This window comes from Urocampus carinirostris, chromosome 2 (genome assembly GCF_059441175.1).
Source record: "Urocampus carinirostris isolate Australia breed hairy pipefish chromosome 2, RoL_Ucar_1.0, whole genome shotgun sequence".
Classification (NCBI taxonomy): Eukaryota; Metazoa; Chordata; class Actinopteri; order Syngnathiformes; family Syngnathidae; genus Urocampus; species Urocampus carinirostris.
The window spans coordinates 60,135,558-60,279,736 of NC_142350.1; the positions used below are offsets into that span (position 1 = coordinate 60,135,558).

The window sequence follows — 144,179 nt, forward strand, 5'->3', positions numbered from 1 at the left end:
GGGAATTATTACTCAAAAATACAATGACAGCATTGTGATACATTAAAAATCCTGCAAGTCTATATGAATATCCCACTTTATTTAGACATATAAAAAACAAGACACTGCAATATGATAAAATGTTTAAAGAGGATAGAAAATCCAGACTTCGAAAAAGAACATGGCGTGTTAAACACATTTCCAAAAATGATCCTGATCATCATCTCCGGTATAAGGCATCACATGGTCTGTGACTTTGTCAAAAGAATGCATAGTAATTACGCAGCACAAGGGGTTAAATTGCATTAAAATAATACATTTTAAAGGGAGTAGCTCCGGTTCATTTTCAGTCTTCTTGTGTACCGATAATTACTAGTATAATCATTCACTCTTAGGGAAACCACCCTGAACATTCAGGAAGTTGGGCTTCCTTCAATTCACTCTCACACGAATGGAAAGGTTTGACCCTACTTACGTGAATAACATTCCTGCCGGTTTTGCACTGTAGCTGCCGTACCGTAATGGGTTCTGCCAAATTGAATAAAAGGTGTGCTACGATGATTTCAACAGGAACTGGCCTTGAGGTTGCAATCGTTCAGGATGGATGCGATTGACGGCGCTTCGTAAACGCTGTCGTCATCGTCTGAGCTGAGCACAGACGAATCCAAAGCGGGACGCATGGTAGTTTTGCTTTTTCGTCTGCAAGACAAAATTATTCATTTCAGTTCAATTTCAACCGTTTCCAATGCAGCCTCCTGCATACCTTCCTGAATTTCTACGAGGGTATTATTTTTGCCCTGGCCACTGGTGCTTTTGTAGATCTAGAGCAGGGGTCGGCAACCTATGACACTATGAGAGGTTAACCAGTGGCACGCGAGCGCATGGCAAAATAATAATGATTATATTTAAAAATGCGCATTTTTACCGGGAATTTAGACATTTTCAGTTGCGCGCCGTGTTATTTAGAGGCTTTACGTTATCGTCCCTCCTCTGCTTCGTGTGTCAGTGCGTGTTTGCGCGGCGCCTCACAGAGGAGAGATCCATGTTTTAACCGAGCCAACAAAACACACGCACGCGATAAATGAACGAATCATGATGGCTCCTCGAGCGAAAAAAATCTCGTTCCTTCCAGCCAGCATGGACAGACAAATGAGGCTTTGTGCAAAAAATGACCGTGTTGTTTAGTGCATTATGCCTCGAGAGCGTTGTACCTCGCACAGCAAGTGTTAAACGTCATTACGAGACGAAACATGAACTTGAATTCAAGGATGAGTCTGTCAAGGCGGAGACATTAAAACGCGCAGTGTCCAGTTACGGCAAACAAACACAGACCCTGAAGACCTTTGTCACTGCTAAAAACGCCACCACTGAAGCAAGCTATCACATTGCTCACTGCATAGCAAAGCACAGAAAATCATTTACAGATGGTGAATATTTTAAAGAAACGTGTGTGCGTGTATGAAAATGTTGTGCAAGTCAGTGATCTTAGTGTGGCACACTGATTTACAAGTAAATTTGAAAGTGGCACTAAAAAAACCGAAAAGGTTGCTGAGCCCTGATCTAGTGTGTTTTGTTGAAATTATGGCTTTTAGAGAAACTTGAAATTGAATAAGATTTGCGTATATGTGATGTGTGATGATCAAGTTGTTTACAACTCAGACCGCAACGTTATTGGTGCACAGCCAGACACAGGCAGAAAAGGGACGGGGCGACTGTATAGCTAATCACAATGCATGATCTAAAAAGTAGCGAAACTGCAATAAGTAGACCACGATACAGCAAGGGATTACTGTAATGGTAGCAAAAATTGGTCTACTCTCTATCACTTAAAATGAGGATATTGTGATTGTGCGGGCTTCTTAATTTTAGTTGGTGACAGGACATTGAGTTTTATTTTGAGAGTGTTTTTGTTAAACTCCTATGTAAATGTTAATGCCATTTTATATAATATTGACTTCTGTGCTAGGTTAGGATTGAAAGCTGCGGACACAGTCCAAAAACAAGTGTCTTAATCGCGGCACAATGTGTTACCTTTTTGTGCTAGACATTTTCATCGGTTATTTTTTAAAATGTGACAAATGGAATTCATTTTAATGGCTGCAGCTTCAAATCCAGTGCAGCTTGCCTAAACACAAAGAGTTTCTTCCTTTAATTTTCACAGCTTGGAATGATGTGCGCACTGTAAATCCAGAATTCACAGTAGGATGATTAATCTGGAGATAGTTCCACTTTAAATAACAGGATTTGGATTTATGTTTTTATTTGATAGGGTATGCAAATATTTTTAAAAATGATCAATGTTAATGCACCCCTAAGATCCTCCAAAAACAAGTACTGTAATGAAGTAATAAATTCCCTGTTTGGAGCTTGCTTTTGGGTGTGTAATCCTAGAATTGACGCTCTCTGCTGGGCATAACGAGAAACTACATATAAAATGTGACCCATCAATGGCCCTTGGGGCTCTCTTGAGTAATGTAACAATTTTGGAACGTGCTAAAAGGTCTCAAGCACGATTTGAAATAAATCAAACATACTGAAAACGTTTTTCAGGTGTGTTTAGGGTGTGTCTGGGAGATGGCGTCATTCGCATGTGGTTTTATTTCTCTTGATGTAAAGAGCGAGAGTATTGTTCTGGTTCACACACCCTGATTGTAGCATTTTTTGGGAGGTTAGTTAAAGTATTCAAAAATGTTGGGCCTACTTAAGTTCTGTTTCCAAAGCGGTGACACGCGATTGTAAGGCTTCTTTCAGCTCCATCTGTTCTTCCATGTCTCTCTGAGCCTTTCTTCTCAGCGTGTCAATCCTCTCCATTTCAGTCTCGCCCTCGTCCACTTGTCTCTTCAAAGCCTTGACTTTTAAAGAAAGCTGCGAAGCCACAGGACACATGAGCATATAGCGGTCTGTGACAAAAATTTTGTAAAATCATGAAAATGCACGGACCTGATCCCTCTGTTCATTGTGCGCTTCTCTTTCCTCATCCAGTAACAAATTCAACTCTTTAAGCTTCCTCTCCAGACGGCGCTGGGATGCCAAAAGCGAGTTCTTTTCCCTTTAGAAGAAGAGAAACTAGTTATGAGGTAGTATAGACCATTTTCCTCTGCACACGAAACAAGAACAAACTGAGCATGTCCAATGTGTATGAAAACAAGCCTGTATAGTTATTTCAAGGAATGAAAATAAATGATTGAACTTTTGTTTTTTCACGAAAATCTTTGGGTCAATATTTATCTGGGAAATAATGGCAAAAACTGATGCTATAAAATGCAAAAAGGCATAAGATGAAGACAAGAAATAATGTATGGCATCCAATTCAGGGGTTACCCTTCCTACTGCCCGAAGATAGATGGGCCCCAGCACCCCAATTGAGGAAAAGCGGTGCTGATAATGAATGGATGGGATTATTGTAAATTTCTTATACATTTGTTACAAAATTAAACTCTGAACAATAAAGGGATCCTACCTAGTCACCTCAATACACTTGGGGGCCTATGTTTTTATTTTTAATACACGGCATAAAATAAATTACTACTACATAAAATGTTACTCTTCTTCTTATTTTAAAAAATAGCTATAAAACATACACTAAAACAAGCAACATTTCTGATATAGCGAATGGTAATTTATGTTTTATTTTAAGACCATTTTCTTTAGAAATATTCCACACAATATTTAAACTTAGCAAAATTATCTAGAACGCATATTTCAAAGTCAAGGCCCGTGGGCCAAATGGCTTTCATTAGCCTCTGAGATGATGATTTATTATTGTATCAAACACCAGCAATTGTTCGATTCGTTCACTGTAGGTTACTTCTCCTTAAACTTTATTTCATTTAAATTTAGTGAATTATAAAAACTTGCCATTTTTTTCCCCTTTAAAGTGATTTCACCCCACTTTTGTCTATACGTGTCTGAGACACTGATTTGCTTCTCAACAGTCTGACAGCCCATCGAGAACATTAAGGAGTTAATAAAGTTTAACTGACCTAACTGACTGTTTTGTCGACGTACTGTCACGCCTTATAACCTCGTGGTCTTTATGTATAGAAAATAGAAGACAAAAGACTATTTTTTGGGGTGCGCCTTATAACCCGGTGCGCCTTATAGTGCAGAAAATACGGTAGTAAAAAAATAAATAAACTTTAGCATACATCCACATTTTTTCCTGATTGATTTATTTTCTTCTTTTTACCTGTCTTCTGTGTGGAGACGTTCCTCAAGCTCCTGGATTTTGCTCTCCAGCTGAGAGGCCCCTGCTGAGGAACGAGACTGGCCCTCCATGTCGGCGACACGCCCCCTTAACTCCTTGAGCTGTAGTGACACAACCAAACGAGTCAAATGACACACAAATCAACAAATATACGATAAATGTTCATGCAAATTACATGTCTCTCCATGGCGTTTTTGTCCAACTCAAGGTCCTGTTTGGACGAGCGCTCCTGCATGAGTTCAGAACGCAGCTGCTCAATCTGGTCTCTGCTTCTGGACACACGCTCAGTCATCATCTCTGTGCTGCTCCTCTCCTCTTCAAGGTCCAACTCAAAGCGCTTCAACTTGTCCTGAATAGGAGGAGGATACATCTCTACTACGGTTGTTCTTTGTTGTGTGTTGCTACATTATTCCTCTACTCATTTAATTGCAGGTCATGTATTACAATGTCCTCTTAACTCCTGAGGAAGACTCCTACATCACTCACGTTGAAACATATAATGATCCGTGGGAAAGTTTAAATTTACATAAAAGTACAACTGAATACATTTATGGTCAAGCTTATATACACATATTTGGTTGTGTCCCCAGTAGCGAATGTCCGGCAGCGCTTAGGGAACAGGGCGTGGCTTACACAGGAAGAAAAATGTAACACAAAATCAAGTTTTGGTAGTTTTATTTGTAAAATAAAGCAAAACACCATGCCTGGAGAAATAAAAACGTCTTGGACTATACCAAAGTATTGAGAAGGAAATCATTGAGTGGTTTAAAGCACAGAGACAAAATTGACATTGAGCAAATGTGTTTGTTTGCAAGCTCTTAAGATTGTGCTAGCCAAGAAGTATGACGGCGTCACTGGTTCCAAAGGTCAGTGTACACATTTTATTCCAATAATTGTATTGTATGGCCATTTTAAAGCACTTTAAGGGGGTCGACTTCAATGCGAGTATATACAGTAATTTTTAACAAGATGGTTACTTTCGGGGTAATAAGCAAGTTTTCGGTGTCAGTAATCTGAGGGATAACTGAGTTACTTTTTAAATGAAGAAAGTAGAAACTAACTAATTGCTATTTTTAACACTGTTCATAAAGTAGTTGGGGTCAAATATGTTCTACTGAAATCGTAAGCTTGAGGGCCACATATGGCTTTATCCCACTAGTGCTGTTTATATTCACTTTGTTATTCCACTTGCATGCTTCGTTCCCCTCACATCCCAAAAACAGAAACAAACAGATGCACATATTTTACCTCCAAGATACGAATCTCCCTGGTCTTCTCGTTGAGGCTGTTCTTGTCTGCCTCGCTCGCTGCCTCGAGGTGGCGCAGTCTGTTGGTGAGCATCTCTTTATCCAGCTGGTGGTTGTCCCTCTCCTCGCATGCCAGGAGGAGCTCCTTCTTTTGTCGTGACAGCTGCACAGAATCTCGGTCACGTTAGGCACGGTCATGCCAAACTCACTGCTCATCACGCTTTAACTCTTTGTGTTGGCAGCCCACCTCCTCCTCCATGTGCCACAGATTTGCACGACTTCTGTCTAGTTCGGTTTGAGCGTCGCTACCGTGACGCTGCACTTCCTCCATTTCCTTGCGTGCCCGTTCCCGCTGCTCCTCTAGTTGAACCTTGAGACTCTGAGCCTCACCTCTTGAGGAAATGGTGAGGGACTCAAACTGACAGCGAGACAAGAGAGTAAAAGAGAGGGCAAATCATGAAAAATAGGATTTTTTGGGGCGTTTTATGTTTACTTGTGTTTTTTGTCCAAAGACTAACAGTACTCTAATATACCCCATACTGCCAAATATAACAAGAGCAATTATGTGATAAATTTTAATATGTCCTAATATATTTGAATATAGAACAAGAAACACGACACCTCTATTTTATTACAATTGCAAAAGGGAAAACTTTACTGGACATGAGCCCACGTCTTTTATAACACATTTTTGTGGCTTAGACCCAAGAAGGATGTGGCAGGCACTGAAAAAGATCACAATCTTCAAGGGCCACAAACTGGTGACTGTTGAGGCTAATGCTTCACTGGCAGAGGACTTAAATCATTTCTTTGCTCGCTTTGATGTTGGCAAGTTGCGAGCAGCCACACCAAAGCCACTAGGAACCAGCAATAGCACACTGGTACTTCAGTGAGCAAACCCCAGGAAGGCATCTGGCCCGTATAGAGTACCAGGGAGGTCTTTGTAAACATCTTTAAGCAGTCCCTAACACAGGCCACCATTCCACCCTGCCTAAAGTCCTCCACCATCACCCCTATCCCAAAAAAGCCATCAGTGGTCGGCTTAAATGACTACATGCCTGTTGCACTTAAACTTGTGGTCAAGAAGTCCTTTCAAAGGTTGTTCCAACACATCCAAGGTTCCCAACCGCTCACACTGAATCCTTGTCAGTTTGTCTACAGTACAAACTACTCCACTGATGAAGCAATAAACACCGCTCTTCATTCTGCGCTGGGGCATTTAAAAAAATGCAGGAACTGTCAGAATGCTCTTCCTGGATTTCAGCTCTGCGTTCAACACCATCGTCCCAGAGATTCTGGTGGAGAAACTCTTCCAACAGGGGCTCACCTCCTTCATATGCAGCTGGATTATGGATTTGACTGCAGGCTGTGAAACTTGACCGCCACGTCTCTTCCACCCTGACGCTAAGCACTGGATTCCCCAAGGATGTGTGCTGAGCCCTCTTCTGTTAACCTTGTATACCTCGGACTGTTCACAAACCCACCCCACAAACAAGAGTGTGAAGTTTGCTGACGACACCACCTCGGTGGGACTCGTCTCAGATGGGGATGAAAAGCCATATAGGAAGGAGCTGGAGGTGATGACGTGGTGTTCCAGAAATAAACTAATACTCAACACCACGAAATCCAAGGAAATTACACTTGATTTCAGGAGGACACGCACAATCCTAGGAGATTTAATAAAAGGGCTCCATGTTTGGATATTTAGAACAGATTGGAATTTTCTTATCATGGAATTTCCTTACAGCCTTTCCTGTTCTCCTTACAGGTCAAAATTTATTGTTGTCTTTTCTCCTTATTGTAAGTGTCTACTAAAATATAGACTTTTCAGTGGGTATATAATAAATAATTGTGCTTTACAATTTTTTAAATTGAGAGCAGATAAAGGTTTATGAAGGATTATGGAGGGCTGGGGATTGATGTTAAACCATTGCTGTTTTATGAAAATAAGATTGAAATATTTATATATTCATCCCACCCCACAACCAATTTCTTCTTACCTCCTTGTTGATTTTCTCCAGCGCTCTCTCCTGCTGTCCTTTGAGCGCATCCATCTGGCTGATAGTTTGTTTGAGGGTTTCTTTATCTTTCTCAGCATCTTCCACACGCCTGCCGAGTTCACGGTTCTCTTGTGTGAGGCGGGAGACTGTTCGTTTTGCCTCATCCAGTTCTGTTCGCAAGCCTCTGACTTCATTGTGGAGAGCGAGCTCGGTCTCAGAGCTCTGTGCATTGCTTGTAAGCAGTTGTGCCTGAAGACACAGCGGTCTGAATACGTGCAATCTTTAACACATATTTTAGTCTTCGAAATAGGCTCGTACCTCTAACCGAGATAGTTTGTCTTTGAGACGTGTTTGGGATTCAGTTTGTTCCTTTTGGGCATCTTCTGATGACTGAAGGTCAGCCTGGGATCGACTCAGACAGGCTTTGCTGGCTTCCAGTTCTTTCTCAGCTAAAGACAGTTTTTCTTTGACCTGGCTGGCCTCTGTTTGTGCTTCGCTGAGCTTCTGTTCCAGTTCTGAAACAGTAACTGGGTCTGGGAGCTTTCGGACGGAATAACAAGCGAACAATATAAAAATGCACAAGATTTGTACATGTGTAAATGAATGCAATCCAACAAACCTTTTTGTTTTTCTCCTGGGCTTTGGCAAGGTCCTCCTTGGACTTTTGCAATTGATTCTTCAGCCGGTCAATCTCGTATTTTAGTTCTGCCTCTTGCTCTTGGTGAGACTTTTTTACAGAGATGGTCTCCATCACCTTTTTGTCGAATTCTATCTTCTGTTTCTCCAACTCTGACTTGACCTTCTTTAGATCAGCGTTGCGTCGCTCAAGCTCCTGCAAAATATTATCAACATAATGCTTGTATTACTCTTGATATTGCTGTGAAACTCAGCATGTGTAAGCATGCTCTTGCACCTGGTTTAGAGTTTGTGTCAGGTTGGGGTCAGGTATCTTCTGTTTGATAGTGTTCATTTTGTCTTGAAATTCCTTGAGCTCCTCCTCACACTCTTCTTTCTCTAGTCGAATTTGCAAGAGTCTGAAAAGTGAAACTGTAAACTCAATCCAAAGTTATTATTTTATATTAGAATATTTGAGATAATAGTCTTGAATGATAATTTGTTTGGGTTTTTTTTATACTTAAAATACAAAAAAACAGTTAATGACCAGAGATCATGAAAAACAGAAGCAAGAATAGGATTTGCTTCAGTATGAAAGGAGCCAAAATAAGTTAAGACAGTCATGAAATTTGGATTTTATACAATGGCTACCAATTTCTGTATCTACAAAAAAACAAGCACAACTAGATAGATAGATACTTTATTCATCCCCACAGGGAATCTTGCATTGTATATCAAGGGTGCTAAGAGTCTTTTTAACAAAGCGAACAACAAATACAGAGTGAGTATGAGATAAGAGAAAAGATGAATACAAAAATTAAAACCTGGGTACGAGCGTATGATAAAAACAATTTTTTTTTTAAAACAAATTCACAATTTATCCAAACTTACGCTTGTTTGGTAGAACGAAGTTCATCCCTGGTATTGTGAAACTGCTCCATCCAGTGGGTACTCTCGTCCCTACAGTCTTCCAATTGCTGCTGGAGAGTGCGAACTGAGGAGTTGACTCGCAAACGCTCAGCTTCAATCCCAGCGTGAGACTGACAGGAAAGATTGAAGAACATTGTTTTATGTGACAAGCAAAAAAGGTATAACTTACTGATGACAGGTTCTCGATTGCATTTTTCTTTTTAAAAGAACAAATCAAATATTTGAGCTGCATATGCCATACTTGGAGGACTGAGACTTGGGCTTTCCTTGAGATCCAGGGTGCCCTCCATCTAATCCTAAGAGGGTCCAAAGAGTGTACCTGAGACACCTGCTCCATGCTGCTCCTCAGTTTCTCCATGTCGACTCTGTACTGCTCTCGGAGTGTTTCGATTTCCTTGTCGTGCGTTGCCACCTCGTCCTTCAGTGCTCCCTTCAGCGCAGTCAGCTCCCTCTCTCGCAACCGCACTGTGTCCTCCAGCTTCTGCTTCAAATGACAGACCTCCATCATCTCTGCCTCCAGAGTCGCCACTTCCTGCATACATCCCAACATGAGGACAAATCTCAAGACCTTGCATTAGGGTGACTTCTCGGTTTGATGTGTTATACCGTCTTGTTGCCATTTTCTCTTCTTAGTTCATCTTGGAGCTCTGCCAGCTGGTCCTCCATGGCTCTGGCACGGGCCTCTGCATTCTCTCTTTCTATTCGCAACTGAGTCAGTCTGCGAGAGAAGATATTTTGTATGTGATAATTACTATGGGAAAACAATACTGTAGCTGTATCAAGATAACATAGTATTTAAAAGTATTGCACTTTTACATTCATCTCATACAGTTCCATTTTTTGTAAAACTTATCCATAATCAGGTTCAGTGACATACTATGCATGGTGTTATCAAAAATTATAATGCAGCTCTTCTCGGGGACCAATTGAGGCTATATGTGATCATGTCCATCAATCATACAATCCTTTACCTTCTCTGACTATGTACTGTATGTATGTGTGAATAATTAGGTTCTCACTCAGACTGCGTTTCACTGAGCTCTTTCTTCTTCCGGCCCAACGTTTCCTCCAGTTGCACATTAGCATCCAAGCAGGACTCCAGCTCATCTTTCAAAGCTTTATCGGATCGGTTAAGGGAGCCCTGCACGCAAGCACAGATGAGAAATTAATGAGGACGCTAGACCAAATTGGCTTCCAAGCGTAAACAATATGTCTGTAACAAATGTTAAAGCTGCTAGAAATTAGATTCGATGTGTAAAAGGGATTAAGTCATTATGGGCTATAAGAGATTAAGAAATGCCCAATGTCTTTGAGACAATATTCAATGAGTGATTTCTGAGCTAAACTCTGTGTGTGCTTGCATGTGTGTACATCTGACCAGTGCTGTGGTTTTAATGGATTAATCCAAGGATTAATTTGAAGCTCACTCCACAGTACATCAAGCCCTCTTGATTGTTAAAAAGGCATAAACCCCTTCAAGCAGAGTTCCATGCAAAACATCATTCCTCTCAGAGTGGCTCTTGGGATTTCATGGGGGCCTGCATGAGTGTCTTCAAGTGGGTGTGCTTCACCTACCCTGCGTTCCTCCTGCAGGGCACTCTGCAGCTCCGTTACTTTCCTCTCGAGCTCCCTTTTTTCTCTAATTAGGTCCAAGGACCCGTCTTTGTGCTGATAAAAATAAATATGCAAGGACTTCAGAACTATGTGCAGAGTTTACAAAAGCATCAATGTGTGAAAGAAGACCTTAAGGTTCTGAATCCTCTGACAGATAATTTTGACTTTGTGCTTAATAGCAACATCACTCTCATTGGTCCTGGGGAAAAAAAGAGAAAAGAAAAAAATGGAGCATGAGAAGAAATACATCTTATCCATCACATGTATTACTAGGGTTGCAGGGGTTCTGGAGCCCATTCCAGACGTCTTCCGGCAATGGGCAGGGGACGCACCCTGAACAGGTTGCCAGCCTGTCACAGGGCACACAGATACACACAAGCATTCACACGTTCACTCGCTATGGACAATTTGGACGAACGAAAGCCCATGGGGACAACATGCAAACCTCACAAAGGGAGGCTGGAAGGTGAACTGTGGGGCAGACGTGCTTACCACTCAGAGGCTGGTAAAAAATATTTTATGTTCTAGATTTTTCCTGGCAAAAATAAAATACCTAGATAACAAAACACAGCCCCAGACGTAATTGTATTTCGCTGGGTTGCAAATTTACATAAGAATGAATGATCGTAGAAGAACTTAAAAAGAAAATGTAAAAAAAGATTGGAGAACAATGGAAAAAGAGAAAGAAGGCAGAGAGAAAAGCTTCAGGTAGATAGAAAGAAGGAATGATGGGAAGTAATTGTTGGAAGATGGAAGTTGTCAAAAGACGAATGAATGAAAGCAGGAAATTACACTTATTTTTAACAGGTGAGAAGGATAACATTGTTTACCCTTCTCTGAGGATGCTATAAACAGTCTGCATGATCTGCTCCTCTTCTCTGCTCATCTCTGCACTTTGGTCTAGCAAAAGGTCAGGTGTCACCTTAAGACAAGAGAAGACAACTATTTGAAATAAGATGTTTGGCACTGAATCAAAACGTATCCTTAGTCACTCTTACTCGAGGCTCTGTCTCCACGGCAGCATATTTGTCCATGGATTGCTGTTGATGAGCAGAGCGTGCGGAAACATTAGAAGTATTATGGCTGCGTCCCGGGCTGTTGTGACTTGAGGGTGAAACATAGTGGCTGGCGCCAGTACGAGCGTGCACAGCTCGAGAATCGTGGGAAGGCAATGAGCCTTGCTGCTGACCTCTGCTCTTGCCGTCGTCAAACCTGTTTACCACCTGGTTGATAGAGGGTGCCAGTCGAGGAGTGCTTGAGAAGTTCTGTGTCTCGCTCAGCGAACTTGCTGAGCCATTCAGTTTCGCCTCGTATGAACCGTCCCACAAATTGTGAGCCGGCTCCCGTTCTCCTCTCACTCCCAACCCGCTATCCAGATTGCCATAGCTGCCAGATTTTCCGTCCCCTGGAGGTCTAGACAGCTGAAAATCCTGATCGCCGGCCCCTCCTTCCCCGTCTCTATCCAAGAGTGATCCGTGGGATTGGGCCCGACGCAGCCCCCCTCCATCATCTGCCTCCTGCACCGCTAGCTCGCCCTTGTCTCTCTTGCGAGGAAGGCTACTGTAGCCAGGATTGAACTGAGTCCTGAGCTGAACCCCATACGAGTCCCCCTTCTTGCCGTCCTTCAAGACAACGTACGGCTGTCCGGCTATGCCCTGAACCCGGACCGCCACGCCATACTTGGAGGACTGAGACTTGGGCTTTCCTTGAGATCCAGGGTGCCCTCCATCTAATCCTCGGGGATCATGGAGGTCTTTGATGAAGCGGATCTGGACGCCGTGGTCCACTGGAGTCCTCCGCCCAGAGGATGAGGTGTTCATGGTGTCCACACTGGATAGATCACAAATTGGAATTTGAACAACTTCGAAACCAGATTATTGAAGTGGATTAAAAATATTTTACACAAAACAATAGAATATCACAGAGGAATATCAATGTCCACAATGCAGCTATAGTTGCAAATTACCGAATTACACATTTTTTTTCTGGGTAAAAATATGCTGATGACATCCCTATTAGACCAGAGTCTTGCTAAATCTTGTTAAAGCTCAGTTTGCAAGTATCAGGGGAATAACTTTTTAAGGTCTCAGGAAAAGAGCATGAAAATAGGAAAACAACACAGGTGAGGGACTTTGTGAGACATCATCAGTTACTCGAACATTACTACAGATGTACAAATCTTCATTTTTTGTTTTTTAACTTTTTCATTTTATTTTAGCTTTTTAACTTTGTTTATGTCACGGTCTTTTTAGAGATGGGATGCTTCTTCTGAGGTGTCCTTGATAAGTTAAAAGTAGAACATTTTCTCCAATGAGCATGTGTTAACAATGCTCAACTGAGTTCAAAGAGTCCTTATATTTTGATTCCACTGCGCCTACAGTATATGCGTTTGGCTTACATTTAGCAAAGCTTTTTGGGCCGTGGAACACATTAGGTAAGAGGTTGTTTTTTTTTTTTTTTTTTTTTTTTACAAATCAATAAATGTGTACAACTGTATAAAATATTATACTAAATGAATGGCCTTCACAAAGATTATTATTTGACCAGTTTGACCTGTATAAGCATAATAATAATCGCCTCCATTATGCAGGCGATCACACATTTAACTTAAATAGATTGACCGTAACCTTTGGCAATTTACTACTAGACACTAGATAAATCCCTTAATCCTATAAATGTCAAACTTTGCCAGTCAAACAGCAGCCAAAAGATACAAAGTTCACACACAATAACACTCGCATTTGTGGACTTTGTACTTGGCGGGCCACATTAGTGATTAACCTAAGCGCACACACCCTGGTATCACTTTCGCCTGAGCAGAGCATACAAGCTGCATTCTATACCAATCCCTCACTTTGGTTCTCCTTCACAAAAGAGAAAATGACGTTTTTTTATACTCTGTTGCTCATTTGTCCACCTCTCAATTTCCTTAAAATATTTTGGATGAATGTTATGAATGTGTCACTCAGCAGATTTACAAAGTCGTCCTCACTTTCGCACACCTTGTACGCGGACTGAGCATCAAAACTCAAGTTAAATAAGTTTTTTGCGGACTTTCATGCTCACCTTCTCCAGCTCTTGCTTTCAAACTAAAAGACTCAAACTGAAATGTATCAAAATTTAGAAGAGATGTCCACTTCTGTGTTTAATGATACTCAACTCACTGACTCAAGTCACAACAGGAAGTAACAATCACATCTTTGTTAGGCACACACAGACCCGGCTGCTACAAAATGCTTACACAGAAACACCTTTGGGAATGTGAATGAGGGCATAACAATGACGGTGCTTTCCCATGTCGGGATGAGACTTTTCACCCAGAAAGTTTTTTTTAGTCCGCACATTTAAAATAAAAGTATTTGACATCATTTCGATCAACAAATGTAAAAATAAGTGGGAGGTATTACACAGTACTTCTTTCACAAAGCCATGTACTCTAGATTGCAGCGTATCTGCAACCATCATGGCAATGGAAAGAGCAACAGCAAATAAGGGGTATGCTAATTAAATATAAACACACACAAATGAAATGACAGTCACTTAAAAGTATATTTTAAAGACCTCAATAAGAAACTACAGTGTCAACTACAGTCGTGCGTGATGTCCAATCATAACAGCTATTGACATTGCATAATTTTACAAAAACTTTGACAGGAAGGAAAAGTTTGTGAAATTGTACAAAACACTTTTGAGAATATCTAAGTGGTGTTGAGTGATTTTGTCTCATCACCTTTAGTGCACAGTTAGTCAATTTCTTTTTCGCCCCGTGGGAGCTGCAGAGGAAGCGGCGTCGCTTCACATTTGTGCAGCCGAGCACGAATTCTGCAGAACGGGCCGTCTTTGCAGCAAGGTCGAACAAACGTTATTGAACGCTGACCGACGGAGTAAACATGCTTCAGAAGACAGACTGTGAGCTGCTCGTCTGAGGCAATTATGCTCTCAGAAGTTTAGGGGGTTCAAAGTTAAAACACAGAGATGACAGATATAAATGCGCATTGTCCAATTTATGACATTGAGGTGAAACTGCTCACAGAGGGACAAGGGCAAGCGGCGGGGGGGACTCATCTTATTGTCCGGCGGATGTGGGGCAGAAAACAAGGGCAATAATTCTGAGAATGTCAAAACAAGAGATCCCCCTCCTCCCTGTTCCATTCTCGTTCATTCACCTTTTCTTCTGTTGGCTATCTCGCGACAACAACAGGGGTCTTTGTTTACAGATCTGTCATTTTGAGAATAAGCTAGGGCTGCAAATAACGATTATTTTCATAATCAAAAAATCTCTTGATTTTTTTATTTTCTATTAATCAGTGAATCGGATTTCTTAAAGACATTTTTAATCTCCTTATTCAAATGTTCAAGTTTTGTGCAGATAGAAATATAATGCACAAAACAACAGATTATTTTGTAGTATAAAAGAACAAAAACAATCCAAATGTTTGTCAATCAACAAAAATACATACAAATGTGTGCTATACACCCGCAAATATGTAAGATATTTTTTTCTTACCACCTATAATATAATATATTTGGACATATCATACAAAACAAAAAAGAAAGAGCAATAAAAATCATTTTATGTGTAGCATTTTTTTAATTTAAATGTTCTGCATTTATATAGCGCTTTTCAAGTCAATGAAGACCTCCCAAAGCGCTTTACAATATGCTTCACACTTACCCATTCACACACACTAACATACCGATAGAAGCGTCAGCCATGCAAGGCAATTACCTGGTTATCTGAGGCATTAGGGATTCAGTGTCTTGCCCAAGGACACTTTGACATACAACATAGAGGAGTCGGGAATCAAACCTGCGACCTCTTAAAAATATAAACCCACTTTTTAAAATTTTGTCAACAATTTGTTAAAAATTCCCAATATGAAAAGGATATATAATATGCTTAAGAAAATTAGAGTTAAACATGTCATTATTATTTTTTCTTTTATTTATTTTATCTACTTATTTTCTGGGGGTTTTTCTCTGTACTTTTACAGCACTTTTTGTTCCCTTGAGAATTGTTAACTTTGTTTCATGTTGAAACAGTAAAACATTACAAAGTTGAAACTTTCATGGCACTTGTGTTTGTGATGTAATCTTTAATAAAAAAAAAAAAAGATTAAAACATGTAACATTTCTTTTTTGTAATAAAAACAGTCTTGGCACCTGCTGCCAGAGTAAAGAGGAACTTTAACTCTCGGCGTCACAACAGAATGGTGTGCACTCTTATTTGCTGGATTTAACGTACTTAGTGGCTCATAAATCATGTGATTCGACAAATTGATTATCTAATTAGTTGCTAACGCTTTTAATAATCTGTTTTAGTCGTTTTATCAAAGAGTTGCTGCAGTCCTAGAATAGCCAACGTATTTTCATGGCCTCTATACAATTTGACAGTGTTAAGAGACGGTAAACTCGGATCGAAGGGGATGGCTGGACTGACAGACATCTAAAAAATATAAAACAAACTTTCGGTCCTAATCCCTATATAGTCATTGAGCTGGTCTGATGCAAGTTAAATGTTGAAACTATTGCCCATTTAAAATGTCTACCAAGTGCCAAATAAAATGAAAAAACTTCTCCCGCTGATGCCAGAACCGGTCGCTCTTGACGCGCTCCCAGATTAGACTTGATCACATTCTTCTTGGTTTAAGATGCGGAAACACGTGATTGTGTAATTTAAAAAGGTGTGGGTTTAAAACAAAACCACACTGTCGTTTATTCAAGTGACGCCTCCGAAACGTCATGCTAATGAGTCACTTGTTGCTTGCTGGTAGCAAGAGAAAAGGTGAGAAGCATATCAGCTATTCAACGGAAAATTAGATTGAAACATCGGCAAATCGGTTGACTACTGAACTGTTTAGAAATGCACTGGTAGATAAATATCAATCGCTCACTAACTTCCTGAAACTAACTCGCTTCTAATTTACCGTCCACAACAAACAGCCATTTATTCCTGTACAAAAGCCAATTACAGTGATTGGCACAGACAGAGACCTTCACTGTAACCAGTAAGTACACAAACACAATTGAAGAAGTGCACGGAGTTCTCTTTTGTTACATTCCACAACACTCACGAGTGTGTGTGTGTGTGTGTGTGTGTTAATGACATAGATTTATAAAACTGCTTGGGCACTTCAACACCTACTGATAACCAATGAGGACTTTACCTTCACTGCCAGAAAAAATACCGATACTCTTCCCACTCTTCATTGGTCAGATATGAAACATTTATTAGTGCAGTGATTATACAGAATGAAAAACGGTTTTCCCACAAAATGGACAATTAAGCATTTAGGACGTTGGGTTTTGGGCTCACATTCTGTCTGTCCAGGCATAATTTGGTCAAAATATAAATGTCTAAAATTGGGTTGTGTTTAGCCCATCTAACATGTATCAGATTGAGTTTTAAAAATATTTATTGTATGTACCCTGTCCAAAGTTGTTAAGTAATAAAGACGTCTTTGGGACATCATTTTAGCACTTTTTCAACCTGTTCCTGCTGTATCCAAGGTGTTTATCAACCTCAAAAACGAATAACAGATAAGCTGTGAGATTTCCTTTCTCCAAAATATAAATGATCTATATATCTATTTATCTATCTACCCTGGTCATATCCCTCGAGAGGGGTGACCGACAGCAAGACAAACACATACAAAAATAAATAAAATGAAAAAAGGGAAAAAGTAGCAAAAAACACACACAAAGATTTTTGGACCATGCCCAACCCAAATGCCCAAACACCTCGGCACCCAAGTTGGTCATGCTTTCGTCCCTCCAGATGAAACAGGACACAAGAAAGCGGCCATATCACTCGGGTCAGGGTGACACAACACACTCTTCTGTTCAACAGCAGGGCCCGACAGCTTTCACTGGTTTACCCCTCCCGCGTCATACGGGTGAAATATAAATGATAACGTACTTTTGAAACAGTTTGGACATAATTAAAAACAAAACTATACAGATGAAATAAATATTACTCGTGAGTTCAAGTGACAGACGGGAGACAACTCGCGAAAGTGGGTTTGAATAACCTGTTTTGGATAAAATCCAAGTGGTTTGTTTAAGACAATATTTAGTCCAGTGATAGACATGTAAAAAGTAAAAGTTGCTAACTAAATGAAGACGTCTTTTGGACAGAGCCTTGGGTTCTTTTAAACTAGTTTTTGCTGCGTGGGTTGTGTAGAGTGTTTTTTTAACCTAAACCAAAATTAACGTTTCTAGCTTTCTCTTTTCCCAAATGTTGTTATTGTGTTATTTTAAACCGTTTTACGCAATAAAAAACAAAAGAAAAATAATACATCACAAATCAAACAAATCTCAAAAAGGTAGGGACGCAACTAGCCAAAGGGGGTTAGAAAACATTTTGATTTTTTTGGTAAAGTCTGTATGAACTGTTATAGACATTATTTAGTCCATAACTGGACGTCTAAAATTGGGTTGTGTTTAGCCAAACCAATGTGGACAAAGTTGTGTAAACAAAAAGAGTTGTCTTTGTGTTTACTTTGTCTAAAGTGGTCCAAATTAAGCCCCAATGAAGTCTTTGATTAAATAAGGACATCTTTTGGACGGAATCTTGGCATCTTTTTGACGTCACTTTAAGTAGTTTTTGTTGGGTGGGTTGTGTCTAAAGTGTTATTAAAACTCAAAAAAGGTGAGTTGATTTTCTCTGAGTCTATAATGTTGTTCTTGTTGTGTTATTTTAAACAGGTACAGACAATTATTAGACCAAAATAATATAAATAAATAATACAGATAAGAGAGAGTGGCAACAACTAGTTTGAAAACCTAGTGTTTTGTTTTGTTTTTATGTTGCTAAAATCCGTACAATCTGTTTTAGGCGTGATCTAGTAGATACCTTGTAAAATTGGTTTGTGTTTGGCCCATTCGATGTGGACCAAATTGAATCTAAAATAATTGTTGTTCTGTTTACATTGTTTTAGGTGGACCAAATTAAACCAACCCCAAAAGTCGTGAATAAGATGAAGACATATTTTTGACGTCAATTCAACCAGTTTTGCAGGGTGAGTTGTGTCAAAAGTTTTTTTTTTAAACCTCTGAAAAAGTGAATTGCTAGTTCACTTGGCTTTTAAGGTTGATTGTGTGTTATTTTAAACAGTTTTTACGTAAGAGCAAAAAAAAAAAATAATGGCAAAAATAATGTAAATCAAATAAATATTTCATGAGTTTAAGTGAGAGCAGGGACACAACTAGCCAAAGGGGTTAGAAAACCTTTAAGGATTTTTTTTCGTTAGAATCGGTGCAATCTGTTTTAGACAAAATTTAATTCATAACAGGACGTCTAAAATTGGATTGTGTTTGGCCCATTCAAAGTGGACCAAATTCAATCCAAAATAATCGTTCTGTTTACATTATCTATGGTGGTCCAAATTAATCCAACCCCAAAAGTCATGAATTAGATGAAGACATCTTTTTGACGTCTTTTCAACCAGTTTTTGCTGGGTGAGTTGTGTCTAAAGTTTTTTTTTAAACCTCATAAAAAGTGATTTGTTAATTTTCTCTTTGCCTTTAATGGTGTGTTAGTTTAAACAGTTTAGACTCAATAATAATTGCAAAAGAATGTAAAATCAAATAAATACTACATATGGGTTTTCTCCCTATGTTCCGGTCCGGAGCCTTAGCTCTGAAAATGCTGCTCTATTAGTGATCCCAAGAGCCAAGAAGAGATCCACAGGTTCCCGAGCTTTCTCCATTCGGACCCCGGTGCTGTGGAATGCTCTTCCCCCTGAGATTCGATCTGCAACCTCAGTGGAAATGTTTAACTCTAAGCTTAAAACACACTTCTATTCTATGGTATATGAATCACCTATATTTTAGGTTGACAATATCTGTGTATTATTTGCCCTCATGTAGGTTTTAGATCAGGGGATGGTGTCATAATAGTCTGTGGTTTGTGATAATCTGTGGTCTGTGCAGCCCTTTGAGACTCATTGTGATTGTGTTAGCCCATTCAACGTGGACCAAGTTGATTCTAAAATACCAGGCGTTGTTCTGTTTACATTGTCTAAGGTGGTCCAGATTAAGCCCCCCACCCCAAATGAAATGATCTGATCTACATTTTTATATAGCGCTTTTCAAGTCAAGACTTCCCAAAGCGCTTTACAGTGTGCTTCACATTTCCCAATAGCGGCCGTGAAGCCATGTAAGGCGCTAACCTGCTTATTAGCGGCATTAGGGGTTCAGTGTCTTACCCAAGGACAGTTCGACATGTAACACGGAGGAGCCGGGATTCGAACTGCGATCTCTTGATCCCAAGACGAGCGCTCTACCTCCTGAGCCCCAAATTTCGTGAATTCGATGAAGACATCATTTGGACGGAACTTTGACGTATTTTTTTAAGTATTTTCAGCCATTTTTTTCCGGATGGATCGTGTTTAACCTTAGATAAACCACGGGGCTTCATTTTCCAAAGTGAAAAAAGGGTTCTTGGGTTCTCCAGGGTTTAAGTGTTTAAAACCTCAGAAAATGAGTTTTTTAATACTTTTAAGCGTTTTTGTAGTGATATATTTGAGCAGTTATGACTTAATTGAAAAAATAAATTAAAAAAATCACAAATTCAAAACATTTTAAACGGGAGTTTATGCGACAGATGGACACAAGTTTCCAAAGCGGAGTTGAAACCTCTTCTAAATCGCGTTAGCTGACACACATAGCGATAAAAAGTGACCTAAAAATACGATAAAAGTTATAAACAGTTTAATAGTAGAAACGCTCGAGAAAACAAAAGTAAAAATAGTGACCCGCCGTTCTTGACAGCTCTTCTGCTCTACTACTTGGCAATGAACGTCACCTAATTAAAAAAAAACAAGAAAAAGTTACCTCGTATTCTTGCCGCGTTCCCTGCTCATCCTCACCCCAGTTGTTGTTCTCCAGGTTGAAAATAAATTGAATTATCAAGCGTTTTCGTCCAAAAAGACGAACGAAAGAGACACAAATTGACGTTGAAAGAAGTTCATTGTCCAGCGTCGGGAGCAACCTGTTACCTTCGCTCGGGATGGAAAGATTCCGCCCAGCTTCTCCGGAAGAAGCCTTCTGATTGGGGAATAGGTTCAAGTGAGAGGCGGAGCCTTGTGTGTAAACCAGGCATTCAATTGGACACATTTCGAAGTCAATCATTTGAACTGATTTATTCTATTATAGTCATGTACTCTGATTTAGACGTTGATAGGGACAATTGATAATTAATTTTCTGAACAGACAATAAAATAAAATGCCAGAAAATAACAGTTTTCATATTTTCACATAACTGTACTAAAAAGGCCGATTAATCACTGTACATTTCCCTTTTATACCAGAGGATGGCGCAATTATTTACTTTGTCTACAGGGACGCTCCATTTCAAGCGCAAGTCATTTTTAGTTTTTGTTACACTTTTCTTTAAATAAAACATAAACTAGTGGGATGTCCAATAAGTACTATTTTATTTTGCAAAATAATACGAAACGCCAAAACATTTTCAACTGAGAAATGATTCTAATGTCATAGCATTGTTTTTCGAAATGCACCTATGACTTCTACATGCACAACCTTGCAAATATTGCCCATATATTTGTTTTCCTCCTTTTTCTTATAACGTTGTTATTAATGACAAAAATACTGTTCTATTCTATTGTATTCTATTCTATTCGATTCTATTCTCTCATCTCATTAGCTGCACCGCTTATCCTCAGTAGGGTCGCGGGGGTGCTGAAGCCCACCCCAGCAATCATCGGGCAGAGAGCAGGGGATACCCTGAACTGGAGAGACAGACAACTCGCTCGCTCATTCACATCTAGGGACAATTTGGACCGGCCAATCTACCTGAAATGCATGTCTTTGGAATGTGGGAGGAAACCGGAGAGCCCGGAGGAAACCCACGCGAGCACGGGGAGAACATACAAACTCCGCACAGGAAGTCCGGTGGCTGGATTTGAACCCACACAGGAAGTTCTATAGACCTTAGAACTGTGCCGCACACGCGCTAACCACTGCGCCGCCGTGCTGCCCCTATTCTATTCTATTTTATTCTATTCTATTATATTCTATTCTATCCTCATCTCATTAGCCGTACCGCTTATCCTCATTAGGGTCGCAGGGGGGCTGGAGCCCATCCCAGCCATCTCTGGGCAGTGGGCAGAGGACACCCTGAACTGGTTGCCAGCCAATCGCAGGGCACACGGGAACAGACAACTCACTCGCTCATTCACACCTAGGGACAATTTGGACCAATTCACCTGAAATGCATGTTTTTGGAATGTGGGAGGAAACCGGAGAGCCCGGAGGAAACCCACGCAGAACATACAAACTCCGCACAGTAAGGCCGGTAGCTGGATTTGAACCCACGCAGGAGGTTCCCACGACCTCAGAAATGTGCCACACACGCGCTAACCACTGCGCCGCCGTGCTGCCCCTATTCTGTCCTATTCTATTCTATTCTATTCTATTCTATTCTATTCTATTCTATTCTATTCTATTCTATTCTATTCTATAATGGCTACAAAGTATTGAAAATGTTGCAAGAGTTTTAAATACAACACATCATTTTATAAATGTGTTTTTGTTTGAAATCCCTGGACTGTGTCAAGAAAGCATTACACTTGATACATTGATTTTTGGGAACTTTCATTTTTATTATTTCATTATTAGGGCAATGTAAAATTCACCTAGGTTTATGCATAAAAATAAATATTTGCAAATACATTACCAAGGTTAAACACTTGCATTTCGAAAAACAGTGCAATGACATTAGCAGCATTTCTCTGTTAAAAATGTTTTGGAGTTTTGTATTATTTTGCAAAATAAAATAGTACTTCTTGGACATCCCACTAAGAAATATTATAATACATGCCAGGCATTGTGCAGAATAATAACCAAATAAAATTCATTAATGCTTTTATTTTGTAGATATTTCCGGTAGGGCTACCCAGTTGAGTGCTAAAACTGAGTATTGTTACTCTTTATAACAATATCGATCAAAACTACTAATCGTAGCTATGAGTCAGATACTTTTCTTATTTTGGTTGGATTTGATTAGACGGGCTAACTACTCCAATGTGACGTCATTTTCAAGGGAAAAAAAACTTTAAACTTGAATTAGCCGCGCCCATTTGAGATTGTCCAGTCCCCTTAAAACCGTGTCCTTTCAAAAAGTCTGCCCACAACTTTCCTCATCACTTAACTGACTTTCTGTGCGCTTGATAATCTAAACGTACCTTTTCACGTACCGGTAATGGGCTCTTCACTTGGCTGCATAAAAATCTTCCAGTTTTTTCGAGTATTCGCTCTAGAGAGACTTCTCTTCAAATTAAGAGGATAGTCGTCACTTGGGCAGGTTGGGGCCCAAAGAACCGCTCGGCGACTCCCACGACGTACCAAGAGGATAACCAAACTGAAGAGCTACGAGAGCAGGTCAATACTGCGGACTCAGGTCATATTTGGGATTTTTAAAAAAGGAAAGAGTCAGTTCCTGCATTTCTTGGCTGTGCGTAAAACGCATGCGTAAAGTTGCTGAGACGCAACTCAAATAGGTCAATCGGGGAGAATTTGTTTGGCAATCATGGCAAAATGGTTCAGGGATTTCCCAATAAACCTGAAAAACGGCAGCGAACGAGTCCGTTCGGCCTCGGAATCGGGCCCGCAACCGCGCCACAAAGCGTCCTTCTCCCGCGACAGCCTGAAAGGTCCCATGCGTAAAGACAACGGAGTGGCTGCCTTGCTCGCGGGCAAGAATCGAAAGAATTCAGCCACGGAGCTGGGCCGTCACCACAACGGCGGTTCTGTGGGTGGTACCGTGTGGGAAACATTGGCAACAGGGAAAAACCGCAAGGGCTCGTCTAGGATGGAGGTCCCCGAGGAGAAAACGCAAGTGAGGACCACCAGCCTGGCCCAGGCTTACATCAGCAGGATGATCAAGGTTGACAAACAGGACAAAACCCCCAAACTCAACGTGAAGAGTCAGCAGGCTAAAACTGACTTGGAGACTGGACCTTCTGCCATTAAAACGACAGTAAGAAATTTCATTTACAGTGTCTTTATGTTTGATGGAACAGAACAGAACAAAGTAGTCCTTATTGTCACCGATATCAACGTATAGTGAACTAGATTAGGCATGGCAATTCAGGGTAAACACGTAATGAAGACTTTAAAAAGAAAAATGTGAAAAGACTGTCAGAATAAATAGGCCAAAAATATTTATAACGTAGTGCTTAGAGGCTGGCCCAAGTTATAATAATAGTTCAAAGAAAAAATATAGTGCATCGTAACAATAGTCCAATGAAAAGCAGTGTAATAACATTAGCAGCAATAAAACTTCCCAAATAAGTCACAAGAAAGAAATAAGAAAAGAATAGTTAAATTGTTGAGGATTAGAATTAAAATTGTGTTTATTGTCATTGATAACAACATAATGAATATTGTTTTCTACAATATTAGACAGGGCACTCCGGGATAAACACTTTAAGATGAAAAAGAATGTCAGCAAAAATAGGCAAAATATTTACAAGGTGTACTTGGAGACTGGTCTAAGTTATAAGTGCATCAGAACAATAATGCGGTGAAAAGTAGTGCACTTACATTTTGCAACATCATATTTCCAAAATAGGTTAATAAATAAGATATAAATACTTACTTATAAGATATATGTGTGACTTTGTTTAAGGTGGTGATATCCCTGGGAAGAATCTCTATCTGAGCTTGTTAGTGCTTGTTTTAATGGAACCTCTAGCGCCTACCAGAGGGTAAAATGTGAAAGAGGACATGGTGGGAAGAGTCCGTTATAATGTTGATGTCTCTGCTGCGGTATCAGAAACCAGCGATGTCCTCGAGACTGGGCAGAGAGCAGTCGATGATCTTCTGGGACGTGTTTATTACACTGCGTATGTTTTTGCTGTCTGCTGCGATGCTCCAAGCATACCAGACTGTGACGCCATATAATGCTCTCTACTATGGCTTTGTATTGGAAACCAGCAGCTTCTGTTCCAGGTTATTCATCCTGAGAACGTTTAGTTCCACTCCAAAAGGTTGATTTTGGAAAAATCAATGATAACCATAGAAAAGGAAACCAAAAAGTTGTTTAGAAATAGTAAATTGTCTTCCTTTTTAGTTCGATTACAGTTACTGCCTTGAAGATACCAGTGAGCCAATTTTCGATTTCTGTAACATACAAGCCATTGTTTATCCAAATTTGGTAGGCAGTGTATTAAACTCACTTTGTAACTCCCAAGTAGCAGTTTGGTGAAAAGTGCACCTACAATACTGTTTGAAAATGCAAATGTTAACTTGAAGTTGTATATTTAAATAACTGATCTAGGCTGACACCAACAAACAAAGCAATGCGACGATTTGTAGTCTAGTAGACACTCAAAATAAGGAAAGAAGCTATCAATGGATTTTGAACTTGCAAGGAGAACAGGAGAGGTACAAAAAACCCAATATGCAAAATTTCAAACTGTTCCAGAAGGTCCTCCCCTGAGGCCTTTCTTTTTATGAAATCTTGTAGGTAACAAAAAGTAGACCATCCCCAAAGACTGTACATATCAAAGAACAGCAACATGATTGTCCATAAGTCCACAATGATGTATACAGTGCATAATAGTCAAAATATCAAAAAACCCTGACTCCTGATGCAATCTTGTTATTTAGGTGCCCAATATTAAACACAGAACCACAATCTTTAGTGAAAGCAAAAAGAACAGAATCAAACTTAAAATTATTTACGTATCAACAGATTAGGTGTTGCAGTACAGTGAGACCTCGCTACTTCGCGCTTCGACGTTTGCGGATTCGGAGCTTCGCGGGCCTAAAAAATAATTATTTATTTATTTAAGCATTTTTGAAGGGGCGTCGCTACTTCGTGGTTCCATGTTCGCGGGTTCAGAGCTTTGCAGGTCTAAAAAATAATAATAATAAAATAAAATGATTAAAAAAAAAAAAAAAAAAAAAAGCATTTTTGAAGGGGCGTTGCTACTTCGTGGTTCCATTTTCGCGGGTTCAGAGCTTTGCAGGTCTAAAAAATAATAATAATAGAATAAAATAATTAAAAAAACAAAACAAAAAAAAAAAAAATTAAGCATTTGAAGGGGCGTCGCTACTTTGCAGATTTTCACTTATCGCGGGTGGTTTTGGTCCCCATTAACCGCGATAACCCAGGTCCCACTGTATTTTAACTTTCATTAAACGTGTATTTGAAGATGACCATAATTTCCTCCATAAAACCCCTAATGAATTTTATTTCAAATAAAATTAATTACAAGTAATGCAAAAAGTCATTTTTTTCATCAAGAATAATTTTGGTCTGATATGTCATTTATATTAAAATGAGCCGTGCAAATATTTTCTATGAGAAAGTTTGAAACATGAACTAGTTATTGTGTTTTACATTGTAGCTTCCACTCTCTCCTCATTCCCATAGTAAGCTCTGTATCCAATTTCCATCCTCAGCAAAAGCAAACAATGTCGGGAACCCTTCTTTGTGTGCCTTTAAAAAACATATTGACCTCTTTGCGCCATTGTTTCCGCTTGTCCTTCGTGTCTCCCATCAGACAATTGTGAGTTTCCCCCGGTTCCGATGCAGGCGAACAAGTCAGAGCTTATCTTAACTGCATCTTATGTGCCCCCAGCTGATTGTCCTGGAGGACTACGCTGATCCTTTTGACGCAGAGAAGACTAAAGAACAGAGGGAGGCAGAGCGAGCTGGTGTCAATGATGGCTACATGGAGCCTTATGATGCCCAGGTGATAATTACAGGTAAGGTCCGATGGTCATGTCTAATACTATCATTATTTTTCTTTCTTTTTCTTTGTAGAACCATCGGGGCTTAAGGTGTAAAACACATACTAGTACAGGGATGTCAAACTCAATTGGGGCCAAAATTCAAAACACACTTAAGGTCGCGGGCCAACCAGGATAAACATTTATTGAACACACATAAACTGAATGTTTTTGGGACATAAATATGGATAAAAACAGACAAGAATATTAAATTCAAACCTTAAATCACTTATACAGTGTTTATTATTTTGCTGTAAATAAAAATATCTTGTTAAATTATACAACTTAGAACTTAACTTAAACAACTTAACATTAAACTAACATTCAAATTCCTTTGCTCCTATGTCAATGTATACATTTAAAAAAACTTAAATATCCCAAAAGATTTTGCTCTCCTTAATATATCTCCAGTCAAAAGTAGAAAAATGAAAATGCTACACAAATTATTTTGTAAAAACGTCACAACATTCTGAGAACAGGGAGCCTGATGTGCTTACCTTTGGCGCAGACGGAGTAGGGCGAGAGATGGGGGGGAGTGCTTGCACTTTTTGCATAGCTCCACCCATCCCTCCCACTCACCCAATCAAATAACTTTAAGTTCTCTTCCGGTGTTTTGGCGTATTTACAATTTTTTTCCGTGGATTCATCAAAAAGTATCTGAACACTGAACACAGATTATATAGTGAGCTTTTATATAAAGGATACTTTAGCGTTGTACAGCCAAAACGAGTTTTTTTTTGTGTGACACCTTGACTGTAAATTGTAGTAAAAACGTGCCCTATATATTCTGAAAAGTACTGCATTGTAATTCCGCTTTGGTTTGGCTTTGCGTGCATCTGAACAGGATCAATGGCTCATGTTTTGAACGAGATGGAGAAAATTTGTATGCAATTGAATTTGTCTCTGAGCCATAGGTACTCATAGAAAGAGCCATATCTGGCTCGCGGGCCACAGGTTCCCGACCCCTGGTATATAGTATGGTATACGTCATATATGAAGGAATAGGTACAGTGACTAAAACGTCAGAATATGATGTCCAGGGATGAGACGGCATTGTTCACATTGACAGGCCATCAATAACAATAATGTAAAATGGTCTTGCGGGCCGGATATGATTACACGGCGGGCTGGACGTGGCCCGCGGGCCGGGAGTTTGACACATATGTACTAGTACAACACTAAAGTTTGGCCCATAATGGAAGAAGGCCTCAGCCAAGGGTCAAACCTTTAATTATTGCAACACTGAGAAAAAAAAAATACTAGCCAGTAGCAAACTGAGTTACCGCACAAAATGTTTAATTCCCCCAGATGGTAAAACTCACCTCAGTTGAACTCAACTAATTTGCTATGATCTAACTACAATTTTAGGGTTGCACTGTACGTCGGCTATATGGCTGACTAGTGAATTAATGCACAAGTAAAGCTATATTGACAGACCCATTCATCCATTATCTGCACTGCTTATCCTCAGTAGGGTCACGGGGGTGCTGGAGCCCATTCAAGCCATCTTCGGGCAGTGGGCAGGGGACACCCTGAACTGGTTGTCGACCAGTTGCAGGGCACACAGAGACAGACAACTCACTTGCTTATACACACCTAGGGACAATTTGGACCAACCAATTTACCTGACATGCATGTTTTGGGGAATGTGGGAGGAAACCAGAGTGCCTGGAGGAAAACCACACAAGCACGGGGAGAACATGCAAACTCCACAGCGTGAGACTGTGGTAGCTGGACTAGAATCCTGAACCTCCGCACCGTGGGGCTGCGCGCTAACCACTCAGCCGCCATGACAAAATTGACGGATACATCTCATCTCATCTCATTAGCTGCACCGCTTATCTTTAGTAGGGTCGCGGGGGTGCTGGAGCCCATCCCAGCAATCATCGGGCAGCAGGCAGGGGACACCCTGAACTGGTTGCCAGCCAATCGCAGGGCACTCAGGGACAGACAACTCGCTCGCTCATTCACACCTAGGGACAATTTGGACTGGCCAATCCACCTGAAATGCATTTCTTTGGAATGAGGGAGGAAACCGGAGTGCCTGGAGGAAACCCACGCAAGAACGGGGAGAACATAAAAACTCTGCACAGTAAGTCCGGTAGCTGGATTTGAACCCACACAGGAGGTTCCCAAGACCTTAGAACTGTGTTGCACATGCGCTAACCACTGCGCCGCCTGACGGATACATGTTAAAATTATTTTTGTCATCCAGCTAGTCCAGTCTGTTTGGCTGTCGACTTAAAAAGAAGCCTCTTCTGAAGGTTATCCACAAGAAAGCCGGTGAAAGGTTTCTGAGGATATGTCAACAAAGGCCATGGCTTACTGAAAAAAATATCCTAAGGTCTAATGGAACAAAGAGTAATTTATTTGTCCCAGATGGTGTGAAGCATGTGTGGAGGCAACCAGGCTAAGACTACAAACATGCTTGTGTGGTGCCCTCCGCCAAGCCTGGTGGTGGGAATGTCATGGTTAGGGGCTGCATGAGTGAAACTGCAGTTGTGGGGTTGCATTTCATTGAGGAAAACATGAACTCAAGCATTTACTGTTAAATACTGGAGCAGAGAATGATCCCCTCCCTCCGGAAACTGGGGCTGTGTTCCAGAAAGACAATGACCCCAAACATACCTCGAAGATGACAACGTATTTTTCTGAAGGGGTTACGGGTTAAGTAGATGGACTGGCCATGAATGTGTCCAGGTTCAAACCCAGTAGTACATCTTTGGGGGACTCTCAAGCGGAAGGTGGAGAAGCACAAGATTTTGAATATCCCACATCTCCTCCATGTTATCATGGAGAAGTGGAAGAGCATTCCGGTGGCAACCTGTGAGGCTTGTCTCCATGCCCAGGTGGATGAAGGCGGTTCTGCAAAATCAATGCGGCCACACAAAATATTGACACTTCAGGAACTTTCAATTTAGAGTGTACTCACTTTTGTTACCAGGGGTTTAGCTACTAATGGCTATATTTTGAGTTTTTCTGGGGGGGGGAAATAGATTAACACAGATATATCAACTTTACACAAACTACCTTTCATCGTGTCAAGGCAATGTTTCGTCAGTGTTGTTCAATCAAACACTATGTGGAAAATAAGTGGTGTACTCACTTTTGAGACCTACATATTAATACCGTATTTTCCGCACTATAAGGCCAGTTATAGGGCGCACCCCAAAAAATAGTTTTTGGTCCTATATTTGACATACATAAGACGCACCGGATTATAAGGCGCTACAATGGGAACGTCGACAAAACAGTCAGATAGTTCAGTCAAATTTTTTACCCCCTTAACATTCCCAAAGCTTGCAAAGACGCAAATACGTGTCGAGAACACGTGCGGATGCGGTGTCCGTACGACGTCACTCAAATGCATCGTTCCATCATTCGGAGGGTTAAATTCTTGGGATTCAAGAAATGCCAACCATTCCTTAGTTTGTATTTTCTTTTTCGCTCGCAACTTTACTGTGCATATGACAATAAACACTTGGAATTGAGTTTAATTTAAAAATAGACACTCCATTCCATCCATCATCTGCACCGCTTATCACAGAAACATCGAGTTCAGTCTGAAACAAGATACAGGGAAAATATATAGCCAGAGTAGCTCACCGAAGTGGTTTTGTTCAATAATAATGTGCATCCATGGTCCTCTTATATCCGTGAGTTTAGTAAATCCAGGAGAATAAAATATTTACAAATACAGAAAAGTAAAAAATGCTTTCTGCATGCCGTCAACCACGTGCTATACACATTCATCTTTTTCGGCCAATTGCAGACTTTGTTTTGCCGCTTCAGCCTATGCCGGCCTGTAAATGATAAAAAGGATCCGCCCCTTGACCTCCGAATAACTTTAGCAAATAGTGATCGATTCAACTGATGATTGACACATCTTTTTCAGCCAATTGCAGGCTTTGTTTTGCAGCTTAAGCCTATGCCAGCCTGTAAATGATAAAAAGGATCTGCCCCTTGACCTCCGAATAACTTTAGCCAATAGTGATCGATTCAAATGATGATTGACACATTGGTTAGCCAATGAAACGCCGGTAAATAAATCCCAGCATACACCGCGGACTTGGCGTTCGGGGGAAAATCTAGTCGGCGGCTGCAAGTTAGTTGGAAGACTTTGCGACTTAATATTGATCCATAAATAAGGCGCACTGTATTATAAGGCGCATGGTCAGCTTTTGAAAAAAATAAAGGCTTTTAGGTGCGCCTTATAGTGCGGAAAATACGGTAGTTCAATAATTGATATTGTATGGTGGGGTAATTTGAATACACTTCACTTTTCATAATCTCACATTTTTAACAATACTATTTTTGAAGGCGAGAAAGCACGTCCTGCTAATGAAAAAAAAAAAAAACTTTTGATGCTTAGTATACATGTGGGCTTGAAATGGTCATGATCAAGTGCTACTAATGCAAAGAAGGAAGCTGCTGTTCCTGTTCGCATTTGCAACTAGCAGTGTTAGCATTTGTGGCAAGTGATACTAGCAAAAGAGCTGTGATGGTCACTCATATTGATGAAAGTCCATCAAAGCCTTAAGCGCTATTGATTGCAACCATCGAAATAGCTTTGTTTGAATCTGTAAAACCTGACATTCTTCATTAACAATGGTTGTGAATTCATTGATGTTTTTTTAACTTAAGTACATTCAATTGTGGATTTAGTCACACACTCGCTGGCAACTAAATTCCTGCCTACTGTTCAAAGTCAACTAGGATGGGCTCCAACAACCCAGTGACCTCCTCGTAGGATAAGCGTCTGGACAAGAAATCTATGAGTGAAAGTTAACATTACCTTATAAACTACTACATCCTAATTGTTAGTATGTGAAAGAATACATTTGAAAAACAAAACCGGCCAATCTATGATTGTGGTTATTTAATGTAGAAACACACAAATACAGAAAAACTTCAAACCAATACAGAAAAAAGTCAATGAAAACACATTTTTATATTTTCGGTTAACATAAAGTTGATCAGGATAAATCAGGGCGGAATGTTTTAATTGTTTAAAAGCACTTATACTGTAATTGTCAAGACCAGAACAGAGGACCCACTCGCGTAACGTTTCTCACAAGTTTTATTAGAAGAAAGCGAGGGGGTTGCGCCCAAGATCCGGGGATTGCTGGATGCGGGAAGAAGGTCTCTCTGAACGCGGAAATGGAACTTCCGTGGCGAGCGATGGCGGTGTCGGGAACGGAAAAAATGGGTCAGTAGCCGGGATAAAAGAGCAAAAATGTGGTCGGGATCGGAAATAAGTCGAAAGCCCCGAGAGGAGAGTAGACGTGGTCGAGATCAAAAACGGATCATTGTTCGGGACAGGAGAACAGACGTGGTCGGGATCAAAATGGGTCGTAATTCGGAACGGGAGAGCGGACGTGTTCGAGATCAAAACAGATCGTAGCGGCAGACAAACAGGAGCAAAAAAACGGGACAGGCGAAAAAGGGCTTGCTGTGTGAGATTCGCAGACGGGCCGACAAAAGGGGACTGACAGGACAGAGTTTAAATACTGACAGGGAGCCAATCTGTCAACAAGCTGCAGCTGGCGCCACACGGGCGGGGCCAATTGGGCACCATGGCAACCGTGACAGTAATATGCAAACAAAAGTAACATTATTTATTTATCATTCTTAATTTACTTTTTTTTTTAAAGCACAGAGGGCTCCAGCAAGGTGAAGTAGTATTACAAAATCAAATACACAATCTTTTTAAATGTGCCAACAATAAGAGTATGGTATAGCGATCACTTTTAACAGATTGACAAGTATTAATTAGCCTTTGTACACACTTGGATACAATCCACATGGCATCACCACTGAAGGGTTTTTTTGTTAAGAAACTTGGTGCCCAAAACGGGAGCCCCGATTTATACGGATGCCGACTTCCATCCCCTTTGGCGGTTGCTATGGCAACGGTGTCGCGAAGGGACAATGGGCGCAGCTTCCTCTTCCAACTTCCTGTCTCCTGCCTCTGTTTCCTTTCCACGTTCTCTTGATATAGGAAGCTGCCCCCACCGCGCTCATACACACACTTGACGTGTTAACAGAATGTAACAGTCCCACCACAAAATCAACCCCCCTACTCTCATTTCCCAGCAGCCAGGAAGTAGGCCGCTCGGCCGTCCAATCCGAGGCAGCGCTGACCTTTTCTTCCTTTCCCCCTCCATTGTTTTCTCTCACAATAGTGCAGACACACAGGCTACCTGTCGGCCTGCACAGAAACACCATTCGCATTCCGACTTGTGACACGGCGCAGGATGCCGTAGATCTTTTTATCTCTGTCACCAGCACAAAGAACCCCCCTGGACTGTGTTTGTTTACGCAGAATCACTTCACTTTGGACATGTTTGTTTGCATGGACATGCCATAAATCTCTTGGCTGGTACATTTGCACGTCCCTTTAAGAGACGAGGAGGAGTTGAGCGTTAGCTCTCTGCTTGGGATAATAACCACATTTTTAATGAATTAATACATGATTGTTCACTCTCACTGAAGTAAGATCTTGAGTTCAATAAGTTTTCAACTCATCTATACTTATAAAGTACTTAACAACAACAAAGGTTCCAAGCAAATAGATGAATATAAGTAAGTTAGTAACTAAATATTACTAAAGACAAGTAATGGAAAATAAAGTTATGTTTTCCCTTTTGAATTGTTATTGATTTGAGCAGGTTGAATGTAGAGTGAAAAGTGAAGATATTGATTAACCTGTAATATTTTTTAGTATATATCATGATTACTGACGCGAGGCACCTGTGCATGCTCCTTTGGCGCCAACAGCCTCGAACACTGATTGGCTCCCTGTCACTATTCAAACCCCCGTCTTTCTGTCACCTATTGTCAGTCCGTCTGCGAACCTCTGCTCACGCTAGGCAAGCTTTTCGACCCTGACTCACTCCTCTTCTGGCCCCCGTCTGTTTCCCGGCTTCGACCCATTTTCTGATCTCGACCACGGTTTTGCTCTCCTGTCCCGGCTACTGATCTGTTTTTTTTCCGTTTTCGACACCGCAATCGCTCGCCACGGAAATACTACTTCCGCGTCCGAGCAACAATCCTTTCCCTTCTACAAAAAAAAAACTTCAAGAAACGCACGCAAGTGAGTCCTGTCTCCGTTCTGGTCCTGGCGGTATAACGATATGGGTGCGTAGACTTTTTCTAAGTACGACAACTACTTACCTTATAACTGATAGAAAGTACGTTTTTGATTTATTATGATTGTTTAACATCCGTATATAAATACTTAATCATAACTGGTTTTAAATTTTGTTCCAATTTTTTGCATTTATAATATTTAGTGGATTTTTTTCCCAATGGAAGTACCGTAACACATTTTTTATTTTGTTTTTGAATTTCTCCAATAATTTTTTTTAATCATTTTGCAACAATCATTACATCACAAAATGAAAAAAATTACCTGAAAAGAAAAATGGAATGACAGGTTGAAGTGAAATGCTTATAAGAGATTGGTCCCCAAATTAAGTTTTAATACCTCTTCTATCAATCTTTCTTTATCTTTCTTTTATTGTTCCATGGGAATTTTATGATGACAAAGGAAGGTCTTTTAATTATTGAATAGCACACCCATATTGTCATATATTAAACATAATCCATTATTGCTTTCAATAAAGTTGGTCTCAAATTTAAGTTTGGGTTATCCAGAACATTTTGGGTTTTCCATGAAAAATTCACCCTTTTTTATCAATTGACTTGACAAAAATCTGTGGTCTTTTGCCTGTATGAATCTCTTCCTTTTCTTGCCCTGTCTCAAATAGGGCTTTCTCTTTGCCACTCAACATCCAGAGATCCGCCCACACTTACCACTCAACCAATAAAATTGCTCCGGGTGCTTGGCTGGCGTTTTTGGGTGCTTATAGTTTGTTCTGTGCGTTTCCATCACCTTAACATAGATAGTTTAGTGAGCTTGATATAAAGGATTTGTTAGAGATGTCCAGCCAAGATGGGCTCTGTTGTTGTAACAACGTGAGTGTAACCTTTAGTTCCATACCTGTCAAGCTCCAGGGCTCCATGCCCCTACAAACTGTCATATTTTCCCTTACATAATACAAAATAATCTTACACCATGTTTTTTTTTTTAAACGTGTTTATTTATGTAGTTTAACATGTTATATTGTACACGTGTTTCGTTATATCATCTTATCTCATCTCATTAGCTGCACCGCTTATCCTCAGTAGGGTCGCGGGGGTGCTGGAGCCCATCCCAGCAATCATCGCACAGTGGGCAGGGGACACCCTGAACTGGTTGCCAGCCAATCGCAGGGCACACAGGGACAGACAACTCGCTCGTCGTTATATCATATATATTGTTAATTAACATGTTGTTGTGAGATACTGAGTTGCTCGACATGAATGAGGTTTATTATAAAAAAAGTTAAAAAAATTAAGTAGCTTGGACGTTCACTGTTGAAGGAAAAAAAATACATGCAAATATAATTAAGTAGAATAATACATTTTCTTTTTCAAATTATGAATTCATTTTCTGCATTAAATTATTGTTGGTAATATACTGATTAAAGGGATAACCACCAGCCAGTCTTTTTTCATTTTCTCCTTTTATACTTACTTGTTTTCTTAACTTCTTTATACAACATAATAATTCGTAATATAAAGCATCAAAGCAAGTGAGCCGTTTGAGAGCCGGTGCTCTTTAACGAGTTGAGTCGAAAAAGCCGGTTCTCTAAAAAGAGACGGACTTCTTTTCACTAAACAACTACCACATGAAATCCGATGTTTTTTAAGACTTTGTTCACGTGTGATCGGAATGATGCATGATGGGAAATCCCCAGGCGACAGACGCATGCGCACAGTAGCATCAAACCGCTCGCTTCATTTGCAACGAAAGAAACGATACCGAGATAGAGGCTACCGCGGCGAACTCGTTTGACTTGATTGATTTGCTGCTTCGTGATAGTCGGTGTATACCGGGTGGTACCCATAATTCACAAATTTGCGTTTTTCCGTACAGATTTTTTTGTACGTCGTACACGTCTTAAAATGCATATTGGACGTAATTTGTACGGCAAAAACGTACAGGTTGACAGGTATGTAGTTCTAACTTCCCCCTATATTTTAGAACTTATGGCTTATTGTGTTGCTCTGGCTAGGCATACACCAAATTTGGGAAGTCACAGAGAAGATTTGCGTCTCATTTTATCTCCGGGCCAGATGTACCCATGAAAAGAGCCTTATGTGACCACAATAACTGGACCATGTTTCCACAGAGGTCCGTCGACGGGGCTCCAAAGACCTCCTGAAAGTGTGTGTGCTGCTGGACCGAGGCCAGGCGCCAGGCCAGGGCGAAGAGAGCCGGCCCCCGCCGCCAAACATTTACGACACGCCGTACGAAGGCGGACTGGATGGCGACAGCGAGGGCGTTTGGATCCCTGTCACACGCCCCGAGTCTGACATCCGGCCGGCCGCCGAGTACGAGCTCCCCTGGGAGTGGAGGAAGGAGGATATTGTCCGAGCTCTGTCAGGTGGGCGTTTTGGGTGGGCAATGCTGAAAGGAAGGGGGTGTCATGGTCTTTATTTACACAGTCATGTCACCGCTACGTCCTATCACGACTATCTGTTTGCTTTACATAGGAAGCCAAACAATACCGCCAAACTACTCTCTGTGCATGTGTTGACTTTGCTGATGGAGTTTTATTGATATTGTATCTGCGGCTTCCTGCAGCTCAGTTTGAGGCGGTGGATTGTTCTCCTGCGAAAGAGACGCCGGCACGCCAGCAGCAGCAACAGCAGACTTTGAGACAGAAGAACTGGACCCACAAAACACTGGTGTCCACGGCTTCGTCTTCTTCTTCCTCCTCGCCTTCTTTTCCCTCTTCGCCCATCCTCAAACTGTCCCCGATAACAAACTCGACCCCGTCATTCCCCACCCTGAGACTCTCGCCATCTTCCGGCACCATCAAACCTCCCTCTCCTACCTCGCCCAACGCCCCACTGGATGGGGAGGTGGCCAAGGTAGACCCAAGCCTGCCACTGGAAAAGCAGAGGTGAGGAGTAAGACTGATATTTATCTTTTTACATAAATATTACACAATAGAGTGGTTAGCGCGTGTGCGGCACAGTTCTGAGGTCATGAGATCGAACCTCCTGTGTGGAGTTTGCATGTTCTCCCCGTGCTTGCGTGGGTTTCCTCCGGGCACTCCGGTTTCCTCCCACATTTCAAAGACATGCATTTCAGGTGGATTGGCCGGTCCAAATTGTCCCTAGGTGTGAATAAGCGAACGAGTTGTCTGTCCCTGTGTGCCCTGCAAATGGATGGCAACCAGTTCAGGGTTTCCCCTGCCCACTGCCCGAAGATAGCTGGGATGGGCTCCAGCGCCCCCGCGACCCTACTGAGAATAAGCGGTGCAGCTAATGAGATGAGATGAGATGAGATAACAATAGAATAAATAGAGTTGAATGCGTCTAGATAATACAACTAATATTATTTGGAATAATATTAGTTCCCGAAATATAACATTTCAACTTATTTGAAGTAAAATTGTTAAGTTCTTTCTTAAATTTGTATGACCGATAACTAAGGATTTTGAATTTACTTACATAATTAAAGTGGCAAGAGAAAATTAATTTGCATATATCCTGTTTTTTTTTTTTTTTTTACATTTTATTTTATTTCCTTTTGAATTCAAGGCCTTGTATTGTGTGCCCTTATTTGACAAAAAAACAAATACATAATGTGAGTGAATTCAACACATTATTTGTGAATTTTTTCTTAAGCGTAGCTAAAAAAAAAAGAGTTATTGATGGCTAAAAAAAATTGTTGAATTTACTGACTTTGATTTTGTCAAGTGATTGCATGGAATATCTATACAGACGCTGCCCTACTTACGAACGAGATACGTTCCGGACGATCGTTCGTAAGTTGCTTTAGTGATATATTTTGTATGTTTAAGGTTTGTGTCAGTAATCTGTATTGTTTCGTACCGAAAAATGAACACTTCACAAAATAATATGCCCTATAAAGATAAATAATGTTTAACCTACTTTTGGAAGATGAGCTTCAAGAGTTAGGCGACTTCCTCCTCCAGGGTAAAAAGCGGCCGAAAAAAAAGCGATCCAACCATTTCTCCACCGCATCAAGATTCCTTATTGTACTTTAATTTCAAAAGAAACGACTAGCCTTCTTTTACACCAACTATATTGAATGAATACGCGAGATATTAAACAATAAAAATGTCAAAGTTCTTAGCGCGTTGGAGATACAGTATAGAATGTTTACACACAAACTTGGAAGAGGAAGCGGATTTCTTCTTTGGCGTGGATGCTGGGTGAGCTCTCACAGCGCCACATGCCGGTAGTGGCGGAAAGAAGTACTACAGTGCTGTTCTGTACTCGGAAAAAGGTGCACACTATACAAAATCTAACTTACAGAAATACCGGGATATTTTTCGACATCCCGAAAAAAATGTTCATATATATACCAGTATACCGTTTTTCGTAAGTCGAATGGTCATAAGTGGGGAGCGTTTGTATATTTATCCTGATCATAACACATTTGGAGTAAGACACACATACACGTCTAGATAGAGACGATAAAATAAAATCTTTTACATAACATATTTCCACAGAGATTATTCTAGTACGTAAAACCACTTGAAAATAATTTTATATTTCTCCAAATTTGGAAATCAGGTTGTGCTATCTAGTTTCATCCTGAGTAATTTAGACATGTCTGAATGCATATTTGGATTAAACATAAATAAAAAAATGTGTGCATCATAATTGATCGGCTTCTCGTATGTGCACATCTGCCATTTATGTTTAATATGCTTAGATAAACAAAGAGGACAGTCATAACTACTGCATGTCCAACCTTAAAGAGGATAAAGAATATGCCCGCGTTGATATAAAAGTATTTCTACTTTTGTTGCTTAATTTTGTTAGCCTATACATGGAGTTTTTAAGTTTTAAGTTTATTTGTATAGCCCTTATTCACACTAAGTCTCAAAGCTGTACAGACAGACTACAGACTATTATGACACCCTCCCCTGATTTTAAACCTACATGAGGGCAAGGAAAAACTCAAATACCTCAGCATGAGGAGAATGAACAGAAAGTCTCATCTCATCTCATTAGCCGTACCGCTTATCCTCAGTAGGGTCGCGGGGGGCTGGAGCCCATCCCAGCAATCATCGGGCAGTGGGCAGGGGACACCCTGAACTGGTTGCCAGCCAATCGCAGGGCACACAGGGACAGACAACTCATTCGCTCATTCACACCTAGGGACAATTTGGACCGGCCAATTCACCTGAAATGTATGTCTTTGGAATGTGGGAGGAAACCGGAGTGCCCGGACGAAACCCACGCAAGCACGGGGAGAACATACAAACTCCGCACAGAAAGTCTGGAGCTGGATTTGAACCCACGACAGGTTCCCATGACATGAACTGTGCCGCACAAGCTCTAACCACTGTGCCGCCGTGCTGCCCTTGAACAGAAAGTAATTTAATTATTTAATTTTGTTAAGGTAAGGGATTTAAATGCGTAGTATTCATATGTTGTGTTTGTTTTTTAGTTTGAGAAGAAACGAGATGAAAGCTTTAAACCGTTTCCCCCATTAATAAATCTCCTGTAGCAAACAAATTGCCTTAAGGCATTTTTAAATTCATGTACCGTATTTTCCGCACTATAAGGCTCACCGGGTTATAGGGCGCACCCCGAAAAAATAGTTTTTGGTCCTATTTTTGACATACATACGACGCACCGGATAACAAGGCGCTACAATGGGAACGTCGACAAAACAGTCAGATAGTTCAGTTAAACTTATTACCCCCTTAACATTCCCAAAGCTTGCAAAGACGCAAATACGTGTCAAGAACACGTGCGGATGCGGTGTCCGTACAATGTCACTCAAATGCATCGTTCCATCATTTGGAAGGTTAAAGTCTTGGGATTCAAGAAATGCCAACCATTTCTTAGTTTCTATTTTCTTTTTCGCTCGCAACTTTACTGTATATATGACAATAAACACATGGAATTGAGTTTAATTTAAAAATAGACACTCCATTCCATCCATTATCTGCACCGCTTATCACAGAAACATCGAGTTCAGTCTGAAACAAGATACAGGGATAATATATATAGCCAGAGTAGCTCACCGAAGTCGTTGTATTCATAATAATGTGCAGCCGTGGTCCTCTTATATCCGTGAGTTTAGTAAATCCGGGAGAATAAAATATTTACAAATACAAAATAATAAAAAAATGCTTTCTGTATGCCGTCAAACCACGTGCTATACGCATTCATCTTTTTCGGCCAATTGCAGGCTTTGTTTTGCCGTTTAAGCCAATGCCAGCCCGTAAATGATAAAAAGGATCCGCCTCTTGACCTCCGAATAACTTTAGCCAATAGTGATCGATTCAACTGATGATTGACACGTCTTTTTTGGCCAATTGCAGGCTTTGTTTTGCCGTTCAAGCCAATGCCAGCCTGTAAGTGATAAAATGGATCCTCCCCTTGACCTCGAATAACTTTAGCCAATAGTGATCCATTCAAATGATGATTGACACATTGGTTAGCCAATGAAACTCCGGTAAATAAATCCCAGCATACACCGCGGACTACTTGGCGTTCGGGGGGAAATCTAGTCGGCGGCTGCAAGGTATTAATATTGATCCATAGATAAGGCGCACTGTATTATAAGGCGCATGGTCAGCTTTTGAAAAAAATAAAGGCTTTTAAGTGCGCCTTATAGTGCGGAAAATACGGTAACACTCTGATACTGATTTTAACTCACTTGTTCAGCCCTAGCTCAAAACTCCTGCTTGTGGGGAAATGAGACAACCCTATACTCATCTCTCCAATTTTTTTTTCCAGCAAGAAATTATCTTAAAGCACCATTTTAACAAAAGTAATTACTAACAACAAAGATGAGCCAATTTGTTAGGTGTAAACCTCTTCCCTGTTTTCACCGGATATTACATAATCATGCACTAAGTAGCACGTGTTGACTTGATTTAGGCTGCACCTGAAGTGTAAAATGCTTCTCTCCATCTCATTAAGCTTTCCCCTTTTATTACAATGGAGCCGGTGGGGTTCACACTCACAGCGTGTTAGCATTTGGTCCCCTTTTTGTAGCAGCTGGAAGTCATTTTGCACCCCGCTAAGCGCCATATTGCTTTTCAAGCATGCGGTTGCTCATTAACACGTTCAATTTGCCCATCCGTTCCTGATGCTTGAATGCCCCGAATGGAGTTTTCTCACCTTTACCGTAAGCATCTTTTTGACATTTGACTTTGTCTCTGTATGTTGCGGCGCCGCATCCTGGCCCAAGCTGGTACCACGGCTGCGTGAGCCGGCAGCAGGCTGAGGCTCAGCTGCAGCGCTGCAGGGAAGCAAGCTTCCTGGTGAGAGACAGCGAATCAGGGACAAGCAAGTACTCCATCGCGCTCAAGTGAGTGACTGTCGTTTGTTCATATTTCTTGCTATACCATACAATGCTGACCCTATAGCAGCCATGTCCAAAGTCCGGCCCGGGGGCCAGTTATGGCCCGTGACCGCATTTTTTTGGCCCGCAGCTTCTGTCATAAAATTATTATTATGTGGCCCGCCTGTAATGGCGACAGCAGTAGATAACGAATTGTGTGTATATATATATATATATATATATATATATATATACACAGTGGAGCCTCGGTTCTCGACCATAATCCGTTCCAGAACCCTGTTCGAGAACCGATTTGTTCGATCACCGAAATCGATTTTCCCATTAAAAATAATGTAAATCGTTTTAATCCGTTCCAACACCCTGAATGTTTACCATGAATGTTTAACGTAAACATGAAGCTAACCTAGGCTAATCGTACGTTCGCGTTAGCGTAATCTTCCGTACGAAAGATTACGCTAACATGAACGTGTAAAAATAAAAAGATCAGGTCGTTTACAAGTCATTTAGCACCACAAGTGGCTAGCGCTTCATTGGAAAGGGGGCTCCGTTCCAACAACCTGAATTTTGGGCTCAGTTCCAACACCCTGAATGTTTACTTTGAATCATAAAGCTAACCCAGGCTAATCGTACGTTCGCGTTATCGTAATCTTACGTACGGAAGATTACGCTAACCGTCTGTCTTGTCCTGTCTGATATCTGACTCCAGTTTCCAGTATCTGGTATTGATTCCGTCTGTCTCGTCCTTTCTGATATCTTGCTACAGTCTCCGTTATCCTGTATCGATTCCGCCTGTCTCATCCTTTCCGATATATTGTGCAAGTGTCCGGTATCGATCCCGTCTGTCTCGTCCTGTCTGATATCTGACCCCAGTCTCCAGTATCCTGTATCGATCCCGTCTGTCTTGTCCTGTCTGATATCTGAAACCAGTCTCCAGTATCTGGTATCCATTCTGTATGTCCCGTCCTGTCTGGTATCCCGTTTGTCCGATATCTGCTCGTGTATCTGGTATCGATCCTGTATGTCCCGCTTTTCCAGTTTCGATCCTGTTTGTCCGGTATCTGCTTGTGTATCCGGTATTGATCCTTCTGTCCCGTCCAGCCCGGTATCGACCCCGTCTGTCCGGTATCTACTCGTGTATTTGGTATCGTTCTCGTCGGCCTCTGGCTTCCTGTTTTGCCACACCGGACTTCTGTCTTATTTCTTCCGCCCAGTGATCGCCGAATCACGGGCGTTTGTGTTCAAGCGCATGACTGCCCCCGTAAAATAAGGCTTGTGTGAAATCGTTACGCATCTGGGTCCTCTTCCTGTTCTGGTTCTGACAACATCAGGCTCTCTCCAAAATGTATTTATGAAGGCTTTGGGTAATCAGGGACAGGTGTGTGGTAATTGGACCCACCTGTCCCAATTCCAACCCAATTAGGCACCCTCTGGTGGAAAGGGGCCCACCGGATCCCAACAGCATTAGTAGAAGACATTGTCAATATCTCATCCACGTCCATGAAATTTGGGTCACGGCCTCCAAAAGAAATCCGGAAAATGAGCTCCAAATGGAAGACTCGACTCAGGAAGTGTCATTTGTCATCCTTTGTTTAATATCGATCAATTTGATGGATTGGACTGAGCTATAAATTGAGGTAGCCTACTTTGGTTCCCAAGGACTTATTTTTTAGGACACTATAGATCAGGGGTAGGCAACCTATGGCTCGGGAGCCATATATGGCTCTTTTCATGAGTACGTATGGCTCCGAAATAAAATGTAACTATTTGCACATCTGTCTGTGGCGTTCCAAAGTCAAGTGATTTCCTCTCGATTTTGGTACATATAAAGCCGAAGGAACCTAATGCAGAAGTTTGATGAGAAACCATTTAAACTGATAAATAAAACGCTGGCAAACGACTTTGATTGGGTGAGCAGTACAGGTGGGCGGATCCCTGCACACAGCACAAGGCACTTCTTTCTCTCTCTCTCGCTCAGTGCAGTCTACACCGAAAGTGAATATGACGTTATGCTTATCGTTTGCAGTAATTTGTGACATTTTTACAAAAGAACTTTGCATGCACATTGTTTTGAAACCGTAATTAAGGACAAATTTCATGGAAAAAAATGGCCTCAACACTCTTAACTGAAGGTGGAAGACATATTGTAAATGGCATATTTACATTGATTTGGGACACAGGATTTGGCATTATTATCATTTCATACATTTGATTAAATCATCAAATGACACACAGTGAAATAAAATGTGCTCAAGAATTAGCTTTTGTCTAGAGAGCGTGTTTGGCAGTTTTTTTCAATTTTGTCTGAAAATATTTGATGTGGCTCTCTCAATTTCTTTTTAAAACATGTTTTGCTTTTATAGCTCTTTGGGTCAAAAAGGTTCCTGACATTCAAACAACGATAATAACAAGTTATATAGGCAATAATACTATATTAGAGATCGCAGGTTCGATTCCCGGCTCCTCTGTGTTACATGTCGAAGTGTCCTTGGGTAAGACACTGAACCCCTAATACCCCCAATAAGCAGGTTAGCGCCTTACATGGCTGCACGGCCGCTATTGGGAAATGTGAAGCACACTGTAAAGGCCTTTGGGAAGTCTTGACTTGAAAAGCGCTATATAAATGCAGATCATTTCATTAAATACAAGCTTGTTTACCTCGTTTGCGGGCAAAATATGTAGTTACCGACTCGTTCTCACAATAAATTTATCCATAAGCACAGAACTGACCTATCCTGAAACTCGAAACAATGATGTGTGTGTGTGCATGAGAGCTGGTGCACATTTGTTATCCGTTGCTCATTCATTTGAGTGTCCGCACCATTAACCCCCTTTACACATCTACTGAACCTTCGCTACGGCACGCCATCAGTTAGTCAGGGATAGATAACAGCGAGTGATTTAAATTCCCTTACCCCGCAACGCGTTATGTTGCACCGCTGCGTCCGTGCCGTTTATCTATAAGAGGCCATTTGAGAAGTACATCTTTCTCTCACATATGACATCATACTCGCACACATGCACAACTATACTCGCGCACACAGTCATACCCATGCCCAAATACTACAGACGCTGCCCTACTTACAAACGAGGTTCCGGACGATCGTTCGTAAGTGGAATTTGTTCGTAAGTTGCTTCAGTGCTATGTTTTGCATGTTTAAGGTTTACATAAATATTTTTAAGGCTTGTCTAAGTAAACTGTATTGTTTTGTACTAAAAAATAGCATGCTCTATAATGATAAATAAAGTTGAGTTCAACTTACTTCTGGAAGATGGGCTTCAAGAGTTAGGCGACTTCCTCGTCTGTAGTAAAACGTGGCGGAAAAAAGCGTTCCGACCATTTTTTTAACCGTATCAAGCTTTCTTTTTCCACTTTCATTTTAAATAAAAATGGTTCCCCTCTTATTTACACTTTAAATCAACCATATCGAATATTAAACGATAAAAATGCAAAAGTTCTTTGAGCGCTAGAGATACAGTATAGAATGTTTACACACGAACTAGGAAAAGGAAGCGAATTTGTTCTTCTGGCCGGATGCTGGGTGAGCTCTCACAGGGCCGCACTCAGGTAGTGGCGGAAAAAAGCACTACAGTAATGCCCTGTACTCGGAAAATTGTGCACACAATAAAAAAATCTAACTTACAGCAATATCCGGATATTTTTCGACATCCTGAAAAAAATGTTCGTATCTAACGTTTTACGTAAGTCAAATGGTCGATAGTAGGGGAGCGTCTTTACTATACTCTCTCATACACAAGACTATACTGTCTCACACATACTACGATACTCTCATGCATGCAATTTTATGCTTTCACACAAATACTACTTTACACTATACTATACTACTATACTCTCACACACATAGTGCTGTGTCACCATCACCCCCCCATTAACAGATTAACAGGATGGCCTCGGGGTGCTGTGTTGTAGTTTAGCAACAGCGGAGTGGATGACGTCACACACTAGGCCAAAAGTTCGACGTCCCTGCAGCAGATGGAAATCTTTGTGCCCAGGGTTACACCACCTCGTGTTCACATAAATAGCGAGTCCACTTCCTCTCTGGTTCCCGCAGGCGTTTTTGTCTCTGTCTGCCCTAACAGCGCTGAAGCCGGGTAGCCGGGTAGCTCCTCGTTAGCGTCCGGGATGCTAGACGTGAGCCACGTTTCCGTAAAACACAGCAAACTGCACTCCCTGTACGCTCTGATGTTTTTCACCAGCACAGTCAGTTTACCGATCTTATTTGGTAGAGAGTTCACATATACCATGATTACAGACGGTACCAAAGGCTTATAACGCCGCTAGCTGCTTAGCCTTCACCTTAGCGCCGGCTCTGCAGCCACGATAGAGCCCCCTCATCACGCCGACACGAGAATTCTTCAGGCCAAGGAGTTGATTCCTAGAAAAAACGTGTTTTTGTGCGTTAAAACCCATAACGATAGGATAGAAAGTAATCCAAAGTGTAGTTGTCAAACGGGACGAAAAACACCGAAGATAGAAGCAGACAATAAAACAATAAATCACAAATAGGGCGAAATAACACGGAGCTGCTGGAAAGGCTGCCGCTCGCGGCGGCACCTATGGTATGATATATAGATGTGTATGTGTGAGAGTGTGACATTATACACCAGAGCAATTATGATTTACCATAATTTCCGCACTATAAGGCGCACCAGGTTATAGGGCGCACCTCCAAAAAATAGTTTTTGATCCTATATTTTCCATACATAAGGCGCACCGGATTATAAGACGCTACAATGGGAACATCGACAAAACAGTCAGTTAGTTCAGTCAAACTTATTACCCCCCGAAAGCTTGCAAAGAAGCAAATACGTGTCTCACACATGTACGGAAAGTAGTGTCTGTACGGTGTCACTCAAATGCATCGTTCCAAATATCATTCGGAAGGTTAAAGTCTTGGGATTCAAGAAATGCCAAACATTTCTTAGTTTTCATTTTATTATTTGCTGGCAACTGTGTGGACAGCAAAGTAAGAACTTTATTGTGCAGGGAAACGGGGTTCTTTACTGTGCATATGACAATAAACACTTTGAATTGAATTTAGTTTAAAAATAGACTCATCACAGAAACATCAAGATCGTTCTAAAACAAGATACCGGGAAAATATAAAGCCGCATAGCTCACCTAAGTTCTCTTGCAGCCATCACGTTCAATAATGATACGTAACCATGGTCTTCTTACAACCGTGAGTGTAGTAAATCCAGCAGAGTAAAATATTTTCAAATACAGAATAGTAAAAAATGTTTTCTCTATGCCGTAGTGCAACCCAACGTGTGATTCACATTCATCTTTTTCGGCCAATTGCACGCTTTGTTTCGCCCCTTTCGCCTATGCGAGCCTGTAAATGATAAAAAGGATCCGCCCCCTCCGAATAACTTTAGCCAATAGTGACTGATTCAAATGATGATTAACACGTTCGTTAGGAAATGAAACGCGGACAACTTCGTCCACGGGGGAAAATCTAGTCGGCGGTTGCTTTCCGTAGTTGCGAGACCTTGCGACTCAATATTGATCCATAAATAAGACGCACTGTATTATAAGGCGCATGGTCAGCTTTTGAAAAAAAAAAAAAAGGCTTTTAGGTGCGCCTTATAGTGCGGAAAATTCGGTACTTCTCGAACAGTCTCACATATATTCCTCTGCGAACTGACGTTGTGACGTCTTGTTGTTTTCAGGACCAGTCAAAGCTGCGTGCACATCATCGTGGCCCAGACCAAGAGCAGCAAGGGCCTGGGCTACACTCTGGATCAGAGTAGCTGCGTCTTTGCTAGCATCCCCGAGCTAGTGCATCACTACTGCGCGCACAGACTTCCCTTCACCGGGGCCGAGCATATGACCCTGCAGCACGCCGTGCAAAAATCGTATTTGTAATGTTCGGTTTATTTGGGTTGACAGAATTTGTTTTATAAAAAAAGAGCCAGCCAATTAGTTGGGCGAGGTTTTGGTTTCTTGTTACGCGCGAGTCTAAAGTAAAGCACAGTCCAAACATGAGAGAAAGCTATTGTGTTATGGAATGCAGCTGACTGTCAAAAGAAGAAGCGGCTCCCCTCATTCCCTAAAAGGGACGTTGTGTATTTTTTAGTGCCTCCTTGTGGTGAAAAAGCAAACCGACATAGCAGTGAAAACTGAGAACTCTTGTATGCTCCCCTCGAAATATGGTGACAAACACATAATACAGAACATGACATTCCTTTCCAGGTGTGTATGTCCAATCTTGTCTGACTATTTTCATTTTTGTTATGCACTATTGACTTTATAGATGCGTAATTTAATCATGTCTGCAAATTCTTCTTTAAAGGGACAATGTGTATTATTTAGACCCTATTACACTCATTTTATTACAGTTGCCATGGCGCCCAATTGGACCCGCCCGTGGAGTGGCGCCAGCTGCAGCCCGTTGACGGATTGGCTCCCTGTCAGTATTTGAACTCTGTCCTGTCAGTCCCCTTTTGTCGGTCTGTCTGCGAGTCTCTGTTTTTGCACGGCAAGCCCTTTTTTGCCTGTCCCGTTTTTGACTCCTGTTTGTCTCCCGCTACGATCTGTTTTGATCTAGACCACGTTTGTTCTCCTGTCCCAAATAACGATCCGTTTTTGATCTCGACCACTTCTACTCTCCTCTCCTGCCTTTGACTCGTTGCTGATCGCGACCACGTTGTTTGCTTTCCTGACCCGGCTATTGACCTGTTTTATCTGATCCCGACACCGCCATCGCTCACCACGGAAGTGCCACTTCCGCGTTCGGAGCGACCTGCTCCCAGTGACCAGCGATCATTGGATCGTGAGCGCAATCCTTTCTCTTCCTTCAATAAAACTTGTGGTAACGTTTACGCGAGTGGGTCCTTTTTCCGTTTTGGTCCTGACACATTGAAAAAAACTGCATTTATTTGAATTATAACATACTTGCCAACTTCAGCTAAATGCCCCCCTTATTGAGGATCGTAATTCCCTTATGAACGCTAATAAACATTACAAACACAACGCAGCACCTATCTACTCACAGCAAGACAAACTATGTAGAATATTGGGACAACGTAAGCAATCTAGAATCCAGATTTGACCTGAAATGGGCAAAAAGTCAGGTCATGTATATTTGTATAGCCCTTAATCACGTCGAGTCTCAAAGGGCTGCACAGACTGCAGATGACTACTACGCCCAAAAAGAAAAAAAATACTATAGAAATAGTGCCAAAATACTACTACAGTAATACTTAAATTGTCACGTTTGCCATAGCGCCCAATTGGCCCCGCCCGTGTGGCGCCAGCTGCGGCTCATCAACAGATTGGCTTTCCGTCTTTTTAAGCTCAGTACGCGCTCTCTTACTTTGTCAATCCGTCAAACGAACATCTGCCCCGCAAGACGTGGGTTTTGAATCGGTCCTGTTCCTGTTGGTATTTCCTGTCCAGTATTGTTCCCGTTTATTTTGTCCCATTTAATTTCGGTTTCCAGTTTTGTTTCGGTCTGTTTTTGTCCTGTTTATTATTTACTCGAGTTTTCATTCCCGTCTAGTTTGTCCTGTTTATTTTCGATATCCTGATTCACTATCTATCCTGTCTGTCCCGTCCTGTCCGGTATCGACCCCATCCGTCCGATATCAACTCGGGCAATTGGAATTGATCTTGTCGGGCCCTGCCTTCCTGTCTTTCCATGCCAGACCGCTGTCTAACGTGCATGACTCCCCATTTCCCGTAAAATAAAAGGCTTGTGTGAGAACGTCACGCGTTTGGGTCCTGATCCTATTCTGGTTCCGGACAATAATACAAACATACTACTAAAGAAATATTACAAAATAATTAAACGAATTCTACAAAAATACAATGATGAAAATACTAAAAAGAAAAATACTACAGAAATACTACAAAAATCCCCCTACAGTAATACTGCAATACTAAAATACCACTACAGAAATACAACAAAAACACTAATATGGAAATACTACAAAATACACTACAGAAATACTGCGAAAATACTAATATGGAAACGCAAAAAAATAGTTCTAAAAGAAACCGTACGATAATTGTTGTACTGTGTACATAATTTAAATGATCCAAAAAATACGGGGAAAACACATTAGCTAACCGGTATGTAATAAACAAAAATACAGGAACTATCATCTTAATGTACATTTTTAAGTCCAAAAATCTGTATTTATTTTACCTACCATGAGCCTTACCGAGAAGGAGCTGATATGATTGTCCCCCATCTTGCTGCTACGGGTACCCCCGAAAAATTTGTGGAAGACAAGGCGAAAAAAAATGAGAAGAAAAATGGCGCAGATTGATCACCAAATTCCCGTTGTTTGTATTTTTCCGTCTGCTTTTTGTTTGCATTACACAATACAGCAACATCTAGTGGTCAAATATTACACAGTGTCCCTTTAAGCAGCAGGATTTCCTTCTGTGGATGATAAAGTTGGCAGCTCTTGTGACTGAAGCCCAATTTGCACCTAGAATTCTACTGTATGTCCATGTGAGCACCACTTCTTGTTGTTTCTGTTATTATTTCGATTCATTTCTTTTCTCATCGTTCTCATAAGCACAAGATCAAAATTTTCAGGCAGAACTCCAATTCTTTAGAAGGTTGAGCCTTCTAATACGATTTCTTTTTTGTGATTAACCTGTTGTCGTACATGTTTACCTTTCCCATCTTGTTTTATCACAATTTTGGGGGCAACCCAAACAGTTGTGTTAACTTTTACAAATTATCTATCTGAAATAAAGATGAACAGATTGAAAAGTCATGTTTATTTTGTATAACACGAATCACAAGGAATCTCAAAGGGCTGCACAGATTATTGCAAACCACAAACTATTATGACACCATCCCCTGATCTAAAACCTACATGAGGGAAAGGAAAAACTCAAAAACCTCAACATAAGGGAAAATGAAGAAACCTTGAGAAGGGACTGCAAATGAGGTCATCCCCCATCCAGGATGACCAGGCTGCAACAGATGTTGCAATAAATGTTCTACATTCGCATTTAAATAGCACTTTTCAAGTCACTGAAGACCTCCCAAAGCACTTTACAATTTGCTTCACACTTACCCATTCACACACACTTATATAGCAAAGCCTTTAGCCATGCAAGGCAACTACCTTCTTATCAGGGGTATTAGGGATTCAGTGTCCTGCCCAACAGTATTAGGATCAGGACCCAAACGCGTGACGAACCTGCGACATCTTGATCCCAAGACGATTACTTTAACTCCTGAGCTACTGCCGACAAATAATACACAAGATATTGTCAACACGAAACAGGTCATTCATAGGTCAGTCCCCCTTGTTATTCTCTCTCTCTCTCTCTCTCTCTCTCTCTCTCTCTCTCTCTCTCTCTCTCTCTCTCTCTCTCTCTCTCTCTCTCTCTCTCTCTCTCTCTCTCTCTCTCTCTCTCTCTCTCTCTCTCTCTCTCTCTCTGTCTCTTTCTCTTTTTTTTTCTTACTCTCTCACTCTCTCTTTTTCTTTCTCTCTCTCTCCTCTCCCCCTCTCTCTTATTTTCTCTTAAACCTAATAGCCCGGCTAAAATGAGTTTGACAACCTTTAAGTTAAAAACGTCTGTCAATTTATTTATTGTTTGTAATCTACCGTTTTTTTCTTTTCTTTTAAATTTAAACAGCAGCAGAAAAGTCTTGAGTCTACACTAGTATTTTTGTCTATGGCCGCTTTATCTTGAGGCAAGAGTAAGTTTTTGTACGAGAATAAACCGCTCCAACGATCGATTTAAGAGTTCCGTTTTAAACAAGTGAATGTCTTTTTTTAAATATGTATATATACAGTATATATATATATATATATATATATATATATATATATATATATATATATATATATATATATATATATATATATATATATGATAGCAGTGTCTGAAACAATGTCTGCCCATCTTTTACGTCGGGCGCACAACTTACAAAACGTCTCTGCCCGGGTGGCCGACAACTTTTTCAAGAAAAAAAAAAATCTTCCATTTTTATTTATTTATTTATTTATTATTTTAATTTTTTTAGACAGGATGGAACGGTAGCTTGTTACAAAGGTTTGCTTTATTCCAATTTCAAAATGTTCGTTCGGTCTGGAAATTTCGGTTCGTTTGGCAATTTGCATACTCGACAGCCAATCAGAAGCCTGCATCGAATAACTTTGTGCTTCCAGACTTTTCCGAGTGCTATAAGGTCGTGCATTTGCATATCATTCTACAAAGTAGAATCACAGAGAACACAAGAAAAATGGATAAGTGGTTGGGAATCAAGGCAAAACCTCAGCCCCAGAAAAAAGATTCAAAAGAAGCAAACAAAATTGATGGCGCTGCAAAACGTAAATGTACATTAAAAGCATCTTGGAAAGAGAAGTACACGTGGCTTGTAGCAGATGACGCAACGCAAACATTGCATGAATGAAGATGAGTAAGAGCAGGTACATATTGATGGCTGATGGGAAAACAGTGATGTCATATACATGCAATGAATGTTATAAGTAGATTTATGATAAACTTAATTTTAAAGTGTTGTTCTGTTATGTACTCTGATTATCAATCCTTAATACTTTGCAACAATGTTTTATTTTTGCGATTACTCGTCTTATCGTGTTTCAAGTTGTGAAAAATGGGGCAGGCAACTTTTTTGAGTTGTCTGCCCTGGTGTCCGGTAACTTTTTGGTCATGGGTTTCAGACACTGATATTAGAGACGGATTGTGTTTTGCAGTAAAATCTTCCATTTGTTCATGTTAAAAGGTTGGTATGTATGTATTTCCCACATTACAATTGGCTATTTTGCAACTTGAAGCTTTAACACGGAGGTGCTGACACGATCAAGTGCAATTCCAGAGAATTAGGCTAGCTTTGTACGATCGATACAAGTGATTGGAGTAAGCCCATCCGTCTATCCGCGGATGACAGTCAGCCCATTGATCCGTCCTGAAAATGAGGCTCATTTGCCAGCTGATCTGTTTGACACAAGGGAAAGCTTCGGTCGTGATTAGATGCAGGCTGGCGTGAAGGATGGAGACAAGGAGACGCAGCTGAGAATGTTGAGTCAGCCGTTTTGCCCAAAAAAACGCTGAGTCCGGACTATGATATGAATACCAGGCTTTTCGGTGATGACAAATTTCCACCTACGGCTTTTCATTAGTTTCCATTTTTAAAGCGCTCAGAGGGCCGTATTAAATGAGTATTGTTATGTAGTATGAGCATTTATGGATTAAATGTTTTGGTGGGTTGTGAGGGGGTGTTTTTCATCACGGTTCATGCTCTCATAGGCTACCACCGTCGTAAACGATGCATGCATAAAGTGACTGAGCCCTCCAACATTAAGACTGCTATATATTCCTGTTGTAAACGCGTATCGATTCAATAAAGTTGCATTTGTCACCTCTGCTTCAATAATTACGTTAAGCTAAGGATAGACTGAAAAAAAAAACATAAAAATAACAGAATACTGGCCTTGGTCTTGAGAAGACCTCCTTCTTCCAGGCCTTGGGCATTACCACCAAGATGTCCAGGGGGAACCTGTCAAGGAACGGACTGAGAGGCAGGAAGGGTGAACTCATTTTTGCGTAGACGATCAGTCACTTCTATTTAGAAAATAAAAGTTGTCCAACACGCAGGGACCAAAGACAAAACAAAAACTGGCTTACAGGCAATCACTCAGAACAAACGGGCACGAACAGGTCTTCAAGAAAGAAAGGCCGTAACTCAGAACAAACGGGCATGAACAGGTTTTTCCTTGAGTCAAACAAAACAATGGAATGGCAACGGGCAGTCCCAAAACGAGCCCTTAAGAATCCCACACGCAATTAGGTCAATCTGTGTCAGCCGGTGTCAAGGGGCGGGACCAGCTGGGTGTCATGGCGGCCATGCAGGACATGACAGAACCATTGAAATTTTTACTGATGTCGGCCTGATCAAAACTGGTGACAAGGTCGGTGCCTGCGAGGCCACGCTGCTCTACATGCTGAACATCTCCCCCTTCTCCTATGGACTTGGCATCCAACAAGTGTATGACAACGGCAGCGTCTACAGTCCTGACGTGCTCGACATTCACTGCCGCTTCCCTGCATGCCAGGTTCCTGGAGGGTGTGAGGGTGCTTCTCTGCTGGCTTTGATCTCTGACTTTGTAACCCATCTGAAGAAGGATCTACATGAAGCTGCTCAGATTGTACAAAGGAATACTCTCAGAGAACAGACTCGCCATGCCAAGCTGTACAACCGTAGGGCCAAAGGATCACCCCTCGTCGTGGGAGACCGGGTGTTGATCGCCAACAGAGGTGTCCCAGGGAAACGCAAGCTTGCAGATTAGTGGGAGTCGACCCCGTATGAAGTCACAATCAGTCAAGCCTGATCTCAATGTCTACAGACTCTGTAAGGGGAATTAACATTTTAGCACAACAGAAACAAAACGAAAATAAATCCAAACAGCTTGACAACATCAATCACACAACTGTGCATGTTGAGAGATTTGTCAGCTGTAGTTTTAATGTTTAAAAAAAACTTTTTTTGTAGAGCACTAAAAGATGTGTCTTACGGTCTTCCTGTCACATGTCAAAAGCCAAAACAAACCCTACCCCATACCAGCAGGTGGCACTGTTGGACTCATCATTGCAGGACACTTACCAAAAACTATACGATCTCTTGTTAAAAGTATCTTGTTAAAATGGATGTAAAAATGTATTGTGATATTCTAAAGTGTATTTTATGTAAATTGAAAAGAAAGCTCTTTGATATACTTTGGGCAGACTACAGAGCCAGCTGCCAACGAGACCTGGTTATGTATAAGTTTTCTTGTTTTCTGTTTCTGTTTCTGTTATTAGACTTTTTGGTCAAGTCTTTGATTTCAGGTATCTGTCACAATTTATAATATACAAGAGGACATCTTTCACACAACTGAAATGATACAATCGCTCTCCCCCGAGAACGAGACGCTGTCTCGAGAGGTGAACCCCTTTCTCTCCAAAGCGTGGTCGGGTCGTAAACGAGTTGTAAGCCAGGACGGGAGAGTAGACGTAGTCAAGATCAAAAATGGGTCGTAAGCCAGGACGGGTGAGCAGACGTGGTCGGGATCAAAACCGGTCGTATCCGGAGACAAACGGGAGCAAAAACGGGACAGGCAGGAGTCAGGATCGAAAAATGCTTGCCTTGTATAAACAGAGGATCGCAGATGGACTGACAACAGGGTACTGACGGGACTGGGTTCAAATAGTGACAGGGAGCCAATCAGAACTCGCAGCGGTTGGCGCAAATGAGTGGGCACAGGTGCTTCACGTCAGAAATCCCCTACTTACAACCATTCGACTTACGCAAAACGGTAGATACGAAAAAAAATTTTCGGGATGTCGAAAAATATCCAGACTTTGCTGTCAGTTAGATTTGGTATTTTCCGAGTACAGGACATTACTGTAGTGCTTCTTTCCTCCGCTACCGATGTGTGGCGCTGTGAGAGGTCACCCAGTATTTATCCCGAAGAAGAAATCCGGCTTCCTCTTCCTAGTTTGTATGTAAACATAATACTGTATACTGTATCTCCAGCGCGCTAATAACTTTGACATTTTTATTGTTTAATATCTCGTGCATCCATTCAATATGGTTGGTGTGAAGTGTAAAGAAGAGGCGAGCCGTTTCTTTTGAAATAAAAGTGGAATAAGAAAGCTTGATGCGGTTGAGAAAATGGTAGGATCGCTTTTTTTTCAGCAACGGAGGAGGAAGTCGCCTGACTTTCCCAAAAGTAAGTTAAACTTAACTTTATTTATTTCTCAGTCAAGTCAAGTCATGTTTATTTGTATATTTGCTAGTCTCCCGATTTGACCACGGGAGAGTAGACGTTTAATATCTCGTGCATCCATTCAATATGGTTGGTGTGAAGTGTAAAGAACACGGGTTCCCCTGACGTTGCGTCCTAAATGCGGTATTTTGAAGTCAATGTCGGACGAAGTTGAATAAAGTTAGTAGAGTTTGTCGAGAACCGGCTTCTTCGGCTCGGCTCACTAAAAGGAACCGGATCTTTCGGGTCCTAAACGGCTCTTCAGGTTGTTTTTGCTTCTTTCATCCCTTTATGACCAAATAGTATGTAAATTATGCACAAAATGACTAAAAGGAAGGGGGGAATAGAACGAAAAAGAAAAAAATACCAAAATGAAAAAGTAGTGAAAAGCAAGAAACAAAAGGAAGAGAAAAAAAGAAGGAACAATTTAGAAAAAAAGCCAGAAATAAAGAAAAGAAAGAAATGTAGGAAAAAAGTAAATAGAGAACAAAAAGAAAAAAAGTAACAGCTCGTAAAAAATAAAAAAAAGCTCGGAAAAAAAAAGAAAAGTTTGTGTTGCGTTCAAATAATTTCCAATTATACCAAGTCAATCTTGTTGCCAACATTGTACTTCCACTCAAAAATTTGATTAAATACAGTTGTGTATTGTGCAACCGACTAATTTTTTTGCATTGCCGGAAAATATAACTTGATGTCAAGTTTTGGACATGTTTGATAATGACTTAGTTGCCACACTTGGGATTGCTGTTGCTCACTGTTGTTTCAAGCGTTGCTCACCGACTTTGTGTGAACGCTCAGACCCGTGGATAATTAGAGGGAACATTGACCCTGTTCTTATTTTACTCACATGGACATGGTGACGTGCTTTTTAAATAATCCGCTTTGTTTACAAGAAACCGGAAGTGAAGAACATCTTTTCTGTGGTGCTGTGGACAATGGCGCCGCCCTACAGTTTGGGGCGTGAAATCGTGGAATAATAATAATAATAATAATTTCCTTGTATTGTCATTCTGTGTAACACTGTACACAGAACGAAATGTCGATTGCACCTGACCCGTTGTAGCGAGCCGATGCAGCCGCAGCCAACAGAGGGCGCCGCCGACCACTTTTTAAGTCTTAGGAATGACTCGGCCGGGGCGCGAACCACCGACCTCCCAGTCTCAAAGCGGGCGCCTTACCATCTAGGCTACTGAGCTGGTAAGATGCTGTGTTAGGATTTAACGAAACACAGTTGTCCATTTGCCAATGGACAACTCAGAAGTGCGTGTGAGAGATAATCACCACGAACATGCTCTCATATATTACAATCATGGCGTTTCAAGCCATCTCTGTGTTCATGTCAGCACACATTTAAACACAGGTTTGCATGACTGTCTCAGCAATGTGTGCAGAAAAGAGGGAGAGGGATTACCAGGTTGCCATGGCGATTAGTGAGAGTGAGGTAGGGCCATCTCTTCGGAGAGGGAGGGCAGAGACAAACAGCGATATATAAAAGCAGCTATGAATAACCTGGACTGGAACGGCGACGCGCATGGCAACGGCACAGTGACGTGCGATGTCGGTGCGAGGACCAGTCGGTTTTCTCACTCGACCATCGGGAATCCCGCGCCTCTAATCTGAGGTCGACTACGGTAATCCCTTGTCGTATTGTGGTTTACTTACCGCGGTGTCAGGACCAGAAAAAGGACCCAATTGCGTTACATTTCTCACAAGTTTTATTGGAGGAAAGAGAAAGGGCTGCGTCCACGATCCGGTGTTCGCCGGGCGCGGGAAGCAAGTCGCTCTCGTACTCGGATTGTGCTCTGAACGCGGAAGTGGATCTTCCATAGAGCGATGGCGGTGTCAGGGACGGAAAAAACGGGTCGGTAGCCGGGACAGTGATAAAGTTAAAACTTATATAAACTCTGTGTTGGCAGGATTAAACAAATAAAAACAAGCATTAAGGTAAATAAATTTATTAGCTCCGTCCGGTGACCCATCGGGGCCATCACCTCTCGCCCAGGGCTGCGGCCACACTGCGCGCCCCCGTGTGTCTAGTTAACTTTAGTCACACAGGAAACAGATAAATACACCGGAAATGCAACTTCAAAATAAAAGAGTACAAAACTGATAAACGTACAAGAGATGCAATTAGACTGATTATTGAACCATTACTTCATGTGTGTGTGTGTGTGTGTGTGTGTGAAAGATTGTTTTTATATTTAGAATATAAAAACAAGTTATATTCACACAGTGAATTCTGAGAAATGTAACAACCAAAACGACCAACCTATAAACAGGGAGAGCAAGGCGTGGTCGGGGTAATGAGCGAGTCGTAAGCCAGAACGGGAGAGTAGACGTAGTCGGGGGACAAAAAGAGGTCACAAACCGGGGCGGAAGAACAGATGTGGTCAGGAGCAAAACAGGTCGTAGCTGGAGACAGACGGGAGCAAAAACGGGACAGGTGGGAGTCAGGGTCGAAAAAGGCTTGCCTAGTATTCACTGAGATTCGCAGACGGACTGACAACAGGGGATTGACAGGACTGAGTCCAAATAGTGACAGGGAGCCTATCAGAACCCACGGCTGGTAGCGCCAAATGAGCGGGCACAGCTGAGTCACATCAGTAATCATGACACAGGGTTTTGCTACTACGGATTTTCATAGTGCATTTCGTTCTGCATTCTGATTGGTCGCCCCGCTCCTTTTCTGCTTGTGTCTGCCTGATGTTGAGGTCTGAGTTGAGGTCTGAGTTCAACATACGTAACACACTCTGTAATGACAAAAGCACCGGCAGAGAAAAACAGGCAGAGAAAGATGCTTTCTATCGTCAACAAACTTGGACATGTTGACCTGCTAAACTTGTTATAGAGCCACATGCGGCCCTTTGACACTCCCAAGTGGCTCCCTTGCACTTTTCCCAAAATGTTTGATAGTGGAAAAATACATGGTTTCTGTAAAAGGGCAAACGGGACATATTCTTAACGTTTTCCAAGAAATATACGTAGCTGCAGTTTGTGTTTCTTTTCTTATATGGCTGATACAAGGATTTTATTTTCTTGTGTCTCCAGATATCTTCTGTTATGTTTTTTTCGTTTTTGGTTCAATATGCCTCTTTCGACATGGACATGGTGGGTTGTTTTCCACAATGCCCACTTGATGGCCACAAAGTATCATGTGAAGTAAAGTGGACCATGTCACTATTTGCACTTTGGTTTGGTCTATCATTTTCTGGCTCTCAATTCCACCCTAAACCTGGTGGCACTTGTCTTGATTATCTTCCAATGAAACCTTTCCCTTGTCACTATTTAAACACTGTGTTTCCTTGGCTTGGTGCTATTTCACGACCTATATTATCACCTCCTTAGCCCTCATATCCCAGCCTTATCGTTCTCATTGGACCAGACCCTTGCCTGCCCTTCCAGGCCAAGCCCTTGGCCTGTTGCCTTTGCTGAGTGAGTTTACCAGACCAACAACTCCTTGCCAGTACCTCATATTCCTATTGATGCCTCACCACTTGACTTCCTGTATACCGAACCCTGTCTGAATAAAGACATCCATTCCTGCACTAATCTGTGTTTCTGAGCTGTGTTCTGCACCACATCGACTGCGTCTTGACACAGTTGTGCAACGAAGTGACAAGTTTATTATTTAAAATTTGTAAAAAAACATTCATAAAATACACTGCTTACATTGTTAAACAAATACTTTAGCCTATAAATTGGGTTTGTTCTTTGGCTTGACTGGTTAATAAAGTATAAGAAAAAAATAAAATAAAAACACGTTTCTACTTCACTGATTTTGACTATCACATGACCTTTTGGAACGTAACCCCCGCAAAAAACGAGGGATTACTGTACAAGTAAAGATATGTCGGATGCTCACCACGCTCGTCTGTCACGTTGGCACGCTATGACCTAGGTCCGCCGTCCTACCGCGGCAACCCCCTCTCCCGCTGGCGGGTTTCGGTGTTATGCAACGACAGACACTGCGGCGCATCACCTATTTTCCCATCTGTGTAACGGGTTGCGGTCAGCCCGCCTAATTAAAAGCCACAAAGTAGGTCACAGGAAACAAGAAGCCCCCCGCGGGAGTAGGCCGTAACATTTACGCCAGCCAGCCTCAATCCAGTCTGTGTGCATGTTGTGTTCATGTATTTGTTGCTAGTCATTTGCATGTCTTTTTGCATGAAGTTCAATGGACGACAGAGTGGAGATTTGGACCTATAACATTTCTTTGGCTGGCTATTAAGCAGAGGCTATAATATATCATCTCCTCTTTTGTCACCATCCATCCATTTTCTGTGCTGCTTATCCTCACTAGCATCGCGGGGGTGCTGGAGCCCATCCCAGCTATCTCCAGGCGGTTGGCAGAGGTCACTCATTCCCACCTAGGGACAATTTGGACCAGCCAATTAACCTGCCACGAATGTTTTTGGACTGTGGGAGGAAATCGGAATACCCGGAGGAATCCCACGCAGGCACTGGGAGAACATGCCAACTCTGCACAAGGAGGTTGCTGTAGATGGTATCGAACCCTGGAACTCTGTACCCTGAGGCTGCATGCTATTTTTCTCCTGTGATTGCTTGGAAAAAATATCAGGGTTTCTGTGCTTTTGACTTTGACTTTGTTGAGTATAAAAAAAGGTTAAACATTTTTTATTTGACCTTTTTCTTTGTAGATTTATAAAAGTTTTAATTCATGTTTCCTGTGTTTTTCAGGGTTAACGTTCAAGTGTTAACATTTCTTTATTTTCCTCTGTTATGATGTTTTATTAAGGGATCGGGGAAGACAGGGCGAGAGGAAAAAGACAGCGATCTGTTAACTTCTGGGCAGGGGGAGTAGGAAACCCCCGCGAACGAAGCATGGTCGGAAATCAGAACAAGTCGGTCAGCAGGGACGGGAGACGGAGCCTGGACGGAGATCGGATTAAGTCAGGTAGCCGGGACAAGCGGGAAGCCAGGGATCGAAACAGGGAACAGAATCGGGCAGGATACGGGTAGCCAGGGCAGGAGAACGGAGCTTGGATCGGGGATCGATACAGGAAACAGAATGAGGATACTGGTATCCAGGACAGGAGAACGGAGCTTGGATCTGGAATCAAGACAGGAAACAGGTCGGGATTGAAACGGGAGCCAGAGTCAAAAGTGCTTGCCTTGCATGCGCAAGGGTTCGGAGATGGACTGGCCAGGAGTGAACGAGAATGACGTGTTTAGATAGGAGGAGGACTAATTAGGGAATGAGTGGCAGCTGGGGCTGAACGAGTGAGCGCAGGTGAGGGCAATTTGGTAAATCATGACCTTCCTTTTTAAGTCATTCATAATAATTAATGGTAAAATAAAGACTAAATAACCAAAACAACCCAACGAGCCATTAAGAGCCAAAAGAGGCGGCTATTTTTAGTGAGCCAAGCAGAAAAAGCCGGTTCCCTAAGAAGAGTCAGTGGACCAGTCGAGTTGAATTGAATTTATTAAACACACTATATTGTTTATTGATTATTTTTGTTTTATTATATCGTTTGCTGTTTAGTTTTCTTGCATTGAAGGATAAATATGTTGCTTGTGAGGTACAATATACATTACAAGGTTCGATCACTAAACAATCTGTTCTTCTCCATTCGACTTGACTCGAATACTGCTCAGAAAATGTCAAATTCTTTGACATACAACTTTTTTTTAAAGTGACAGAAATAGTTACTTTCCCTGGTCACTTGGTACTTTACTAAAGATAAACTCAGTTACTTACTCAATTAGAAGTAGCGAGTAACTAATTTCTTGTTTAAAGTAACGTTCCCAACACTGGTTATCCTACAGGACGACTCAAAGTAAGCACTTAAACCTTTCAGACTCTAGGTCATTTTGGTTGCATTTCAAAACGTCATTTCATTTATTCATTTAGCTTTTGATTAATTACAATTTTTAATACAGAAGATTAAATGAAAAAAAACGTGTTTTTCCCTCCACTTTCCTCTCATATAATACCGTGGTATGGCCCTCATTAGCTTCCAAAGTTTCTGCCCTCCCCTGTTCTGTATCTGAGTTAGCTTTGCTCCTCCGTGGCATGGGCAAAATATTAGCGTTCCTAACGGTCACAAGCCAAGATTTTATGCACATTTGCTAGCATTGGTGGGTAGCATTAAGGAGCTAGCATTTGTGAAACCCATGTAAATGAGTGCATGAGGTGAATGATTTGATGTTGAATGGATCTTTGAAAGAGGGAACACACCAGGCATGTAATTGCATCATTCATTTATTTTCATGTTATTTCATATTCATGTTTATATTTGTCTGTTAATGTTGTCTCGTTTGGTGCACTTTAAATATTTAGCACTTTCTCTGCAGAGTTTTGGTAATGTTTTTGTGATCAGGCGCCGGGGGCAACTGAAAGTGAGCCCTTGGGGCTGCGTGAGTGGTAAATTGAAAAGAGATGGAAGATATGTGAGAAGAGATGTGCATGGGAGATGCAAATGAAAAGTATTAAAAAGAGTTACAACCAACGCACACTCATCATTGTCCCCCTCAAGCTTGCAAAACATCGCACAAGCTAGCATTAGCGATTAGCAATGGCAACACAGTTGTTAACATTAGCAGCCACTAGCCAGCATTGGTGTGCCATGCTCGGTAGGTGCAGAGGAGTAAAATGTAAGAGAAATTATGCTTTAATCGTGCCTTCTATGATTTTAGACTCAAAAGTGTTTTGAATATATACTACAAGTATTTTAAAGGCGGGATTTTGTAAGGTTTATTGTTCTATATTCTTTATCAAGTATCCATTATCCGTTATCGGTCAAATCATAATACGCTACAAAGCCAAGGGGCCGAGACACTTGCTCTCAGCCAAGAGGCCGAGTCAAGGTCCTAGCCACAGAGCCATGCAGCGATCAGTGCGAATGCACCGTTCCCGGAGGTACTGCAATACCGGGCCGACGCATGGAGTGGACAGAGCAAGCTCTTATTCCATCTCCGGATTGCAAAAAATTCAGACTTACATCAAAGCCCTTGCCAGAAGGCAAGTTTACGATGCAATGTATCTCTGGACTTCATGGATAGTATACAAATTCAGAACCACAGTTGCCAGGTGCTATTTGTATTCTTATTATAAATGTATCCTCTTGGGGCCTGCTAACTATGAATCAAGACGTCCACCACATTAGTGCCGGTAGGTCTGGTTACAAGCTTGCCTACCATGATATACTCCCTTGATTTTACAGTAACTTATTTTATGTTACAAAAGTTTCACTTTTCTCACTGTTCATTTATTGTGCTCGCAGACCAGCATTACAGCGCCCCATTTAATTATGTGATTTTGTTTAAGCCAATCAGATTTGTTTCCTATATTCATGTGATCTTGTTTAAGCCAATTAGATGTGTTGTTTTACGCCTGTGTTTTTAATAGATGGGCTAGTAGTTATCGAATGGGTGTCTTTCCTCTCTGAGCCGATCTTGGAACCAGATCAAGGGGAAAGCTCAGCTGGAACGGGCCTCCGATGAAAGGGCTACCCAAAATCATTTTCTAAATCAGAGTGTGTTTCTTTCTTTACTTCAATACAATCTCGAGTTTTTAACCTTGGCATAAAGGATACAGATGAGGAAGACTAAACTTTGGGACAAAATGTTGATTATCTACAAAACAAAATCTTTATGTTTTTGCTGCATTTTGGTCCCTCTAGTTTGTATTGTACCTTTTGCTTTTTAACAGATGTTTTCAGTTGCACTACACCAATCAGTGACATAGAGTGATCAAATTAAACACACGGTCCCTTTAAGTTACATTGTGCTGTGTAACTACGCAAAAAAATTTGCGTAGACAACACAAACGTTGTTGCGCCCTGAAAGATCAACGGTTTTCTTGACAAGTGAAGGATTTTATACGTTTTACTAAAAAGGGTTTTATACGATTAAATATAAGTTACATTTATTGAGTGCAATGAAGATTTTCACTAAGTGGGCTTCAGGTCACGCCGTTCCAAATGCGGAATGTCTTGGCTGGGGAATTTTGATTACAGGACTCTGACGAAGGACGGCAGGCATTGTTTTGATAAACGCTCTGCTGTTTTGAGTTATTCCAGACATCGAGGCGAGGGGGTGGACCCCACGTGGGGGCTTCCCTGGCATGCCCATGGGAGTAGCCGGCACACCAGCCTGCGGGGAAAAAACGTGGGCCGAGAAAAGGAAGCAGGGGGTCGAGAGAGAAGGCTTGCCAGAGACTCCGAGGACACTAATTCGACACTAATTTGGCTAATTCGGCCATATTCGATGGAGTTCATTTAGTTAAATTGTTTAAGTCAAGTCAAGTCAAGTCTTTTTTATTTGTATAGCTCTTTATCACAAAAAGTCTCAAAGGGCTGTACAGAGCACAACAACAATAAATATGTGTTTTTCAAGCTCCAAAGATTGCACAAGAAAAAACAAACAAACAACGAAATGTTGTTTTTAGTCACATTTTGTCACGAGACGTGGTGGCGTGGAAGGTGACCGGACCAGAACGGAGGCAGGAGGCATGAAGGGAGAACTCAAATGCGTTGACAATCCATAGGTTTTATTTAATAAAATAAAAGTCGCCCAATACTCCGAGGCAAAACAGAACAATACAGAGTTCCTCCGGCACAAACTCAACAGGACAAGGCATAACAGACTAAAACAGGACAAGGCATAACAGACTAAAACAGGACAAGGCATAACAGACCGGGATTGTGAATAATGAGTAGTAATGAACCCGCCACCGCAGAGCCCACCATGCAGCCTTAAATACAGACCCACCATTAGTGGAAATGCTTTCAGCTGTTGCCCAGGGGGCGGGGCAGACTGGTCACCAAGGCGACCGTGACAGAGCCCCCCTCTTAAGGGACAGCTCCCGAGGTCCCAAAAAAGAAAAAATTACAACCTCACGCCCCGGAATGGTTCGACGCTCACGATTGGGGCAACCCCGCTCCCTCCTCCGAACACGCAGGAACGGGGAGAGGCAGGCGCCATCTGCGTCGGGCGGATCGGCGCTCGGCAGGGGGGGGGTCCGGCGGGCAAGCTGGACAGGGGATAACAGACAGGCAAAATCAGAACAGGTAAACAGGACAGGCCTCTACAGAAGAGTCGCACTCAGGTCAGGCCTCTACAGAAGAGTCGCACTCAGGTCAGGCCTCTACAGAAGAGTCAGACTCAGGGGGGGATCAGATTCAGAAGAGTCAGACTCAGGGGGGGAACAGATTCAGAACAGACAAGACAGGACCGGAAAGACTGAACAAAATCAGTACAGGGAGACTCCAGGCAGGCATGGGAGTCGAACAGGCAGGCTTGGGAGTCGAACAGGCAGGCTTGGGAGTCGAACAGGCAGGCTTGGGAGTCGAACAGGCAGGCTTGGGAGTCGAACAGGCAGGCTTGGGAGTCGGAGTTGGCCCGACGGGCAGCGGAGTCGGAGTTGGCCCGACGGGCAGCGGAGTCGGAGTTGGCCCGACGGGCAGCGGAGTCGGAGTTGGCCCGACGGGCAGCGGAGTCGGAGTCGGACTTGCACGCAGGGGAGAGGGAATAGCAGGCAATCGGCACGGGAGTCGGGCAGGCAGGCGTCAATTCTTCCTGGGACCCCATTCGAGGCACAGCAAGGGCCACGACGGGCGGGGCCGTGGTTCGAACGGGCAGGGAAGGCCAACTCAGTAGGCGCCTGCCAAACTGCGCACTCCAGCTCTCCCCAATGTCGCGCTGGGATCGTTCGCTGAGTTCTATTTGTTGGCGGGTTCATTCTGTCACGAGGATTACCAGAACGGAGGCAGGAGGCATGAAGGGAGAACTCAAATGCGTTGACGATCCATAGGTTTTATTTAATAAAATAAAAGTCGCCCAATACTCCGAGGCAAAACAGAACAATACAGAGTTCCTCCGGCACAAACTCAACAGGACAAGGCATAACAGACTAAAACAGGACAAGGCATAACAGACCGGGATTGTGAATAATGAGTAGTAATGAACCCGCCACCGCAGAGCCCACCATGCAGCCTTAAATACAGACCCACCATTAGTGGAAATGTTTTCAGCTGTTGCCCAGGGGGCGGGGCAGACTGGTCACCAAGGCGACCGTGACACATTTTGATGTTAGCTGTAAAGTACAAAGATGTCCTTCAAAAGTAGGAAAGCAATTTTTTTTATTCATGAGTCTATCAACATTTTTTTTTTTTTTGGTGTAAATATTTGTACTTGATAAACATTCCCATTGTGAAAATGATATATTATATGCTTAAAAATCTGCCTCCTGTGTAGAGTTCAACAAGTCATTATTATTGTTATTCATTTTACATGCTTAAGCCTGTATATAGGGTTTGTTCTTTGGTTTCAATGTATAATAATGTATTTAAATAAGGTTCCCACTGCTCAGATGTTGCCTATTGTGGGTCCTTTTAGGAACACAAAAGCACGCTCGTCTTGGGATCAAGAGATCGCAGGTTCGATTCCTGGCTCCTCCGTGTTATATGTCAAAGTGTCTTTGGGCAAGACACTGAATCCCTAATGCCCCCAATAAGCAGGTTGGCGAAATTAAATCTGCCCCCGTGTGGAAATGCCGGTCTCTTGTTGATTTTTCCATCAAGAAACGAGCGCACATTCTTAGATGAATGTAGGTTGTGTTTGGTTAATGGAGTCCGATAACTCATTCGAACAATTTGGTAAACGGTACATTTTAATATTTCATTTCACAACACAAGCAAAATGTCATTTATGGCTGTCAGACACTCAGTGCCGTTTCCTCTCACAGATTGAACGATTAGATTCATACGAAGCGTTGCAAATAGCTCGTTTGCGCATGCGGTGCAGTGACAGCCAGGAATAAAGAAAAATGCGACAGAGATGGGGGAGTGTGAGGAGAGGAGGATGCTGGAAGGGGAAGACAAGCACTCGTGGGGGTCCCAGCTTTTAAATAATTCAGCGAGAGACTCACAGCAGCACTCAGTGGAGAGGAGGAGCACTGTCAGGTCAGCTCGTTCAACGCACCGGAGAGGGCAAGAGGGAAGGAAGTGCGGATAAAGATAGCCGAGAGAGAGGACAGGGCATTACTGCAAAAACGCGCTTGTGTGCGTGACAGTCTACACTGCAGGTAATATAACAGACAAGGTGAAACAGGTCTCTTTACCTGCTGCGAGATTAGCAGCAGGGTTGGGTAGGGTTAATTTAACTGGATTACTTTCAAATACTTTCGGATGACAGTGGAACCTCGGTTCTCGACCATAATCCGTTTCAGAACCCTGTTCGAAAACCGACTTGTTCAATCAGCGAAATCGTTTTTCCCCATTAAAAGTAATGTAAAATCGTTTTAATCCGTTCCAACACCCTGAATGTTTACCATGAACGTAAACATGAAGCTAACCCAGGCTAATCGTACGTTCGCGTTAGCGTAATCTTCCGTACGAAAGATTACGCTAACACGAACGTGTAAAATTTTTAAAAAAAGGATTATGAATAGGATTTCTTACCTTTGTGGTGGACGGTGGGGAGAGAAAAATCATCAAAAGTTTTTCAACCTCTTGCGGCAGTTGCTTGCTTGTAGCGCTAACTTCCTTAGCCGCATCACTCGATTTCACAGCCTCTTTATTCTTTACTATCGTACTGAGAGTAGATTTGGCCATGCTGTATTCACTAGCAAGATCGGAAATTCGTACACCTCTTTCATATTTAGCTATTATGTCTTTCTTAAAGGCAATAGTTGAACGAACAACTTGTCTTTTGTCACCTGTCCTGCTTGCACCGACCTTCTTCGGAGGCATAATTAGGGGCTAAAACACCCGTACGCCGCTCAGCATCGCACCCTAGCGTACCGGCGTTCGAACTCCGATTTTTTGACCGAACAGCGAAGCAGGAATTTGTCAAAATTTTTGGTCGAACACCGATTTGTCCGAACTGAAAGGCGTTCAAAACCCGAGGTTCCTACAATACCAAATACGCTAATAAAAGACAAAAGAAACTAAATATGAATAAAATTACTAAATTGTGTGCAGGCTTGGGGAGTAACGGAATACATGGAACGGCAAAAATGATGTTGGCAAGCTGTTTGGATTGATTTTCATTTTGTTTCTGTCGCATTTTATGTTAGTTTTGCCAGAGATCAAAGAGATCAAAGCCAGGAGAGAAAGCTTACCACGTGTTGTGAGTCATAACTTTATTCATATTTAGTTTCTTTTGTCTTTTATTAGCATATTTGGTATTGGAGTAATCCAAAAGTAATTGAAAGTAATCCAGTTAAAGTAACCCTACACAACCCTGGCTCTCACACAGGGGTCACAGGATAGAAGAAGGGGATTTAAGCAACGGGATCAATGTAGCAGAATATAGCGGAGTAAGAGAACAGTTTCTTCTTCACAAATCTACTCAAGTAAAAGTTAATAGTAAGAAGATTTTAAAATACTCCCAGAGGTACAAAATGCTCCAAAACGTACTCACCGAAATGTAACCCGTTTCTACCGTGCACTACATCAGGGTTGGGTAGGGTTACTTTAACTGGATTACTTTCAATTACTTTTGGATGACTCCAATACCAAATATGCTAAAAAAAGACAAAAGAAACTAAATATCAATACAATGACTAAATTTTGTGCAGGCTTGGGGAGTAACGGAATACATGGAACGGCAAAAATGATGTTGGCAAGCTGTTTGGATTTATTTTCATTTTGTTTCTGTCGCATTTGATGTCAGTTTTGCCAGAGATCGAAGAGATCAAAGCCAGGAGAGAAAGCTTACCACGTGTTGTGAGTCATAACTTTATTCATATTTAGTTTCTTTTGTCTTTTATTAGCATATTTGGTATTGGAGTAATCCAAAAGTAATTGAAAGTAATCCAGTTAAAGTAACCCTACACAACCCTGGCTCTCACACAGGGGTCACAGGATAGAAGAAAAAAAGTAAAGGAGAAATGCACGTACTTACACAGAGGGGATTTAAGCAACGGGATCAATGTAGCAGAATATAGCGGAGTAAGAGAACAGTTTCTTCTTCACAAATCTACTCAAGTAAAAGTTAATAGTAAGAAGATTTTAAAATACTCCCAGAGGTACAAAATGCTCCAAAACGTACTCACCGAAATGTAACCCGTTTCTACCGTGCACTACATCAGGGTTGGGTAGGGTTACTTTAACTGCATTACTTTCAATTACTTTTGGATTACTCCAATACCAAATATGCTAAAAAAAGACAAAAGAAACTAAATATCAATAAAATGACTAAATTTTGTGCAGGCTTAGGGAGTAACGGAATACATGGAACGGCAAAAATGATGTTGGCAAGCTGTTTGGATTGATTTTCATTTTGTTTCTGTCGCATTTTATGTTAGTTTTGCCAGAGATCAAAGAGATCAAAGCCAGGAGAGAAAGCTTACCACGTGTTGTGAGTCATAAGTTTATTCATATTTAGTTTCTTTTGTCTTTTATTAGCATATTTGGTATTGGAGTAATCCAAAAGTAATTGAAAGTAATCCAGTTAAAGTAACCCTACACAACCCTGGCTCTCACACAGGGGTCACAGGATAGAAGAAGGGGATTTAAGCAACGGGATCAATGTAGCAGAATATAGCGGAGTAAGAGAACAGTTTCTTCTTCACAAATCTACTCAAGTAAAAGTTAATAGTAAGAAGATTTTAAAATACTCCCAGAGGTACAAAATGCTCCAAAACGTACTCACCGAAATGTAACCCGTTTCTACCGTGCACTACATCAGGGTTGGGTAGGGTTACTTTAACTGGATTACTTTCAATTACTTTTGGATGACTCCAATACCAAATATGCTAAAAAAAGACAAAAGAAACTAAATATCAATAAAATGACTAAATTTTGTGCAGGCTTGGGGAGTAACGGAATACATGGAACGGCAAAAATGATGTTGGCAAGCTGTTTGGATTGATTTTCATTTTGTTTCTGTCGCATTTCTGTTAGTTTTGCCGGAGATCACAGAGATCAAAGCCAGGAGGAGAGCTTACCACGTGTTGTGAGTCATCATTTTATTCATATTTAGTTTCTTTTGTCTTTTATTAGCATATTTGGTATTGGAGTAATCCAAAAGTAATTTAAAGTAATCAAGTTAAAGTAACCCTACCCAACCCTAATTAGCAGATTGTTCTTTGTATCACCATGGCAACTGCTTTCTATCCCACCCCGTTCCCCACACTAATTCGTCATCTCTTCGTTACGCACATACATCCATCACTCTTGGATCGCACTCTGACTCACCGACTTGCCCCGGAAAGATTCAACCATCCTGTAAAGTACATCAAGGGCAAATGGAAGAAGGATTGGCTGTCAGCAAACTTTGTGCAAGTACAGTGGAACCTCGGTTTTCGAAAGCCTCTCAGTTCGAACAAATCGGAGTCCGACCAAACATTTCGAGAAATTCTTGCTTCGCTGTTCGGTCAAAAAATCGGAGTTCAGACACCGGTAATGCGTGAGTGCGTACGCTAGGGTGCCATGCTGAGCGGTGTACGGGTGTAGACTGCTCTTTTCGTGACTGTTATCGCGTGCGGACGTGCTTCGTTTTGCTTTCGCTTTTAATATTGGTGTACCAAGTGTTTTAGTGTCTGAAATCCTATTCATAATTCTTTTCTTTATCCTTTTTTTTTATTTTTACACGTTCATGTTAGCGTAATCTTTCGTACGGAAGATTACGATAACGCGGACGTACGATTAGCCTGGGTTAGCTTTATGTTTCCGTTAAACATTCAAGGTAAACATTCAGGGCGTTGGAACGGATTAAAACGATTCACATTATTTTTAATGGGAAAAATGATTTCGGTGATCGAACAAATCGGTTTTCGAACAGGGTTCTGGAACGGATTATGGTCGAGAACCGAGGTTCCACTGTATAGGTAACACAAGCAATATCGCTGGATTATATCTGAATTATAGAAGATCTTGAAATATGTGACCATCTGATATGTATAAAAACTGTAAAAAAATAAAAAAACATCAAAACAGTGTCTGAAATAATGACTGCCCGGATGCCCGGGGCGTGCCTCTTTTACGTCGGGCGTACATATTACAAAACGTCCCCGACCAGGTGGCCGACAACTTTTTCAAAGGAAAAAAAAAATCAAATCAAACGCTTGTTTTATTCCGATTTCAAAATCTTCGTCCGGTTTGGAGATTTCGGTTGGTTTGGCAATTTGCATACTTGGCAGCCAATCAGAAGCTTGCATCGAATAACTTCGTGCTTCCGGACTTTCCAGAGCCTTATAAGGTCGTGCATTTGCATATCATTTTCCAAAGTAGACGCACAGAGAACACAAGAAAAATGGAGAAGTGGTTAGGAATCAAGCCAAAAACTCTGAAAAAAATAAATATTCAAAAGAAGCTCACAAAATTGATGACGCTACTAAACGTAAACGTACATTAAAAGCATCGTGGAAAGAGGAGTTCACGTGGCTTGTAGCAGACGATGCAACGTAAACATGCAATGAATGTTATGAGTAAATTTATAATAAACTTCATTTTAAAGTGGTTTTCTGTTATATATTCTGATTATTAATCCTTAATAATTTGCAACAATGGGTTTTTTTGTGATTAAATAGGGCAGGCTACTTTATGGCTGGGCAGGCAACTTTTCAGAGTTGTCTGTCCTGGTGTCCGGTAACTTTTTGTCATAAGTTTCAGACACTAATCAAAAAAACCTAAATTCTCTTTTTTTGTTGTTTTTTTTTTAACCCATAGAAGCAAGACTGAGAGCATCTCTCGTTGAGTGAGGCTCATGTTATGTAAAATAAATGCAAATTTAAAAAAAAAACTTTTTGAATATGTACAAAAATGCCCGTTTATCTGACAGTTAATGTACGTTTGCTTATGTTCCTCACTCGATTACCGACAGTGAGTGTCACGGTTGCCATGGCACCCAATTGGCCCCCCGCCTTGTGGCGCCAGCTTCCGTCACAGTTGCCATGGCGCCCAATTGGTCCCGCCTGTGGGCGGCAGCTACAGCTTTTTGACGGAATGGCTCCCTGTCAGTATCAAAACTCTGTCATGTCAGTCCCCTTTTGTCGGTCCGTCTGCGAATCTCCGTTTTTACACGGCAAGCCCTTTTTCGCCTGTCCTGTATTTTTGCTCTTTTTTTTCCTCCTGCTACGAACTGTTTGATCTCGACCACGGCTCCTCTCCTCTCCTGGTTTTCGACTTTTTCCGTTCCCGACACCGCCATCGCTCGCCACGGAAGTCCCACTTCTGAGCAACCTACTCCCCACGACCAACGATCTCTGGATCGTGTGTGCACTCCTTTCCCTTCTTTCCAATAAAATTGTGAGAAACATTACGCAAGTGGGTCCTGTCTCCGTTCTGGTCCAGACAGTGATAGAGTTTTCAGCCATGTGAGGACAGTACGTCCATAATATAGGAAAACAATGGGAAAAGATATTCTGACATATTCGTTGCAAATAAAACAAAATTGTGAGGAAATGTTTGAGGTTGGCATTCATTTGTCCAAAGGAAGCACACAGCGAAATACTCTTTCTTTCTCTCTGTCTCTTTTGTTTTCTTTCTCTTTTTGTCTCCCCCCCTCTCTTTCTTTACCTTTCAGTCTTTCTTTGTGCTTCTCTATCGCTCTCTATCTCTCCCTCTCTCCCATTATCTGTATTCATATTTCTCTCTTACTCTCTCTGCCTCTTTTACTTCATCTCTCTCTCTCTCTCTCTCTCTCTCTCTCTCTCTCTCTCTCTCTCTCTCTCTCTCTCTCTCTCTCTCTCTCTCTCTCTCTCTCTTTCTCTCTCTCTCTCTCTCTCTCTCTCTCTTGGTCTATTTTGTCTCTTTCTCTCTCTATTTCCTTTCTTTCTCTTTATCTCCCTTTTTCTTTCTTTTACATCTTTCTCGCTCCCTTGTTCTCTCTATTTGACCATCTCCCCCTCTTTGTCTTTGCCTCTATCTTTCTATTTCTTTCTCTCTCTTACCCTATCTCTACTTTTTTCTTTCAATTTCTCTCTCTGCCTTCTTTCTCTCCCTCTTTCCTCTTTCTTTAACATCTCTCTTGCTCCCTTGTTCTCTCTCTCTCTCTCTCTCTCCCTCAGTCTTTATCTCCCTTTTTCTTTCTTTTATATCTTTCTCGCTCCCTTGTACTCTCTATTTGTCCATCTCTTTCTCTTTATCTTTCTCCTTCTCTCTCGTACCCTATCTATATTTTTTTTCTATTTTACTCTCTGCGTTCTTTCTCTCTCTCTTCCCTCTTTCTCTAACATCTCTCTCTCTGTCTATCTCTCTCTCACTCTGTCTATTTTTCTCTTTCTCTCTTTCCCTTATTTCTATTTATCTCCCTTTTTCTTTCTTGTACATCTTTCTTGCTCCCTTGTTCTCTCTATTTGTCCATCTTTCTCTTTGTCTCTATCTTTCTATCTCTTTCTCTTGCTTACCCTATCTCTATTTTTTCTTTCTATTTCTCTCTCTGCGTTCTTTCTCTCCCTCTTTTTCTCTCTCTTCCGTCTTTCTTTAACATTTCTCTCTCTCTGTCTCTCTCCCTCCCTATCTGTCTATTTTTCTCTGTCTCTCTCTTTTTCCATTCTTTTTCTTTATCCCCCTTTTTTTCTCGTACATCTTTCTTGCTCCCTTGTTCTCTCTATTTGTCCACCTCTCCCTATTTCTCTCTATCTTTCTCTCTCTGACCCTATCTTTATTTTCTTCTTTCAATTTCTCTCTGCGTTCTTTCTATCCCTCTTTCCGTCTTCTTCTCCCTCTTCCCTCTTTCTCTTACATCTCTCTTGTTCGCTCTCGCTCTCTCTCTCTCTCTCTCTCTCTCTCTCTCTCTCTCTCTCTCTCTCTCTCTCTCTCTCTCTCTCTCTCTCTCTCGCTCTCTCTCTCTCTCTCTCTCTCTCGTAGGCATTCGTGACTGGTGAATATGAGTCACGTCCTCTCTGTGTTGTTTGCTTCGTAGAAAGAATTTGAGAGTTTATATTTAGCTCTAAGTTATCGGTATATTAAAATAGTAAAGGTTATTATAATATGGTAGTGTAATACAAATTAATTTTGTTCTTTTTTTGTTATTATTGTTTTTAATATATCATTAAAAACAAAAGAGGAATAGACAGTTCTTAGAAAAGAATTATCATCACGAAACACTTTGCGTCGTTAGTCGAGCTGCGTAAAGGAGGGGTGGCGGTAGGGGGGGGGGGGGGGGGGGTCAACCACATCCTCCCCTTCCGCCACTCCTCCGCATGCAAACTGCCTCCATCCTTCCCTCCCTGCCTCCCTCCTCCCCACTCGTCGTCGGCGCACGACCTGCAGCCGGGAGCTCACCTGCGGACCCGAAGAGAGACCATTTCCAGCGCCTTCATCTCTCTTCCTCTCGGCGGTCCTCCATCGTCGGCGCCGGAGCTCGCCATGACGTCAGAGTACCAGGTAGCCGCTGAAGGCAGGTTGGGCTCGTGAGGAGAAAGAAGGAGAAAGGAGGAGGAGGGAAGGAGGCAGGAGGATTCTCCACGGTGCTCGGTGAACACCTTTCGGGCTGGGGAGGATGACGATGATGGAGGAAGGCTGGCTGCTGATGCTGCTGCTGCTCGCCATTGCGGGAGGTGAGGGATTCTAACTCCTTTCATTTGTGGATTTGATTCTGCGTTTATGAGAGGAGTCGGTGTGATATGTTTGGGAGAAGGATAGAGAAAATATTGTTTTATTTCACTCTGAGCGATGCAATCATGGTGTATTAGCTACTGTTTGTATGTGTGTGTGTGTGTGATGGGGGGGCTGACTGAGCGCAAAGGTTAAGGTTTTATATTAAACGCACTGTCACTTTAAATGTGGATCCAGTGTCACAGTGCCACAAACATATCTCAGCATTGATTTATTAATGAGTGTTTTCATACAGCGCTGGAAAGGTCTTATATATCCTTATATAAAGTCAAATATTATAACAAATATTTCTCACACTATCTAAATATTTGAGACATCTTCCGATACAAATTGAAAACATTTCTGATCATTTAACGTGGAACGATTTTAAAATATTTCAATATTTTTGCCATTGTAATATAAAAGAATACAATGTATTGTCATTGGAACACGTGAAATATACGACACAATTGAAAAGTGGCAGTTTAATGGTGCAATTACATGTACAAGATAAAATATTATGGTTAGAAAGAATAAGTTAAGGATAATAGTATAAAAATAAGTAGTTTAAAAAAAAATCTAATGATATATTTACACACATATGCAATTTTTAGTTTTTAATAATCACATGCTACTTTTATTCAAAGATATGTTTGACCTTGTTTTTGAGGTTTTAGTATAAATGTATCTTAACATGTTGAGTGTACTCTAGTTATTATAATTATTTGTATTTTATAATCATATTTTGAATACTTGGCCACTCGGCGATACTGTTTGCATTTTTTCCTTACGTTTTTAATGTTCCCATTTTTATTTTTTCAAAACGAGTTATGATTTTTATTTTGTATTGGGAGTTTTAGTATGTTTAATTTCTATCTATCTGATTGCTATCAGGTAATGTACTTTGAATTTTGCTTGGTTTTAATATTTTGACGTATTTGTATTCAATACTATAGTAAATCTAAAGTAGGGTATCTTTAATTATTGATAAATATATCTTAGTATGTTGAGTGTAACCTATTTATTGTAATTTTGTATTATTTATACTTAAAATAATTTGGCAATAGCTATTATTTTTCTTTTCTTTTTTACAGTTTTCAACATTTACATTTGTATGTTTTCCCAAAAGATCAACTCTTTAATTTTGTACATTTTGTTAAATTTTAAGTAGAATATCTGATTATTTATGAATATATCTTAACAAGTTGAGTCTAGACCATGTCACAATTACTTTGATTTTTTTTGTACTATATATATATATATATATATATATATATATATATATATATATATATATATATATATATATATATATATATATATATATATATATATATATATATATATATATATATATATATATATATATATATATATAAAATCATGTTTCAATTATTCTCTGATTACATTTTTTGGGGTATATTTTCTTTTAAGGTCACCGCCATGTTTGTCTTGCAGCTTGCTGCTAAACTGTGCTCTGGCACAGCTTTTCATTCGCATTAGACAATACAGCGTCATCTTGTGGTCATATATTACACACAAGAGATTTAACAACAGTTAACGACTCATTTGTGCAAGTCATTAAAAGAGTCCAATCTAAAATATTAGAAACGTTTTTATTACATTGTTTGATTCTTATTTACACGATGTAATGCTATGAAAACATTACTAAAAGCAATAATGACATTTTTAGTGAATCTAAAATCAATATTATGCAACAGGGCAGAATTGTGAATGGTTGCATCTCCGCCGGTTTTGAGGTGCCAGATTCAATTCTAGTTACCGGCCTCCCCTGTGTGGGGTTTGCATGTACTTCCCATGCCTGTGTAGGTTTCCTCTTGGTTCTCTGGTTTCCTCCATAATTCCAACAACAATCATGGCAGGTTGATTAGCGACTTCGAATTGTCCTCGGGTAAGGATGCCTTTGTGGATGGTTGTATATGTGTGTGTGTGTGTGCCCTCTGATTGGTTGGCCATCAGTCCTGAGTGTCCACCCCTCCTTGGGTGTTTACAGGGATGGAAGGCAGCTCCCTATTGATATGAAAGCGGTTCTTAAAAATAAATGAATGAATATTGTGAAACACCGTGAGAAGTAATAGAATGAGTGTTCATGTAAGACATTTTACTTTCTAAAATAGAGCATGTTAACGCCCGCCCACATATTCTTCCATTTCCCCCCCACCGTATGTACACGGAGGTCTCGGACTTGTGTGGGTTGACTAATCAGAAGCAGGTTGAGCAAAATCACTTCCTGTCATCTGGGACACATGACCAAGTGGAATTACAATTGTCTCTGATAAATGTAGTGAACATTGTGTTATGATTTGATGGTAGTGATGATGAACCCCAACTGGTTCGGAGTGCACCCTGCCCACTTCCCGATGATAGCTCGGATGAGCTCCAGCATCCCGCGACCCAACTGTGGATAGGCAGGGTAGATAATGGATGGCTCGCTGGCTAGATGATGAACCCATGTGGGGAAGGCAGGAACTGCAGGCAGAGGTGCTCAAAAACAAGGACATTATTTTTAACAAAACTAGGACCAAAGCACCAAACAAACAAACAAGTGGGCACGAAACAATTATTAAAATGCCCAAACATAAAACAAAACCTGGAACAGGAAAATTTAAGTAGCAAAGGAACAAAGAAACAAGAAATAAACAAACAAACCTAGCGTGGTGATGAAAATGACACAAAGAGGATGACAGTAGACCTCAAAATGACACACCAAAGGTAGCTGAACAAAAATGCCCTTTTAAAGGAAACAGGATGATTGGGCAAATGTGCGTTATCATTGGTCACGACTGTGCCCAGTTCAAAACGCCAGTTGGGGCCATCTGGTGGTGGGAGGTATGCCAGACCCCGACACATTGTTTGTAAAGAGACTAGACATGGCAATCCAGGATAAACATGCAATAAAGGCTTAAAGAGAGAAATAAGACATAAATAATGTCAGGATAAATAGGCAAAAAATATTCACAAAACATAGTGCTTGGAAAAGTTGTGAGTGCATTGTAACAATAGTGCAAGAAAGCTTGTGCAATAACCTTTGGAAGCAACATAATTCAATTATCTACAAATAATACAGCAGGGATGGAAGGAGAGTGTTTTAATTTACAGGCGAGAAAGAAACACACACTTGCTCAGAAAACGTTTGAGTTTCTTCAACCTAAATATAGGTCCTCTTATTTCCTTTTTTTAACCTTTTAACACCCAACAATAACACATGAGAATTGGTTGTGTAGCAAAGTAGGAGTTAGAAACCCAAAGTCAACTCAAAAGATTATGTAAGACTCCCAATAGTTTAAACCAAGAGTCTCAAACTCAAAAATTGTCAGTAGGACCAGAACAGAACAGGAAACCCCAGAGCGTTCGTTACAATTCTTTATTTAGGGAAGCGTACAGGGCTAGCGGGAGACGCGATGGCCTTCGGACGTCAGCAGCGGCGCAGGGAAAGTAGCTTCGGAACACGTAGCCAATCGGAGTGCGGACGTCTAGCAGGTCAAGTTTACCGGGGCTAGAGAGAAGATCGTAGCGTGGGACGGAAGCAGGTCGGATCGGAGGCAGGCAGAATCAGGTAAACAGATCAAGACGGAACAGGTAATCAGGAGAGTCATACAGGGTACAAACGTAATCCTCAGACGAAGAGGTCTCGGCGAAGCGTGCTTAAAAAGGGAACATAAACCAATCAGAGGACGTCCACGTGATGCTCCAGGTGACTCTAGTTAGCAATCACGACAAAAATGGTACCCGCTAGAGCTCGGGCCTTGGTCAAGTTGGGCCAAATCGAGTTTTCCACAAAAAAGTTTGGATAAAAAATACACAAAATAGGATCTAATAAAAATTTCATATGAAAAAATCAATTGGTAATAAAAAAAAATAGGCATAGTTAGGTGCACTTAAAGGGACAGTGGCTCCTCGCGGTAAAAATGTCATTTAGTAAAAACACACACACAATTTAAATAATTAGCAAAAATAAATGAACCATCAAATAGAGCTCGAGGTGTCAGCTGTCGTGCATTGTCTGGACAAAATTTCAAGATATGACTTATGTTTTCTTTTATCAATGTTCACGATGGTTTGTGTACTGTTACCCAACGCTAAATCTATTGCACCCTGGTCATCTTGGAAAGAAAATTACCTTCTGTGAGGTCCCTTCTCAAGGTTTCTTGTTTTCCTCATGTTGAGGTTTTAAATTTTTCCTTGCCTGCATGTTGCTTTAAGATCAGGGCATTGTAACCTCTGCAGTCTTCTGAGACACTTTGTGATTAAGGCCTATACAAATAAATTTGACTTGACTTGACAAAATCAAATTACAACTACGCTTAGTTAAAATAAGGATTCCTTTGCAGAATTAAAAATGTATTTAAAACTAGATTTGTATAGCACCGTTATGCACCAATAGACAAATTGTGCCATCATATTATTCACTGACATTAGAAAGACAGAGAGAGATTAGGTTCACACACACGCTGGAGCTGGATCTCCTGTGCAGACTGTACACACCGGCACTTTATCCACCATTGCATATTTATTAGTGTTTAAGTTACAAGCAATTTTCTTTTGGTCTTTATTTCATTTCTCCTTCAATGTAGCACTCATTTTTTTGAATTTGCCTGAACCTGCTCTGCAGTTTTGTGAGGTTTGTGCGTATTAAGCATTCTCGAAGTTGCTCGCAAGTGATCCATTTAGGGACATTTAGTATATTTGATTATCTTCTTTTTGTATTTTCAGTTATCAGCTGTTCAAAACACGTTATTTGATCACTGTATCGTAATGTGAAAATAATTAGCAACTGTAAGTCTAGTACATTTCTGATACTGTTGTTTCAAGAGGTTTGGCATTCTCACGCCAAACAAGTAAAAAAAGCTGGAAATTTAGAAGGTGAACAATTGGTGAGTTTAAAATAATAGTTTTCTTGTCTGCCATGTGAAAGACAACATTTGATTTTTTGATCAATAAACAAAACTACATGGTGAAATTTGAGCGCTTTTTGTAGGACTACAAACAACTACCTAACCTTGGTTTCCGCCAATTCTTTTACAAGGTTACATCCATCCATCCATTATCTGCACCGCTTATCCTCAGTAGGGTCGCGGGGGTGCTGGAGCCCACCCCAGCTATCTTCGGGCAGTGGGCAGGGGACACCTTGAACTGGTTGCTGGTAAGTCGCAGGGCACACAGAGACAGACAACCATTCCCTCGCTCATTCACACCTGGGGGCAATATGGACCGGCTTTTATTAGCGTATTTTTTTATTGGAATAATCCAAAATTTTCCAGATGGATTACTTCAGTGTTATATAGTATTCAGATTACTGTCAAAAACCAGAACAGGATCAGGGCCCAAACGCGTGACGTTCTCACACAAGCCTTTTATTTTACGAGACATGGGGAGTCATGCATGTGAGACAGCGGTCTGGCGTGGAAAGACAGGAAGCCAGAGACCGACAAGATCGATTCCAATTGCCCGAGTTGATATCGGACAGATGGGATATGGAAAATACACAGGACAAATAAGACGGGAACAAAAACTGGAGAGAATAATAAACAGGACAAAAATAGACGGGAACGAAACTGGAAACCGATGTTAAACAGGACAAAAATAAACAGGAACAATACCGGACTGGAAATACCAACAGGAAAACAAGACTGAGTCAAAACCAATGTCTTGCGGGGCACAGGTTCGTTGACGGACTGACAAACGAAGTGTGAAAGCACTGAGCTTAAATAGAGAAATTTATATAGCGCTTTTCAAGTCAATGACTTCCCAAAGCGCTTTACATTGTGCTTCACATTTCCCAATAGTGGCCGTGATCTGTGCAGCCATGTAAGGCGCTATAACTTGCTTATTGGGGGTAATTGGGGGTTCAATGTCTTACCCAAGGACACTTCCACTTGTAACACGGACAAGTCGGGATTCGAACTGGGATCCCTTAATCCTAAAACGATCGCTCTACCTCCTGAGCTACTGCCGCCCCCCAGGAAAGCCAATCCGTCAATGAGCTGCAGCTGGCGCCACACGGGCGGGGCCAATTGGGCGCCATGGCAACCATGACAATTATGTTACTGATTACATGTTTTAACATGTAACAATTAACTGTATCGGCTTACCTTTAAAAAGCAACCCTGGCGTTGAGGTGAGTATGTAAGAATAACCCGAAAATCGTGTTTAGAGTGGGAAGCGAGAATGGACCACATTACTGTAAATCGCCCTTGTTGCAGTAAATGCATGCATGCTTAATGCACTATTGGAAGACTTATATCCAAGTGACTCCACCCTCCATGTTGTTTCAAATAGAAAGATTTACTGGCATTGAGTGAAAAGGCATCACCTTAATTGGCCCTGGGTGGAATCGTCTTCGGGAGGTTCCCCATCGTGCTCTATCGGTATCGAGACACCGCTTTTAATCAACTGATCAATCAAAAGCTTGGCAAGTCCTTTCAGCAACCAGCTAATTTCTCATTTTAACAACGGTGTTTTGGACAATCCTAACGACAGAAGCGGCACTTGGCTAAATTGCCTTGGTTGAGTATTTGAAAAGGGATGAAAAACGGGGAGAAAGGGGGAGAGGATGCCACTTTTTTGTTTGTGGGAATTTGGAACAACTGACACTTCATTTTATCCTGCGTTGTGTTGAAAGCACTTGCCCTTTTGGCAAAGAGGAAGCCGGCCATGACGTCATCTAATTATCAGATTACAGTATGGCGTGTCGTTGTGTGAAAGTGCACACAGCCGCCGCATTATCCCGCTCGGCTGGATCCTTCAGATAAAGGTCTTCTGTTGCGGCCATGATGCAACCAAGGGCTTGTCTAGCGCTTTACCAACTAGCGCGCTATTGTCGCCATGTCGATTCTGTTGACATCACCTATCACTTCTTGAGGCAAACCATCACAAAAGTACACTTAAAAGTCAAGTCATTTTTTTTATTTGTATAGCCCTTAATCACAAAGAGTGTCAAAGGGCTAAGAAAGCAAAACAGCAAAAAAGAAAGCAGAGAAGACAAGAGAAAATAAATAAAAGATTAGCCGGAGAGCAAAAAGCCACAGCATCCATGTGCGCCGCCATCTTGCTTTCAGCCTTAAACCTTAAAACAATTACTTATGATTATAGTATTTTTGTAGTATGAGTGTAGTATTATTATTTTTAGTGATACTTTTTGCTAGCTAGTCAATAGTACTATCCATAGCCTGCTAGCATTAACTTGAAGATGCAGCCCATAAACTGGTTAAAATCCATTACAAGTAAAACATACAGTTGAATAGACCACAATCCTACTGATTACCGCCTCATCATCTTTGGGTACATTTTACCAAAGATACTCAACCTTTAAAGGTATTCTCAGATTCTAAAACATGTATGGAAATAGTAAATCATTTTTGCTTAGAATCTATGTATGTCATGAACCAGAACGGACTCTCGGATCCAATAGCGTCAGATTCAAAAGTGCTTTTATTGGAAAGAGTAGTTGGAGCTGGCTTGGGACGTCGACGCTTGTCGGTCGTCAACCTCTTTGAGCGGAATGGCAGCTCCGTGACGGGTGGACAGAAAAGTACAGCTGAGCGGTAAGTCGATGGCCGAGACGGGAGAGTAGGACGCAAAACGTGGAACGGAAAACAGGTCAAAAACGGAAGGCAGGCATGAATCAGGCAAGAGGAGTCGTGGGTACCTTGTAGTCTGGCGAAGCACTCAGGGATACAAAGAGTATGCCCGGACGTCCATCTCTGGACGCAGACCGCTTTAGTGGAGAACGTCAGCCAATCAGGAAGTGCGCTCCAGGGCGCCAAACGATTGCCCCAGGTGACTTCACTTAGGCAATCACGACAATGTATATATTAATTGGTTTGTTCCAATTATTCTTCGAGAAAACATTTTGTCTTGTCTCTGTCATCCTAAGCTGTGACCTCATTGGAGGAAGACCAGCAATCTAGCTAGCCACTCCCCATATTGTTTTACGTGTTAAATAGTCGATTAAGTTAAGAGACGTTTTGGTAGTTTTACTGCAGGTGGATGCAGTAATGGTACAAGAAAGGGCGAGCAGCCCAAAAGGGGCTAACTGAAAAAAAACAACAACAAGAAGAGCCTCCCACGGTGGGATAACAGGGACCAGTCAACAAAAGGCGGCTGCAGCCTTTGGCAGGTAAACTCGAGGCTGGCCGACTAAAAACACATAGTGAGCAACCAGGCTAACTGGGAACCAACAAACCTGCGAAAAACCTGAACCCGGCAAGTGACACGGCAAAACTGTCTTATGTGTTCCAGTTAACAACCAATTCCAGTTCGCCTGGCTTTCTGAAGCAGAAATATTATAGTTTGTTACCAGAGTAGCCATAGATTTTACTCAAGTAGAAGTACTGTTACTTCAGAATAATATTACTCAAGTAGAAGTCAAAGTAGTCATCTAAATAACTTACTTGAGTAATAGCAAAAAAGTACTCAGTACTCTGGCGACGTCGTATTTATTAATTTTTCTCAAACAACCAATCAGATCATCAAGTTATCAAAGTCCATCCAATCAACAAAAAAGAATTTTAATTCAAAAGTAGATTAAAATAATCAACGTAAATTCAAGTGCTTTAATAAACTAGAAATAGTAGAAATCAAATAAATAAATTAAGCACATGTAGCACCAAGTAGCACATTTAAAGCCCCAATACTTATCTTAACAGGCTCTACAAGCAGAACTAGAAACTGGCCGATGATCTCGAACAAATGAGACATTGCATACTGTAGCTGGTGTTTTGCATACTTTTTAAGGGGAGCCTGTTTTTGATGTGAGGCCAAGGGTGCTCCTCCTCTTCTGTGTTTTCAGTCGGTAATGCTAAGTGGCATTTTCAATTTTTTTTCATCTGTGAACAACTTTCCCCCCCTGCTGAACCTGAATATGGTCACGTGACGAGGCTGCTACGTATTATTAGTTAAACATGGTAGAGCCTGGCGGAGTTAAATGCGCCTTAGCGGAGACAGACAGACGCGTACTTACGTGGAGGGGATTTATTAAGCAATAAAGCAACGACTTTAATGTTGCCTAATGTAGCGGAGTAAAAGTACCATTGTTTTCTTTACGAATGTACTCAAGTAGAAGTAAAACTATTGGGATTCAAAAATACTCCTAGAAGTACAAAATGTCCTAGAACTAACTCAGGTAAATGTACCGTATTTTCCGCACTATAAGGCGCACCGGGTTATAGGGCGCAACCCCAAAAAATAGTTTTTGGTCCTATATTTTCCATACATAAGGCGCACCGGATTATAAGGCGCTACAATGGGAACGTCGACAAAACAGTCAGATAGTTCAGTCAAACTGATTACCCCCTTAACATTCCCAAAGCTTGCAAAGATGCAAATACGTGTCTCAGACATGTACGGAAACAGTGTCTGTACGATGTTACCAATCACTCAAATGCATCGTTCCAAATATCATTCGGAAGGTTAAAGTCTTGGGATTCAAGAAATGCCAAACATTTCTTAGTTTCCATTTTTTTTTTTGCTGGCACCTGTGTCGACAGCAAAGTAAGAATTTTATCGTGCAGGGAAACGGGGTTCTTTACTGTGCATATGACAATAAACACTTTGAATTGAATTTAGTTTAAAAATAGACTCATCACAGAAACATCAAGATCGTTCTAAAACAAGAGCCGGGAAAATATAAAGCCGCATAGCTCACCTAAGTTCTCGTTCAATAATGATATGTAACCATGGTCTTCTTACAACCGTGATTTTAGTAAATCCAGGAGAGTAAAATATTTACAAATACAGAATAGTAAAAAATGTTTTCTCTATGCCGTAGTGCAACCCAACGTGTGATTCACATTCATCTTTTTCGGCCAATTGCAGGCTTTGTTTCGCCCCTTTAGCCTATGCGAGCCTGTAAATGATAAAAAGGATCCGCCCCCTTTACCTCCGAAAAACTTTAGCCAATAGTGACTGATTCAAATGATGATTGACACATTGGCTAGGAAATGAAACGCCGGTATATAAATCCCAGCATACACCGCGGACTACTTCGCCTTCGGGAGAAAATCTAGTCGGCGGCTGCTTGCCTTAGTTGCAAGACTTTGCGACTTAATATTGATCCATATATAAGCCGCACTGTATTATAAGGCGCATGGTCAGCTTTTGAAAAAAATAAAGGCTTTTAGGTGCGCCTTATAGAGCGGAAAATACGGTACTCCATTACCACCCACTTCTGGTTGTTACCTTATCTCTTGGCAACAGAGACATCATCATCCCCGACACCAACTCTTAAAAAGGCCGTCTCAGGACACAGATAAAACAAATATATAGCTTTTAAAACCATTTCACACAAAGACAAAATGTCACTCTTGATTAGTTTTGGTCTGTAAAACTGTGTATTGTTGAGGAATCCTTTGAGTTCTGCTTTAAAGAAAAAGACGGTATGAGAATAGGATTAGTTCCGACAAGTTAACAAGCCTGAAATGTTCCTCGAAGCGGTATTGGTGTAACTGTTACTCTTGTCAAGGAATTAGGGAGGGATGTGCCATTCTTTTTTTTTCAGGCACTATCTTACTCTTCCTCCTTCTCTAAATGAGCGAAATCAGGAATTACATCGATCAATTTTATGGATTACTCTTTTTGCTCTAAGTAGTGCAGTTGGCACTTCCAAGGATGGACACATTTGCATCTGAGGCACATTCTTCCATAGGTAGAATCTTGCAATTATGATCTAAACCTCCTGTTTTTTTGTAGACCTACAATTATTGGTTCTTTTATAAAAGCCCTTTAAGTATTTATTTATTTTTAAGTATCGTGAAGTTTTTTTTAAAACGTTTTTTAATATCCAACTTTTATTTGAGTGTATTTATCCATCCATCCATCCATTCATCCATTATCTGCACTGCTTATCCTCAGTAGGGTCGCGGGGGCGCTGAAGCTCATCCCAGCTATCTTCGGGCAGTGGGCAGGGGACACCCTGAACTGGTTGCCAGCCAATCGCAGGTAACACGTAGAAAGACAAGTCACTCGCTCATTCACACCTTGGGACAATTTGAATTGGTCAATTAACCTGATATGCATGTTTTTTGGAATGTGGGAGGCAACCGGAGTGCCCAGAGGAAACCCACACAAGCACGAGGAGAACATGCAAACTCCACACAGGAGGTTCGATCTCATGACCTCAGAACTGTGGCGCACACGCGCTAACCACTGCGCCGCCGTGCTTGCCGAGTGTATTTATATATGTACCATTTTTTTCACATAAAACAAGATGTATTCCAAATTTAGTACCTATAAAGTTCTTATTATACAATATTCCTAAATAGTGTTTCAAAAAAAATTACAAAATGATCCCTAAAACAAGAAAACATTTCTAATGTGACCTATGTGTGATCTGATGTTGTTATTTTAGTAAAAAGAATTCTGAGAAACCTTTGCTTCCATCCGTCATATTGAAAATACGTGTAAAAATACATTCAAGACAACATGTAGTAACTTTATTTCAATGTATTTCTTTAAAAAATAAGAAAAAAAACTGAACCAAATATAGAACCTATGTCTTTCATAAAGTAGGCATAAACCCTTAAAAAGAGAAAATATTTTTTAGCATAGGAGTGGCCCGGCGGCTGATTCGGTAGCGCGTCCGCGGCACAGTTCTGAGGTCATGGGTTCAAATCCAGCTACCAGCCTTCCAGTGCAGAGTTTGCATGTGCTCCCCGTGCTTGAATGGGTTTCCTCTGGGCACGCTGATTTTCCTTCCACATCCCCCAGAAAATATTGACTGGTCCAAATTGTCCCTAGGTGTGAATGAGCAAGTGTGTTTGTTATCTGTCTCCATGTGCCCTGTGACTGGCTGGCAACCAGTTCAGGGTGTCCCCTGCCCACTGCCCAAAGATAGCTGGGGATAAGCGGTGCAGTGGATTTCTGCCATGGTAAGATTTATAGATACTGATTTTGTCCCAATATATGTTTCCTTTTCATGAGAAGACCTTCAGTCAAAGTCGAGTAAAGTTTGGGTTATTTCTGGTAACCCGAAATTATATTCAATCCATTTAACCTCCACTCTCCATTTTACTTACAAAATCATCTATTTAAATCCGAACAGGAAGTACCAGCAGAAACATTACCTTGACTAGGATGGTAAAGATTTTGCAAGATTTGAGTCCAGGCAGCTCCATGTCACCTGAGGTGTTCCCCAGGGGTCAGTTCTCACCCCCATCTGTTTTCATGACATTTATGCTTCCCCACAAAGACTTCTGTTTCTGTTGTAATGCTGACAACACAAAACTCATCATCAAAATGTCCTCATATCTTAATTGATGGTATGGTGTTTTGTTTCAATGCGAACATATAGCGTGAGAGCAAATTACTCCCAAAATCAAACATGACTTGAGGCAGCATCCGACAAAGCAGCAGATCACTAATGACTCATCCCTCCTTAAGGGTAAAAATCTGAATAGCATTATTATTCTCCCAGACTGCAAGCATGTGCCAACAATTTCTTGAAAGAATGCTCACATTCACACACATACTCGTCCAGTCATGGGGAAAACCTTCAAAAATGCAACACGTGCTCTGAATTAATCCACGCTCATGTTCACTTTTAACAACCAGGACATGGCGGAGAGTCCCGTTGAGCGGAAACGGGGCAAATGGATGGGACGTTTCACGCTTCAGCGCTCCGGCGCATCTCGTCAGGGGAAATGCATGCAATGAAGGGAGACACTGGGGGAGAATTAAGTCTTTAAATTAACTGTCCCGGGCAGGCCACATTCGGTCACCGAGACTTCAGCGTATGCAAACGTATGTTCACCTTCTGGGCAAGGACGCTCAAGGGCGTTTCGGCACCTGTTTAAGACGCAATCAAATGGGGATATCCGATGCCCCTTCCCATATCTACCTTCTGCCCTCGTTTCTCTTGCTCTCCCCCTGCCAGGCTATGCATAATAAACAGGTCTGTGGTGCGGCACTGACCTTACGCAAGGGTTACCGCATGATGACGCCGAGAAAAAAAAGTTGAAAGTCTAAAGTTTAATGCTGTGAAGATACAGTGGAACCTCGGTTCTCGACCATAATCCGTTCCAAAACCCTGTTCGAAAACCGATTTGTTCGATCACCGAAATCCTTTTTCCCTTTATAAATAATGTAAATCGTTTTAATCCATTCCAACACCATGAATGTTGGGCTCCGTTCCAACACCCTGAATGTTTAACTTGAATGTTTAACGTAAGATTACGCTAACATGAACGTGTGAAAATAAAAAAAATCAGGTCTTTTACAAGTCATTTAGCACCCGGGTCTCCACAACAAGTGGCTAGCGCTTCATTGGAAAGGGGGCTCCGTTCCAACACCCTGAATGTTTAACGTAAACAAAGCTAACACAGGCTAATCATACGTTCGCGTTATCGTAATCTTCCGTATGAAAGATTACGCTAACACGATTGTGTAAAATAAAAATAAAAACGATAAAGAAAAGAATAATGAATAGGATTTCTTACCTTTGTGGTGGTCAGCAGAAGGCGCAGGTGGACGGTGGGGTATTCCCTAGCAAGATCAGGACACTTTCTTCATATTTTGCTATTATTTATTTCTTAAATGCAATAGTTGTACGCACTACTCTTTTCACCACTTGGTACACCTATATTAAAAGCGAAAGCAAAACGAAACACGTCCGCACGCGATAACAGCCGGTCACGAAAAGAGCGATCGACACCCGTACGCCGCTCAGCATCGCACCCTAGCGTACGCACTCACGCATTACCTGCGTTCGAACCCCGATTTTTTGACCGAACAGCGAAGCAAGAATTTCTCAAAATTTTTGGTCGGACTCTGATTTGTTCGAACTGAGAGGCGTTCGAAAACCGAGGTTCCACTGTACTCAAATTTGGAGACTGACTTCCGTAGACTTTCAAACAACAATTTAGCCAGCATTAAAGGATTAACTTCAGAGCATCCGCTAGAACACTAAAGCTGGGAGTCAGGTACTGTACAGGCTGGGAATGTAATTGGACCTGATGAAATATCTAACAACTGGAAATAAGGGATTAACTAAGAACTAAGAATGCATTAAGAGTTGCAGTCTGTTCTTTGTCAACTAACATGGCATCTGTTATTGATAGCACTTGAACGAATCTAGTGACTATAGCACCAAGATATGAATATGTCACAAGCCAGAAATGGAGACAAGACCCAATAGCGTTCGTTTTACTCAGTTTTATTGATAAAGAGAGAGCAGTGCTTGCTTCCACAATCTGATGAGCGTTGGACACGGGTAGCTGATGGCAGGAACGCGGAAGTGGCACTTCCGTGTCGGGCGAAGATAATCGTTGACTGCAGGGATACGGGTCACTAGCCGGGACGGGAGAGCAAGGGCAGTAGTGAGTCCAGAAAACAGGTCGGCAACAGGTATCAGGCAGGAAACCGGGCAAAACAGGTCGATGGCCGGGACAGAAGAGCAAGGCAGAATGGTGTCCAGAAACAGGTCGACAACAGGTATCAGGCTGGAGAAAACAGGGCAGGAAAATGTCGGATAGTACAGAGCTTGCCTAGCTGAAAGCATAGGTTCGCAGAACGGTCTGACGCTGGTAACAGGGAGCCAGGGGGTTTAAAAAGTGGCAGGGAGCCAATCGGCGACCAGGACTGTTGGCAACAATGAATCAGTAATCATGACAGAGTACCTGCTTTCATCAGTGAATAGATTATTTTGTCTTCTGATTGTCTTCATTCATCAGAAAAATGGACGTCCATTTGTGATGAATTTACAAGCCAGTTTGTCAATGAGCGACTGATGGACAGCCCGTGAGCACAGACACAATTTCCAATAGTAACAATCGTTGGAAATCATTCTTTAATTTTCCAAGCCGCTTATCCTCACCTGGGTCGCGGGGTGTTGGAGCCCATTCCAGCTGACATTGACGGGGTGGCGGACACCCTAGACTGATTGTCAGCCAATCACAGGCATACATAGCAAGACAATCTCACACACACATCCATGCCTAAGGATAATATAGAGTGACCAATTAATCTGCCATGTTTTGGAATGTGGGAGGAATCCAAAGTGCCAGAAAAAAATAAATAAATAACTTACAAAATGTGGTATTTTCCCTTACAAAATACAAAATAATCTTACACCATATTTTTTTTCCAAACGTGTTTGTTTATGTAGTTTAACATGTTATATTGTACATGTGTTTCGTTATATCATATATATTGTTAATTAACATTTTGTTGTGAGATCCTAAATTGTCCCCTGCCCACTGCCCGATGATTGCTGAGATGGGCTCCAGCACCCCTGCGACCCTACTGAGGATAAGCGGTGTAGCTAATGAGATGAGATGAGATGAGATTTTGTTGTGAGATCCTAAATTGCTTGAAATGAGGTTTATTATAAAAAACAGTTCAAAAATTAAGTAGCTTGGACGTTCACCATAGAAGGAAAAAAGACATGCAAATATAATTAATTAGAATAATACATTTTCTCACTCAAATTATGAATTCAGTTCCTGCATTAAATTATTGTTAGTAATATACTGATTAAAGGGATAACCACAAACCTGTCTAATTCTCCTTTTATACTTCCTTTTTTCTTAACTTCTTTATACAACATAATAATTCGTAATATAATGCATCAAAGCAAGTGAGCCGTTTGAGAACCGGCTCTCTTTAATGAGTTGAGCCGAAAAAGCCGGTACTCTAAAAAGAGACGGACTTCCTTTCACTACATAACCACCACATGAAATCCGAGGCGGCAGATGCATGCGCACAGTAGAATCAAACCGCTCGCTTTGTTTGCAACGAAAAAAAATGATGCCGAGATAGAGGCTACCGCGGCAAACTCGTTTGATTTGCCGTTTTGTCATAGTCAGTGTATACCGGATGGCACCCATAATTGACAAATTTGCGTATATCCGTACAGATTTTCTTGTACGTCGTACACGTCTTAAAATGCATAATAAACGTACTTTGTACGGCAAAAACGTACAGGTTGACAGGTATGCAACTTTCTTTTTAAAGTAAAAGTGAGTTGTCAGGGTCATGGTCACAGTTGCCAAAGTAGTGGATTGTCGAGGAGAGACGGCGTCGCGAAAGCAACCATTCATGCTCCCATCCACACCGATGCCCGATTTCCGGCTTCAAAGAACCTAACATTTAAAAATTTGGAAAGTAAGAGGAAGACACTCAAAAGTTCAGGGGAACATACAGACCGACATTTGAACTCGGGTTCTCGACTCTATGAAGCAGATGTGCCAACTGCAATTACAGCAATCTGCCCATTTTTTTATCGTACATCACTGCACAGTTCTTTTTTTGGTTTTCAGACGATGTGTTTGTGGCACTGTGACGCTTTCCTTTTTTTTGTGCCTGTGCGCGACAACAAATTATTTCCCCGTCACCGCTACGAGTTTTGCTCAGTCAGTCAGGCTGTCATCACCGCTCTGCTGCACCACTGATCTCTGCAGCATCTCAACAACCCTCCCCTACCCCAACTCCCTCTCTCACTCTCGGTATGTGCGCATCTGCATTGATTTTTATTTTTTTTCTCTGCATTGACTTTTCTGTCACCATCCTTTTTGGAGCGGCTTCCAGCACACGGCAGCGTTCAGGCCTGCTAGCACCAGGGTAGGGAGGGTTACTTTAAAAACGTCATCTGATAGTTATTAATTACATGTTTAAAATGGAATTAGTAACGTATTGTGAATACAATAATGTTGCAGTAAACAGGATTGGGTAGGGTTACTTTAACTGGATTACTTTCAATTACTTTTGGATTACTCCAATACCAAATATGCTAATAAAAGACAAAAGAAACTAAATATGAATAAAAGTATGACTCACAACACGTGGTAAGCTTTCTCTCCTGGCTTTGATCTCTTTGTTCTCCGGCAAAACTAACATAAAATGCGACAGAAACAAAACGAAAATAAATCCAAACAGCTTGCCAACATCATTTTTGCCGTTCCATGTGTTCTGTTACTCCCCAAGCCTGCACAAAATTTAGTCATTTTATTCACATTTAGTTTCTTTTGTTTTTTATTAGCATATTTGGAATTGGAGTAATCAAAAGTAATTGAAAGTAAACAAGTTAGAGTAACCCTACCCAACCCTGTGCAGTAATTCAACATATTACTTACTCCTATACCAAAGATGCTAATTAAAGAAAAAATGAACTAAATATTAAAAGAAATTGATGGGATAATTTTTAATAGATTATTATTCATTTATTTCAATTTTATAATTAGAATGGGAATTAAAACTGTCTTAATGATATAGGGTTTCTACAGTTGAGTAAAATGTTTTACTTGCTTCAAAGAGTTCTATCAGCTTGTGAACCGCTCAACCATTCACCTGAGAAGAGAAGCCGCTGCATTGTTATGTTTATTTTTCTCTGTTATGTTTGGTGTTTCTTGTTTTTTGATGGTCTGTTTGATGTTTCTTGTTATGATGTCCTCTGGCAATGGTAAACTCTCCTTCCCTATGAACCCTCTGACTCAACTGTTTGCTATAAGATAGGGAAACTTTTGCAGTTCTGGTCAGGTGTGAATCAGGCTTTGACTGTGAGGTATCTCATTTGAAAAAAAAAATGGTGTCGCTTGTCTGTCTTATTTTGGGTTTTATTCTGAGATGTAAGGTAACAGACCTACAAAATTACTACATTTTGTTTAAGATAACCTTGATGTAACCTTGAAACAGGAAATAGATGATACCAAGATCTGGTAGTTGTTTGTAGTCCAACAAAATGCTGGTATTTTAACCGCGTAGTATAGTGTATTGAGCAAAAATGAAACTGTTTATGTTTTTGCAGATAGGTTATGCTGGTTTTAGTTCACATTACGAGCATATCAGGAACCCAATATTGTTCTAAACACACCAAAACACTTTCTAAATTTCTAAAACACTCTGGGACTTCTTGTCATCTCTCACTGTCTCTTAAGTGTCAGTAATTTGAAATATGATAGATAAAATGATTTTATGAGTCCATTATGTCTATGTAAAAAAGAGAAAAGTGTGAATGAGTGCATGGAGTGAATAAATGGATGCGTGAAAGGACGCCGTGGAAGTGGGCACAGGCTTCCAGTCATTAAATTGCATTCATCAATTCATTTCATGTTAATTCATTGGCTCATACTGGTTTGTTAATGTTGTCGCGGGTTCTTGTTAGTTTCATTTTAATTACATGGCACCTTTCTGTTGTTTCGTAACGTTTTTGATCCTGTTGTCATGTTTTGTGGGCAGGCACCTTGGGCAGCTCTGGGGGTGGAGGTGAAAGTGAGCGTGTGCGTGGAATGAATGAGACCAAAGAGAGAGAGAGGAGCTTACGGATATGGCGAATGTAAACATGTCAGGACCCACTCGCGTAGCGTTTCTCACAAGTTTCTTTGTGAAGAAGGGAAAGGATTGCACATACGTTCCGGTGGTCGCGGGAGCAGGTCACTCTGAACGCGGAAGTGGGACTTCCGTGGCGAAAGATGGCGGTGTAGGGAACGGAAAGAACGGGTCAGTAGCAGAGCAAAAACGTGGTCGGGATCAGAAACAAGTCGAAAGCCAGGAGAGGAGAGGAGAGTAGACGTGGTCAAGATAAAAAACGGATCGTTATTCGGGACGGGAGAACAAACGTGGTCGAGATCAAAACAGATCGTAGCGGGAGACAAACAGGAGCAAAAGGTGAAAGAGGGTTTGCCGTGTAAAAACAGAGCTTCGCAGACGGACCGACAAAAGGGGACTGACAGGACAGAGTTTAAATACTGACAGGGAGCCAATACGTCAAAAAGCTGCAGCTGGCGCCACACGGGCCGGGCCAATTGGGCGCCATGGCAACCGTGATAATACGAAGCTATGAGCAAATGAATGAGAAAAAGAATAAAAACAGTTAAAACTAACGTAAATACAACATAATCCTGCAATGACGTCCTTTTTCATGTAACTTAACAGGTATACAATTACATGTTTTTGGTATCCAGTTTACGTTATGCCGTTGTATATATTCCGTTACTCCCCAAGCCTGGCTAGCACACAACTGATGTGTGCTAGGAGTGTGCTCGAATGTGTGCGTGACACCGCCTGAACCAAAGCGTGGCAGTGTTAACCCGAGAGATTAGGAGAGAGCGGCGGAGGTTTAATAAAATCTCAAACGGGCCACGAGAAAGACCAGATAAGAGTTTTCTCATGGGCGGCGTTGTCTTTAATTAAAATTTAAGGCACTTTTACTCTCATGAAACTCAATTGCAAGCCTTAGGTGAATAATGAACTTGGGAATTAAGCTGTCACTGTACAGCTAGGAAGCTTTCAAATGGCCTTGTTTTGATCTGTTCAATTTTGGTGAACGTTAGATTTGAAGGAGAGGCCGGCAGGGTGGCTCGGTGGTTAGCGCATCCGCAACACAGTTCTGAGGTCATGAGTTCAAAACCAGCTACCCCCTTTCCTGTGCGGGGTTTGCATGTTCTCCCGTGCTTGCGTGGGTTTCCATGAGCACTCGGGTTTCCTCTCACATTCCAAAAAGGTTGATTGGCCAGTCCAAATTGTCCCTAGTAGTGAATGAGCAAGTGAGTTGTCTGTTTTTGCGTGCCCTGTCACTGGCTGGCAACCAGTTCAGGGTGTCCCCTTCCCTCTGCCAGGAGATACCTCAGATGGGCTCCTGTCACAGACCAGGAACAGAGACAGCATTTGTTTTACTCAGTTTTATTGGGAAGGAGAACAGGACTTGCATCCACGATCCGATGATCGTCGGTCACGGGTAGCAGATAGCAGGAACGAGGAATTGGCACATCGAGCGAAGGTAGTCGTTGACAGCGAGAAAAAAACAGGTCGATGGCCGGGGCGGAGGAACAAAAACATAAACGGGTCCAGAAAAGAGGACGGCAACGGGAATCAGACAGAAAAGAATAGAATAGAATAGAATAGAATATACCTTTATTGACATTGTTACAAATGGGCTAACATATTGTGACAACGAAATTGGGCATGACACTCCAGTTTTACACATTCATAGTGAGGTATGAGCAAGAAGATAAAGGAACAGAGAAGATAATGTTATAAGACAAGGGGGATAAGGCTATAGTTATAATTTACATGGTATTTACACAAGAAATGTCGGCATGTGGGATGTTACATACAGCATTGTCGTGATAACGTTGGTATCGTAACGGTTGTGCAATATTGCATTTGGTGCAAAGTCAGGGCAGGATAGAGTCGGAGAGTCACAAAAGCTTGCCTAGCTGGGAGCATAGGTTCGCAGACGATCTGATGGGTACTTTCAGGAAGACCAGAGTTTAAAAAGAGTCCAACAGCCAATCAGGGTCCGTGGCTGCCCTGCATCAGTAATCATGACAGTTCCAGCACCCCCGCGACCCTACTAAGGATAAGCGGTGCAGATAATGGATGGATGAAGGAGGAAAAGTTTTTCTCCTCCATGAGCTCAAAACAACATCCGGGTTGCGAGACATACAGTAAATGAGTAAAAAAACAGGCAGCGGAGGCAATTTAGTTTAGGTTTTTATTACAATAAAACAAATCATTTAAATATTTTAGACTTATGACTCTGGACAGAGCTGCTTACTGTCTACGTTCTTGGTGCTCAGGGTACCTGAAAAACACCAAAACTTAACGCAAGGCTTGGCAAAAAAATGAGATTAAGAATGGTGCAGACTGGTCACTTTGACTCTGTAATCTCTCTTCATTGTGCTTTTTAATACAGCGACATTCAGTGGTCAGATAATAAACACTGTCCTATTACACATTTATTATTAACTTTTTTGCCATCATGTTGTTTTGATGGCAAAAAAAAATGGGCAGGGCACCTGTATGATGCGGCAGGGGTAAACCAGTGAAAGCTGTCGGGCCCTGCTGTTGAACAGAAGAGTGTGTTATGTCACCCTGACCCGAGTGACATGGCCACTTTCTTGTGTCCCGTTTCTTGCGCTACCTAAAATTTAGATTCATTATTTACATTCCGATTGAAGTTCAGTTGAGAAGTCAGCCATTAATTCCTGAAAAGTCTTGAGCTTTGAGAATTCCCATTTTTCTTCTATTCTGCTGTTTGGATTGTTACTTGCAAAGAGAAAGAAGACAAAATTGATTATTTAGATGCTGCCACTATTAAAATTTAAATGTGTATAAATATAATAGAGGGGCTCTATTATTTAGTATCCACTTGCGTGCTGCTTTACAGTGAACTGCTTTAACGTTTGAAATTTAGGGATCATTTGACCCGTCATTATGTATTTACAACCTGAAGATGTCAGGACCAGGATGAAGACAGGACCCACTTGCGTTATGTTTCTCTTAGTTTTATTGGAAGAAAGGAAAGGGTTGCACTGAACCCGGAAGTGGGACTTCCGTAGCGAGCAGTGGTGGTGTCGGGAACGGAAAAAACGAGTCAGTTGTCACAGACCAGAAACAGGCACAGGACCCAGTAGCATTCGTTTACTCAGTTTTATTGATAAGAGGGAGATAAGGGCTTGCTTCCACGATCCGATAGTTGAAGGACAAGGGTAGCAGGTGGCACTTCCATGTCGAGCAGGGATGATCGTAGATTTGCAGGAATACTAGTCGTTAGCCGGGACGGGAGAGCAAGGGCGATATCGAGTTCGGGAACGAGGTCGGCAATAGGTATCAGGCAGGAAGCTGGGCAGAACAGGTCGGATGTCGGGATGGCAGAACAGGGCAGAATCGGGTCCAGAAACAGGTCGGCAACGGGTATCAGGCAGAAGAAAACAGGGCAGGAAAAATGTCGGACGGAATGAGCTTGCCTAGCTGGGAACATAGGGTCGCAACGATCTGACGGCTTCCTTTTAAAAGCCGGGGGTTTAAAAGGTGACTCTGAGCCAATCAGCAATCAGGGCTGTTGGCGCCAATTGGGCATTCACAGGTGCCCTGAATCAGCAATAATGACATGAAGGCGGAAGTGGGACTTGGCATGTGTTTTGCATGTGAGTCATTTTGTGCATAGCATAAGAATCTCTATTTTCCACACTATGGGTGGGCAAATTCCTCCTTCAACACACCTAAATGCAATGCTCAAGATTGTTATGTTATGTTTTTTGTCGTCATAGGTCCGACCCACAGAACATCCTTGGTCACTCTGTTAAAAAGGACAGTGTTTTTCTTCTTCAGGGTGGTTAAATCAACAAAAAGGTCGCGAGACGAGATTGGTATAAACAAGCGCTGGGTTGAGGTTTTTGTTAGGATAAAATAAGTAAAACAGAATATTCTGGGCTTGTGAGTACAGAACAAGGCTGTAATGGTTTCACAAGTCCTTTGACAATCATTTATATACCAAAAATGCAGAATATAGAAGTAAGTGGAAAATGCACAAGACACCAGCTTCACATCCATCCTTTGTTCAGACTTAATCCTGCTAATGGTTTTATAATACGTCAATTAGAACAACGTAACTGTCAGACCCACTTGCACTACGTTTCTCTCATTTTTATTGGGAAGAAAGGAAAGGATTGCACACACGATCCCGTGATCACTGGTCGCGGGAAGCAGGTCGCTCTGAACGCGGAAGTGGCAATTTCTTGGCAAGCCATGGCGGTGTCAGGAACAGAAAAAACGGGTCCAGAAACAGGTCGGCAACGGGTATCAGGCAGAAGAAAACAGTGCAGGAAAAATGTCTGACGGAATGAGGAGAGCAAAAAACGTGGTCGGGATCGGAAACGAGTCGAAAGCCTGGAGAGGAGAGTAGACGAGGTCAGGATTGACAAAAAGGCTCGAAGCTGGGGAACAGACGGAAGCCAAAACAGGTGTGAGTCAGGGTCGAAAAATGCTTGCCTAGAGTAAACTGAGGTTCGCAGACGGACTGACAACAGATGACAGAAGGGAGTGGGTCTAAATAGTGACAGGGAACCAATCAGATTCCGAGGCAGTTGGTGCCAAAGGAGCGGGCACAGGTGCATCACCTCGGTAATCATGACAGAAGAGTTTGTTGACAAAACTGCTCTCCTACATCCAGTTTGCGCTCCTGGTTTTGTTTCTTGCGATAGAGCGGCGACATGCTCAATCAATATGGATATCTCTCAGCTCGATTGGCACTATAAAACCAGTTGGGCTGCCAGAAGCTCAGTGGATGCACATCGATATCGATTACGGAGTAGTGGAGCAAATAATGATCCCCGCACTACGGCCAAAAAACCTTTTCAGGCAAGTCCGTCGTGGAAAAAAAGACTACTCCATTTTTTCTACCGCCCCATAAAGAGATAATCACTCTCGTCTAATTCTATTTAACTCTAGTGTGCCCTCATTTTTTGCACATTTGTGTAATTGTTGTAGTGATATAATAATGCGGGAATGGTGTGTGTGTGTGTGTATGGTTGTGCACTCAGGGCGGCGCATACTTTCTCTTGCTCTGAAGTCTAATGGGAAGTCCTGCTGAAATATTCATAGTGTCACATTAAGTTTGCAATATTTTCACTGGAAAACAGGCGGGATCAGACCTTAGCTAGCTTGGCCTTTAGCGTCACACAGTCTCACGAACCGTCTGTCACGTTATTTATTTTAATGTATTTAGCATAAATTCACCAAGAAGGCCGCCATCTTGCAATATGTAGCTGCAGACGTCTATGTGTTGACTCCACTGAGGAGTACAATATTTCAAAGTTTAAGTGTTACTTTTCTGATTTTACTGTAGATTTCCAAGATTTTATTATGTTATAAACATTTTTGTAGTAAAAATCCATTCATCATCTGCACCCTTTATCCTCAGTAGGGACTCGGGGGTGCTAGAGCCCATCCCAGCTGTCTTTTCGGACAGTGGGCAGGGGACACCCTGAACTGGTTGCCAGCCAGTCGCAGGACACACAGAGACAGACGACTCATTCGTTCATCCACACCTAGGGACAATTTGGACCGGCTAATTAACCTGAAATGCATGTTTTTGGAAAATCAGAGGAAACCGGAGTGCCAGGAGGAAACCCACGTAAGCACGGGGAGAAAATGCAAACTCTACACCGGAGGTTCGATCTCATGACCTCAGAACTGTGCCGCACATGCGCTAACCACTGCCCCGCCGTGCTGCCCATGTTTAGATTTAGATTTTCAAAATCACTGAATTACCATATTATATTATGAAAATTATTCATACAATTAGTATGTATTACTGTGCTTAGTGTCTGCAGAAGCAGAATGAGGTACGCAATTCACTTGCTTCAAGGCAGAGGGGGATAGTGAGACCAAGGATTCTCAGCCCCAAACAATAGAATTAGTGATAGTATTAGCAAGTCAGTAGCAAGTCAAGCCATCCAGATTTTTTTTCTCACTGCAAGGCTTTTTTTTTCATAATGGAGGATTACCTATTTATTGATGGTTTTATTCAAGACTTCATTTTTAGGTTGAGGTTAGAAAATACAACTTTTTTTTCTTTCTATTTGACAAGTTATCCATTATTACTATCTGCACCGCTTATCTTTAGTAGGGTAGCGCCCTGTTGGAGCCCATCCCAGCTATCTTCGGGCAGTGGGCAGGGGACACCCTGAACTGGTAACCGGCCAGTCGCAGGACACACAGGGACAGGCGACTCACTCGTTCATCCACACCTAGGGACAATTTGGACCAGCCAATTAACCTGACATGTATGTTTTTGGAATGTGGGAAGAAACCGGAGAGTCCGGAGGAAACCCACGCAAGCACAAGAACATGCAAACTCCACACAGGAAGGTTCGATTTGACAGGTTATATATTCCTCTATTTCTCTACCAATCAAATTATGGATAAGACAAATGTTCATTTATTTGTAAATCTGTCAAGACCAGAACAGAAGTAGGACCCAGATGCGTAACATTACTCACAGGTTGTATTGAAATATAGAGGAAAGGCAGCGCCAGCGATCCGGCGCTCGCTGCATGCGGGAAGCAAGCCGCTCACGGGATCGGAACGTGTTCCGAATGCGGAAGTGGATCTTCCGGAGCGGGAGATCGTAGCGTAGTTAGATGGAAAAACAGGTCGTTAGCCGGGACGGGCGATCAAAATGTGGTCGGGGTCAAAAACGGGTCGTAGAAGGAGACAAACGGGGAAATCAGGAACGGACGAGTGGAAAACAGGTGACAAAATGGGACCGACCTAAGAGTCAAAAACACTTGTGAAAACAGAGGTTTGCTGACGGACTGACAACAGGCGAGTGAAAGGGCTGAGCTTAAGTAGGACGGGGAACCAATCAGGTAGCCAGCAGCAGCTGGCGCCAAACGAGCGGGTACAAGTGAATTTAATGACTCATCATGACAAAATCTGACTATACCTTACAAGACACAAACCACTTCATTGGTATAAAATACAGTAATGCCAAGTAGCTCAAACATGTTACATGAATGAATAATATTCTATATGATAGAACAAGAAAGACGACACCATGGACACAAACTTGCAATCTTTTACAGCCATATGTGACATTCAACTAGCCGGGCTTTTAAATGCCACACTTTTGCTTCATCCTGCTAGGTTTTTTAAACCACCATTTCATAGCATTTGTTTTGTTTTTCAAAATAGCATCATTATTTCTTCTACTCTCTGCTGTTGTTCCGCACGTCACATCACATCTTGATGTGTATTTTCCTCCCCGGCCTCTGACGGTCCCTTCGTTTGCTTGGTGTCCTGGAGCACTGTGCTTTGTTCAGCCAAGTGGAAAGACAAACTGTCCCGGGATCAATGAGGACGCCATTCCAGCCACGCGAATCCCGTTGACCTTCCTCCTTCTTATTTCTAAAACCTTCTTTTAGTTCCCATCCTTTTGCAACATCCCAGAAAGCCCCATGTTGGCTCTCATTCTTCCTGTTATCGCCATCTCCTTCCAATGCATTGCTGAAAGACGCTGTCCATTTATTGGCTCTTCCCTGGCTAATACAACTTCATCAATACAAAGTCCAGTTGGCATTCCTGTGAAATATACTGTGTTTATTTATGGCATGCCGGTGCCGATATGAGTCCAGTTGTGTGCACGTATTCGTGGGGGAAATAAGCATTACTGAGCCATATGACTAATGTGCAATACTCCCAGAAGCTCGAGGCAATAAGAGCACTGTTAGACAGGAAGGAGGCGGCAATCCACTTAAACAATGACTGAGCAGAACGCGTTCTCGGCATCTCAGTGCTCATCATGTGGCTGGCGCGCCAAGTAATGCGAGGATACCTGAAAGTCCTTCCTTTATCAGTGGTACATTGTCTTAAAAGTTTTTCATTTTAAGAATGGTTGCTGAAAACTGGTAGCCTTTCACATGAATAGCCTCAACTTCAAAAAGGTTGTTGATACTTGTTGTAGTAGGTTGTTGAAAGCAAAAAGAAGATGTTGTTTTTTAGAATGCTTAAACAGTTAATATTTTTTAGAGAGGACGTCATTGGGCGTCGCCCCAAAATATACGCAGAGACGAAATATGGCAGAGAGGGAACGCTCTTTATTGCAACCGATCATTCATCCACGTTCGTTGTCCGTCCGAGAAACGCTGATGTTTTTCTCAGAATCTATAGTGTTTTTTTCGGAATCAACTCGCTTAGTTAGCAACTTGTGATTCCTTGTATCAACATAGTCGCATAACATCCTGCCAGATGTCTGTTGTCAGCTCTGTTGTCAGCTCAAAGCTGACTTACAGTTAATCCACAACACTATGTCAAAAACCTACTCAGGGTGGTGCGTAAGAAAAGTGCAAAACAAATAGAATGGTACAGAAACCAGTGGTATTTTATCCGAGCAGGGTTCAATGCACAAGGAGTCAGGTAGTGAGGCAACTATTGTTATCATAGAGGAAGGCAAGAGGTTGATGTTCCAGTAAACCCAAGCTTCTGAGTTGATAGTCAAAAGTTTGTCAGGCAGTATTTGTGTGGGGTCTAACTCGACCTTTCACATGTGGGAAAGCTATTTACAAGTTGCTAATGCTAAAAAAGATACACCAGGCATTCAACTTGTTACAACTGGCAGTTGTAGAGGGGGAGGGGCCAGAAGAGGAGGTAGCTTACGTCCATCTCTTTGGTCGCACTCCCAACTCTGGGGGGCCCTTCACCCACCAAACTGCATCTATTTAGGCAGAACAAAGAAAGAGAAAGAAAGAAACGCCCATTTGGGCGGTACAAATATTTGAAACAGAAACGTGATATTATCTGGTTTAGATATACACATTTTTTGGGGAAGTATGCTAAGCCCACCTTACAATTTGTGATTGGGAAGGAGAGGCAAGGGTCTAGTACACTGCAATAACAAATAACTGGGACAAAAGTGCTTGAGACGTGACATGGAAGACAACAAACTAGCAGAGAGCCAAGGAGAGAAAGTTCAAATAGTTACAAGGGAGAGTCGTGATAGGAGGGAAATCAAGACAAGTGGCCACAACTGTGAGGGGTAAGATTAAGAGACCAAATAGGAAGCCTAGTGCAGGGGCTGACATACTCTCCCCATTCTGAGTCACGGTGTAATCAGTGGAACCTTCTACACTCCTTGGATAGCGATGCCACTGCTCTTATCATCTTCCACAATAAAAACAGTTTGGCTGGGTCAAAATTCATGTCCCCTGGCCTTTCAAAAACTGCAAAGCTCTACGATGGGAGTGGGGCGTGGGTGGGGGATTGTGGGGAGTGGTGGGGGAAATACTTAAATCCCACAATGCTCTTTCTTTTGGAAAAATGAGGCAGCCATGGCTTTGGGGGCTTTGTCTAAATGTAGCCTAAGTAACAGATGGGCAGCTATTTAGTGCATGCCTGAGAAAAGATCTACAGACACGTTCGTATATCGTTCGTAAGTTTAATTTGTTCGTAAGTTTCTTCACTGCTATATTTTGTAGGTTTAAGGTTTATATAAGTATGTTTAAGGCTTGTATAAGTAACCTGTATTGTTTTGTATTAAAAAATAACCATTTCATGAAATAATATACTCTATAAAGATAAATAAAGTTAAGTGTAACTTACTATTGGAAGATAAGCTTCAAGAGGACCTCCTCCGTGGTAAAACGTGTCCGAAAAAAAGCCTTCCAACCATTTTCTCAACCGCATCAAGCTTTCTTATTCCACTTTCATTTCAAAATAAACTGCTCGCCTCTTCTTTACACTTTACACCAACCATATTGAATGGATGCACGAGATATTAAACAATAAAAATGTCAAAGTTCTTAGCGCGCTAGAGATAGTATTGACATAGAATGTTTACACACGATCTAGGAAGAGGAAGCGGCAGAAAGAAGCACTACAATAATGTCCTGTACTCGGAAAAAGGTGCACAAAATACAAAATCTAACTTACAACAATGTCCAGATATTTTTCGACATCATGAAAAAAATGTTCGTATCTACCGTGTTACCTAAGTCGAATAGTCGTAGGTAGGGGAGCATCTGTAGTTATATTCTCAAAACTTTATTTTTATTCAGGTAAAATATGTATGCACGCATGTAAGAATAGGTGTTAGTTAAATTTGAGGTGCGGCAATTGAAAACTTAAGGCTGCAATCATAACTTTAAGCCAGGAGATGGCCACAGAGTAACACATGACTTGCCCACAAGTACATGCATTTTTTAGACGTGCTCGAATAAACTCTTCTTTTTTCATCTTTTCGGGGGTTTGTTTCGCCCTGAACAGGCCCGATAAAAGTAAGATAGGAAGGATGTAGGCGCAATGGAAAATAAAGCATAAAACCTCTTTGAACTTAGTTGGGCATTGTTAACACTAAACTTTCCTCATTAAAAAAAATATATTTTCTATCAATAAACTTGTGGTTAACGCTAGTCGCCACTTGTGAGGGTCCTTTCTCAAGGTTTCTCTTTTTCCTCACGCTGAGGTTTTGAGTTGTTCCTTGCCCGCATGTTGGTTGAAGATCAGGTAATTGTGTCATTGTAATCCTGTGCAGTCCTTTGAGACACGTTTGTGATTAAGGGCTATATAAATAAATGGGACTTGACTTGACTTGACTATTCGTTTGGGTCCTGATTCCGTTCTGGTCATGACAATTTTAGGCATTGATTTCCTCAACTCTGTTTGAAAGATGTCGTTATGATGGTTCTGTCACGAGGCGTGGTGGAGTGGAAGGAGTGATCGGACCGGAACGGAGGCAGGAGGCAGGAAGGGAGAACTCAATTGCGTAACGATCCAAAACTTTTATTCACCAAAATAAAAGTTGTCCAAAACTCTGGGACATGACAAAACAAACAGTTGTTTCTTCCAACTCAACTAAACAGGACAAGGCATAACAGAACGGACAATGTTTAAAACTAAAACAGGACAAGGCATAACAGACCGGGGAATGTGTAATGAGCCAGCGCCCGCCAAACCCACAACCCAGCCTTAAGTAGCAGACCAGCAATCAGCTGATCTGCTACAGCTTGAGTTCGGGGGCGCGGCAGACTGGTCGCCACGGCGACTGTGACAGGTTCACTAAGAAAAATGATTCCATACTTAATATCAGCAAAATGCTGTGCTTTCAGCAATATAAGAAAATGTAAGTCCTGTATTATTTTTCTTATCTTATTCAAAATTATTCTTAAATAAGTCTTAAAAAAGAAAAAATGCAAATTTTACTCTGGATTCTCTTTTATTTGATTTGTTTCATTCATTTTTCTAACTGAACTGTTTACCTTACAGTATATTGTTATCAAAAACCTTAGAACACAGGTGTCAAACAGGCGGCCCGCGGGCCACATCAGGCCCGCTAAGGGATTGAATCCGGCCCGCGAGACAACACTCAGAGAAGCGCAAGAGAAAAACGAGCTGCAGGTTGAAATATGGCAACTTAATGTTGCCAAAACCAGGTGCCTCTTGCAAAGACGCTGTACTTGTATTTATTTTTATTTCTGTCTCTCTCTCTCCCTCTTTTCAACCCCTTTTCTCCCACTCTCTATTCTCTTTCACTCTCTTTTTCTCCTCCTTTGTTGCTCTTTGTCTCTTTCTCTCTCTGTGTCTTTTTAACTTCTTTCGCTCTAACTTCCTTTTTTTTCTCTTTTCTCTTTCTCCCTACCCTTTGCGCTTTCTTTTCTCTTTTCTCTCCTTCTGTCTTTTCTATTTCTCTTTGAATTTCTTTCTTTCTCTACCTTTTTTCCCCCTCTCGCACGACTTCTCTTTTTATCACTTTTGTTTCTCACGCTTTCTCTTTTTCTCTCACTTTTTCTTTCTTTGTCCCACCCTCTCTCCTTTTCCCTCCCTCTTTCTCTTATTTCTTTATCTCTCTTTTTCTTTCTCTTTAATCTACTAGCCCGGCCCCCCACACAATGTTTGTTCTATCGTGTGGCCCCCGAGTTCAAATGAGTTTGACACCCCTGCCTTAGAATTTCCAGCGTATTGTCCCCACAGTCTTGCTGAGGTTATATCTATTAAAACAAATTCACACAAATGTTCTATAGGAAACCCAACCGTACGAGATAACGTTTAAAGAAAATAGTCGTGCTATAAATAGTACTCAGCTTTTCATACCTTTTCTTGTATGATTTCCTTGCGAAAACAGAACGCCATTATAAAATTGTGTGATCCTATTAAGAAGTCATTACGTCCACTCGTAGTACCTGAATCAGTCATCGCAATCGATGTTTGTTTTCCTGTAAGGCCTTTAAAAGCTTCCGATTGCAGTGTTGGGATTGTAACCCTGTAAACCAGGGGTGTCAAATAGGCGGCCCGCGGGAGGCATCAGGCCCGCTAAGGGATTGGATCCGGCCCGTGAGATAACAGAGAGGGAAGCGCAAGAGAAAATCGAGCTGCAGGTGGAAATTTATCATTGATGCTGCCAAAGCCAGGTGCCTCTCACCAACGCTATAATTGTATTTTTTCTCTCTCTCTCTCTCTCTCTCTCAATTGCTCTCTCTCTCTCTCTCTCGTTCTCTCTCTCTCTATTACTCTCTCTCTCTCTCTCTCTCTCTCTATTGCCCTCTCTCTCTCTAGATTGCTCTCTCTCTCTCTCTCTCTCTCTCTCTATTGCTCTCTCTCTCTCTATTGCTCTCTCTCTCTCTCTCTATTGCTCTCTTTCTCTCTCTCTCTCTCTTCTCTCTTGCTCACCCTGTCTCTCTTGCTCTCTCTCTCTCTCTCTTTCTCTCTCCCTTGCTTTTTTTCTCTCTCTTTCTCTATCTTGATTTTTGCTTTCTTTCTTTCTCTTTCTCGCTTGCTTTTCGATTTCTCTCTCCCTCGCTTTCTCTCTCTCTCCTTCTTGCCTTTTGCTTTCTCCCTCTCTCACTTCTCTCTCTCTCTCTCACCTGCTCACTTTCCTCTCTCTAGCTTTTCACATTCTCTCTCTCTCTTTTTCTCTCTTTCTCTCTATCTCTCTCTCTCTCTCTCTCTCTCTCTCGCTTTCCCTCTCGCTATCGCTTTTCCCCCTCTCTCTCTCTTGCTCTTGCTTTTTGCTTTCTCTCTCTATCTCGCTTGCTTTTCACTCTCTCTCTCTCTCCCTTTCTCTCTCTCGCTTTCTTTCTCTCTCGCTCTCGCTTTTCTCTCTCTCTCTCTCTCTCTCTCTCTTTTGCTCTCACTTTCCTCTCTCGGTTGCTTTTTGCTCTCTCTCACTCTCGCTTTTCGCTCTCTTTTGCTCTTGCTTTTCTTTCTCTCTCTCACTCTCGCTTTTCTCTCTCTCTCTTGCTTTTCTCTTTCTCCCTTTCTATCTCTCTATCTCTCACTTGATCTCTCTCTTTTCGCTCTCTTGCTCTCTTTCTTTCCCGCTCTTCTCTCTCTCTCTTTTTCTCTCTTTCTCTCTCTCTCTCTCTCTCTCTCTTTCTTTTCCCTTCTCCCTTTTTCTCTTCACTCTCTCTAGCTCTTGCTTTCCCCTTCTCTTTTTTTCTTTCTCTCTCTCGCTTTCCCCTTCTCTCTTTCCCTCTAATCTATTAGTCCGGCCCATGAGAGAATGCTTGTTCTATCATGTGGCCCCTGAGTTAAAATAAGTTTGACACCCCCGCTGTAAACAGTAAGGAGAGAAAGTGTGAGGTCATCACGACAACGAGAAGGCAGGAAGCGGTTGCGTTTTCAGGGAAACGCATCGGCGATGCTTAATGCTCGTCAAGCTGCACTCCAACCCGGTTTAATAGGTTCTTTCTTTGCAGGCAGCCTGGGGGCCGACACGGAAGAGCGATTGGTGGAACATCTCTTGAATCCCGCCCACTACAACAAGCTCATCCGTCCTGCCACCAACGGCTCCGAGCTGGTGACCGTGCAGCTCATGGTGTCGCTGGCCCAACTCATCAGTGTGGTGAGCGTGAACATCTATTATTTTTGTCACAGTTGCCATGGCGCCCAATTGGCCCCGCCCTCGTGGCGCCAGCTGCGGCTCGTTGACAGATTGGATTTCTATTTAAGCTCAGTGCTCTCACTTTTCCTTCGTCAGTCCGTCAACTAACGTCTGCCCCGCAAGACGTGGGTTCTGACTCGGTCCTGTTTCCTCTGGTATTTCCTGTCCGGTATTGTTCCCGTTTATTTTGTCCTGTTTAATATCGGTTTCCAGTTTTGTTCCTGTCTATTTTTTTCCTGCTTATTATTCTCTCCGGTTTTCGTTCCCGTCTAGTTTGTCCTGTTTTATTTCGATATCCTGTTTCAGTATCACTCCTGTCCTGTCCGGTTTCAACCCCTCTGTCTAAAATCTGGTCGGAAAATTGGTATCGATCTCCTTTTAACTCGAGGGCCACACGATTGAACAAACATTCTGTCGGGGGCCGGACTAGTAGATTAAAGAGAAAGAAAAAGAGATAAAGAAATAAGAGAAAGAGGGAGGGAAAAGGAGAGAGGGCAGGACAAAGAAAGAAAAAGAGAGGGAGAGAGCGTGAGAAACAAAAGATAAAAAGTCGTGAAAGAGGGGGAAAAAAAGGGAGAGGAAGAAAGAAATCCAAAGAGAAATAGAAAGACAGGAGAGAAAAGAGAAAAGAAAGCAAGAAGGGTATGAAGAGAGAAAAAGGATAGAGAGAAAATGAAAAAGGAAGTTAGAACAAAAGAGGTTAAAAGACACAGAGCGAGAGAGAGACAAAGAGCAACAAAGGAAGAGAAAAAGAGAGACACAGAGAGTGAAAGAGAGAGACAGAGTGGGAGAAAAGGGGTGGAAAAGAAAGAGCGAGGGAGAGAGAGAGAAGGAGAAATAAATATAAGTACAGTGTCTCTGTGAGAGGCACCTGCTTTTGGCAACATCAAGTTGACATATTTCAACCTGCAGCTTGTTTTTCTCTTGCGCTTCTCTGAGTGTTGTTTCGCAGGCCGGATTTAATCCCTTAGCGGGCCTGATCTGGCCCCCGGGCCGCCTGTTTGACACCTGTGATCTAAGGCATAAGACTGACGTACCTGTCAATTTGTACGTTTTCCTTGTACGGTGGTGTTAAAGTTAACCATTATAAAAACTCTATGGTGGCTTTATTACCCAAGTAAAAACAGATATTAGCTATAAAACTACTTCGTGGTAGCCGCAGCGCCATGCTCATCCGGCTGTGTCTCTCGGCGAACTGGAACTACCACTCCGTAGGCGTGGTTTATTATTCGTCAGTAGAAAACAGGAAAAGGAACACACACATGAGCACGACTTCACAATAAAAGAATATAAGATTGATAAACGTATAAAAGATGTAATTAGACTGATGATTGAAACGTTACTTTATGTGTGTGTGTGTGAGAAAGATTGTTTTTATATTTAGGAATATAAAAATTGAATTCTGAGAAATGCACATATCCAAAACGGCCAACTTTACAGGTGGTACCTCTTTATAGAATAGAATAGAATAGAATATACCTTTAGTATCATTGTTACAAAATGGGTTGAACATATTGTGACAACAAAATTGGACGTGGCACTCCAGGCTCACATTTAACAGTGAGGATAAAAGAAAACAAAGAAGATTAAGGAACAAAGAAGATAACGGTTATAATTTACACAATATTTACCGTAAATTCCGGACTATAGAGCGCACCTGTATATAAGCCGCATGCGCCCACATTAAGAAAATGTAACACAAACACAAAATTAACCCAAACCCGACTTTAAGTCTCGCGATTGAAACTGAATGTCCTTCATAAAAGTACACAGTCCAAAAATCACAGCCGGCAAAATGAACGGAAAATTATACCGGTACTTAAGGTTCGATGCAGACCTGCAGAGTCCGGGTCCCATTGAAAGTAATCCAAGGAAAAAAGTGTATATTTCCAAAGATAAGGGTGGGAAAAATATATATCCACTATTGTCCGCCGTGTCCACAAACAGGTCTCACCTTTACCTCACTTCCCGTCACCTCGCGTTTGTTACGCCGCTTCTTTTTTATTCGCCTGTGCAAAACATATCAGAATAAGTGTCTAAAATAAATACATTACAAAAATATACAGTTGCAAATACATATTATACATGGTTACACATATTTACAAGGAAAGACGGTAAACCGAAAGAGTTTTCAAAGCTTTGATAATAATAATACATTCATCCCAAACGGTGCCTGTGACAGTGCAGTTAGTGGTAGCAACACGCTAGCAGCACGCTCCCAACACAGTAAACCGGTCTGTTAAAAAAGCATACGTACTTGTAAAAATCACAGTGAACCATCCTCATCTTCCTCCTTAGAACTGAAGCCATCAAAGTTGTCTTCCTTAGTGTCGGAAAAGAAACTTTGTCATGTAGACGTCGTCCCACGCTCCTTTATTCCAAAACATGCTAGCAACACGCTCGCTCCTTCTTTATCGGACTGCTCGATTGCTTTTAGCTTGAAAGCTGCATCATGCGCGTTTCTTTTTGCATTTTGCATGATGAGGGTATGTTTACGCTAATTTCATTTATGCACAAGCCAAGAAGTTGCAGTCTTCCTCGGCGCATATATTCCACCGGTCTAAATCTTACCTTTTGTACTCGAGCGCCGCTGGTGGCCGTTAGAAAAATTACATAAATTGGCCGCATCACTGAATAAGCCGCATCACTGAATAAGCCGCAGGGTTGAACATTTGGGAAAAAAGTAGCGGCTTATAGTCCGGAATTTACGGTACACAAGAAGTGTGGGCTTGTAGGATGTTACATACAGTTTGGGGATCGTATTAGTGCAATATGCGGTAGTGCAAAAATAGGCATCATTGTGCAAAATGAGCATAGGCATGAATACAATTTTACATCTGTGTCAGGTAGTGTGTTTGCAAGAGTTTCAGTTTTTTGTGTGGTGTGTGTTAAAGGTGGTGATGGCTCTGGGGAAGAAACTGTCTCTGAGTCTGTTTGTTTTTGTTTTGTGTGACCTGTAGCATCTGCCGGAAGGCAGCAGGTCAAAGAGGTGGTGAGAAAAGCCCTTGATGATGTTTTCAGTACACACGTTTTTTTAAAACAAAAATCTACCCGATTTACGAAGGAAAAACCAGTTTACGAGCAGTCCCAGAGGCTACCATTAGAGACCAGACACCACTCATGACTGTCCACCACGTCAGCTCAGTAGAGTTTTAGGGTTCAAACCTGTGCTTAACATCCTAAAAAATAATTCAATTTTGATGTTTTCAAGAATTAAGAAGTGCTTGAATTCTGGGTGAAGTGCTTGTAAATGCTTGAAATTGCTTCTGTGTTTCACAATAAAACAGCTTAAAAATGACGCAGACACTGCTCTCTGGAGGCTGCGCTTTGCCATTGCTTTACTTACCTTGTAATTAACGGCAGCCGGCATTAGTTTGTATGGCATTTTCCTATGAAGCGTCATCGTCCCCTATGGATCGCCATCAAGTGTACAGGTGCATGCTTCACCTAGACGGGGCACTATGAATGTGTATTAGTGCAAGGATTACGTGTCATATATGGATATTATTGTAGGCCTTGCAAAAAAATGAAGGTAGTGTTTCCCAGTGATTATTTGCATTGGGAAAAAAAAAGCTACATATTACCCATATTTCACCAAACACCCATATGGATTCTGATTCAGATATACTTTATTGTCACCGTGTATACAGATCGAAATGTCGATACATCTGACCCGCACAGTTTCCTTGAATGTACAGATAAAAATAAAATGTTGTATTGAGTTGGAGTGTTGAAGTACTGATATTATGCTAAATATTTATAGCTATGTATAGTATTATACAGTAGTGCAAAGAGTGCAAGAGGAGCAGCTAACCAGATGTGCAAAATGGGCAGTCAAGTAAACAATAACAATAACACTGGAGTATGAACAAATGTGCAAAGGAGTGGCCAGGTATAAGAGAACTCCCAGTAGTGCAAAAAAGACGGTTTTGTTTCAAAAATGTTTACAAACTATTGTTCATATTCACAAACATATTCCCAATTGGAGAGGATTGTGTTTTTGTGCGTACATAGTCAGTCTTGCTTTGAGTAAACAGGTGCCACGTTGTGTTTGTACAATTTATCAGCAGGGTTGGGTAGGGTTACTTTAACTTGATTACTTTCAATTACTTTTGGATTACTCCAATACCAAATATGCTAATAAAACACAAAAGAAACTGAATATGAATAAAATGACTAAATTTTGTGCAGGCTTGGGGAGTAACAGAATACATGGAACGGCAAAAATGATGTTGGCAAGCGGTTTGGATTTATTTTCAGTTTGTTTCTGTCGTATTATATGTTAGTTTTGCCGGAGATCAAAGAGATCAAAGCCAGGAGAGAAAGCTTACCACGTGTTGTGAGTCATCATTTTTTTTAAATATTTAGTTTCTTTTGTCTTTTATTAGCATATTTGGTATTGGAGTAATCCAAAAGTAATTGAAAGTAATCAAAGTAACCCTACTCAACCCTGTTTATCAGCACATTATAAGGGGAATTGCAATCATTAATAAAGGGAGTAATCGGCTGAGGTTGACAGGTATCGAATGGGGGATTAGGGATCGTCAGTAAAGGTCCTTTTTATCCATAACGTTTCTTCTACTACACTGCCCCCCGAATTAACCAGCTTTCCACATATTATGCTGCATTAAATTGGTACAAAATGGTCCTTAATTTGTGATAACTGAGAATTAATGATCATCAACTGATGCAGACTGCTACATGGTGCTTAAATGGATTTCCCCGACTGCAAAAAGTGATTTGTGGTCAGCTCTTATAGCGAGAGCTGAAAATGAGGCGGTCTAATGATGTAAATCCCAGGAAATTCCAAGTCGAGTGCTAATTAACCAGGTGGAATATCATTTCTTCCCACTTTTGATTGATTTTGGCACAGAATGTGAGATCCCTGTGAATACGGTTTAAAACCCCTAATTGAATAAAGCTATATAACATCTTTGTGTATATAGGGAATTTTCCTCATAGACAAAACATTTGTTTTAAAGCAAATTATCAAATTTTGCTGCTGTACATCAAATTTTTGATTGCTCACGATTTGAGTAAGTAATCTTGGAGGAGTTTGTCAAGGTTTGAGTTCTGCATTTCAGAGTCATGTCCTGCACGGTTGTCATGGCGCCCAGCTGGCCCCGCCCCTTGACGCCGGCTGAGACGGATTGGACTGATTGCTTTTGGAGTACCTAAACGCTCCTTGTGGGACTGCTCGTTGCCAGACCATTGCTTTACCTTGTTGAAGACCTGTTCATGCCTGTTTAATCTGAGTAATGCCTAGATTGTAATTTTGCCTGCCTTTGAACCTGCTTTGTTTTGTTTCTTGTCCGTTTGTGTGTTGGACAACTTTTATTTCTCAATTAAAGTGACAGATCGGCTATGCAAATGAGTTCCCACTTCCTGCTTCCCGGCCCGTTTCTTGACATTCACCAGGAATTACAGACTTTGGGGCAGGGATTTTGTCATTCTTCACAACTCCCAAGTTAAGGTGGTATTGTGAAAGTGTTGTTTGAGTACAGATTAGTGCATAATTTTAAGTATCTTTAAAAAATCCAAACTTGAAAAAAGGTATAAAAGGGGCACTGTTTGGTCTTTGGCCCTGAATTAAACCTAGTGTTTCTTTCAAGTTTTGAGTTTTTCCTCGCCCTCATGTAGGTTTTAGATCAGGGGATGGTGAAATAATAGTCTGTAGTTTGCAATAATCTGTGGTCTGTGCAGCCCTTTGAGACTCGTTGTGATTAAGGGCGTCACAAATAAACATGACTTGACTTGACTTGACTTACTTTCAGACCAAATAGGAAATCAGGGAAGGTTACTGACTGTGTTGCATGGACTGTTATAAAACATAACCACCACTAGCTTGGCCGCTATATATTAAGTCCCTGTTGTTGATTAATTATGGCCATATTCCTTCGAATGTTGTGATTTGCTTGCCTTCTTTGTATTTCCTGATAATTGCGAGCTTCATTTTCATAGTAATCATGTTTTTGGCTTTTCTTTTAGTTTCGATGTAAACCTTGTGATCCTTAGCCAATAAATACAGGACAAAGAGACATATGAGGATTTTTTTGACAACCGATTTGTTGTTGGTGTTGTATAGTGGTAAAGAATCCGTAACGAGGGGCTGGAAAAACATCATCTTCCACACTGTATAGTGAATATGTCACAAGACTGGGTCGCTATATCCCTGCTGTCTACTGTAATATTACTGCCTTGATTATCGATCACTTATGGCCATGTTCCTTAGCAAAAGTAGCGGTACTTGTGTAATGTTTACATTATTTAATATCCATTCAATATGTGGACTGAGCAATTCGGGAAAAACACTGGACTGTGTGTAATGTAAGATCAAACATCAAACATTCTGGTTGTATCCACCAACTCTGTTTGTCCCTCACCCACCTCCCCACCCCCGAAGGAGAACAAAGCCTACTTACAATAAAGACAGTTAGTTCTTTGTTCCTTTATCTCTTTGTTTCCTTATCATCACTGTAAATGTGGAACTGGAGTCGTCCAATTTCGTTGTCACAGCATATCCCATGTTGTAACAATGACAATAAAGGCATATTCTATTCTATTCTATTATATTTGAAGCTTTATTTCCATGGTTATTATGTTTTACTCCTACCTTTAGCATTCCTACAAGGCTTGGGACCCATAGCCAATAAATAAATTACAGAAGAAAGAAAATCAGTAAGGCATTATATTAACTGGCAGTTTAGAAACATATGAGACGTTTTTGGGGTACAAATCTGTTCTTGATGTCATATGGTGAAGTCAATGCTGTAACCAGGAGCCGAGATAACATTTTTCCACAACGTAAGGTGAAAATCTAGTAAGGTGGGGCACTGAATCCCAGGGGGTCTACTCTAATATTACTGTTCTGATTGTGAAATATACTGTATGCTCTCATAAGATCTCCATTCCTGGGTACAGGCCACAAAAACACCGAAGAGCAAGGTATTATTTTACAATGCTCATAAAGTTGCCACACTTATCTCTTGTTTTTCTTCCGCAGCATGAACGGGAGCAGGTGATGACCACAAATGTCTGGCTGACACAGGTGACCCTTCACTCTTGAATACACAAACATGAGCACTGACATTAAGTTTAATGAGGTGAAAAATTGCTGAGCATTTTCCTTGTTTGGACCTTCTCGTATGTCAACACAGAAAGAAATGTGAGCGCAGACAAATGCGACTGCTCAGTAAATTGATCGTAAACTGTTCAAGTCGTTCATAGGTTCACACTGTAGGGAAATCAGTTATATTTGCAACTGTATTCCATACCTGTCAAGCTCCAGGCCTCCATGCCATTACAAACTGTCGTAGTTTCCCTTACAAAATACAAAATAATCTTACACCAGATTTTTTTTTCCAAATGTGTTATTTATGTAGTTTAACAAGGTTTATTGTACATGTGTCAGAAGGACCAGAACAGAACAGGAAACCCCAGAGCGTTCGTTACAGTTCTTTATTTAGGGAAGCGTACAGGGCTAGCGGGAGACGCGATGGCTGTCGGACGTCAGCAGCGGAGCCGGGAAGGTAGCTTCGGAACACGTAGCCAACCGGAGTGCGGAAGTCTAGCAGGTCAAGTTTACCGGGGCTGGAGAGAAGATCGTAGCATGGGACGGAAGCAGGTCGGATCGGAGGCAGGCAGAATCAGGTAAACAGATCAAGACGGAACAGGTAATCAGGAGAGTCATACAGGGTACAAACGTAATGCTCAGACGAAGAGGTCTGGGCGTAGCGTGCTTAAGAAGGGAAAATCAGCCAATCAGAGGGCGTCCACGTGATTGCTCCAGGTGACTCGAGTTAGCAATCACGACAACATGTGTTTCATTATATCATATATGTTGTTAATTAACATTTTGTTGTGAGATGCTGAATTGCTCGACATGAATGAGGTTTATTATAAAAAAAACTGTAGCATTAAACCGCTCGCTTCGTTTGCAACGAAAAAAAAACAATACCGAGATAGAGGCTACCGCGGCAAACTCGTTTGACTTGATTGATTTGCCATTTTGTGATAGTCGGTGTATACCAGATGGTACCCATAATTGACAAATTTGCGTTTTTCCCTGCAGATTTTTATGTACGTCGTACACGTCTTAAAATGTACTTTGTCCAGCAAAAACGTACAGGTTGACAGGTATGGTATTCAGTCTGATAAAGTGTGTCTGAACTGAACATACTCACATTTTGGGCAGCAGTAAGTCAGGAAATAGACTGCTTGTCTTAGGACTGAACGGTCTCAGGTTCAACTCCCAGCTCCTCCGAGTTAAATCTCAAATTGTCCTTGGATAAAACACTTAAACCCTCACGCCTCAATAAGGAGGTAGATGCTTGGCTATCGTGGTAAGCGAGAGGGTAGGTGTGAAGGACATTGTAAAGCACGTTGGGAGGTCTTCAGTGCCTTGAAAAGCACTCTATAAATTCAGCTTAATCTTTTCACTCACCACTACCAACTTTGGTAAAATCCTAAAAAATACACCTTAAGGACACTTGATGAAGGTGGAAAACATCGAAGCGCACAGGGAGCGCAGTTGCTGTGTTTTGCGGAAACGTGGCTCACGTTTAGCATTCCGGACGCTAACGTGTAGCCACCCGGAGCTACCCGGAGCTATCCGGCTTCAACGCCGCTAAACAGAGACACGAAAGCCGGGGGGAATCGGAGAGGAGGCGGACTTGCTAACACAAGGTGGTGTATCCCTGGATTTTCACAAAGAAAAGTTTTCCATCTGCCGCAGGGATGTCGAACTTTTGGACTGACGTGACGTCATCCACTCCGCTACAAGCACCCCTAGGGCATCATGTTCATCTGTTAATAAACAACGGGGTAGACTGCTGGAAGTGTGAATTTCCCTACGGGGGATGAATAAAGTATCTATCTATCTATCTATCTATCTATCTATCTATCTATCTATCTATCTATCTATCTATCTATCTATCTATCTATCTATCTATCTATCTATCTATCTATCTATCTATCTATCTATCTATCTATCTATCTATCTATCTATCTATCTATCTATCTATCTATCTATCTATCTATCTATCTATCTATCTATCTATCTATCTATCTACCTTAGAGGTGATAAACATCTGTATTTCTTGTGTAATATATTAAAAACGTATTTTGAGATATAATATGTCTGTCCTCACCACTGGGATGTGAGTATATGCGTCAGTGCAGATGCATCATGCTACAAAAGAGTGTTATGACTCTTTGAGAGTTTACTTACTTTACTGTGAGTCTCACTTTAAGTGATTCACCATGGGAAGGCGGTGAGTCACGTAAGAGTGACTGAGCTGTGACCATCCTACTTTTAGCCAAAGTATTTAGCTTTGATAGCCGTTATAAAAAGTAACAAACTATGAATGTATTTCCTAAAATCTCTCAACGGTATTCATTGAACAATATTTCATATTTTGGTTGTAAATATTGTTCAATGAAAATGCTTCTGACGGCCTTGATAAAAAATGAGCATTGTTTTGTTTGTCTTTCGGATTTACGATTCGTCTAGTCAGAGATTTAATTAAAACAAAGATAAATCAAGTACCTGGTGCTGCACTTGCAACGGCAGCCTGATTTATTCCTGCATCTGACAGCCAAGCGTACGAGCAAATTAGGACAATGTGTTCAACGCGCACACAAATATAGATCGGCACATGAAAAGCAATGAATTACGTGTCTTCCTAACGTAATTGGTGATCGGATTATTTACAGATTGACGGACAATGTGCATACAATAGCGGCTGAGCGAGGATTTATGATATGTAAGCGAGCATACAACTGCTGGTCGTTGATAGAAAACGCCGCTTAACAACAGCCGCCTGTCATCAATTGCGATGGGCAGAATGCATACCTACCAACACTTCCACTATACGCCTTAGACCAGGGGTGTCGAACTCATTTCAACTCGGGGGCCACACGATCGAACAAACATTCTGTCGGGGACCGGACTAGAAGATTAAAGAGAAAGAAAAAGAGATAAAGAAATAAGAGAAAGAGGGAGGGAAAAGGAGAGAGGGCGGGACAAAGAAAGAGAGAGAGGGAGAGGGAGAGAGCATGAGGAACAAAAGATAAAAAGTCGTGAGAGAGGGGGAAAAGAAAAGGAGAGGAAGAAAGAAATCCAAAGAGAAATAAAAAGACAGAAGGAGAGAAAAGAGAAAAGAAAACGCGAAGGGTAGAGAGGGAGAGAGAAAAGGAAAAAAGGAAGTTAGAGCAAAAGAGGTTAAAAGACACAGAGAGAAAGAGACAATGGGCAACAAAGGAAGAGAAAAAGAGAGACACAGAGAGTGAAAGAGACAGAGACAGAGTGGGAGAAAAGGGGTGGAAAAGAAAGAGAGAGAGAGAGAGAGAGAGAGAGAAATAAATACAAGTACAGTGTCTTTGTGAGAGGCACCTGGCTTTGGCAACATCAAGTTGACATATTTCAACCTGCAGCTTGTTTTTCTCTTGTGCTTCTCTGAGTGTTGTCTCGCGGGCCGGATTCAATCCCTTAGCGGGCCTGATCTGGCCCGCGGGCCGCCTGTTTGACACCTGTGCCTTAGACGGACCCAAATGCAGGACATATGGTAACGCAAAACAGGGATCTGATCAAACCCCATGCATGTAAAAAAAAAATCCCAAAAAATGAAATGTGAATGCAATAAAAAATATTGTACTATTTTTTGGAAGAAAATACTATTGAAAGGCTGCTCCAGTGTTTGTTAAAGGCATTTTGCTGTAACCTTTAACTCACCTTTATTACTGGATAACATTACGGAGGGATGTTACACATTACCAATAGCAGGGGTGTCAAACTCATTTTAACTCTGGGGCCACACGATAGAACAAACATTCTGTCGGGGGCCGGACTAGTAGATTAAAGAGAAAAAAAAAGAGAGATTAAAAATAAGAGAAAGATGGAGGGAAAAGGAGAGAGGGTGGGACAAAGAAAGAAAAAGAGAGAAAGGGAGAGAGCGTGAGGAACAAAAGATGAAAAGTCGTGAGAGAGGAGGGAAAGAAAGGGAGAGGAAGAAAGAAATCTAAAGAGAAATACAGGAGAGAAAAGAAAGCGCGAAGGGTATGAAGAGAGAAAGAGAAAAGGAAAAAAGGAAGTTAGAGCAAAAGAGGTTAAAAGACACAGATAGAAAGAGACAAAGAGCAACAAAGGAAGAGAAAAAGAGAGACACAAAGAGTGAAAGAGACAGAGACAGAATCGGAGAAAAGGGGTGGAAAAGAAAAAGAGGGAGAGAAATACATACAATTACAGTGTCTTTGTGAGAGGCACCTGGCTTTGGCAACATCAAGTTGACCTTTTTCAACCTGCAGCTTGTTTTTCTCTTGCGCTTCTCTGAGTGTTGGCTCGCGGGCCGGATTCAATCCCTTAGCGGGCCTGATCTGGCCCGCGGGCCGCCTGTTTGACACCTGTGACCAATAGCAATACAGAAGTTGATTTATCCCGATACTATTGGTGATGATATTGAAACAGCATAGTACAACTTCGCTAATTAGTCAATTTGAATTTTACTTCTACGTTGTTGAATGTTTAGGCCTCGCATTTTTGGTACAGGCAAAAAATAATTCAACATCATTGTCAATAAAATACAGATTTATAGTTTAGGGTTAGGGTTAAGGTTAAGGTTAACGCTAGGGTTAGGGTATGGGTATGGGTATGGGTATGGGTATGGGTATGGGTATGGGTATGGGTATGGGTTTGGGTTAGGGATAGGGTTAGGTTAGGAAGCAATCTTTCTTTCTCAAGGTCCCCCAAATTTGAGGCCCTTGAGAAAGTAACTCTTTGCACTGGCCATTCAGGAAACTGGAGCGTTTCTTGTCTTACCTGCGTTTGTTTAGTCCATCTGGAAAGAGACTGTTGAGTTTTATTATCCAGTGTTTTTCTGCCTTGCGTCTTTCTTCTTGCGTCCAATTGCTGTTTGTAGGCCCCATATTTCTAGTGCCTGTTGTCCATGTTGTATGAAGTGGGCTACAAGGTGTGTGTTAGTTTCCCTGCTGTTCCTGATGTTGTAAATCTACATCTGATTGAATTTCCTGTCTCTCCTATATATTTAATGTCACAGTGTTTACACTTTATGACATATATACAGTTTTCCGTAGTAGGTGTGAGTGTTTGTTTAATTAGGTAGTTTGTGTTGGTGACGGTGTTCCTAACCGTGGTGGCTTGTTTGTAGGGATAGGGTTAGGGTTAGGGTCAGGGTCAGGGTCAGGGTTAGGGTAAGGGTTTGGTTTCGGGTCAGGGTTAGGTTCTCCTCCTCTGAGGTTACAAAAAGCAGATCAGCCCTAAAGGGTGTGAAAATCAAAAAACAGCAACATAATTGGCTAATAGTGGAAATAATATACACATAGTAATAAACATAACAAACAAAAAAAGCATAAAACAGTCCAAATAACATATAACAGTGACCCAAACGAACAAACAACCCTGGCATCCTAAGCAATCTACATTTCAGGTGTCCAATTGTAAAAATAGAACTACATTCTTTATTGTAAGCGAGCAGAATGAAAACAAATATGGATAAATGTTATTTTTATTTTTTAATCAAAGCACATAACAATAATATAAGTTTTTCTTATTTGTCAGCTTTTACCTATATTTATTGAGATTGTGTGCTTTTATAATTTTACCAACAGATTTACTATATTTTTTGTTTATTATCATATCCCACAATCCATAAAATGATGTCACTAACACATAAAAATAAAAACAATTATGTCAATACATAAGAAAGGAACATATTTGACATCACCTTATTTACATAACCCCAGATTTTACACTCGGAAAAAAGCCAGTTTGAAATTTAAGATAAGCAGGCACTGCATTTCCATATTGATACAAATTCAGCAGCGCTACTAACTATTAGCATAAATTTTGCAATGCTAAATTTATATTTGCTGCAAAGGATAATCTCCTTGCGTGAGTTACGCCTTTTTTTTTACATGAGTTAAAATGTAGGACGTGGATCCCCGTCACAACCTCGCATTCACAATTTAGTCCAAGGCCAAAATCCCTAATTATAAAAATAAACCGGATGACTCACGGCGAGACGGCCAAAAAGACATCCTGGTGAATGCTGGCTAATCCCAAATTCTTAAACATGGAAAATGGGAGGAAATAATACATTGTTTTTGAATTAATATATATATAATGTACATATACCTGCGATTGGCTGGCAACCAGTTCAGGGTGTCCCCTGCCCACTGCCCGATGATTGCTGGGATGGGCTCCAGTACCCCCGCCACCCTACTGAGGACAAGCGGTGTAGCTAACGAGATGAGATGAGATAATATATATATTTATATATACTATGTGTTGCATCATTATATTCCAATATTTTCACGAGATGATGCATTTTGAAGACAGCATGTCTGGTGACACCATTGTAGGAACACCAGCACCCTAGCAAGCCAGTTGCCATATTGTTTTATGTGTCAATTGGCTAAATAAGAGTTTTTCAAGCAAAGTTTCGTTGTGTCGCAGGTGGATGTAGTAAAGGTATAACAAAGGGCGAGCCGCCGAAAAGGGGCTAACTGGAAAAACACAAGACTGTCTGACCAAAAACATGCAGTGAGAAGCCAGACTAACCGGGAGCCAACAATGAAAAGCGGCAACGACTACGGTGACAAACCCTAAGCCAGAAGTAAACGGACCAGGGAACACGGCAAAACCGGCACTATTGCTAGGCTTGTCGATCAAAGAACACGCAGTGAGCAGCCAGGCTAACCGGGATCCGACAATGAAACGCGGCAACGGCTACGGCGACAAACCCTAAGCCAGGAGTAAACGAACCAGGGAACACGGCAAAACCAGCACTATTGCTAGGCTTGTCGATCAAAGAACACGCAGGGAACAGCCAGGCTAACTGGGGGCTAAAACGAAAAGCAGCAACGACTACGACAATAAACGTGGTCAGGAATAGACGAGGCTAGCCCGTGAAACAACACACGATAGCCTGCCAACACTCGCAAAAGGGAAGCTGACAAAACAGGACTGCCTTCAGCAGCCCCGACACTAACGGGGAGTAAGCCAAAACTATTGGTCACAAACCAGGACAGGAAACAGGAATAAGAACCCAATCGCGTAACGTTACTCACAGTGTATCGGAAAGATGAAGAAGAAAGAGCGCACACTCGATCCGGGGATCGATGGTCTCGGAAGTAGTTTGAAATCAGAATTAAGGAGTGGTCGAAATCAAACAGATCGGCCCGAAAATAAAACAGGATCAAGACATAGGCAAAAACGGAGATTCAAAAGGCTTGGCATATCACAACTGAGTCTAGCAGGAGTTTCGCAGATGCACTGACACCAGGCGACCCCCAATGACAGCGTTTAAGTAGTCCGGCAGCAATCTGTCAACGCGTTTCAGCTGATGTCAATGGGCGGGGCCAATTGGGCACCGTGGCAACTGTGACAGAACCTGGCGCCACACAGCGTAGACCAATTGGCCGCCATGGCAACCGTGACAGTTTTTAGTGAAACATGCAGCGCAAACACAAAAGATAAGCCACAATTGCTTACCTAAAAGGAAGTAAACAAAGGGTAAGCGAAACGCTCATTTGTCCAATCAAATGTAAGCGGTTTGTGTTGCGTTAATCTGATTTGCCATTTTGAAAGTGTTGTGTTCCTTCAATGACATCACAGCTATAGAGCAAACTAGCCAGATTGCACAACTTTGAGACAAAATTTCTCGGATCTGTGGAAGAGCTTCAGCGACAGACTGCTGTCACAGTCTTGTTCCACGGACAGACTTAGGAGATCATTTCTTCCTATCTATCTATCTATCTATCTATCTATCTATCTATCTATCTATCTATCTATCTATCTATCTATCTATCTATCTATCTATCTATCTATCTATCTATCTATCTATCTATCTATCCATCTATCAGGGTTGGGTAGGGTTACTTTAACTGGATTACTTTCAATTATTTTTGGATTACTCCAATACCAAATATGCTAATAAAAGACAAAATAAACTAAATATGAATAAAATTATGACTCACAACACGTGGTAAGCTTTCTCTCCTGGCTTTGATCTCCGGCAAAACTAACATAAAATGCAACAGAAACAAAATGAAAATAAATCCAAACAGCTTGCCAACATCATTTTTGCCATTCCATGTATTCCGTTACTCCCCAAGCCTGCACAAAATTTTGTCATTTTATTTATATTTAGTTTCTTTTGTCTTCTATTAGCATATTTGGTATAATAATAATAATAATAATAATTTCCTTTGTATTGTCATTCTTTGTAACAATGTACACAGAACGAAATGTCGATACACCTGACCCGTTGTAGCGAGTCGATGCAGCCACAGCCAACAGAGGGCGCCGCCATTATACCAATTAGGTATGTCTCGGCCGAGGCGCGAACCAGCGACCTCCCAGTCTCAAAGCGGGCACACTACCATCTAGGCTACTGAGCTGGTATTGGAGTAATCCTAAAGTAATTGAAAGTAATCTGGTTAAAGTAACCCTACCCAACCCTGCTATCTATCTATCTATATTTTGCAGTATATTTGCATAATTCTGGGGAGGAACGCTACACGTCCTGTGCCTGATTGAAAAAAACATATTTTTACAGAAGAGGGGACAGACCATCTTCTCTTACCCCTCGACATGTCCTTGCCTCACCAATATGTGACCTTGTGTATTTGTTCTTGTCTGGAAAACCTCAGGAGTGGCAGGACTATCGCCTGACTTGGGTCCCCGAAGAGTTTGACGGCATGATGAAGGTCAGGCTGCCCTCCAAACACATCTGGCTGCCCGACGTGGTGCTCTACAACAAGTGAGTGTACCAAATACATAAATAAACGGAGCCATGCATGCACGCTCACGCGGCGAATGCTAAACGGCAGGCAGTCATGCGGGGTAACCTCTCCAACTGCTCTCAAAGCACTTTGTCTCATTTGTCAATCTGCACGCTCACATACCCAAGTGGAGGTGGGAGGCGAGGTCTGCTAGGTGAGGCGCTAGCTTGCTCATCTGGAGCGATTAGCATGCATGTGAAAGCTAACACTCTCCATTTACAAGACGACACCCATTTTTCCCCGGTTGGTAATTAAAATGGAAATTTTTTAGCTTGGACATGTCGTGTTAAAGGTTTACGACAAAGGGTTCCAATTTTATTATGTCAGAATCTGGCATACCATCCCCCCTCTAGAGGGCGCCAAATTTGAAGAGGAGGGTGGGGGGTTTGGCTGGAGAGTGCCCACCTGCGCCTAATTTGTCTCCACAGCTGCACTTCATTATTTCCAGCTCTTTATATTGACTGTGCCTGACAGCAGAGGTTTTTCGGGTCATTGTCACATCATTTCCGGTTTGGTTTGAATCTTCTTTGGGCACTTTGTTAGTAATAGTATCAGAACCAGAACAGGAGGAGGGCCCAGATGCGTAATATTTTCACACAAGCTTTATTCTACGAGAATGGGGCAGTCATGCGCATGAACACAAACGCCAATGATTCGGCGAACGCTGGCCGGAAGAAGTACGACAGAAGTCCCCGTGGAATACCAGGAAGCCAGAGGCTGACGAGATCAATACCAGATGCACGAGCAGATACTGGACAGACTGGGTCGATACCGGACAGGACGGGACAGCCAGGATCTATACCAGATGCACGAGCAGATACCGGACAGACATGTCGATACCGGACAGGACGGGACAGCCAGGATCGATACCAGATACACGAACAGATACCAGACAGACGGGGTCGATACCGGACAGGACGGGACAGACAAGATCGATGCCGGATTCTGGAGACTGGCGCAGGATATCGGACAGGAAGAGAGAGGCGGAATCGATACCGGATACCGGAGACTGTAGCGAGATATCAGACAGGACGAGACAGACGGGATCGATACCAGACACTGGGGACTGGAGTCAGATATCAAACAGGACGAGATAGACGGGATCAACACCGGACAGTATACAGGAGCAGGATACCGGACAGAGTCAAAACACACATCTTGCGGGTGCAGAGGTTTTTTTATATTAATGCATTTATCAACTGAAGCAATTTATCAAATGCAACATTTAAGTCTCGATTAACAACACATATGTATGTCAAGTATTCTATTCCCATCGTTCATTAGTACTTTATTTTACACTATAGATTTAAGTAAAATAGAGACGCTGGCCGACCTATCAACGAGTTCCGGACGATCGTTCGTAATTTGAATTTGTTCTTAAGTTGCCTCAGTGCTATATTTTGTATGTTTATGGTTTATATAAGTAGGTTTAAAAAAATAATAATACAATAATATCCTCTATAAAGATAAATAAAGTAAGGTTTTTGTCACGAAACGGGTCGGGAAGCAAGAAGTTGGAACTCATTTGCGTAGACGATCCGTCACTTTAATTGAGAAAGAAAAGTTGTCCAACACACAAACGGACCAAAAATGAAATGAAATGAAATGATCTGCATTTATATAGCGCTTTTCAAGTCAAGACTTCCCAAAGCGCTTTACAGTGTGCTTCACATTTCCCAATAGCGGCCGTGCAGCCATGTAAGGCGCTAACCTGCTTATTGGGGGTATTAGGGGTTCAGTGTCTTACCCAAGGACACTTCGACATGTAACAAGGAGGAGCCGGGATTCGAACTGCGATCTCTTGATCCCAAGACGAGCGCTCTATCTCCTGAGCCACTGCCGCCCCAAAAAAACAAAACAAAGCAGGCTCAAGTGCAGGCAAAACTACAGACTAGGCATTTAACGGGATTAAACAGAACTTGCAGGAATCTCTCAGATGTTACACCAAAGTGCAACAAAGTCCAACAAGCACAACAAGAATAAACAGGTATCAAACAGGCATGAACAGGTATTTAACAAGGGTAAACAACGATCTGGCAAAGGGCAGTTCCAAAAGGCATGTTTAAGTACCCATAGGAGTAATCAGGAAAATGCAGGTCAGCCGGTGTCAAGGGGCGGGGCCAGCTGGGCGGCAAGACAATCGTGCAGGACATGACAGTTTTACTTACTTTTGGGACTTGTGCTCTAAGAGGTCCTCCGTGGTAAAAAGTGGCCCAAAAAAAAAATCGTTTTCTCAACCGCATCAAGCTTTCTTATTCCACTTTCATTTCAAAAGAAACAACTCGCCTCTTCTTTACACTTTACACCAATGATATTGAATGGGTGCACGAGATATTAAACAATAAAAATGTCAAAGTTATTAGCGCGCTGGAGATACAGTATACAGTATTATGTTTACATACAAACTAGGAAGAGGAAGCCGGATGTCTTCTTCGGTGTGGATTCTGGGTGACCTCTCACAGCGCCACACGCCAGTGTGGTCGGAAAGGAGCACTACAGTAATGTCCTGTACCCGGAAAAAGGTGCACAAAATCAAAATTGAACAGCAATGTCCGGATATTTTTCAACATCCCCCAAAAAATTATCGTGTCTACCGTTTTGCGTAAGTCGAATGTTCGTAAGTAGGGGAGCGTCTGTACACAGGCCTGATTAGATGTCAGTGAATGAATTCTGAGAATTAATCTTGTCATGTTTTTTTGGTTGTCATGGAAATCAAATAGAAACAATTGTTATAACCCACTGCCGTTGCAATAGGTGGGCCGTAGCAGTCCTGCACCCCTAACTAAGGGCAGTTAAAACATCTTCTTTGTTCCTTTATCTCTTTGTTTCCTTATCATCTCATCTCATCTCATTAGCTACAACGCTTATCCTCAGTAGGGTCACGGGGGTGCTGGAGCCCATCCCAGCAATCATCGGGCAGTGGGCAGGGGACACCCTGAACTGGTTGCCAGCCAATCCTCACTGTAAAATGTCAAACTGGAGTCGTCCAATTTCGTTGTCACAATATATCCCATGTTGTAACAATGACAATAAAAGCATATTCTATTCTATTCTATTCTATTCTTATGTGACTTAGGTTCCAGAGAAAAGTAAAGGACTCTGAGAATATATAAACGATTATTAAAAGTCCAAGAGGCCCACTTGAAGTTAATAATTAAAAATGATGGCTACCCTTTTACATTGGGAGTCAGTTTCTGCTGCCCTTAAGTGACCTAAAATTAGCTATTACAGATTTCTTTCTCAACCTTAGCCACCTTTTGCCAACTTTTCAAATTATGGTTGGAAGAGATTGGTTGTTATGTTGAATAGAGTTCTAGAAGTAGAACCCAGTACCTATTATGAATCAATTTGCCTTTTTGTACCCTTGAAAATAAAATGAAATGAAATGAAATCTGCATTTATATAGTGCTTTTCAAGTCAAGACTTCCCAAAGCGCTTTACAGTGTGCTTCACATTTCCCAATAGCGGCCATGCAGCCATTCAAGGCGCTAACCTGCTTATTGGAGGTATTAAGGATTCAGTGTCTTACCCAAGGACACTTCGACATGTAACACAAAGGAGCCGGGATTCGAACTGCGATCTCTTATAATAATAATAATAATAGTAATAATAATTTCCTTTGTATTGTCATTCTTTGTAACAATGTACACAGAACGAAATGTCGATACACCTGACCCGTTGTAGCGAGTCGATGCAGCCGCAGCCAACAGAGGGCGCCGCCATTATACCAATTAGGTATGTCTCGGCCGAGGCGCGAACCAGCGACCTCCCAGTCTCAAAGCGGGCACACTACCATCTAGGCTACTGATCCCAAGACGAGCGCTCTACCTCCTGAGCCACTGCCACCCACCCCCTAATCCTGATTCCAAAGGCCTGCTGGTGTAAACCACTTTAAAAGGACTTTTATAGTCATTATGCTGAGAAAGCAAAACAAAAAAATCAAATGCAAGTCGTATTTGTGTAAAAATATCAGATTTTTCTGCAGTGAAAAGCTAGTCTTAGACTCTTGAATAAAATCTTCCTTTTTCAGCTTTTTAGGGGTTTGGGTTGGTGTTTGGACTGTACTTGACAGACTTCTAACTTTCACCAATTTCATGCTACACGAACATATTTCTGTATTATACCAATTCTTTCTTAGCTTAACTGGTAATTTTGGTAATTTTATGTGTTTGTTTTAATTTCGCCTTGTTTTTCCCTAAACAAAAGAAACATTTTATAGCTGAAAAAAATTCTTAAAGAGTTACTAAGTACTCGGGTATCGACCAATCACAGCTCATCTGGTTGCATTTAGCGAGTGGATAAGTAAAATGCATTTATTTAGTTTAAATAGATCACTTGTATGTCTGGATTTCTTTGTTTTAGGAAGTCCTACTAGGCCTACTAATATACTTTGTTGAATACAAACTCTCCCTCTTTTTTGAATGCCACTGGCTGATGTAGTACATCCCAAAAAGAGTGCTAAAAAGCACAACAGAGAACTATAGAGACTCAGAGTTACCAAAACCTACTGTTTCTTATTTTTTCCTCAGGCTTTTTGAGGTTTTTGGGTAAGATGGCAGACCATTATGTCAGCTTCCTTTTGGTAAATGATATTTTCTTGACCTATGATTATTTTGAAAAATGCTAAAATGATAGTTCATGTATTTTTGCTTATTACATCTGTCAATACTGTGTTGTTTTTTTTTAATATATATTAAGTTTTTGCTACCAAGATATGCTAAATAATGCATACTGTAAGGTTTTAACATTTCTTATACTAAAATCTGACTCCGAAGACACTTCCTGTGTCTTGTGTAATCCCTTACAGTTGGAGCATGTTCTAAAGTCAGGGAAATTATTGAGCCGAGCGCCGAATGTGGTCCACATATTAATTTATTTAGCCAAATCAAAGAGTTGAACAAATCAGGTCTGTGCCTGTACCAAAATTACAATCGTGTGGAGAAAGACAACAGGGTCTCAGGATCCTCCCATGTTTTAATCCAATCTTCACGCCCCGTGATCAAGCCTCTGGCTGATGGGTCCGCGCCGTGTCAATGCAAATTCCCCAATAGTCCTTTGAAGCTTGGGAGAAGGGTGATATGTCATCGCCCTCTGGATAGAATGGGGCACAACACACACATTCTAACCCCCCAGGCGAGATGATAAGTCATTTTTATCTGCACAGGCTGAAACCAAAGACAGATTCTAAAGCAAAAGCGGTTTACGTCACCCTTCTTAAGAAATGAACTCAAGGCTGAGGTCAAACTTAGGACAAGTATTTTTGAGTATAAGTGGAATAAAACGGCATATAAAATAGTATATAACTTCATTACTAACCCTTTATTTTGAATAAAATTGCACATTTTAAAAATAAGTTCTATGTACTGGGCCCCTTCTTACTTATTTCACCAATTTTATGCAACAATAAAAAATAGAAACAAAAACCAAAAAAAAAGATGCAGAGAGGAACACAAAGTCACTCCCTAGCACTAAACGTACCCCCATTCCTCCCATCTAATGTGTTCCACCCCTAACCGCTTTGCTAAAAGTAAATAAAAGCACATAGATGTGGCAGAAAATTAAGCATAAGGGCTCTTTGAACTAAATTGCACATTGTTAACACATGCTTAATACAGAAAATATTTAACTTCCAAAATTTTTTAAGGACACCTCAAACAACGCTCCCCACCTTTATGAATTATTATTTAAGGAAAATTTAGGAATTAATTTCCCTGCGACTGGCTGGCAACTGGTTTAGGGTGTCCCCTGCCCACTGCCCGAAGATGCCTGGAATGGGCTTCAACACCCCCTACTGAGGATAAGCTGGGTCAGGCGATGAGGAGGATGACAATTATAAAAACTTGAAACTTCTACAGTATTTCATCGAAAAGACATTTTGTTTTCTTCATTCTCTACCATTCGTAACTGGCTTCATAAATGAAAATAGTGTGATCATGAGAAACTGTAATGCCTTCTTGTTTGTCAGCTGTACCACTGGTTGTCTCATGGGAAAGTGTAAGCGTTCTCACCGCCATGACCCGGGTTCGAATCCTGTTGCAATACAATGGTTTGCAATTATAGTCAGTTATGGTGATGGTCACTACTGTAAAACCTTGTGTAGTAACGCACACCAATAAATATGGATGGATGGACAGTAATGAATTTTGGGTTGACATCTCATTAGTCAAGAAACTTGTTGCTGATCCCACTCTTCTCTTTCCCTTTCAGTGCTGATGGAGTGTACGAAGTGTCGTTCTACTCCAACGCCGTGGTCTCCTACGACGGCAGCATCTTCTGGCTGCCTCCGGCTATCTACAAGTCAGCCTGCAAGATCGAAGTCAAGCATTTCCCATTCGACCAGCAGAACTGCACGCTGCGTTTCCGCTCGTGGACCTACGACCGCACCGAGATCGACCTCGTGCTACGCGCTGATGTGGCCAGCATGGACGACTTCACGCCGAGCGGCGAGTGGGACATCATCGCCCTTCCCGGCCGGCGGAACGAGAACCCCGGCGACCCGGCCTACGTGGATATCACCTACGACTTCATCATCCGCCGCAAGCCACTTTTCTACACCATCAACCTCATCATCCCCTGCGTGCTTATCACCTCGCTGGCCATCTTGGTCTTTTATCTGCCATCCGACTGTGGCGAGAAGATGACGCTGTGCATCTCCGTTCTTCTGGCGCTCACCGTCTTCCTGCTGCTCATCTCCAAGATTGTGCCACCCACCTCCCTGGACGTCCCCCTGGTAGGGAAATACCTGATGTTCACCATGGTCCTGGTTACCTTCTCCATCGTCACCAGTGTATGCGTGCTCAACGTGCACCACCGCTCACCCACTACGCACACCATGCCGCCGTGGGTTAAGGTGGTCTTTCTCAACAAGTTACCCGCCTTGCTCTTCATGCGCCAGCCCAGGAACAGCTGCGAGAGGCAGCGGCTGCGCCAGAGACGCAGAGCCCAGGAACAGAAGGAAGGCGGGCGCAGCGGGGAAGCCGGGGCCCTCGTGGTGGGGCTCGGGTTGGGCGCAGGGACGTCGACGGGGGTCTTTGCCAAGGAGGACGGCGAACCCTGCACCTGTTACGTGAACAGAGCATCTGTCAAACAGTTTGGGGGGGATCTGGCCAACACGGCAGGGGGGTCCGCCGACGGACTCAACAGAGTAAGGGAGAACCGGGAAGGCGGCTCCGGGAACCGCGGGAAGCAAGGGGCGGGAGGTCAGGCCCTGACTCAGGCCATCCTGGCTCAAGCCTGTCCGGGCTTCGATGAAGCTGTAGAAGGAGTGCGCTTCATCGCCAACCACATGAAGAGTGAGGATGATGACCAGAGCGTGAGTATCATCTTCCTGCCTATTCAAAGCATGCACTCTAAAAGCCTCAGAGGGATGCATAAGAATAGCAAACTAGGTTACATTAACCAGTCCCTGGCACAATATTTATAGATGTGGATTGATGATGGGATCCATTCTAAAGATGTCTGGAAAGCTATTGGCCGTCAAGATTGACAACCGGTTGAAAAATAACAATCCAAAGTTGTGAACAATGGTATACCCATTGCAAACCAGTAGTTATCTAACTTACTGAGAACTAATACCCTCAGAAATCATTTTAGGCACTCCAAGAGGTATTTGACATTTATAATGGATGTACTGTACATCTAGAACCATCAATGGAGAAATCAATGTGATAACACCTTGACCCACACCATGAAACTATTTATTTTTTCCCATCTATCCATCCATTATCTGCACCACTTATCCTCAGTAGGGTCGTGGGGTTACTGGAGCCCATCCCAGCCATCTTCGGGCAGTGGGCAGGGGACACCCTGAACTGGTTGCCAGCCAGTCACAGGGCACACAGAGACAACTCACTCACTCATTCACACCTAGGGACAATTTAGACCGGCCAATTAACCTTACATGCATGTTTTTGGAAATGTGGGAGGAAACTGGAGTGAAAACCCACGCAAGCACGGGGAGAACATGCAAACTCCTCTCAGGAGGTTCGATCTCATGACCTCAGAACTGTGCCGCACACGCGCTAACCACTGCGCCACCAGAAAAACACATTTTAAGGGTTATTTCATATTTTATATCATTTTAACTCATTGATAGGTTGATAGTTTAGTAGACACTCAAAATTGGGAAAGAAGACACCCATAATTTCTGAGCTTACAAGGAAGACAGAAGAATATGCGCAGTTATGATTAAAATGTTTATTTACAATGTAAACTATAAAGAAATTCCAACATAACATTTGAAAAGTGTTATAATAATGTCCAACAAAGTCCGATTCATCATCAGATAAATTTAAAGAGTTGTTTCGCTCATTGTGCTTATTTTTGTGTTTATTTATATCTCTCCAGACGACTTTCGGTTTTCCCCATTCTCTAATATTCGTTTATGGTGGCGTGAATTCAAATAGTGTGATAAGGAGATAACACTGAATGCCTTTTCATATGTCATATATGTCACTATTGGTCAAGTCTAGAGTCTACCACTGGACTCTAGTGCAGGGGTTCTCAATTAGCGGACCGCAGTCCGGTCTTGGCACACCTCTCTGGGGACCCGGGGCGAACGGCACCTTTTCTAAACAAAACAAAAATAACTTTTGAAAAAACATATATTTGTCCGTCGCAGATCTATCGCCATGCGCTACTATTTTATCGCCAAATTGTGTTTCTTTGTGAGAGAGAAGGAGAAAGTTATGCTTCGTGAGACAGCGTTGATTGGCTGTTGCCCGGGTGACATAGTGTTATGTGTTGTCATCTCTATGACAACAGTGCTCTGATTGGCTGAGAGAGCGTGAACACTGCTAGTTTGACTGGACCAATTTACGTACGACAATGGAAGATGTAATCCGACAAAAATGGCGTGCTCAACGATGACTGAAAGACGAAAAGTGGACAATAAAAACCACCGTTTTCGAGAGGAATGGACTGTCAAATATGCGTCAATCGTGCCACCTGCAAGTACTAAACCGATTTGCTTAATATGTTTAAAGAAGGTGAAGAATATGAAGTGCCATTATGTTAAAGAGCACAGCTCTTTCGAATAGTTTCCTCCTATGTCAGACCTGAGAAGGCTAGAAATTGACAGGTTGAAGCAGTCATATCAACAGTGCAGCAAGGTTATTGTTAAATCTCTGACACAACTATATATTGGAATGGCGTGCTCACTCAGAGTGTCGTGGGTATTGGACAGACATAAGAAGCCTTTCTCTGATGGAGAAATAATGAAAGAGTAAAAGAAAAGAAGGGAATTTACACAGTAAAATAAAAGAAGGGAATGACAACAAATCTCACTCTCAGATTCAAGTCAAGTCAAGTCCTGTCGATTTGTATAGCCCTTAATCACAAAGAGTCTCAAAGGGCTTCACAGGTTATTACACATGAGAAGTTTAGGTTATTCATATGCTATAGAGTAGAAGTGAGTTTTAAGCTTAGATTTAAACTTTTCCACTGAGGTTGCAGATCGGATCTCAGGGGGAAGAGCATTCCACAACACCCGAATGGAGAACGCTCTCGAACCAGTGGAACACTTCTTGTCAGGAGGACCAGAACAGAGCAGGAGACCCCAGAGCGTTCGTTACAAGTCTTTTATTTGGGGAAGCGTACACGGTTAGCGGGAGACGCAATGACCGTCGAACGTCAGCAGCAATGCCGTGAAGACAACTTCGGGACACGTAGCCAATCGTAGCGTGGGACGGAAGCAGGTCGAGTTTACCGGGACTGGAGAGAAGATCGTAGCGTGGAACGGAAGCAGGTCGGATCGGAGGCAGGCAGAATCAGGTAAACAAGTCAAAAAGACACAGAAAAATCAGGCGAGTCAAACGGGGTAAAAAGTATCCTCAGACAAAGAGGTCTCCGCGTAGCGTGCTTAAAAAGGGAACATAAACCAATCAGGGAGCGCATTCCAGCGCGTCAGATGATTACCCCTGGTGGCTCCAATTAGGTAATCATGACACTTCTTGGCTCTTGGGATCACCAGAAGACCGGCGCTCTCAGAACGAAGGCTTCGGGCCGGAACATAGGGGGAAATCAGATCTGAAGGGCTGCACAGACCACAGATTATTGCAAACCACAGACTAATATTACACCATCCCCTAATCTAAAACCTCCACGAGGGCACGGAAAAACTCAAAAACCTCAACATGAGGTAAATGAAGAAACCTTGAGAAGGGACCGCATATGAGGTAACCCCCCCTCCAGGATGACCAGGCTGCAATGGATGTTGCAATAATAAATACACAGATACTGTCAACATAGAGAACGGTAATAAATGGAAAATTAGCTGAAGAGCTGTGAGCTGCTGCGTCCATGTACGCTGCCATCATTATCAAGATGCAATGAAGAATAGTGCATTGTAATAAGAGTGCAATGAACCTAAGTGCAAGAACATTTAGCAGGCGCAGAAAAACAATATATTTCACTGGGTATACTGCTTTTCCCGCAGTGCAGTGGTTAGCACAATCGCCTAACATGCGAAATATCCCCAGTTCGTAGCAAATTCCAGCAAAACTGCCAAACGCGCTTTCCGGAAAACTGAATTGTATTTCACTCTGTGAAGTGAGATCATTGGTCTCTTTTTTTTTTTCACAATTTTGTTGTATTTTGGTGTTTTAACTTGTGATAAACAGGGTTGGGTAGGGTTACTTTAACCTGAAACTTTCGTATGTAGAGATGATTGTAAGTAGAGGTACCACTGTACTGTATTTTTGACTTTGTATCCTGAAACACCTTTGTAACTAAGGCCAATATTCTCCTGTCAGATATTTCGTAACCTCAAATTTTCGTATCTTGTCATTTGTAAGTAGAGGTACCACTGAACCACTGAAAGGTTACTTTAACTGGATTACTGTCAATTACTTTTGGATTACTCCAGTACCAAATATGCTAATAAAAGACAAAAAAAAAACTAAATATGAATAAAATGACTCAATTTTGTGCAGGCTTGGGGAGTAACGGAATACATGGAACGGCAAAAATGATGTTGGCAAGCTGTTTGGATTTATTTGTTGTTTGTTGTTTCTGTCGCATTTTATAATAGTTTTGCCGGAGATCAAAGAGATCAAAGCCAGGAGAGAAAGCTTACCACGTGTTGTGAGTCATAATTGTATTCATATTTAGTTTCTTTTGTCTTTTGTTTGCATATTTGGTATTGGAGTAATCCAAAAGTAATTGAAAGTAATCAAGTTAAAGTAACCCTACCCAACCCTGGTGATAAATACTTGAAACCACAAAAAATATCAGTTTTTTTAAATTATACTTGTTTTTGCATTAAATGCGGTCGCGTGAAAATCGCATCTAATAGGCCGGTGCGCCATATGAGCCGACAAAAAAAGAATTCGAGCTAAGGTGAGTGCGCCCTTTAAAACTGTGCACCAAATGGGTGTGGAATTTCGATACAATAATGAGCTTTTTTTTTTTCAACATTGACTACCGGCAAGCGACACATGAGCTTCATCTGGTTTCTTCTTGTTTTTTCTTTTCTCCGCTCCAGACTCTTGTTGCCATTTCGAGGCCATGTTCGCACAGGCGTTCACCAAATTGCAAATGAGGCATAATCGAAATTAGTACTAGCTGATGATGCAGCTTTGTGATGGCTTAAGGAATGCCGAATTTTGTGTTTGGACAAAAGAGAACCAACTTTACCTCTTGACTTGCCTTGCCCTTGACCGTCATAATAAATTGACTCATGCTTATTAGAAAAAAATGAAATCAAATGATCTGCATTTCTATAGCGCTTTTCAAGTCAATGACTTCCCAAAGCGCTTTACAATGTGCTCCACATTTCCCAATAGCGGCCTTGCAGCCATGTAAGGCGCTAACCTGCTTATTGGGAGTATTAGGGGTTCAGTGTCTTACCCAAGGACACTTCGACATGTAACACTGACAAGCCGGGATTCGAACCGGGATCTTTTGATCCCAAGACGAGCGCTCTACCTCCTGAGCTACTGTAAAACCTGGTGTATAGTGTGCACCCAACTTTTTAATTCGTTCCAGGTAAAAATAACTACATATCATACACAAATGAATACAGTACATTAAAGGTGTCATGAGGCGGGTATTGAGGAACCAACAGAAAGACATCTAAAAGCACTTTACTTCAAGGCTTTTCCCAGACGAGGACACTGTTTGCGTCTGCGCTCGAATCCATCATTCCTGGCGTTGCCATGCCAATGCCTGTCCTCCCACGCTCATCGTCTCGATCAGCCGTCCTCGTCACAGGGGGGATTCACTCTATTTTTCTTGGTGCCTCCATCCCTCTCGCTGCTCCACGCCCTTCCCTCCATCCTTGACTCCCGACGAGACCTCATCAGCGCCGTGCGTAAGAAACAGTCCCGGCTGGCATTAACTTCTCACCTCCATTAACCCAATGCGTGCTTCGTGGGGTTCGTGATGAACAGAAAATGACACAGAAGGAAGAAACGAGTTCCGCTCATCCATTGAGCCGCTTTCACACAGAGACCCGGCAAAATTGGTGCAGTCTCGACTGTGCCTATCTGCTTTTATCTTACTCTCGGCAAGCTGTTCGGAGCGGAACACCTTAGGTAGTAGGAATGAGGGGTCGGTGCGGGAGTGCTGTAGAGTAGAATCATGTTAGTCCTTGCAGTTTTTAGTTTAGTTTTTATTTGCTCGTGTAATATGAAAATGATGAAAGTAAGAAAATGTCAGCTCCAGAACGGAGACAGGACCCACTTGCATTCCGTTTCTCCCAGTTTTATTGGGAAGAAAGGAAAGGATTACACACACGATCCGGTGGTCGCGGGAAGCAGGTCGCTCTGAACGCGAAAGTGGCACTTCCGTGGCGAGCGATGGCGGTGTCGGGAACGGAAAAAAACGGGTCAGTAGCCGGGACAGGAGAGCAAAAAGCTTGGTCGGGATGAGCAACGAGTCGAAAGCCAGGAGAGGAGAATAGACGTGCTCATGATCAAAAAACGGTCAAAGCCGGGAAGCAAAAACAGGAGTGAGTCAGGGTCGAAAAGCTTGCCTAGAGTAAACTAAGGTTTGCAGACGGACTGACAACAGGGGACAGATAGGAGTGGGTTTAAATAGGGACAGAGAGACAACCAGAGTCCGAGGTAGGAGCGGGCACAGGGGAAGCATATCAGTAATCATGACAGAAAAGGCCTGCTTTTAGCAGAGTCCAAACGCCCACCCAAACCCAACAAAGATCAACGTACTTGCACCTGAATGAGGCTAACCGCCAACTGCCGCGGGTTCTGATTGGCTCCCTGTCACTATTTTAACCCAGTCCTGTCAGTCCCTTGTTGTCAGTCAGTCTGCGAACTTCAGTGTATACTGGGCAAGCCTTTTTCGATCCTGACTCCAAGCTGTCTCGTTTTTGCTCCCGTCTGTCTCAAACTACGATCTGTTTTTATTCTAACCATGTCTGCTTTCCCGTCCCGGTTTGCGATCTCTTTTTGTCCCCGACTGCGTCTATTCTCCCCTACTGGCTTACGACTCGTTTCCGACCCTGACCACGCTTTACTCTCCTAGTCCCGGCTACCGACCAGTTTTTCTGTCCCTGACCCCGCCATCGCTCGCTACGGAAGATCCATTTCCATGTTCGGATCATAGTCCGAATCCGAGAGCGACTTGCTTCCCGCATCCAGTGAACACTGGATCGTGGGCGCTTTTATTAAAGGAAAGAGGAAGGGCTGCGCCCACGATCCTGTGTTCGCTAGGCGCGGGAAGCAAGTCGCTCTCGTACTCGGATTATGATCCGGTGAAGTGGATCTTCCGTAGCGAGCGATGGCGGTGTCAAGGACGGAAAAAAAAGTCGAAAGCTGGGACAGGAGAGCAAAAACGTAGTCAGGGTCAGAAACGGGTCGTGAGCCAGAATGGGAGAACAGATGTGGTCGGGATCAAAAACGGGTCGTAGCCGCAGACAGACGGGAGCAGAAACGGGACAGGCGGGAGTCATGGTCAAAAAAGGCTTGCCTAGTATACACTGAGGTTTGCAGACGGACTGACAGCAGGGGATTGACAGGACTGGGTTTGAATAGGGACAGGGAGCCAATCAGAGCCCGCAGAGGTTGGCGCCAAAAGAGCAGGCACAGGTGATTCCCATCGGTAATCATAACACTTTTCTATCAATTCAATGTCAATTAGCTTTGGAGGAAACGCCTAAAAAGTAATATTTCTTGCTGAAGGTTGAAAAATAATAACAGCATAACCTCAGTTCCTACCACCAAAGACAAATATTTGACATGTTATGTTATTGTTGCTGTACTTGCAAAATAAAATTTAGCTTGGAAAATGTTGTTCTTTACGTGTAAAGTGTATAATCTCTACGTTAAAATTGGCTTCTTCCATCATTTCACAGGTAAGCGAGGACTGGAAGTACGTCGCCATGGTGATCGATCGTCTCTTCCTGTGGATCTTCGTTTTTGTGTGCGTTTTTGGCACTCTGGGCATGTTCCTGCAGCCCCTTTTCCAGAACTACACAGCCAAGACCATCCACATGCCGGGCTGACCCTCTACACGCTGCCGTCACGCGGAAGGGACAGCGCCCCCGCAGGTGGGAGGGGGTCCTACCGGATCCGTTGGACAGGACGTAAACAGCGATCTCGCCCCTTTTGTATATGTTCTTTTGCAACTTTTTTCTTTGGAAGAACGTCAAGAAGACAAGAGAAGATTATTTTTGGGGTGATGTGTTTTATTGGAAAGTAGAAGCGGTAGCAAATGGATAAGAGAGTAGATAGAATTTGCGGTAACAAGGTAATATCCACTCGTGTTGATATCTCATCACTGAAGTGTTTGTATTTCCATTTATTTTCTTAACTTGCCTTATAATTCCTTGTCGTCCTGTTTCTTGCTGTGCCTCATTTCCATAACTCCTTTTCATTCATTCATTTCCTTTTGTCTTTTTCCGAACTTTGTTTTAATTCTTTTCTCTTGTTCTGCTCCCTTTTTCCCTTCCCTGTCAAACCTCTTTACTTCAGCTCGCATCCCTTCCCAGATGTTTCTTTCTATGCTTCTGCATTTTCTATTCTGGTGTTTCCTTACTCGTCCACACATCCCTATTCTCCTCGCCGTTTCTTAATCTTGCGTACCCGTATTTAATACCCGATCACATCTTCCAGATAGTCCGCCATACCCGCCCACTTACCCTGTGAGGTCCTTTTTCTAATATAAAAGACAAACGTTTCATCTCGAGAATAGCGATTAGCTGCCCGAGATCCACACCGTGGCATGCCCTGCGGTGGGAGAGCGAAAAGCTTTTTTTTTTCTTTTTTTTTTCGGGGCACATGCTGTAGGGGAAGAAGTGCAGCGGAATGAATTTTTCAATAAACAAGAGAGAAATGACAAGAGGATCAACTCCGGCGAATGAGTCACAGTAGCTTAAAAGATTCACAAACAAGGAGTGGGAAAGAGGCCGAATGACACTGAATTATATACATTACATAGCTACGGTCTAACGGTGGGATGTAGGCCTCCAGCAAGAGCACAAGTCAGCTTTTTTCACGGGTTTGTTGACGCCAGGAGAAGAATGAAGTCACTAATTCATATTAAGCTGTGAGGTTTGACACTCGTGCGGACTCAGGTGCGGGTCGGACGTTTCCGGACGATCGCCTCAGCCATGGAGAAGTCTCTATTTAACCAGTTGGCTCTTTTTCCTTTTCTTCTCACTGATGCTGCCATCATTTATACCCTCCCGTCCTCCCACATTCCCTTCCTTTTTCACCTTCCCAGATCCTGCATTCACCCAACAATGGCAGTCCAATAAAGGTCGTAGGTTCAGATTATTTCAACATGTTCGTGGGTTTGTGTGCTTTGTTTGGCATGTGTTTTGCATGCAAGTCACTTTGTGCATCGCTTACTGAATCTCTATTTTTGTCAGAACCGGAACAGGAAGCAGAACCCACTCGCGTAACGTTACTCACAGTTTATTGGGGAGAAGAGAAAGGAGCACACGCTCGATCCGGAGATCGATGTTCGCGGGGAGTGGATTGCTCGGAACGCGGAAGTGGTCAAAATCAAACAGATCGTGGCGAGAGCAAAACAGGAACAAAAACCTAGGAGAAAAACGGAGATTCACAGGGCTTGGCAAAACAAGAGCAAAAACAGAGGAAAAACGCAGATTCTCAGGGAGTTTCGCAGACACTCCGACAAAATGCGACTCACAGGACAGCGTTTAAGTAGTGACAGGGAGCAATCCGTCAATGAGTTTCCGCCGGTGTTCATGGGCGTGGGCCAGTTGGGCGCCATGGCAACCGTGACATTTTTCCACACCAGGGATGGGCAAAATTCCTCCTCCAACACACCTAAATGTAATGCTCAATATTGTTATGTTATGTTTTTTGTCGTCTAAGGTCCGACCCACAGAACGTCCTTGGTCACTTGGTCGCGAGACGAGATTGGTAAAAACAAGCGCTGGGTTGAGGTTTTTGTTAGGATAAAATAAGTAAAACAGAATATTCTGGGGTTGTGGGTACAGAACAAAGCTGTCATGGTTTTACAAGTCCTCTGACAATCATTTATATACCAAAAGTGCATAACGTAGAAGTAAAACGGCACCACTGCAGCGAAAGCGGTTCCAAATCAGGACGAAAGGGCACTCCACCTGGACTCAACCGACGTGAGAAAGACCCTGAGAGGGGTCAACACAAGGAAGGCTCCAGGCCCGGACAACATTCCGGGGCGGGTACTTAGGGAATGCGCCGATCAGCTGGCTTGTGTACTAACAGACATTTTCAACACCTCGCTAGACCAAGCCAAAGTACCATCATGCTTCAAAATTGCCAACATCATCCCTGTGCCAAAGAAACCCCAGATCTTATCATTCAACGATTACCGGCCCGTTGCACTGACTCCTATCATAATGAAGTGCTTTGAGAGACTGGTTAAAGAGCACATCACCTCCAGTCTCCCCTCCTCATTCGACCCCTTTCAGTTTGCCTACCGGACAAACCGCTCCACCAGGGATGCCATCTCCTCTGCGCTTCACCTGAGCCTGACACACCTAGAGGAGAAGAACACCCATGTGCGGATGCTGTTCCTGGACTTCAGTTCAGCATTCAACACCATCATCCCACAACATCTGGTAGACAAAATGAGACTCCTGGGTTTCAACACCCCCCTGCGGAACTGGCTGCTGGACTTCCTCAGTGACAGACCCCAATCAGTGCGGATAGGTCAGAACATCTCAGATGTCATCTACCTCAGCACGGGCTCCCCCCAAGGCTGTGTCCTGAGCCCCTTGCTGTTCACCTTGATGACACACGACTGCGTCCCTAGGTCCGCCACAAACCACATCGTGAAGTATGCTGACGACACAACAGTGGTGGGCCTCATCAGGGACGACAACGACCTGGCCTACAGAGAGGAGGTGGAGCAGTTGGTGGCCTGGTGCAGGGACAACAGCCTGGTCCTGAATGTTGACAAAACTAAAGAGATCATTGTCGACTTTAGGAAAAACCAGCCCAACCATGCCCCACTTTGCATCAACAACAAGGCTGTGGAGGTTGTCAGCAGTATCAAGTTCCTAGGGGTGCACATTACAAACAAACTCACCTGGTCCGTGAACACTGCATCACTGGTTAAGAGGGCACAGCAGCGCCTGTACTTCCTGCGGAGGATGAGGAGAGCCCACCTGCCCCCACCCTCCCTCATCACATTCTACAGGGGCACCAAAGAGAGTATCCTGACCAGCTGTATCTCTGTGTGGTGTGGAGGCTGCAGCTCTACCGACTGGGGTAGTGTGAGGAGGGTAACGAGGACTGCAGAGAAAATAATCGGGACTACACTTCCCTCCATTCAGGACATTGGCCAGAAGCGCTGCCTATCCCATGCTAAGAACATTATCGGGGACCCCTCTCACCCCCATCATGGACTGTTCACTCTGCTAGCCTCTGGGAAGAGGTACTGCAGTGTGCGGTGCAGGACCACCAGGTTCCGCAGTAGTCTAGTCCCCCTGGCCATTAGACTGTTAAATGGTCAATCTAACATATAGTTAACCTAAATCTTAACGGCTGCTAATCTGACTTTTTGCACTACTGGCAGTTCTTTATAGCTTGCCACTCCTTGCACATTTGCTCTCTGCACTATTGTACTTACAGCGTTACTGTTACAGTGTTAATGTTACTGTTTACCTGACTTGTTAACCTGAATGCCCATTTTGCACATCTGGTTAGCTACTCCTCTTGCACTATCGGCACTATGGTATGGTAAAATACTATACATAGCCATAATACAATACAACTTTTACTTATATCTGTACATTCGAGGAAACTGTGCGGGTCAGATGTATCGACATTTCGTTCTGTATACACGTGTACTAGAATGACAATAAAGTAGATCTGAATCTGAATCTGAATCTGAATCTGAATCTTAATCCTGCTAGTGGTTTTATAATATGTCACTTAGAACAACGTAATTACTACGAAACAATAATTCATGCATTTGTTACCTCCCGTCTCGATTACTGCAATGCACTACTCTCCGGTCTCCCGAAGTCCAGAATCAAGTCTCTTCAGCTAGTACAAAATGCCGCAGCGAGGCTCTTAACCAGGACAAAAAAGTACGATCACATAACACCGATTTTGGCTAACCTGCATTGGCTCCCAGTTAGCCAAAGATGTGACTTCAAAGTTCTCTTAGTATTGTACAAAATCATACATGGACTTGCTCCCTCTTATCTTTCAGATCTGATCTGCCACTATGTCCCGGGCCGAAGCCTACGATCTGAGAGTGCTGGTCTTCTGATGATCCCGAGAGCAAAGAAGTCTTCTGCTGGTTCGAGAGCGTTCTCCATCCGGGCACCGGTGCTGTGGAATGCTCTTCCCCCTGAGATTCGATCTGCAACCTCAGTGGAAATGTTTAAATCTAAACTTAAAACTCACTTCTACTCCATTGCATACGAATAACCTACTCCTCTTGTCGGTTGAAAATAGTTTGTGTAATATAGTGTAACAATCTGTGAAGCCCTTTGAGACTCTTCGTGATTTAGGGCTATACAAATAAAAATGACTTGACTTGACTTGACTAATTGTCAGGACCAGAACGAAGACAGGACCCACTTGCGCTACGTTTCTCTCAGTTTTATTGGGAAGAAAGGAAAGGACTGCACACACACGATCCGGTGATCGCTGGTCGAGGGAAGCAGGTCGCTCTGAACGTGGAAGTGGCACTTTCGCTCGTCGGGAACAGAAAAAATGGGTCAGTAGCCGGAACAGGAGTGGAAAAACGTGGTCAGGATCAGCAACGAGTCGAAAACCAGGAGAGGAGAGTAGACGTGGTCAAGATCAAAAAACGGGTTGAAGCCGGGAAACAGACGGGAGCAAAAACAGGAGTGAGTCAGGGTCAGCTTGCCTAGAGTAAACTGAGGTTAGCAGACGGACTGACAACAGGTGACAGAAAGACGTGGATATAAATAGTGACAGGGAGCCAATCAGAATCCGAGGCAGTTTGCGCCAAAGGAGCGGGCACAGGTGCAACACATCGGTAATCATGACATTAAAAACTGTATAACAAATAGATAAATTGATACATTGCGGCAACAAGTTCATAAAAGAAGATGTAAGTATGTACATTCAAATATATGACTAATCACAAGGCGCATCACCTACCACTAAATGATTAAACTGAGCAAAATATCGATTTTATGATTGAAAAGAATGAAAATGATATCGCTTGAAAAGTCATACAATTATGGCTATATGCAGTGACACGTTTCAATAGTATATTAATGGCTACTACATATTTTGTAGCTGAGTTAATCATATGAATGAGGTGTGTTAGAGAATGGGAACAACTAGAGCTGTGGTATGTGGAAAATAAAATGTTATCGCTCAGGCTGAGTGTTTACTATTTTGCCATATTTCCCGGATTATATGGAGCGCTGTTGAATCTCTGGCAGATTTGGGGTTTTTGGGTGCACCTCATAGAACAGGAAATGCAGTAAATATCTTAGTGAAATAAGTGTCCTGGAAATGAGAATTGAGTTGATCACTCCTAGAAAGGACAGATTTTCACTCCATTCTCAGAATTTGCTAAGGTGAGTGCTTTTGAATTTCTAATTTTATAATCATATTTTTTGTATAAAAATTCTGACCTGCATTCCGGACAATAAGGAGCACTTGATCATTTCTGACATTTCTTTTTTTTTTAGATGCTGTAGTGTAGCCTTGAAAACGCATGATTTATCCGAAACAATAGTCCCAAACCAACAATAAGTACTAGAAATTAATTAGATCGAAGGAGATGCCTGAATAACTAAAACCATCCGATTACAAGGGAGGAATGGAATTTTCACGCCATCCCTCAGCTAACATAAGATAAAAAAACAATGAGGCAGATTAATGTAGCAATCATTAGAAAGTCGTCATGTTTGAACGGGTGCATATCAAGAGCATAGGACTGTTTCTCACATTGTGTTCAATATAGTGTCACCTTTCACAATCATCTCATAAAAAAACACAATGTATAAGTCAAACTCAGTTCCTTAAGGTTCGAATCCTGCAGCTTTTAGAGCTGTGTCGGACAAAGAAAACCTCTAAAACCAGCAGGAGAGCAGAACCCCTACAGATCGAATAACAAAGTTTTCTAAAAGTCGATTGGTCAGGTCTTTGCTGACATTTAATCTTAAAAGCAAAAAAAAAGATAGAGTCTATCTGGGTTTTAACGCAAAATACTGTTAAAGAAAGCAAACGAATGAAATCAAGGTAAACTGTTGCTGACCTCCTTATTGTGAACCTCTTTGTTCATATTTGCACATCCTGGGTCATAAACAAGTGGAGGATGCCCGGCATGACTTTTCTACCAAGTGTGTAAACAATACAATTCCTCATTTCCTAATATGTCCTCACTGCTTCACTATTGTGATCACAGCATAAAACAAACACTATTTTCACAGACTTTGTACAGTGAGGTGGCGCCTCTTTTGGGGTTTTCCCACATTCCCCATTAATCCTCTGACACTTGATAGAAAAAAAGACCCATTTCCTCGCTTTTGAACATTCTACTTCCTATTTGGTCATTTTACGCACTCAGTAATATTCCACTCCTGGATTTGACACAATGTGGTACAGCCAGGGTTGAAGACTGACTGATTAGTGCAAAGTTCGGATTGTATTTAAAAAAAAACAACATTTAAATGTTATAACTATTCTGTTATCAGCGACGTGCAGTGAGGTTCGTGTCGGGTGAGGGTCTGTCAGATTTACAAATAAATGACCCTACATCTTATTCTTAGAGATCTATTCAATCACCCGGACAAAGCATCAGGCCAGTATGGAATGGAAATCGTTTATATACCGGAGCCATATCCCCCTAGTGGGAGGTGGCTAGAGTCAGGAACACCTTCATATTTCTGACTCTTTCTGGAAAATTGATACAGAGGAGGGGATTCCCAGCCACCTCGCTCAACCCAACTGATGTATTGGGAGTCATTAGGTGACCAAATCCCCCAATCCAACCCCTAATGCCAAGCGCCAAGCCGGGAGGCAATGAGTACCAATGTTGTAAGTCTTAGGTATGACTCGGCCGAGGCTTGAAACAGCAACCTCCCAGTCTCGGGGCGGGCGCCCTACCCCAAAGGCCACCGAGCTGAGAATGGAAATCAGCAAATAAAAAAAACAAAATAATGACCAACATTCCCAAGGTATCACCACAAACATCACCATCAGCCACAGAGAGCTAGAACCTGTCACCAAATGTATATTCAGATTCAGATTCAGAGTCAGATATACTTTATTGTCATCCGTGTACACGTGTATACAGAACGAAATGTCGATACATCTGACCCGCACAGTTTCCTTCGTCAGCCGGGATAGATAAGTTTAACCATGTCTTCGTCAGAATTATAGCGCAGCAGTTCGTCATCTCGCGGTTCGATGTTAGTTCCAGTTGTAAATGGGCCAGTTATTGTCCAGAGAGCGAACGTTGGAGAGGAAAATGGATGGGAGAGGCGTTTTGAAGGGTTTAGCCTTTAGCCTAGCGGTTAGCCTGGCCCGACAACCTCGCTTCCTCCTCCGGTCACACCGCTCTCTTGCCACTCTGCTTCGCTGCTTTGTAGGCCACTGGGTCTTGTTGACGTAGCAGTCCGTGGCTAAATAAACACTCCCGAGTGGTCGTAGCACCGAGCGCTTGACTTTTGGATGATCGCATATCCAGCAAAAAAACTGCGATCGTATATTAATCTGCAGTTTGAGTTGACTTTGTGCGCCGTCAAAACTGAGTCGAAGACTGGGTTTTATGACCGAAGTGTAAAAAACTGTAGCGAGCCGATGTAGCCGCAGCTGAACAGGAGCACCGCCATCTTTGATCTTTTTTCTTGATATATCTTGGAGCTGACATTCAGAAGAGGGGTAGAAACCAGAAATCATGACCAGGATGGCTTAAACCACAGCCACACTTGTCAGACTGGAGGGTTAAAAACATAGCAGTGAAATCAAAGATCAGACTCATGCAAGCGCTGGTTACTTCCATCTTCCTCTACGCTTGAAAGACATGGACTCTCAAAGCAAAACTGGGAAGGAAAACCCAGGCCACAGAGATGCGATGATACAGGAAACTTCTAGGCATCGGTTATTTAGCCCATGTGACAAACAAAACAGTGCGTAACACCATCACAGAGCACATTGGACCCTACGAAGAACTGATAGAAACTTCAGTGCTATGGTCACATCACAAGATCATCAGGACTGACCAAGATAATTCTCCAGGGCACAGTCCAAGGGGGCAGGAGGAGAGGAAGACTGGAAAACAACTAGGCTGACAATATGGAATGGACTGGTGCCAAGTTTGCCACAATTAAAGAACAGGCCAGGGACCGTAAACAGTGAAGAAGGCTGTCCAGAGTTGTGTCCTCATTGGTGCCCCCGACGACCCATGCAGACCGGATCCATGAACCTCAAACCATGAAACATCGTATTCATAATTTGATTGACAGAGCAAGAAAACAATATATAACTGGTAGCATTGAAAACAAGGTTTTATCGTTTTCTATGAAGGATATGCGTTGCTTCTCTTGAATCAAAGCTTCAATATATAGTTAATCCTGTCAGGACCAGAACGGAAACAGAACCCAATTGCGTAACGCTTACCACAAGTTTTATTGAAAGAAAGAGGAAGGGCTGCGCCCAAGATACGGTGTTCGCGGGAAGCAAGCCGCTCTCGCACTCGGACTGTGATCCGAACATGGAAGAGGATCTTCTGTAGCAAGCGATGGCGTAAAAATTGGTCGGTAGCCGGGACTGGGAGAGCAAAGCATGGTCAGGGTCGGAAACTAA

The 144,179-nt window shown here is 42.0% G+C and overlaps 3 protein-coding genes and 1 pseudogene across 3 annotated transcripts; 2 read left to right on the top strand and 2 right to left on the bottom strand.

Annotated features, from left to right (window-relative positions):
- Positions 1-317: 317 nt before the first annotated feature.
- cgna (cingulin a) lies at positions 318-20,614 on the bottom strand. Its single transcript, XM_088327380.1, has 20 exons — positions 20,430-20,614; positions 11,591-12,422; positions 11,423-11,514; positions 10,722-10,791; positions 10,554-10,646; positions 9,998-10,119; positions 9,585-9,696; positions 9,298-9,510; positions 8,940-9,088; positions 8,347-8,467; positions 8,053-8,265; positions 7,752-7,973; positions 7,434-7,682; positions 5,681-5,851; positions 5,435-5,596; positions 4,362-4,535; positions 4,169-4,287; positions 2,920-3,028; positions 2,681-2,844; positions 318-678 (listed from the first exon to the last, which is right to left on the bottom strand). Exons 1-20 carry the CDS (start codon positions 20,456-20,458, stop codon positions 543-545), a joined length of 3,552 nt encoding a protein of 1,183 aa, XP_088183506.1. The 5' UTR covers positions 20,459-20,614; the 3' UTR covers positions 318-542.
- Positions 20,615-22,755: 2,141 nt separating this feature from the next.
- On the top strand, positions 22,756-47,382 carry she (Src homology 2 domain containing E). The gene is made up of 6 exons (XM_088327379.1): positions 22,756-23,595; positions 26,207-26,333; positions 35,597-35,851; positions 36,052-36,373; positions 40,660-40,779; positions 46,465-47,382. The coding sequence occupies exons 1-6, from the start codon at positions 23,146-23,148 to the stop codon at positions 46,658-46,660; spliced, it is 1,470 nt and encodes a 489-aa protein (XP_088183505.1). The 5' UTR covers positions 22,756-23,145; the 3' UTR covers positions 46,661-47,382.
- A 14,016-nt stretch (positions 47,383-61,398) lies between these two features.
- On the bottom strand, positions 61,399-61,535 carry LOC148372790 (U2 spliceosomal RNA; annotated as a pseudogene).
- Positions 61,536-72,609: 11,074 nt separating this feature from the next.
- chrnb2 (cholinergic receptor, nicotinic, beta 2) lies at positions 72,610-136,702 on the top strand. Its single transcript, XM_088327383.1, has 6 exons — positions 72,610-73,012; positions 104,975-105,120; positions 112,163-112,207; positions 120,829-120,938; positions 127,168-128,272; positions 135,272-136,702. Exons 1-6 carry the CDS (start codon positions 72,955-72,957, stop codon positions 135,419-135,421), a joined length of 1,614 nt encoding a protein of 537 aa, XP_088183509.1. The 5' UTR covers positions 72,610-72,954; the 3' UTR covers positions 135,422-136,702.
- The last annotated feature ends 7,477 nt before the right edge of the window (positions 136,703-144,179 follow it).

Excerpts from the sequence above, each read along its gene's own strand:
- she (XM_088327379.1), top strand. The coding sequence starts at position 23,146 with ATGGCAAAATGGTTCAGGGATTTCCCAATAAACCTGAAAAACGGCAGC. Across the intron at positions 35,852-36,051 it reads TATTGTCCGAGCTCTGTCAG|CTCAGTTTGAGGCGGTGGAT; the intron begins GTGGGCGTTTTG and ends GGCTTCCTGCAG. Across the intron at positions 36,374-40,659 it reads CTGCCACTGGAAAAGCAGAG|CTGGTACCACGGCTGCGTGA; the intron begins GTGAGGAGTAAG and ends TCCTGGCCCAAG.
- cgna (XM_088327380.1), bottom strand. The coding sequence starts at position 20,458 with ATGAGCAGGGAACGCGGCAAGAATACGAG. Across the intron at positions 9,697-9,997 it reads CTCAGTGAAACGCAGTCTGA|ACTGACTCAGTTGCGAATAG; the intron begins GTGAGAACCTAA and ends CTTCTCTCGCAG. Across the intron at positions 8,468-8,939 it reads CTTCGTTCTACCAAACAAGC|ACTCTTGCAAATTCGACTAG; the intron begins GTAAGTTTGGAT and ends TTCACTTTTCAG.
- chrnb2 (XM_088327383.1), top strand. The coding sequence starts at position 72,955 with ATGACGATGATGGAGGAAGGCTGGCTGCTGATGCTGCTGCTGCTCGCC. Across the intron at positions 73,013-104,974 it reads GCTGCTCGCCATTGCGGGAG|GCAGCCTGGGGGCCGACACG; the intron begins GTGAGGGATTCT and ends CTTTCTTTGCAG. Across the intron at positions 120,939-127,167 it reads GACGTGGTGCTCTACAACAA|TGCTGATGGAGTGTACGAAG; the intron begins GTGAGTGTACCA and ends TTTCCCTTTCAG.